Source organism: Arachis ipaensis, chromosome B10, assembly GCF_059453495.1.
Source record: "Arachis ipaensis isolate K30076 ecotype BB chromosome B10, ASM5945349v1, whole genome shotgun sequence".
NCBI lineage: Eukaryota > Viridiplantae > Streptophyta > Magnoliopsida > Fabales > Fabaceae > Arachis > Arachis ipaensis.
The window spans coordinates 3939788-4081107 of record NC_142435.1 but is presented as its reverse complement, the minus strand read 5'-3'; the positions used below and the strand labels follow the sequence as shown (position 1 = coordinate 4081107).

General features: G+C 34.4%; 19 protein-coding genes and 2 non-coding genes across 26 annotated transcripts; 10 read left to right on the top strand and 11 right to left on the bottom strand.

Annotated features, from left to right (window-relative positions):
* Positions 1 to 8207: 8207 nt before the first annotated feature.
* Positions 8208 to 9765, bottom strand: LOC107621552 (rac-like GTP-binding protein RAC13). The gene is made up of 7 exons (XM_021113929.2): positions 9347 to 9765; positions 9136 to 9223; positions 8943 to 9052; positions 8780 to 8843; positions 8636 to 8700; positions 8484 to 8549; positions 8208 to 8395 (listed from the first exon to the last, which is right to left on the bottom strand). The coding sequence occupies exons 1-7, from the start codon at positions 9443 to 9445 to the stop codon at positions 8297 to 8299; spliced, it is 591 nt and encodes a 196-aa protein (XP_020969588.1). The 5' UTR covers positions 9446 to 9765; the 3' UTR covers positions 8208 to 8296.
* An 11888-nt stretch (positions 9766 to 21653) lies between these two features.
* Positions 21654 to 22292, top strand: LOC107621828 (pathogenesis-related genes transcriptional activator PTI5). The gene has a single exon (XM_016323817.3). It carries the CDS (start codon positions 21729 to 21731, stop codon positions 22191 to 22193), a length of 465 nt encoding a protein of 154 aa, XP_016179303.1. The 5' UTR covers positions 21654 to 21728; the 3' UTR covers positions 22194 to 22292.
* Positions 22293 to 24785: 2493 nt separating this feature from the next.
* On the bottom strand, positions 24786 to 25557 carry LOC107624160 (ethylene-response factor C3-like). Its single transcript, XM_016326631.3, has one exon. It carries the CDS (start codon positions 25539 to 25541, stop codon positions 24786 to 24788), a length of 756 nt encoding a protein of 251 aa, XP_016182117.1. The 5' UTR covers positions 25542 to 25557.
* Positions 25558 to 29119: 3562 nt separating this feature from the next.
* LOC107624159 (GDSL-like Lipase/Acylhydrolase superfamily protein) lies at positions 29120 to 35036 on the top strand. Of its 4 annotated transcripts, none has more exons than XM_016326628.3 (5): positions 29120 to 29476; positions 29751 to 29884; positions 30324 to 30557; positions 34147 to 34429; positions 34528 to 35036. In XM_016326628.3, exons 1-5 carry the CDS (start codon positions 29197 to 29199, stop codon positions 34719 to 34721), a joined length of 1125 nt encoding a protein of 374 aa, XP_016182114.1. In that variant the 5' UTR covers positions 29120 to 29196; the 3' UTR covers positions 34722 to 35036. The 4 variants fall into 4 exon arrangements, with proteins under 4 accessions (XP_016182114.1, XP_020969174.1, XP_016182115.1 ...); XM_021113515.2 differs by having other exon boundaries at positions 29126 to 29476; positions 29763 to 29828; positions 30340 to 30557; XM_016326629.3 differs by having other exon boundaries at positions 29126 to 29476; positions 29763 to 29884.
* Positions 35037 to 46468: 11432 nt separating this feature from the next.
* LOC107621595 (GDSL-like Lipase/Acylhydrolase superfamily protein) lies at positions 46469 to 49917 on the bottom strand. Its single transcript, XM_016323628.3, has 4 exons — positions 49504 to 49917; positions 49062 to 49195; positions 48336 to 48569; positions 46469 to 47047 (listed from the first exon to the last, which is right to left on the bottom strand). Exons 1-4 carry the CDS (start codon positions 49790 to 49792, stop codon positions 46613 to 46615), a joined length of 1092 nt encoding a protein of 363 aa, XP_016179114.1. The 5' UTR covers positions 49793 to 49917; the 3' UTR covers positions 46469 to 46612.
* A 425-nt stretch (positions 49918 to 50342) lies between these two features.
* TRNAE-CUC (transfer RNA glutamic acid (anticodon CUC)) lies at positions 50343 to 50415 on the top strand. The gene has a single exon. It is a non-coding gene; the product is annotated as a tRNA-Glu (tRNA).
* A 1597-nt stretch (positions 50416 to 52012) lies between these two features.
* LOC107619963 (uncharacterized) lies at positions 52013 to 53695 on the top strand. The gene has a single exon (XM_016322189.1). It carries the CDS (start codon positions 52013 to 52015, stop codon positions 53693 to 53695), a length of 1683 nt encoding a protein of 560 aa, XP_016177675.1.
* Positions 53696 to 55904: 2209 nt separating this feature from the next.
* Positions 55905 to 56717, top strand: LOC148578977 (uncharacterized). Its single transcript, XM_088487858.1, has 2 exons — positions 55905 to 56069; positions 56277 to 56717. The coding sequence occupies exons 1-2, from the start codon at positions 55905 to 55907 to the stop codon at positions 56715 to 56717; spliced, it is 606 nt and encodes a 201-aa protein (XP_088343984.1).
* A 507-nt stretch (positions 56718 to 57224) lies between these two features.
* On the bottom strand, positions 57225 to 57674 carry LOC148578976 (uncharacterized). Its single transcript, XM_088502279.1, has one exon. It carries the CDS (start codon positions 57672 to 57674, stop codon positions 57225 to 57227), a length of 450 nt encoding a protein of 149 aa, XP_088358405.1.
* A 2443-nt stretch (positions 57675 to 60117) lies between these two features.
* On the bottom strand, positions 60118 to 62351 carry LOC107619962 (D-Tyr-tRNA(Tyr) deacylase family protein). Its single transcript, XM_021113528.2, has 7 exons — positions 61937 to 62351; positions 61778 to 61844; positions 61661 to 61691; positions 61418 to 61558; positions 60750 to 60775; positions 60588 to 60643; positions 60118 to 60506 (listed from the first exon to the last, which is right to left on the bottom strand). The coding sequence occupies exons 1-7, from the start codon at positions 62233 to 62235 to the stop codon at positions 60479 to 60481; spliced, it is 648 nt and encodes a 215-aa protein (XP_020969187.2). The 5' UTR covers positions 62236 to 62351; the 3' UTR covers positions 60118 to 60478.
* Positions 62352 to 62581: 230 nt separating this feature from the next.
* LOC107623836 (glutamate receptor 2.7-like) lies at positions 62582 to 66212 on the bottom strand. The gene is made up of 5 exons (XM_016326223.3): positions 65706 to 66212; positions 64295 to 65589; positions 63790 to 64096; positions 63302 to 63699; positions 62582 to 63200 (listed from the first exon to the last, which is right to left on the bottom strand). Exons 1-5 carry the CDS (start codon positions 66046 to 66048, stop codon positions 62682 to 62684), a joined length of 2862 nt encoding a protein of 953 aa, XP_016181709.2. The 5' UTR covers positions 66049 to 66212; the 3' UTR covers positions 62582 to 62681.
* A 1806-nt stretch (positions 66213 to 68018) lies between these two features.
* On the top strand, positions 68019 to 75524 carry LOC107623221 (RNA helicase family protein). The gene is made up of 22 exons (XM_016325408.3): positions 68019 to 68339; positions 68440 to 68514; positions 68824 to 68913; positions 69097 to 69176; positions 69372 to 69441; positions 69551 to 69636; positions 69880 to 69949; positions 70434 to 70529; positions 70838 to 70943; positions 71188 to 71234; positions 71319 to 71402; positions 71484 to 71537; positions 71853 to 71953; positions 72384 to 72474; positions 72598 to 72762; positions 73391 to 73480; positions 73696 to 73767; positions 73970 to 74068; positions 74157 to 74243; positions 74508 to 74561; positions 74720 to 74799; positions 75069 to 75524. The coding sequence occupies exons 1-22, from the start codon at positions 68085 to 68087 to the stop codon at positions 75211 to 75213; spliced, it is 2097 nt and encodes a 698-aa protein (XP_016180894.1). The 5' UTR covers positions 68019 to 68084; the 3' UTR covers positions 75214 to 75524.
* Positions 75525 to 78897: 3373 nt separating this feature from the next.
* Positions 78898 to 81132, bottom strand: LOC110268291 (uncharacterized). Its single transcript, XM_021114261.2, has 5 exons — positions 80461 to 81132; positions 80232 to 80366; positions 79617 to 79783; positions 79277 to 79493; positions 78898 to 79065 (listed from the first exon to the last, which is right to left on the bottom strand). The coding sequence occupies exons 1-5, from the start codon at positions 81130 to 81132 to the stop codon at positions 78898 to 78900; spliced, it is 1359 nt and encodes a 452-aa protein (XP_020969920.1).
* An 11817-nt stretch (positions 81133 to 92949) lies between these two features.
* On the top strand, positions 92950 to 93023 carry TRNAI-UAU (transfer RNA isoleucine (anticodon UAU)). The gene has a single exon. It is a non-coding gene; the product is annotated as a tRNA-Ile (tRNA).
* Positions 93024 to 93260: 237 nt separating this feature from the next.
* Positions 93261 to 96023, top strand: LOC107623698 (protein IQ-DOMAIN 9). The gene is made up of 6 exons (XM_016326046.3): positions 93261 to 93740; positions 94178 to 94287; positions 94552 to 94707; positions 94780 to 95007; positions 95099 to 95212; positions 95297 to 96023. The coding sequence occupies exons 2-6, from the start codon at positions 94216 to 94218 to the stop codon at positions 95630 to 95632; spliced, it is 906 nt and encodes a 301-aa protein (XP_016181532.1). The 5' UTR covers positions 93261 to 93740; positions 94178 to 94215; the 3' UTR covers positions 95633 to 96023.
* Positions 96024 to 96489: 466 nt separating this feature from the next.
* LOC107622079 (nudix hydrolase 15, mitochondrial-like) lies at positions 96490 to 98719 on the top strand. 2 transcript variants are annotated; one of them, XM_016324000.3, is made up of 5 exons: positions 96490 to 96639; positions 97073 to 97403; positions 97615 to 97757; positions 97977 to 98096; positions 98202 to 98719. In XM_016324000.3, exons 2-5 carry the CDS (start codon positions 97109 to 97111, stop codon positions 98421 to 98423), a joined length of 780 nt encoding a protein of 259 aa, XP_016179486.1. In that variant the 5' UTR covers positions 96490 to 96639; positions 97073 to 97108; the 3' UTR covers positions 98424 to 98719. The 2 variants fall into 2 exon arrangements, with proteins under 2 accessions (XP_016179486.1, XP_088359550.1); XM_088503424.1 differs by lacking the exon at positions 96490 to 96639 and having other exon boundaries at positions 96662 to 97403.
* Positions 98720 to 99412: 693 nt separating this feature from the next.
* On the top strand, positions 99413 to 100960 carry LOC107623325 (nudix hydrolase 15, mitochondrial-like). 2 transcript variants are annotated; one of them, XM_016325532.3, is made up of 4 exons: positions 99413 to 99881; positions 99971 to 100113; positions 100192 to 100311; positions 100413 to 100960. In XM_016325532.3, the coding sequence occupies exons 1-4, from the start codon at positions 99629 to 99631 to the stop codon at positions 100647 to 100649; spliced, it is 753 nt and encodes a 250-aa protein (XP_016181018.1). In that variant the 5' UTR covers positions 99413 to 99628; the 3' UTR covers positions 100650 to 100960. The 2 variants fall into 2 exon arrangements, with proteins under 2 accessions (XP_016181018.1, XP_088359541.1); XM_088503415.1 differs by having other exon boundaries at positions 99481 to 99881; positions 100538 to 100839.
* Positions 100961 to 101035: 75 nt separating this feature from the next.
* CHLI1 (P-loop containing nucleoside triphosphate hydrolases superfamily protein) lies at positions 101036 to 102947 on the bottom strand. Its single transcript, XM_016325531.3, has 2 exons — positions 102678 to 102947; positions 101036 to 102482 (listed from the first exon to the last, which is right to left on the bottom strand). The coding sequence occupies exons 1-2, from the start codon at positions 102876 to 102878 to the stop codon at positions 101430 to 101432; spliced, it is 1254 nt and encodes a 417-aa protein (XP_016181017.1). The 5' UTR covers positions 102879 to 102947; the 3' UTR covers positions 101036 to 101429.
* A 1624-nt stretch (positions 102948 to 104571) lies between these two features.
* LOC148578975 (disease resistance protein SUMM2-like) lies at positions 104572 to 105369 on the bottom strand. The gene is made up of 2 exons (XM_088487854.1): positions 105356 to 105369; positions 104572 to 105262 (listed from the first exon to the last, which is right to left on the bottom strand). The coding sequence occupies exons 1-2, from the start codon at positions 105367 to 105369 to the stop codon at positions 104572 to 104574; spliced, it is 705 nt and encodes a 234-aa protein (XP_088343980.1).
* A 2563-nt stretch (positions 105370 to 107932) lies between these two features.
* Positions 107933 to 108942, bottom strand: LOC107619960 (uncharacterized). Its single transcript, XM_016322187.3, has 2 exons — positions 108850 to 108942; positions 107933 to 108629 (listed from the first exon to the last, which is right to left on the bottom strand). The coding sequence occupies exons 1-2, from the start codon at positions 108918 to 108920 to the stop codon at positions 107933 to 107935; spliced, it is 768 nt and encodes a 255-aa protein (XP_016177673.2). The 5' UTR covers positions 108921 to 108942.
* A 416-nt stretch (positions 108943 to 109358) lies between these two features.
* On the bottom strand, positions 109359 to 111392 carry LOC107624420 (HXXXD-type acyl-transferase family protein). Its single transcript, XM_016326914.3, has 2 exons — positions 110534 to 111392; positions 109359 to 110453 (listed from the first exon to the last, which is right to left on the bottom strand). Exons 1-2 carry the CDS (start codon positions 111349 to 111351, stop codon positions 109943 to 109945), a joined length of 1329 nt encoding a protein of 442 aa, XP_016182400.1. The 5' UTR covers positions 111352 to 111392; the 3' UTR covers positions 109359 to 109942.
* Between the last annotated feature and the right edge of the window lie 29928 nt (positions 111393 to 141320).

The window sequence follows — 141320 nt, the reverse complement described above, 5'->3', positions numbered from 1 at the left end:
TGGGTCATAATACTCAAGAATCAAGATGCTATCATCCATAAATTACTTCCAATTAAAAAAGAGTTTTGTTAACAACACTATTATGGTTAATTAATTCTATTCTAATAAAATTTTTTAAAGGAAAGTTTTCATCAAATACACAATAAGATTACTATGTATTGAAATTTTCGAATGTGTAACTTTCCCAAACAAACTTACTATATTAGTACCCTGAACAAAATATTTATTAGCTAATTCCTAAAAAAGAAAAGAGGGATGGGGGATAAACACTTATGGTGTGGAAATGTGGACGGATTTGTAATATAATGACGTGCACCATGACAAAATGTCAAGAGTTCATATGGTTAGCCAAAAGTAGCGACAATATATATTCCAAGAACAAGTACATTTAATTTAATTTACAAGATTCTATTTTGCATGATGAAGTAATAATATTTGGTCAAAGCTACTACTTTTTATGTTGCTGGATATAAAAAAAGAATGCATAACTTGCTTACGCTTAATTAGTTAAGAAATGTATATATATCCGGTACAATAATCTTCAACCTAATTTTATGTAGCTACTCTCTTCATCTCTAATGAAATATTTATGATGAATTAATGGAAATAAAACGAAATTCATTCCTTTTTTTTCTTACACCAAAAAGGGTGATGGTAAGGAAGTATTTAAAATGGTGAAAACTCGACTTCACATGAAGTTGATACTTGAGAGTTATTAGATTAAAATTTAGTCAAATCAGTCAATGAAAATTTAGTCAAATCAGTCAAATCATCTAACAACTCTCAAATATCAACTTCTCACGTGAAGTTGACTTTACCTTAGTTTCCACCATTTAAAATTTATTCAGCATAATTTGTGTTCAAATAGTGATGTTGATGTACATTTGTAATTAAATATAGAGTATATATTACGTAACTATAGGTATTATTGCAAACACATATATAAATCTTAGAAAGCTTATATATTTATAGTAATTGCTAAATGGATTCACTGTGAATAGTGAATAGGAGGAGGCATTACTGGAGCACGTGCATAGTTGCTCCCCCTTCTTTTTAGGAGATTCAATGGACATGTAAATCAATATATAGTACTCAAGATCTAGATTGAATCTCTGTATATATACAAGGATAAGTTAATCAGTTTTGATTTTCTTGGTTTGGTGTAAAAGAAAGAAAAATTATGAAAGAAGCTAAGGTAAGGTTATATTCAGTTGTCATTCTTACAGAAATGAACAGAATGACCAGACGCTGGTTTTTAATTGGTAGATAGGTAGCTAGGTTGAGATTATCCTACACTCGTGCCATTGGACTCATCATATACGTCAACAAAAATTAAAGCTAACAATCGCCACAAACATCAACTACTCATACTTTGCTTTTCTTTTAATTCTATCATAAAATGCCTAAAATTTGTAGATGTGGATAATTTTAGTGTGAAATTAGACAATATTTGATTATTTTATACTATTACGATGGTAGTACAAAATGTCGTTGACGTTTTATTAAAAAAAATATTTTTTTAATTATAAAAGATAAAATATCACTGATATTTTATAAAAAAATATTATTTTAATTATAAAATAGAAAACATCATTGTTGTTTTATAAAAAACTATTATTCTAATTATATAAAGAGAAAATGTCGTTGACGTTTTATAAATACTCATAACAACGTATAACACATAATTCAGATAATCTTTAAAAATTTCACCACTCATAATCTAATATACAAAAATAAAATTTCTCATAATTTATTAAATAGTTATATATTTAACAAAAAAAATAATTTTAACAAAAAAAAATCACATAAATAGTTATATATTTAACATACTTTCTCAAATAATAGCATATTTTGAATTTGCTTGAACTTTTATATAGTTTTCTTTATCTTTTATATATATATATATATATTAGAATTAAATACTATATATTTTAGATATAAAAATTCAGATACTATATTATCATATTTTTTTTAAAATTAAAACTGATATAAGAAACACATGAACGATTATATTTCTAACAAAATTATTTTTAATTCGTTGTCGTTCATTTATTTGTTTATTTAAACAAAAATATTTTCTATATACTAAAAATTAGTCATTAGAATAGTTAAATTCATTATAATAGAATAATAAAAAATATACAATATATAGACAATAATTAAATTTAGTTACAGTAATATAATAAAAAAATTTATGGATTTTGATACACAATGATTAATATAATAACAAATTTTGCATATGAATTTTTTTTATTTGTTTTATTTATTTTTTTTTAGGTTAATAAGAATCAATTTTAAAACTTTTGATGATAAACATTTTTGATATTATATTATGATATTATTTTTTTAAAGAATTAAACTAGACATAAATAATTATATTTTTAATAAAGAGGATAATTTTATACAATTGATGGAGCGAGCATATACACTACATACAGGAGACAAAATACACAATATATGATAATATGTTAGCATCTACAGGGAAAAATATACTAAACAGTATTCACTTAAAACGTGCATGCATGGTGTAATTATATTGTTATAAGTTAAAGTAGTTATTAAATTAGGCACCAACAATAACCTACATATAATTGCTTTACTCTAATGATTATACAGACAGAGGTAAATGCATTATTCTTTTTGGTAGAATAGGTGGCTCATGCATTTAATATAAAGTGATAATTTTATGTTTGTTTTATGTATGTGTACAAAAATAAATAATAGTGGAAATATTTTGTTATATTAATAGGTAGTGATCTGACATATGAAAGGTTAGGAGGGGACCATGCATGGAGATATCTCTGTTTGGGGGAGACAGAGAGGAAAGTAGGCACAAAATTGGGATTACAATCGCATCAAACAACTTTAGCAACTCAACTAGACCTTCCTGAGACCTATACATACCCATTATTAATGCCCCACAACCTTCCCAGCAAAACCCCATTTGGCGTTTTCGTCATTAATCCAATTAACCCACTCCTGTTCTTTCTAATTTATTATTAGTTAACCATAAAAGTTTTAAGATTTTTCCCTTTTGTCTTTTTATTGTCTCAAAGATAGAGATAAGAACAATTTTTTTATAAAAAAAACTAGGTTAACTGTTAAAGTCACAAAAAACCCACTACAACAATATAAATTATTTTTTAGAGCTAGATGTGTCAAAAAAAAAAATCGTCAAAAAAATAAATTTTGACATTATTTTAATTATGAAAATATGTTAGTAAAAATTTTGTCAAAAATAATATTTTTAACATATAAATAATTGTGAAAAAAGCTTAAATCTTATTTTGATAAATATTGGCTGTCAAAAATAATTTGTTAGAAAAATTTTAGAATATATTTTCTGTGATATTTATTAACCGTAAAAAATACTATTTATTTTGATACTTATTGATTATAAAAAATTCTCAACAAAAATTTTTAACAAAGAATGAGATGAAATCTTGAAACTGAAGAATAAATTAAGATTTTGAAGATAAAAAATGAATAATATGATCCCAGACTAAGAGCAGTGTGATGCTAAAATTGAAGGAGTCAAAGAAAAAGAAGAATAGTAGAGTAAATTGAAAACAAATAAGTGTCAAAATTGAGGAGTAATTTTCTACGATCAAATTATTCATAAAAAAATATAGAAAATTTGACATTTATGATATTTGTCAAAATATATATTAATTTTGACTGTTAAAAAAAATGTTAAAATAGCTCTCTTTTTTTATAATGAGCTTGATTATAATGTTAGATAAGATAAAAAAAATTATGTCTAAAAACAATGTGATAATAAATATTTTTTGTCCACAAGTATTCTGTATTAATTACTATATTTGAAAAAAATAAAAAGCAAAGATACTAAGTGATTAATATTTTTCTTTATTTTAAAATCATATTTGAATCAACACACTTGCTAAGTCTCTCTTTTTTATATTAAAAATATTGGCTTCTATTAAATATTTAAAGAAAATGAAAAACCATACCTTAAAATTTAACTATTAGGTAAAAAGAACTATATTTTTTAAATTCAACATTAAATATTGAAACTTTAAATATCTCTTAATATTAAAGTCTTTTAAGTTCTAACAGTCATCTAATATTTTCTATTATTCTCTTAAACATTTTACTTATTTCTATAAATATGTAACCTCCTTGTCCTTAATAAATCTGTTATTATCTATAATATGCCAATATATATACATGCATGTATGTATTAGTTTCTCTTCAGTGATTATTAAGTGTTTTGAGAACAAAATAAAATAATTTATTATTTTCATTTAATTAATAAGTTATAACACATACTTTAAAATCATTTTAGAGAAAAATCCAAAACCGCCCTAACAATTATCTCGAAAGACAACGAGGTATTTGACAAAAAGAAAAAAAAATTCAATCCAGCTCCTGACAATTACTTCGAAAGGACAACGAGGTCCCTGTGCAAAAAAAAAATCAATGTTATTTTTTTTGCACAGGAGCTAATCAATCCCAAATAAAAAAGACAAGGGCCAAATTGGGTGTTTTTTTTTTTTAAATCTCGTTGTCCTTTCGAGATAATTATAAGGTGGACGCAGTATTCACTCATGATTTTGTGATAAACACTCATTAATAATGAGTTATCATTAAATTAATAAATTAGTGTAAGAATTATGGAAAAGTATAAATTACAGGCAGAGCAGATGAAAAGTTTTGGCCTCCCTGGCAGCTTGGAAAAGTGCAAAAGGTGCGCACGTAAGAGGGAGTGAAGGAAAATGAAGCTACATGGATGTCCGTACAGAATTGCCATATATATAGGTGAAGCCATTGCAGATACCCCCATTCCTTGGTTGCTATATTTTCTCTATACTTTGTATTAATTACATCTCTCTTTTGAATTTGCACTTCTAGTTATGACTGTACCACACCCCCTTGATCCTCTGCATCTCTGTCCACATTTATTTATTACTCATTTTTCTTTAATTATTTTGTGATCAGAAAATGAATTTGTTTTCCATTCTAATCATATTGCACTTTATTCTGTTCCCACCCTTCTGTCTCCACCAAATATGAGTAGTGAGTCACATCTTCCTGCTCCTCCTGGACCACCACCTCTATCTATCTATGCCTTTAATAACTTACCTTTCTGTATCTAGGTTTCTTATTGCTGGGATAAACATCATTAACATACATTCTTATATTATAGAAAACATTTCAAATGCATCAGAGAGTATCGGTGCACCAGTAGTTTTAACCGTTGATTTCAATTAATATATATTATATATTTTTTTTATAATTCAGATCAACGGTTAAAACAATTGAAGCACCGATACTTCCGATATACTTGAAATGTTTCCTATATATGCTTTGAAAAATAAATAAAAATAAAATAGTTCAAATACATGGTCAACTACTAGTACTCATCATAAATGATGATCTGATTCTTGTGAGAGTCTCCAAGATTTGTGATTGTGGGGAACTTTACGTAAAGAAAATACGCATCGAATCAAAAGTGAATCAAAGTCTCTTTAACGTACTACTTATCCAATAAAGATCACTTCAATGCTTTTATAGTTTTTCAAACTAAAGTACATTGTTGATCCATCTATCATATCTTCTTTCACAATCTTATAACAAGCAAACTTTGACGGATCGTAATACTTTAATTTAATTCATATTGTCAGAAGCAAAGACAAACATACTTTGTTTACGTCACCCCAAATACAAAACATATACTTAATCTAATCAGGCTGTTTTAATTTATGTATGCGTGCATGCTGTCTTAGTAAATCTAATCAGTCTGTTTACATTTACTAGAATAGTATACATGCATGCATAAATCGAAACACCCTGATGTATGCATACATAAATCGAACCAGACTGTTTCGATTTATACAAAAAAGTTAAATTTAGTCTATCTGTTTCGATTTATATAAAAATGTGATTTGGGTGATTCGCGTTATATTTTTCATTTTGGGTGATATGCGTAATATTGGATGAATGTTAGTTTATTTATATAAATTACCCTATTTTTTATTATGAAAATTTTAGTTGTTGATAACTCTACCTTAATTAAACACAATCAACAATTATAATTGATATATATTCTAGTTTAGTTTCAAAAGGAGTTGGGGTAGCACATGATATCCATAAATGTTTGGATTAATCTAATGCAAAACATGAGATGGGTATGTGTGTCGTAGCTAAAGTTGCGCCAACGACAGTCACTAAATGCTAACATGCGCGTAGTAAATACACAACATGGTGGATATTCAATGCTTTAATGTTGTTGCACATGCCATCAACTAAACACACTTATAATATACGTTGGCACAAAAAATTTGGAGTTAGAGACAGAAAGTTGTGACAACTATTGGTGGTGTCACATTTATTTCATGACTTCAAAACCCCTATATATATCAATGAAAAGAAAATATTGTACACACCATTTGTCTACTTCAAAAATACTAACTCTCTCTCTCTCTCTTATTTTCACTGTCGTTGTTATTTTTAGATACAATTATTATATTCAAATACATAGATAACAAAGCATACAAAAATGAACGGGTACTACTATGTTAATTCAAGTGTAATTGAATATCTAAATATGTAAATGTTAAGATAAGATCAATGATAGCACAATGAAAAAAGGTAGAAACTCAGGTGCAGTCGACTTCACGTGAAGTTGGTACCTGAGAACCGTTAGATAATTTGACTGATTTCACTAAATTTTAATCTAATAGCTCTCAGATATCAACTTCACATGAAATCGACTTCACCTGCGTTCTCACCATAAAAAAAATATTATTTATACATTAAAATGATTTAATATGTATTTTGTATAAATATATAAAATTATTTTATATTAAAAAATGAAAAGCAGAAAAAGACCTAAAAAGACAGTAGTCAAACGAGATCTACATGTAAACAGTTTTTCTGTAGACATAATATACATAATAAAGCTCAATGATATCGTTTGATCCATGTAGTCGACTCCACCTAATGAGACAAGACTTTGTTGTTATTGTTGTTGTTGTTTATATTCCAATATATATTATATTCTAATAGCTAATTTTAGTAACTGATTTTAATATATATGTATTTAACATTTGGTCGATAAAAAATAGTTGACACCAATAATTTAAAATGTATTCCACAAGACTGCATGTATAAGTTTTCTTGAGTTAATGTTGAATATATAGCTCAGAGCACTTAACTTCCAGTGTATAGTTCATCATACATAATTTTGTTACTGTTTTTTTGAATTCCATATTATTGTGCTTTCAATGGAAAACTTGAATTTGAAGCAAAGCATTTAGTTTGGGGTGCTAAGAAATTTACAGAAATTGCGGGATTGAAATACTCATATCATCATCACGTCACGGCAAAACTTGGATTTAATGTAGCAGCTAGTAATTCGGAAGAATCTACGGAATATGATGAAGATGTAGTTTCAAGGGTAGCATCCTAACTGCTAATAAATTGGGTCAGAGCACTCTGAAATCTGAATGAATAGCTAGGATGCATCTTACTGCATTAAAATCTAAATATCACATTTCATAATAGTTGAGAATTGTTTGACTAAAATGTTGGACATAATTAATGTTTATATCTTAATTATTATCTTTATGTCAAGACATTTCATATGAGTAACGATTATTGAAATGAAGATATTTCACATTAGTGACCGTGATTGAATTGAAAATTTTAGGGTGAGGACGGGTCGATTTGGTTCGGATTTATGGTAAAATTAGAATCGAATTGGTTCGGATTTGCATTTTTTTGTATATGTACCCGAATAGTTCGGTTCGGATAATTGGGTACCCGATGACTTTGAAATTTATAAAAAAAAAAACAAATTTTTATCTTAAAAATTCAACAAGTACAATAAACATGTAACATCAATAGAAATAATCCAAACATGTTAAATACCAAATACATTAAAAACTAAACTCATTAAAATCCAAACATATTAATAATGAATAATCATTGTCTAATGGAAAAAGCCATATATATATTTTTTATTTAATTAATATATGATCGGATTCGCGGGTTGGTTCGGGTTCCGCACCCCCAAAATCGATACCCGAACCAATCACTAATAAAAGCTATCGGTTTAATTCAAGTTGGACCCGATTATCCGTTGGTTTCAAAACCAATTTAATTGGTTCAGTTCGAATTTGGACGGGTAATTGAGTAATTCGGACGGGTTCAAAACCAAAGTAAAATGGAAATCAACTCAACACTGTTGCAAAAGCAAACAATATTAATTCAACATACATCAATGAGCTTCATTTCAATTCTACTATATATAAGTAACTCAATCTGAAAATATTTAGAGGAAATTGCATGTCTTTTTCCTCCGTGCTCTCTTCTTTGCTTTTGGTGGCCTCAATGCAACCTTTATAGCAGCATCAAAAACTGTTTTTACATTCTAAAACACAAAATAGTAATGAAGAAAATCAGCACACAAAGATGAAATGTAATGAAGTTGTTAAATGTAATGAAGTGCTCATACTCACCTGTTGTGTTTTAGAACTGCACTCAATATAAGTTACTGCACCAATCATTTTCTTCATCTCTTCACCCTGTTAAATATTCACAATAATTGTTCAATAAATTGTCCTTACAAAAGGTATTCAATTCATATTCTAAGTAGACATTAATGACATGCCTGAGAAGTTGTAATTCGTGTGGATCCAGGATGATCAATCAGAAATTGTTTGTCATCTCGCAAATCTTTGCAAATCAGAGTGAAATTGAAACCAATATTATTATTAGCTCTAAGAAAAAAGCAACAAATTCATGAAACTGTTACCTAGTTTTGTTCCCACCAGCACAACAGGCACATTTGGAGCATAATGTCTCAATTCAGGCATCCACTGTTAATTAATAATTCAATAATCTTCTTTAAGACATGTTGAAATGTGACAGATACTAATTAATTAATTAATTAATAACCTCAAAATCATAAAGAAAACCTTTTTAGAAACATTCTCATAACTGGCTTTGCTGATGAGAGAAAAACACAAAAGAAACACATCAGCTCCTCTGTAACTCAAAGGCCTTAGCCTGTTGTAATCTTCTTGTCCTGTAATCCATACAATTAAACCAAATTAACATAGTTAATTAGCATTAATGATGTAATATCAGAAACAAACAGAGATGACTAACCAGCAGTATCCCACAGACCAAGATTCACAGTGCTGCCATCCACCACCACATTAGCACTGAAATTGTCAAACACTGTTGGAACATAATCCTATCATAAAAGGAGAAGAATGCTAATTACTAATTAGCTCTGATCCTTGACGATTCACTCTTTCTACACATGCATGTGCACATTAAGAAAAAGAAAAAGGAAACATAAACCAAAAATAGTTACTGTGGGAAAGGTATTGCTGGTGTAGGATATAAGCATGCAGGTTTTTCCAACAGCACCATCCCCTACTGTAACACACTTGATGAATCTGGCAGTACTCATTCTTCTTCTTCTTCTTGAACAATTAAGAGAGATTCTTTACTTATAAACACAAGTTTGAAGTTGAAAGAATGAAAGAAAGGAAGGTGGCTGGACCTTAACATTAACAACCTAGCAGCAACTTTAGTTATGGTTTTTTTTTCTTTTCTTTCCTTTAAGTGCAAGGACCAATAGCAGAGAGAGGGTAACACAAAGTAGGTATAGTGGTGGAGTTAGTTGGTTAAGTGTAGGGAAAGGAAGGGAATGAATCAATGATGAAAATTGAAGAAAGGCATAGGGAATTTTGCTTAATTTACCAGTGTACAATGATTAAGGGATGATATGATATCAAAGCAAGTCAAAAAGTTAGTTCTGACTTTGTTGAGATTCCCAGTTTTTTTTTTTTTGGTTGCCCACGGTATCACTCAACCCGACAGGTTAAGGACTAATTCGTCGCGGATCTGAGCTCCATTTAAGGGTCTGCCGCTGGCCAATAGGTTGCTGCATGCACAAGGGCGGGATTCGAACCCCCGACACTTGCTTAAGCGGACGAGTGAGTTGACCACTCGACAAAGCAAAGTTAGTTTGAGATTCCCAGTTATTATGTCTTCCAGCTTCTTCCTTTGCTTATCTGGGCTTAGCTAGCCAAGGCTGTTCTATGGGTCCTACATGCCCAAATCTTGATGCCTTAGTTTTTTCTGAAACACCAATTGCAACGAAGATGTTCAACTTCAACATTCAAGATATATGAATTTTAATACATTTTGTCGATAAATGTTTTGATTACTAGTTTCTTTTCATATTAATTACCGTATTAACATTAGACAAGATTGGGACCCTTGTGCCACTAAGTTCATCATGCTTGGCTATGACTAATAAGAAGTACAAGTGGATTTTCTTAAAATATCTAATGTGGGTCTAAGGATAGCATCAATAATTAACACGGGTCCAATATATAAGGCCCATTAAATGGTGGTCCCCCTTGTTTACAGGTGTATGTTATTTTTGTCCAAAAACATTTGTTTGTTAATTTATGCAGTGTTTGTTTAGTGGGTGTGTCGACCAAATTTTGAGACACGGTGACATATTCACATTCATATTTTATGTTTGATTTTTAAATATATAAAATAAGAAGAGACACGGTAGTTTACATTAGTATACAAATACATAAAATTTGTGTACTGCCACTTTATTAAGACACAAAATCTAAGACATAAATTTTTTCAGTTCTATCCTTAATGGTGGTGATGGTGGTGATTTTTTTTTTTTGGAATAAGGATAATAATAACATTTATAATTTATGTTCTATCTTGTGTATAGTTACTAAACAAAGTGAAAATTTTGTGTCTCCTTATGTATATGTCTTCAGGGCACAGATTCGGTAAGTCAGATTGGACCATTGGATCTTTTTTTTAATTCAACGGTGAAGATCACCTGAAACTTGTTTGTTTTGATTGGCTAATGAATACCTTTTGCAAGCTTTGTGTCAAAGGGATCACTTTAGAAAATTTAAATTTTTTGTGGTTATTGTTATAGATCTAATATCTATCCAGTTAATATAGCAAAGATTTATGAATTTGTAAGTTTAAATTAATTAGAGTTAAGTATTATGTTTTATGTTAAACTACAGAACAATGAAGTTGGGTTGGGAAGGAGATTTGTCGTGGACGTCTGTTGTCGCATAGAAGAAATGCACGAATTTACGTTGCTGTCACTCGCCTTTATGCAGTTCGAGTTGCAAAAAATTACTCTGTGTGAAATCGCGGGGCAAGAATTTGCACAGTTACTGAACGGCGCATCTGCCTCGATGAAATTGGAAAATTTATTACCTTAGCTCTGTTACTATCGTCGCTGGAATATGGATGACAAGTACTGGTAGTTTGGGTAAATATTTGGCTTTGTCCGAGAGGATCAGTGGTGAAGGATTGAAGCAGCATGGAGAAGGTGAGTGAGAGACTGGCCAAGGAGAGGCAGAAGATGTTTCGGGTCGGGTGGGTCATGTTGCAACAAAGTTGGGTTGGACTTGATTGCATCCAATACCTATCCGAAAAAAAATAATGGACCTGTATAGTATATTTTTTTATATAGAAATGTATGTTTTTTCTGAAACGAATGTTGGGCTCATGGGTTGGGTTATTAATAATGTTGTTAAAACTAGACCAATCCTTTATATGGTCCTCTTTACTATACCAAAAAAAACCTCACATGTCAGAACAAAGAAGAGAAAAGCCAAAATAGTTATTGCATGTATAATTAGTAGTTGAACAATTTAACAGCAGTATTGATTTACACCAGAGAAGACTACCAAAGGTGAAAGGTGAACATTTTTCTTGTACGTTGCATCAAATGCAACGACATCTCCAAATACCTAGTAATCAATTTGGCTAGTGCCATCACACCAAAACAAATGTTGCAACATACTTTCCCGGTCAACAACTTCTTTGTAGTACAATGCTGGATCATTTGCCTTACACTCTCGGAGATATCTTAAACACGATTCCTCATCTAGGCCACCCTCCCTTCGTTGCTTCGTATTTACATCGTGCATGTCCCTTGTTGTGTAGGAGACATTATGATACCTGCTGGCTAGGGTCGCCATAAAAGCGTGGATTCGTGATATGGAAATGTCCCCTTTGCACATGTTGTTCATCTACTCAATGTCCATTTCGCTCATCCTCTGATGGCTTGGGAGTATAAGAAAATCGCAATTCAAGAATGGGGTGGTTATGCTCGTCTGTAAAGTATGCAACGTACCAACGTCCTGATTCATCGTTCATGCGAACCTGCATCCTTGCAGGGCATTCACACCATGTCTCGGCCCTTGGCCTCTTTTGCCGATTAGGAATTAAGTAGAACTTCACCGATCTGAACCCTTCTCGGTGGCACACAAATTCCTATCGTATCCTAATTTCACCACATTTTTTGCTCCTTGAACGTCTTCCGCTAAAATCATGGTGCTTTGCATATGCCTGGTAGAACTCAAACGCAATATCAATATTTGCAAAATTAAAGCGGCAAACTTCTTCTCTGCTTAAGTTCACAAAATCAATCGAACCTATCGATTCGCCAGAATCAACAGCGCATAAGTCATCATCCGCAAAATTGTCATACATTCCTCCGACACCATCCAAATTGTCTTCCAATTCAATCCTATCCCCATTGTCTCCATCAGCCTCTCCAAGATGGTCGTGTTCTGTTTCATCTTCGTGTAACTCATACTCGTCCGACTCCATCCTTACAAAGCCTTCGCCCTCAACTGATCCAACTCCATGGTATGCTTCGTTGGCGAGATGCACGCTCGTAGGGATATCTTTATCTCCGGTCACCCTTTGCCAAATAACAACAATACGGTAATTCAGCAAAACACACGCACACGGGGATATACTTGAACAAAGTTGACGAAACTTGGGGATATTTAAAAATCAAGTGCAGAGTAATAATATAATCAATACCTTCTCTCCATTGATCGAGACGACGACACCATCAACTAGCGAAGACGACCAACAATGAAGGTCAGTACCATGTGGTTAGATATGAAGCTGTTGGTGTGCTTGAATCCGCCTTAGAAGAAAGTTTCACACTGAACACTTTATCAATCCCAAAAAATCGAGCATTTTATGGTTCAAAAACGTCAAATCTCATCTGATGAGTTTCTGCAATTTTTGGCAGAGTGTGGGCAGTGGACTTCGAGCATGCCAGAGAAGACGGTGCCGAAGCCACCATGGCTAAGTGGGGGAGGAGAGGGAGCTGGTAACGTGACGAAGGAGCGAGTAGCTAGGACAGGTGGTGGAGAGGTTTGAGTCGTTGTCGGCGGTGGAAATAATAGAAGGGGTGGTGCGCTTGCGACAATAGAGGAAAAGGAGGAGAATCAGGAGGAGGAGGGAAGCGACAGTAATAGTTAACTAAATACTGAGGGTCCAACTAATTTTAACAACTAAGCTAAATATATTTATTTAAAAAATTAATAAGTGACCCCTCTATTTTCTATGCAGAAGAGATCCCATTAAAATGAACATTTTTATTTTGTATTGTCTGACTGACCGGTAAGTCAAATAAGTTTTTGGCGTTTCGGTGCCACAAACACGTTATGTGTACCGAATCCGTGTCTATGTCTTCAATATTTGTGTATTTGTGTCTATGTTTTCACCCATATATGAACCAAATACAGTGTTAGTGGACAAGGTGTGACATAAAAGAAAAGTGGATAAGGCTTTGACCGCTTGAGGCTTCAGCTAGGAGTGTTCATGAATCGAGTGAAGCCGATTTAGTTAGATTCGGACCTGACTCTAAAAGATCATCAGGTCTATTTTGAGCTTTCTGATTCGATCCAAAAACAATATGAAATAAAACGGATTAAATTGAGTTAACTCGGTGTAAATTTAGTATATACAAATTTGTAAATTTTATATACTAAAATAAAAAAATTTATTTTTAAAAGTTAAAAATAACAAATATTATATCATATTTATATCAAAATAATTATTTAAAAAAAATAATATCATATAATATAAAAATATTAATTAAAGTATAAAAGTATAATATAATATTAGTAATTTCATTCTAAAAATTAATGTTGGGTTGGGCAACTCCAAGCATAAATTGAAACCGACTTGAAAATAAATCCGGGTAAAAACAACAAATTTGAACCCGATAAAATATGTTTTAGATCTAGGTCGGACTGGATCTTAAACACCTCTAACTTGAACATAATAATTAAGGTAAATTTTCTGGTGTAGAAATGGTTGTTATTTCTACACGTGTAGAAAGCTGCTGACAATGTGAGATGAGGACACGTTAAGAAATAAATTCTGCACTGTATTACAGGTTGGGCAGAAGGCATGTCCGATAAAGCTTTCGTTGCGGTGATAGTTAATGATAGTATGATTAATTAAAGGTCTTTTTGTAAGGGGCCTCAATGTGGGTTTGGAAAAAAAATTTATGTTTGTAGTGGGTTTATTGTTTAATATTGACATTATTTTGGGTCATAAACTATCCACTCTAAATGAATTTTAATGGGGATGCTTGACATGGGTTTGTCTTATATCCAAAAAAAAATGATGTATATTGTTATGATAATTATATTTGTAGTTAATTAATCATTTATATTATTAATAATTATATTTGTAGTTAATAATTATGATAATTTATATTTGTAGTTAATAATTTTTATTATGTATATCTTTCTTTCCTTCATAATAAATAATTATATTAAATCGTTATTAAATATTATGTATATTGTTATGCTAAATTATAATTAGTTAAATTTGTTTAGGTAAAAAAATAAATTTAATTTATACACATTTAAAAATAACTTTTGGTTAGGTTATTTATTTTTATCTATAAAATTTAAAAATACTAATCACATTATAAAATTAGACGTTACAAATTTAAAAATGTTAACTATATTATAACTTTTTAATATTAATATTTTTAATAGTAAATTATTTTTGAATTCATAAATTTGAATAATATTATTGTAAAAGAAATAGTACCTAAAATAATCTTAATTATTTTAAGTACTTAATGTAGTGGGACCATCGCAGGGATTAAAGTTAGTTCCTTTTAATGGAGAAGAGAGAGATACTTTGAGTTCCTATTTACTGTTAAACTGATGTGGAGTTACTTTTTATGACAGGTGAGCCATAAATAGAGACTGAGATGAGTTCCGTACTGGAGATGATCTCACTCTCTCATATCTCTCTCTTCTCTCTCTCTCTCTCTTTCTATATATATATATATAACTCCCTCTTGTTGTTGTTGGCTCTCTATGTTATATCTCTCGCAGTCTTCCTGACTCTCCCTCTCTCCCATCTCTACTCGTGTCTCTGTCGCTTCATCCGTATCGCTCTATCTATCGCTCTACCTATCTCCCAACACAGGCTGTTTGGTTATCTAACGCCATTATTGAGAAAGTTGCTAGAAGGAACGTAACGAGAGCATCATGTCGAGAAAAAAATAAAAAATCTGAATCAAACCAAGTAACGGTATGATGTGGCTAGAAGGAACGTAAAGAGAGACAATAATTACTCAACACTTAAATTTAACGGGTATATTCCCAAGTCATTTCCCAATACCCAAGACGTTGATTTACAATCATTTCATTGAAACATTTCACTTTTTAGTATCTAAATAAAAAAAACATAACAAATGAGAGGGTTGCCAATGTAGTTAACTATGCCGTACGAATGATAATTAGACAATTCTTATATTCTACAGTCTATATGCATGTACGTTGGGTTAACTAATTTACTCATGCTCACAATATTCTAGTGTTAATAGGATGATGATGCAGTTGGGATGGAAGTCATACGACCTATAATTTATTAGCACAAGAAATTTATGCCCCTTGTTGCTATGTTTCATCAACCACAGTGACATTTTCGGTCCTCAATCCAATAACAACATCTCACCCATAGAGTTAATGGGCCTCAAGGCCGTTGATTCTCAGTCCACCCTACGTAAAAAACACACTCCTACCGCATATCAAGAAGGAACTATTCAACCTGATTGAAATAAAAAACAGTACAACATAACACTAATTCACAACAGTAAACAGTTAATCCCCCTATCATCCAAGTACAGATACATGCAAAGTGTCATCTTAAAACATCTGATTTTCCCTTACACATACGGTATTCATGCAAAGTGACTATATACTATTTTCAGACAACACATTTTCAAAAACATACTCGACAAAATGCTAGCTGACGTTGTGGAGCAGTTCCATGACTTGCATAGAGACAAAACTAAATTAATCCACCCTAATTAATGATTGACAAAACATGCCGAACACACGATAGTACAGTTTGGAAGTCGTGAATATCTCCCTAGTTACATCGTCAGGGTCCAGTAGATGTTCCAACCTCACATTCCCGCTTTGAATCGTTCCTATCACGTCTTCGCCAAGACCAAGCGGACGATACGGAAATACAAAAAAATTGGGATAAGATATTTTAGAAAAATAAGGAAACACAGAAAAAATACTTGACAAATACATATTATTTTTTCTGGCAGTGTCAAATGTCATCTTTTTTTACCCTTTTTCCTTTAAAAGAAATTATTTTACCATTTGGTTGTGAAAAGAATTAACATCTTTCTTACACTGACTACAGTTGCCTTGAATGTGATTGTAGAACTACTTGTTCAACATGCTTTTATAGGATACACGAGCTGCTGCCCATGCTTAGGTGGAAGCAGTCAAAGAAACGAAAATAGAGGTGGACAAGAAAATAGAAGCTAACCTGAAAGCAATTACAGAAATTAAGGTTGCAACATATATGACTCTGAGGAATGCAGATATGGCAGATTCTGTGATAGAAGCAGTCAAGGATGACCCAAAAAGGTGGCGTGAAGAACAAAACAGCGATATGGGTTACACAAAAAATTAACCAACCCTGTCAATCTCCTTGCACATCTACAAGGCAATAGAAAGTCAAAGATCAGATATATAGATAGTGTTCAATCTATAACAAAAAATAAGCAAAAGAGAACCATATTGGTTGTAGCAATTAAAATTTTGCCCTTTCTCTTTCAGATTTGGGGGTTCTTAATCAACTACATGTCCAACACGATCATCTTGCGGATGAACAACTTCTATAAAAATATTTTGCAAACGCAAATAAACTCATTTTCAAAATCTGTTTCAAAGTATTTAGCAGAGAGATTATACATGTAATTAAACTACTTTGGCATATTAACATTGCAAATTAGCAATTAATGACACCCTTGCTTGTTAAAATTGTGCGAACTGTTTAAATTAAGTTACTATTGAAAATTGAAATGGAATGCTGTTTAAACTAACTTCTGTTATTACAATTGTAAACTTTAGGCACAAATTTGTTGGGATCAGAAATTATGAACACGGTCCTACAAAGGTAGAATCAAAATTCTAACCTTTTCTTAGGAAGCACATCACATCTTCACCCAAACACGAGCATATCCACATTTCACAGACGAAAAAAACTTATGGCATAATAGTTTCATCTGGACTTTGAGCAACGAAAATATACAATGCATACCTCCACCGGCAGATCGCGATCGATGGCAATCTCGCCCAGCTTCGGTGCTCCGTTTTTTGTGCATCGACACTGTCCCACCCGCAGCACAGCACACTCTCTGGTGAAGCCGATCAATCTCCGCCAACACACGTGGAGCCACCACCCAGGAAAACTCAGCCTCGCTCCGGCGCCGTCAAAGGAGGAGCAAGTTCTTCTCTCTATCTAGGGTTTTTATTTTCCCTCCGTTAAGTTCATCTCCTGGGTTACCCTCTTTCTATTTCCAGCGAAGCAACCTAAAGTCACCACCAAAGCTATTTTTTCTACTCTATTTACAAATACTTTACAACAAAAAAAAAACCACCTCAGATAGGCCCATTATTAACTATCATAACGGATCCCGTAATACAACTTAATTAATATATTTCATCCCGTAATTTTTTAAACTCACCTATCTCAACATTCACGGATTCACAGTATTCTCTGTACACTGTCACCAGCTTTCTCAGAATTGGTCTCATGAAATGGACAAATATTGCTGAATTATCCTGTCACCATATTTCTATACGTGTAGAACATAACTTCCTTTCTACACCAGAGAATCCACCAATAATTAAATTCTAAAAGCAGTTGTCATGGCGATAAAAAATACCCAAAATCAGTTACCATATAAAATACTAAGAACTTGTACAAATAAAAGTTAATTTTGAAAAGAAATTTCATATAATATGAGTATTTAAATAGGATTATTTAAGACAAAAAAAAAAAGAGGTCATTTAGTTTTCAAGAAAAAGAAAAAGGTTATTTAAATACTCTATGCCTTTATTTATATTTTCTTTTCTTAAATGGGTTATCCCTTGATTATTAACTAAGCCATGTATTAAGTCAAATAGAAATTTCATGTTAAAGCATTACATCAATCACAAAATGGAAGAAATCTCGCGGAGGTGGATCTAAAGATCATAACCTCAGAATCTAATTACTGAAATAATTTTTTATGAGGAGCGCTAGGAGAGTAGGAGGCCAACATTTTTGTTAAATTCTAGCTAACATTTAATCATTAAAAAAAAATTGAATGATTCTACATCAATAGATATAATCTTATACCATTAAAAATATTATTAATAACTAATTGATAATTAAAAACCACAAAATCTACTAACTCCCTAAACTTTTTTATTTTTCATTGTATCCAATTAGCCATTGGTTTTCGGTTGTCGAGTTTGTACGATCTCTAATTGACCAAGTGTTCCGATTATGATTGACAGATTAAAATCCATACACATATTATATCCGTATGTTATTAATTAGTTATATATATAAGCAATTAATTAGGAAGGTAAAACACTTTAGCTCAATAAACGAACCACTCTCCCATTTCCATATCCAAAGCATAAAGGCAAACGAACCACTCTCCCATTTTTCCACGTCAAACTTTGAAGGACTTTCGAATTCAACTTTGGATGCTTTTTCAGTCATTATTCAAATGGAGAAGATAGACTGGAAAATTATTATGATTATTGATTATTGATTATTGATCATAGGCTATTCGATGCCAAACTTGGATTTGTCTTCCTCTTTCTACACACTGCTCTAAAAACACTCAACAGTAATTTTAATATTATTAAAATTAAGATTATATTATAAAAAAAATTCAATTTTATTTATAATATTAAAATATTACTAAAACTACATAATTACCGTAACTAACATTAATAATTTTGATCGTACGTGTTCATCGTGAAATATTTATTTTCGCTGGTCAAAATTTCAAAACACGTGAGTCTATCGTGGCAACCCACTAGATACTATTGGCTTTCTATAATTCTATTCTTCAAACATAACATGTCATTAGTATTTAGTTCTCAACTTTTATTTGTTCTCTTCTAAAATAAAACATTTAATATTAAATTAAAATAAAAATTCACGTGTAGTTAATTTTACGTAAAATTAATAGTTAAAAATGATTAAATAATTTAACTAATTTAATTAAATTTTTATTTAACAACTCTCAATTATCAATTTTAAATAAAATTAATTACACCTGAATTTCTACCTTAAATTAATCGATGCCTCTAATTTTGTTTATTAGATTTTAATTTCAAAAACAATAGTTAAAGAAATAAAAAATATAAAAGTTTAACATTTTGGATACATTTTATGTATTAAAACCTTCCTTCCTTCGCAATAAATGTAATAAAATAAAAGAGTTTAATAAAAGTGAGACAATTATAAAATGCTAAAAAAGAAAAGAAAAATATGAAAGGGGTTTACTAAGAAAAGTTTTAAACGAAGACTGAAATAAGACTTCTAGTAACTGTGTGGGCCCTCCAAATTTACTAAGCACCCGGTCTCGTCGGATGATGACGTCACATATTGGAAAGTCTTGTAATATTGCCAATCGATTACGTCATCGCACGAGGAACCTTTGATCTGTGATGGCATTCATGACGTCACTAACTAAATAAGAATGGCCCCGCAATTGTTGAGCTGTGATGTCTTCTGGCATTTGCCACCGGAATTTCCATAGAATTACAAATCTACCCCAACTCTCAATTTCATGAACTTATTTTCCATGCATTCTTGGTATAAGAAAAGAAAAAAGTAGAAGGTATAAAACACATGTATAAAAAGATACATTCAAAAAATATATCTATAAAAATATTTTTATTAGATACAATCATAAAAAAAATATTTTTATTAAATATATTCACAAAGACACTTTTATTAAACACAATTATAAATAAGAGTTAATAAAAATTGGTAGAAATACTGTTAGTAACGTAGTGGAATTGATAAAAAAATTATGCATATGATTACATATTATATATTGTGTTAGTGAAAATATATTTTTTATTTATATTAGTTAACACTTTGAATTAATAAAAGACACGATAAAACTGAAGTACTAGGACCACATTTTTTTATAGATATGGAGAGAAAAATGATGTAGGACGTAGTTATGGAGTGTATGGATATTTTACGCAACTGCGATGTCAGGAACAAAAATCGGACCTTTCAATTTGTGTTTAAATAATTAAAAAAAATTTAGAATATACAATCGGACGATCCGATTAGTTTAGCCAAAATTTAAATTTTCTCTTTTCACTGTTTCAAAACAAACTGTCCCACATTCATGTCTAGCACCTATGTTCTCCACATCCAGGCACAACACACACGCTACTGCCATATCGAAAAAAAATGTGCCTATTAAAACCTCTAGTGATTGTGATATTAAGTATCGACAATGTAGATAGAGTCTTAGAATATCATGCATTCATGTGCAAGATGGAAAAGTTGTGAATGTGTTTGATGTTTGCGGGGACTAAAGTCTTTCCATATGCCATTTTATTCAAAATTGCTTCCTTGTCAAATTCCTTTTCTTGTTATAATAAGGTATGTGGCATGGATAGCATTTTCTTTCCCAATCATGACTCAGGCAATTTACACCTTCTCATGTTTTTCCCACCTAATAATAATGGACTAATATTCTCTAAAATAAAATAAAAATTAATCACTCTAAAAAAAATTAAATTCAATAATAAAAATACACATTTCTATCAGAAATATGATTTTTTATGTGTCGAAAATTTATAAATTTATCTAATATTAAATATATTAATTACTAGAATTAAAATTAATTCATAAAATAAAAAATATTTTATATTTATAAACTATTTAAAAATCTTATGCTTAAAAAATAGATGTGACGCTTGGAATATATATGCATGACTAGTTTACTACCGTGAATGTCACTTTCTTCTTTGTCCCCGTTATTCACGTCTGTTGTGTTCCCTTGTTATCAATTTGTATCATTTCCAAGCTAAGTTCCACCTATGGTGGCACAGCCAAACCCTAATACTAGGAAAGTAACACCCTTCTTGTCTAATCATTAAATTCATACAAGTTTGCGATGGATCCTCCTTACATTGTGTGTTACTCTGTTATTGGCTTCAACAAGGTTGTGATCCAATTTGGACCCACATCTAAAATTCCACAACCCAATCACTAATAATGGAGAGTTCAATTATTAGTTCATTACACGATATTTTGAACTATCAGCTCTAGTTGTTAACAAGAATATGGACTGGTTATCCGGGAGTTTATAAATTTATAATAAGGGCAATATTGTAAATAGGAGGAAAAGTAGTGGCAGTGATAAAATAATAATAGAAAAGTCAAGTCAATGGTTGAGAATAATCTTCTTTCCTTGGCACAAAATATTCGATGTGGGACATGCATTCCCCCAAAGAGAATATATGCAAAGTCCATAGGCATTGGCAGAGGCAAGGCAAGTTGTTGAAAAGAAACAGATGAATAAGATCGAAGAAGAAGGCATGGTTATAGCTTCCCAATCCCAAACAGAGTTACCTTTAAATGAGAATGACTCACAGGATATGGTTATATACCAAGTCCTGAACGAGGCTAGTAATAACCATCAGCAGCAGCAACATGAAGCGGCGTCGTTCATGATGATGAGTAGCGGACAGCAACGGCGTGGATTGGAAGCAAAGAAGAACATAGCGAAGAAGCACTACAGAGGGGTGAGGAGGCGGCCATGGGGGAAGTATGCAGCGGAGATAAGAGACTCGACGAGACAGGGAGCAAGGATATGGCTTGGGACGTTTCAAACAGCGGAAGAAGCTGCCATGGCTTATGATAGAGCTGCTTTCAAGATGAGAGGTTCCAAGGCTTTGTTGAACTTCCCTGCTGAGGTTGTTGCAGCTGCTTCTTCCACTGCTTCTACTTCCACTGCTTCAACTTCCATTCATACTTAGACTCTCTTCAAATCTTTCTCCTTCTTTTTTCTCTCTTTTGCTTTAATTTTCTGTATTTAATTATATATAATCAATCAAAATTCTCTCATTCATCTTTCATATCTATTACTATTTTGTTTACGAGGAGTGCTAGGTGGCAAGCAATTTTTGTGATTTGTAGTCATCAAATAACCATCAATGATGATTTTAATAGTGTGAGATTGGTGTGAAATTTCATCCAATGGCTCACTTTTTTTTTTTGCTAGTTACATGCTGACCAGAATTTGAAAAAGTTGTTGGTTCTCTAGACTTTGATGGTATCCAGTGTTCAATCTAACCATTCATTACTCTATTTCTTATTTATTTCTGGTCTCACTCATAGAATCAAGGGTAATAGATCACACTGTATTCTATCGATTGTTAAAAAAACTAGAGAGAATCATTTTCCATCAAAGCACTCAATAATTACATTCACAAATTTATTTAGTGTTCATCAAAAAGATTTGTTAAAGACTAATTTCAAGCTTGAAATTTCAAATATTATATGAATTAGAAAAAGTATACAAGCTTTTAAAAATTACACTAGTGATTATTGAAAGAGCCAAGGGAAACGGGAAAAGCTCTATATTCAAAGGAAAAATGGCACCCTGTTTTGAATACAAAGCCACAAGTCAATGCCACAATTTGATGTCCAAAGATAAGAATTCAGCTAAAAAACAATTTGTGTTGCACATTAACTAAAATTTCTATTCAACTGCCCAATGGAGATCAAAGTGAATTAATATCATCTTAAAAAATGTCTACATACATGGCTAAGAAAGCAGAGCAGAGATAATATAATCGCCATGTTCACCAAAAACAAAAGATGTTTGTTACAGTACGACGATAAATTTATACGTAAAATATGGACAAGTAATAACAAGTCACGTGGAATCCACGTCAGCATTTAATTTTTGCTTTTCTAAATATATATTATATCACTACTTTTACTAATACACTCTTTTAATTAAATAAAAATAAAAAAATATTTTTTATTTAATTTTATAAAAAGTCTTAAACATCTTTACTTTATTTGATTAGACAAAAATACCTTTTTAAATTAATCAAATTTTAGAATTCAATTAATCCTAATTTTACAATTTCAAATAATTTTAACAACAAAACAAAAACATATAAAAAAAATAAAAGATCAAAATTGTTCTTTCATCGTTCTTCATCTTCTCAAATTGCTTTCAATTTCATTCACTGCTGAATCCAGGTATGAGAAGAGACTCTAGTGACAGTGAGAGAGGAGAGTTTGAGTCTCAGAATTGGGAATGAGAGAGACGTTAGTTGAGAGTGTGCTGGTGAAAAACCCAAGAAGATGAAGACATGAAGTTCTGTTCTTTTATTTTTTTCTCAGTTTTTCAGATGATATTTTTTTTGTATGAACAATTAGAGATGAGGGATGCGTGACCTAGCAAACAAAGAACAAAGTGATTTTGTTTAGTACTTTTTAAAATTATTTAATTTTTTTGGTATGAATAATTGATTAGGATTTATGAAGAGACAAATGATTTTGTTAAATGTATTTTTGTTTTTGTTTTTTAGATTATTTAAATTTTAAAATTATAAAATTAAACAATTTAATTAATCTAAAAGAGTAATTTTTGTCTAATATATACAAAAAGGGTATTTAAGTTTTTTTATAAAATTAAATAAATAAATATTTTTTAATTTTATTTAATTAAAAAGGTATTTTAGTAAAAGTGGTGATATAATATATATTTAAAAAAGAAAAAATTAAATGTTGATGTGAAAAATAAATTTCACATACCTTATTACTACTTGTCCATATTTTAAATGTATCGTACCGTAGCAAACACAAAACAAATAAAAAAGGCTACTCCATATATATTAGATTGTTGAAAATTATATATACGTGCGTGAACAGCTATATTTATACATGACCAGTAAATATTATTATTTTTAATCAGTACTTAATCAATAATAATTTATATTTATATTTACAAAAATTTTATACTCAATAAACATATAGTTTACTTTATATTTATTATAATTTGCACACATAAATTATTATCGTTTGTATTTATATTTTTCAGAATTTACACACATAAATTAATAAAAAAAATTATTATAAAAAATTTAATATTTATATTAATTAAATAATAACCAAAAATACAAAAAATTAATGGTCCCAAAAGTATTTCACTTTTTCCTATATCTATATGCATAATTGGTATGAACAGATTGATTACATTTATGGAAAGTATATATAATATAAGGTGGAAACTCAAATGCAGTCGACTTCATGTGAAGTTGATATCTGAGAGTCATTAGATAATTTGACTGATTTGACTAAATTTTTATCTAACGGCTCTCAAATATCAACTTTACATGAAGTCGACTTCACCTGAGTTTTCACCATAATATAAGGATTAGTAATAATTGATCGATCAATTGCAATGCCCCGAAAATATATAGTAGCAATTAATGATATTAGATATATATAGTTGATAGCTAAGAAAAACAACAAATGATATACAAATTGGTGATAAGTATATATGTAACTACTCAACCAAACCATACCATACCATGCATCTTGATATATAATTAAAAAGAAGACAGCAAATTATCCAAGTAATCACTTCCTAAATCCTGAAACACAAAAACATCTACTTCTTCATCATGATCATGATGAAACCCTCCTGCTACCTTCTTTGTTGGAGGTTGCTCATTCAACACCACAGATGACCCTCTCTTATTACAATAATGATGATCAAATTGTATAGCTTTTGAAACTGTGTCAAATGGGAAATTGAGGTATGCCTTTGGCCCTCTAATCCTCAAAGCAGCTTTATCATATGCTAATGCTGCTTCTTCAGCCGTCTCAAATGTTCCAAGCCAAACTCTAGCACCTTTCTTCGACGAGTCTCGAATCTCCGCCGCATATTTCCCCCATGGCCTTCTCCTTACTCCTCTGTAGTGCTTTGTCACCACTTTTTTCTCTGTTTTCATCACCCTCTTCTCTAGTTCTACCTTCTTATTACAATCTTGTTCGTTATTGTTTGTTGTTGTTGCAGCATCATTTGGTGTAATATTAACAACTCCATCTAAAACATCTTCCCAGAAATCTGCTCCCATTGATATCCACCTCCCTAAGCTTGGAAGCCTCTGCAGAATTCCCACTGAACCGTTATTGTTGTCTCTTCCATCAAGTTGTGGAAGTTCTTCCCATGATTGTTCTGCTGCAACATCACCATCACCATATGTTCTCACATGATCTCCTCCTCTTTGATTGCTGATAATTTTGGCCCATACATTCTCAAGAATCCCTTCAGAATTTGCATCATTACTATGACTGTCCATGTTGATGAAAATTTTAAGAAAGGGACATAACAGTGTAAATATATATACACATAAAAAGTGTGAATGCTCTTTTAATTTGACAGCTCAGCTTTAATTTATTATTGTATTTTTGCTTTAATCAGATAAATGATGAGTGAATTGGAACACAGTTGGAAAGCTTGTGCATTAATTAATACACTGATTGAATCTCCAGCTATAGATACATAATGCAGTATTTTCAGCACTAATACAAGATTAAAATAAATATAAGATAAGGTTTATTTTATTGTTTATCCCTTGACTTGTGTGCTTGTTCAATCATTTGGGGGGATTTATCTCATGTTGATTCTCTATATTTTATTCGTTGTATTGGAATAAATCCCTCAATTTCAGATATCAAGTTTATAACATTACGAAACTGATGAGAAGCAGAAGCATTTTCAGTCTCAAATCAGAGCTGGCAAGCGTGGACTTTGTTGGAGTTAGGGGGCAATCATCTCTTTACAATAATTTAATGTTTTCTAAGTCAAACCAAAGGGAAATTAAACGCAATAATTTATTAAGCTAAACCAATTTTAGTCGCTTTAATTTTCACCGTGGGTTGTTATTTGACTCAATGCTATATAGTATATCATAATAATATTAATATCATATAGTAGTCTTTGATTTGTACGAAATTACTTGCGTATGAGCCAAAAAGTATGGGATAGCTAAACTACGTATGACTTATTTATATTTGGTAAAAACTCAGAGCCCTTAAATGAAAATTTAGTCAAATCAGTCAAATGTTCTGAAGTAACAACTTCATATGAAGTCGACTGCATCTGAATTTTCACTTTTATATTTTACGAAATTGATGACATAGCTACACATATATATATAGATTATGAAAATACATATTCTTGGGCTTGATTAATATTAATTAGTTGTCTTTAAAAAGAAAGAAAATACACCTCTTATTTCTTCCTAATCGTTGTTGAGGACTTGAGGTTATCAATAATAGTGGCATGACCAGCATTATTTGTCTTAAACATGCAATTTGGTTATGGGTTAATTAAGGCAGCTAGCTTTGCCAAAATACTATACACCATACACGGTGACGTAAAGGAGTAATTGGCGTTGGCAAAGAATATTTGTGGGTGTTGATTAATAAGTGATGTATTAATTAATTAATTAATAATAAATAGAAGGCACACGGTTGGGGCATTAAAATAAGAGTGCTACAAATTAAAGGTAATTAAGAGGGAAGAAAAATGGTAGGCAGTGCATGCGAATGCGGCGTGGCGGTCTCGGTTCCATGAACCGCCACATGTTGCGGGTTTGAAACTTCAAAATCCCAATGCCTCGCTGCATATATACGTTTCTTTCAATCAACCTTGTTATTATATTTCCATTTTAGTAACCACTTCAAACACATTTCATTTCTTAACGAGATAATATTCAATTTGATCCCTGAACTTATACACGAGTTTCAATTTAGTCTCTGAAATTTCAATTGCTTCTATTGCTTCTATTTAGTCCCCAAATTTTGTGAACATAACTCATGTTAGTCGTTGAAATAAAATTTCAACGTACAACGTTAACAGAACACTGTCGTGACAGCCGGATGTCACACTAAACTTTGTAAAATGATGTTATTTTGGTTTTGGCACTCAAATAACCTAAAAACAACATCCTAAATGATGTTTATTAAAATTTTACCTAACAAAATAAGTAATACAATGCTGTTTTTGAGCTATTTAAATGTCAAAACCAAAACTGCATCATTTTACAAGTTTTAACGTGACATGTGAATATGTGATAGTCTACAACAGCGCTCTATTAATGTTTTTATACTAAAAATTGTCTTAGGGACTAATACGAGGCACGTTTATAAACTTCGAAAACTAAATAGAGGCAATTGAAACTTTTGGGACTAAATTGAGGCTCACGTATAAGTTCAAGGACCAAATTAAGTATTATCTCTTTCTTAAAACTATTATCGGTTTTGGATTTTTTTTAAACAAAATAGCAATTAATAGTGTTTAATAAACAGGTGAAAAAATGAGTTTAAAGTTCAAGATAATAGTATAAGATAATTAGTCTCAAGTTGTTAAATTTTTCAATGAATTTTTTTTAAAATAAAGATATAAATTTTATTTATTTATTGCTCTATTTATATGTTGTGATAACTCTCAGCCATTAAATATAGCATAAGAGAATATTTTTTCAACTTGAGCTAATTCGGAATTTTTTTTCCAACTCTGAAAAAATAAAGAACCCTTGCGGAGTAGAACTACTAAGCACACTTATTGTTGGAGTTGGGCTTATATTATTCTTATTTCTGTCTTTTGGGCTTTAGCACATAAGCAAAGAAAGTATATTGTGTCTGCTGTTCATTCAAGGCCCAAAAACACGTGTTCAAAAAAGGCCCAAAAGTCATCACGTGGCCTCTGATTTTGGTGAAACCAATAAACAAAAACTAATAAAGTGGAAGCTACGATCAGCGCATAAATGGGGGCAGAAAGCCAGGAACCCACCCCAATTTTCTAATTAGAAGAAGCAGTGAATTGAAAAGTAGGAATTGGAAGATTTTTTTGTTATTTTCAGAAAGGATAACAATTGTGTTGATTGCCTTGTTATGAAGAATTTATTGATAGACACTGATTTTGTGCGCTGGGACTTATCTTAATCCTAATTTCCAAGCTAGTTATTGGTTTAGACGAAAACAGGAAAATTGATTGCTGAACAACCAGGTGCAGTTTCACAGTTACCAATCTGGATGCCATAACAAGACTTTTTTATCATGATATTTATTAGGATTAACTTACATTATCTCAACCCACTAAATTGGGATGCAAACCCGTGGTGAATAGTTAATTGGTTAACAATGAATCTAAGATCAGATAATAATATATTGAATGTTCTTAGACGTAATTGATGATTAGCCTTTTGTCGGTTAAATGTCATTTTGGGATAGGTAATGTTCCTTGCAAAGATCGATCATTAATAAAGTGGGGCAAAATGAAAAAAGTTGATTATATACTATCTACGGTAATGTTTGGTACTATTATACCTGCATAGTGTGAGGTTATAGGGCGTTAATTAATTAATTACTATATGCATATTATGATGATTATGATTAGGAAAAGTATGACGAGTCAATGGAATATTTGTACAATGTGTACAATGGAGATTTAGGGAGTATTAAAGATATAACCATTAGTGTTATCTTTTTTCCATCAGCTAAAATTTTTAGGATGAGTGGTATCATGACATAGTATTAGAGCGCTAGATCCGAAAGATCAAAAGTTCGATATTTGGTGAACCCCAAAATCAGTTTAAGCTTTTGGGAAGATGTTTATTATCCCTAATACTCGGATGATTATTTTAGATAGTATAAAAAATGTTCATTTTATAACTCAAAAGTCCATTATACACACAAATAGCCCATTGTAGTGGGACTCGATTGATTATTGTTACAATAACAATGGTGGTTGAAAGATGAAATGCGAAAAGGTTATTTTGGTCATGATGCATGGTACATAGGGTTTAATTTGTACGATAAACAATTGGGCCATTATTACTCTATAAATGCTAGTAGATAGACACAATAATAGGGGCAGTGTTTCAGTGAGAAAACTTGAAACTTGATCAGTTTTTTGTTATTATTTGGAGCCTGGAGGCCATTCGAAAAATGGGGACCTCTTCTTCTTCTTCTTTTTCTTTCCTTTTTCTTGCTCAGATTTTCTTTATTCTCTGGCAGCTTCTATGTTTGACGGTTGAAGCTTTCAACAATAGTAGTAATAATAAGATGTCTGGCTTCTATGTGTTTGGAGACTCCACCGTTGACCCTGGAAACAATAACTACATTGACACTCCTTTCAAATGCAACTTTCCACCTTATGGCATCGATTTCCCTAACCATGTTCCTACTGGAAGATTCTGCAATGGCAAGCTTGCCACTGATTACATTGGTACATATCTATATGGTGAAAACTCAGGTGCAGTCGATTTCACGTGAAGTTGGTGGCTGAGAGCTGTTAGATAAAAAGTTAGTCAAATCAGTCAAATTATCTAACTACTCTCAGTCATCAACTTCACATGAAGTCGACTGCATCTGAGTTTCCACCTATCTATATATATATGGCTTTATTACATGCTTATAATTACTATATGATTAATTTAGTATATATTCATTCAACTTCAAATATATAAATGTGCATTGCACATACATATATATATGTATAGCTTCCTATGCAGGACTCAAGAAATCGTTTCTTCCAGCTTATTTGGATCCAAATCTCAGCGTTGAAGAGCTTATCACAGGTGTTAGTTTTGCCTCTGCTGGTTCTGGCTTTGACCAACTTACACCATCAATCAGTGTATGTCGTATATAAAAAAATGTGCATTTAAAAAATGATAAAAACTCAAGTATACTTAACTTCGTATGAAGTTAATAGGGTAAAAATTCAGGTGCAGTCGACTTTACGTGAAGTTGATAACTGAGAGCCGTTAGATGATTTGACTAATTTGACTAAATTTTCATCTAACGGCTCTCGGGTATCAACTTCACATAAAGTCGACTGCAACTGAGTTTTCACCAGTTGATAGTTTAATCTGTTAAATCATTTAACGATTCTCAACTATCAAATTCGCATGAAGTTAACTACACTAAATTTTGACATGAAAAAAATAGTACAAACTTCACTTGTCTTTCAATATATATATTTATAGTATGATATTGATATGTCTCTATATGTTATTTTCATATTTATGGACAAATATATAATTTGTTTGTGTTATATTTATTATTGATTACAGAATGTGATTCCAATAGGAAAACAATTGGAATATTTTAGAGAATGCAAAAAGAAGTTAGAGGTTAAGCTTGGTAAAGAAGGAACCAAGAATCATCTAGAAAAGGCTGTGTTTTTCTTGAGTGCTGGTACCAACGACTTCATTCTAAATTATTTCGCTCTACCAATTAGAAGAAAGAGTTTTACTATCTTATCCTACCAGCAATTCTTGATCCAACATGTGAAACAATTTATTCAGGTTTGAGGTTTCATCTCAATTACTATCTTCCATCCCTTTTTAATGTTTGAATATTCACACGTGATATATATGCATAAAATTATAAATATGTGTGGTTATTATAAGTTATAACATTCAACTAATTAAGTATGGCTATTTGCTTTACCCATATCATTCTTATTATAAAGAACAAACTAATATTTACTAAATATTAATTAATAATTAATTACACTACTACAAGAAAACAAACTATTAATAACTTTTTTCCTTCTTGTGTTGGTGACTACTACATTTGAATTTTAATTTGCATGGATATTTTAATTAATTTCAAATGTCTTGTACTATTATACTATTTCTCATGACTTCAACTATAAATTATTTGTCGATGAACCACCTAACTCCTTATTCTAAATATTTATGATGGTTAATAATGGTATGTTGAGTCAATGTCTCGTGTTGAAATATCACTTATTTATTATTGGATAAGGTATGAATTTTAGTATATAATAAGTAACTAAATTTTATTTCTTTAATTTAATTGTGAGTGAATAATAAATAGTAGGTATGGGGAAGTATGATTATAATGTAAGTTAATTAATGTCTATCGTATATCATATTAAAATGTTATTTTATTGCTATTACTAGCTAATATCATTGTTGTATGGGGAAGTATATATAAAAGTAATTTTCAGTTCTAACTTAGCTTTGACATGCATGGTTGCTTTCAATTCAAACAATGAAATAATACCCACTAGCTAAAAATAGGTATTTTCTTATCAAAGCGAATCGTTCGTTAGATGTGATGATATAGGAGATAGCTAGAAACATTGATTTCTCATTTGACACTTTTGGTTTTTATAGAATGATAATATGCTAGACGGAAAATATCTAAAATTATTTTATATAATTTAATTTTTATAATAATTATATATTTATTATATTTAAAATTATATAATTATTTTAATGATAATTAATAAATATTAAATAAGATAATTTTAAATTATTTAAATTGAATTTTTTATTACTTCTCAAATATTATTGTTTTTTAAATATATAAAATTAATAATTATTAATTACAATTGTTTAAAAGTTAGCTGATTGAAAATTATTTATCTATACTTTTTTTTATTATAATTAATTAATAACTTTACAATCAATATCCATCTTTTCCAAAATTTGAAGTACTCACAAGAAAGACCATATTACTTCTTTCCAAAATAATGAAACAAGAATATATATTCTACAACACATTATTTTTACATCTATCCCACCAAACTTAAAAAAAAAAAGTTTAAGGAATAAACTTTTTCAGTTAACATTAGTCAATTCTTTTTTTAATTTTAAATCATTTGTCTTAAAATAATAAATTTTAAATTCTAATTTCAAACTTTAAATTCTCAAAAAATAGGATAAAAATTAATTTTATAATAAAAAATTAACTAACATGCACTATTTAAAAATTACATTTTTATATTTTCCTATATAAAATAATGAGAGTAGAAATAAGTTATTTAACTATGTATGAGTTGGAAGTGTCATTGTCTCTGGTACAGTTGATGGTAGATAAGAAATAAATTAAAACTAATATGAAAAAGTATAGGATACTAACATATTATCTGTCAATTTATTACCAACAATAATTAATTATTATATTTTAAACACATATATAAAGAGATACATCTAAAAAATATATCTATAAAGACACTTCTATTAAACACAGCTATAAAAAAATATATTTTTATTAGACACATTCACAAAGACACTTCTATTAAACACAGTTATAAATAAGAGTTGGCAGAAGTTGACAGAAATACTATTGGTAACGTAACGAAATTGAACTAATATAGAGATCTAACCGCCAAAAATCCTCGAAGCTATAGCTAAGTTGTCCTCAATAAAAAAAAGTTAAAAACTAACACGTTTGTATGTGAAGCAACATGTTTGCCAATATATAGAGAGAGAAAATGAAAGAAAATTAAAAGATGAGACTATGAAAATGAAATTACATAGTATTAGAAAGCCATGAATAATGGTAGGCATAGTCACAGCCCTAAGGGTTGGTAATACTAATAATTTTGGTTACTCAAACTGGAGACTACACATACATAGACATGAAACACAACATTTATGTATGTTAATATATAGGTGAAAACTCATGTGCAATCGACTTCACATAAAGTTGATAGTTGAGAGCCGTTAGATGAAAATTTAGTCAAATCAGTCAAATTATCTAATGGCCCTCAGCTATCAACTTAACGTAAAATCGACTGCACTTGAGTTTTCACCTAATATATATATATATATATATATATATATATATATATATATATATATGGGTACTGCAACAAGCATATATATATTGAATATGAATTACAAGATAATACAAAAAATACTAGCTATAACTAGAGTAAAAAGGAAACATATTATTAGTAGTAATAAGGACCCAAAATTTTTCACTCTGTCCATATATATATACATGGTATGAACCATGGATCGCAGGTAAATTTTTATAGGATTATTAATTACATAGGTAAATATATAATAAATAATTAAATGGACCACCGCACTAGCTGGCAATCATAAGCGTTAACGTGGACTTTCATGTATTTAATTATTTTATAATATATAGTTTTCCAATTGTAAAGAATGTGGCTGAGGGAGGAGCTAGTTAGGTTTCTTTCTTTAGGGTTGGATTTGGTTTATTGCTTTTATGTCAATATGTTCATAAATGTGGTTATGTGCTTATTTGTGTGGCTACATCTACTTTTTCCTAAACACTGCACACATACTTCCAAATAATTATATAATCTAGGTATAATATGATGCATACACCTTTGGATTATTTCGAATTTCTATATTGAGTCTCTAACTATGTTTCTGTCTTAATTAGTAGGCCAAATTTGATGGGACGTAACATATCTTGAATTTTTCTTAAAAAAAAGAACATAGAGAATAGAAAATATATATTAATTAAGTAATTCAAGTATAGTTGTTTATTATTTAAGGTTTAGAATTATAGAAAAAATCAGAAATATATAGGAGTTTAATTGATTAAGAAAATTGATACTTTCATAATCTAATTTGTATTAGTATTACATTATTAAGGTAGCGTTTGGTGGAGAGATAGAGATGGAAAGACTGAGACTGAGAGACTGAGATTGAAATAAATTTTAGTATTTTATTTGGTGTAAAATGAGAGACAGGAATTGAAACAAGAATGAAACTTTAATTTAATTTGCACAAAGGGTAAAATTGGAATTAATTAATTGAAATGAGAGTATTTTAGGTATAAAATGTTATTAAAGTTTCAGTCTCCATCTCTAAAAATTTTAGTCTCTTGTATCCCTATTTTTTGGAGGTACTGAAATACTGAAATTTTGGAGACAGAGACAGAAATTTTAGTACTAATCTCTGAACCAACAAATACGATACTGAATCCAGCCTCTCATTCTCTGTCTTACTACCTCAACACAAACGCTACCTAATTAACTCATAAATAAGAAGAAATTGAAGTTGTTTAATATGTTGTCTTCTTAATTATTATCCTAGGTAGCTTAGCTTACATTATAAAGAATAACGGATTTAATTAATTTCCTAAATTGGTGATCAGGATGTGGTGGCAGAAGGTGCTAGAAAAATTGCAGTTGCCGGAGTACCTCCAATGGGATGCTTACCTTTGATGATCACCTTGAATTCCCCTATTGACATTCTCAATCGTCATTGCATCGATCACTATTCATCCATTGCAAGAGATTACAACCATCTCCTTCAACAACAGTTACATCTTTTTCAATTGCACCTCAATAATAACATATCTACCTCCCCAACTAAAATCTATTATGTTGACATATATGGCCCATTAGCCCAAATGATCCAAGCACCTCAAAAATTTGGTTTGTATCACAAATATATTAAATATTTGATACCAAATTCATTTTTTAATGTATCAATTAATTTTTGTGCTAATTAACATCATATATTTCTATGGTAGGATTTGATGAGGTTGGTAGTGGGTGTTGTGGAAGTGGGTATATTGAAGCATCAGTACTGTGTAACGAGTTTTCAGGTGTTTGTTTAGATCCATCCAAGTATGTTTTCTGGGATTCAATTCACCCAACAGATAAAGCATACCACGATCTATTCTTGGCTGAACTCCCCACCATTGATTTCATCATCAACGGCTAGAAATTAATGACTACTTTTCCTTATTCCAAGTTATATATGGCATCTAATAAAAGCTATTCTTCTTGTATTTTCTTTCAAATGGAATGATATGAGGTTAATTAGTCTCTATTGGACAGTGCATGTGTGTATGTTATATTTATATAGTATAAAATAGCCATGTTATTATTTCTACCATATAAATAAATTACTTGCATATTAAAGAAAAGTGGCACATGTATGTATATGACTTTTGCATATATTGGGAGTTTGGGACAACATCATGTGATGCTATTGTATTTGTTACATTGTATTGTATGAAATAAAGTCATGATCTTATTAATTGTGATCAACAACTTACCAAAATTATTTATATACTAACAAATCGCAAACATTGGCATGGCATCAAAGTTGGTAGCCATACAGAGGATTCATAATTAGAAAGGTCACAGATATGTGTCAGATAATAAAGTTTTACATGATTGAAATATATAGAACTATAGAAGACTCATAGACCCTTTATTGTCAAAAATTCGTGTTCTACCCGTTGTTGAGTTACACAGAACGTTATTCTTTAATTTATTGATGCGAAAAAAGTAGATATTCTGCTTCAATTTATTGTAATGATAATCTCTGTGTAAATGTACAACCATAAAATTTTCATCACTACATTGTGTTGTAATATGAGTTGAGATTCAAATTTTTTAGGTTTTTCTTGTTTTTTCTTTTAAATCTTTTATATCACCTTTATTACTTGTTCTTCAACTATATATTTTCTCCTCTCTCTTATTCTTGTGTGCTTTCCTTTTTTTTTTTTTGTGACTTTTTCTTATTTCTTGGTTATACATTTTGTTCTTTTTTAATGTGTGTCCGCTACCCTTTTATTTGTGTTACCCTTATTCTTCTTACCTTTATTTTACTTCCCTCCTTTTTCGAATTTTTCCTATTTTGCTTTAATTATTGTCGTGAATTTATGTGACCTAAATTATTTTCTAAAATCCTTTTGCTCAATCTATTATGTTATGTTTTGCGACTCAGTTTCATTTTAAACGTTCATTATTAATTTAAGAGTATTGTGCTCTTTGTTAATTAATTTAATTCTTTATTTATTTTATTTTATGTCAATGAATTAGATTTGAATAATCCTTACACATTATTTATAAGTTTTAATCATGCTACGTTATCAACTTTTTATTTGCCAATTTTAGTTGGGCTGGACATGAAGCCCATCCACTTACCAAAGCCACGTCTAAGTTAACCATAGTTTAAACCTAATTTACCACGTTAACTTAAATTACCATAGTCCCAAATTGACTGACGGTGGACCTTCTCTCTCAACCCCCTTATCCGCATCCAGCGCCAAATATAATCCTTTGTTGTCGTCTCCGCCGTCAAAGAAAAGTCAACGCCGGCGGACCACCAGACCACAACGTCGAGACTACGGTCCCATAGTCGCCGTGAAGCCTCTTGGTCTGTTGCATGTGCTCATCGGAGATGCCTCGAAGACACATGTGGCTGTTCGGCCTTGTACAAGACGCAGCAACCCAGCGCAGACTCTCCACAATCCGCGACTGAATTCGTAGGGCTGTGTGGGTTCGCTAGAAACCCCGTGGCTTTCTGGATTCACTCTTGCCACCAAGCGCCACGCGATCACTGGCGGACGAGCCCGAGTAGAAGCGTGTCTTCCCTTGGGCACCACCGCAACACTACGAGGTTAGTGGGTATTTGAGATTTAAATTAGGTGCTTGTATAGGTTTCTAATTCTGAGTATTATATTTTTAGAATTGAGAAGGATTAAACATGTGTCTGTGTCTATTGCTTGTGAAAGAACTTGGGTATTGGTAAATGAAGTGGTTTTTTTGATGATTTTGTTCCTGTACCAAGGTGGTTGCTTATGCTGTGTTGTATCAGTTCTTTGACAAAAATGGTGTTATCAGTTATTCAATTTTTTTTATCGCTGTGGTTATTTGTAGTTTATTCCGTATATCTATGTTGTGTTTTTTGTAGACAGGAAAACATTGTTTGGTGTAGTGCCGCTTAGGGCTGGCAATGGGTAGGGTAGGGTAGGGTAGGGTTTGGACCCTACCTTAACCCTACCTGAAGGTTGAAAATTTTATTAAAACTCAACCATATCCTACCCGCGGGTTGAGAATCTCTCAACCCTAACCCTACCCGCATCCTAAAATTCTAAACCCTACCCTACCCTACCCTACCCGCAGAAATATCAAATTTTTTTTAAAGTAAATATAAAATTCAATCATTTCGAATTTTATACATATTAATAACATAAAAAATAAGAAACTAATGCTCTAAATTACTAAATTAACTAACTAGTTTTAGTAGTTGTTCATTTATTGTAAGTCATTACATAAAGGAGGTTGTGGGTTCAACTCTCACTTCCTTCACTATATACCTAATTTTTATAAATTATGTGTTACATATGAGGTGCGGGTAGGGTAGGGTAGGGTACACTCTAAACCCGTACCCTACCTTACCCGAACGGGTTGGACCGGATTGAGTACCCGTGGATAGGGTTTGAATTGCCAGCCCTAGTGCCGTTGTCAGACAATTTTAAAATTTAAAATTGTTTCAGGTACTTTATTAATATAATTTATTTATGATAGAAGCATGTGAAAATATAATTTAGTAAATCTAACATAATTTAGTAATATAATTTATTCAGATGTGTCTTATTCCTTCTAGAAATTTGGTGAGCAATAGTATTCTAATGATAACTTACTGTGCATTGTTGTGGTTCAATATGGGTTTATGTTAAATTAGAAAACAGAGAAGCTGAAACGTGGTGTTAGTGTAATGCGCTAATTTTTTTTTTAAATTTGTATTTCTTATTGTGTCTTGTGCTGAAGTTTGTTATGACATATAAAACATGAAATTCAGTTTTAAAATGGTGTCTATGTTGGGGTATATTTGGCCTTTTTGAGGTGTGCATTTTCGTACTCAAGTTGGACATGTTATTTTACAAGTAGGCTAAATAATTGTTGTACTCGTTTTTTGTTTTTAAAAATGCATTGAGATCCATGTGTTTTTTATTAAATGGTTGGTTATTTCTTGATCCACCGAGCTACAGTGGTGCAACTTGGTTATATAATTGGTGTGGCCTGTGTTAACATGTAGCTTTTATGGAACGAAAAGTTTATATTACATTTTTATTACCAAATTGAATTTGTAATTTTTGGGTCTATTAATTTTTGTTTGAGAGTACATAAAGTTAACGTCATATGTGTCTTCTTCATTTTAGTAATATTCTATATTTTTTTTTTTCGAATTAATTTGCTTAATGTGACTTTTTCATAGTAACTTAATGTGTTTTGTGGTGAGTTTTCTTGTGATACACATAGCAATAAATTCAGTTGAGAATGTCTATATATATTGAGCAATGCATTGAGATCCATATATTTTTTATTAGATATTTGGTTGTTTCTTGATCCACCGAGATATAGTGATTATATAATTGGTGTGGCTTGTGTTAACGTGAAGCTTTTATGGAAATGTTTAGATGACCTTTTTATTACCAAATTAAATTTATAATTTGTGGGTGTATTGATTTTCTGTTGAAAGTACACCAACTTAACCTCAGAGGTGTGTTGTTCATTTTATCAACATTCTCTGATTTTGTTTTTTTTTTTTTCGATTTAATTTGCTTAATGTGACTTTTTCATAGTAGCGTAATGTGTTTTGTGGTGCATTTTTTTGTGAAATACATAGCAACAAATTCAGTTGAGAATGAGTATATATGTTGAGCAATGCATTGAGATCTATGTGTTTTTTATTAGATATTTGGTTCCCTATTTATTCCCCGAGCAACAAGGTAAAAATTTATTATATGATTGGTGTGGACTGTATTAATATTTTGCGGTTATAGAAATGTTTATATGAGATTTTTATTAGCAAATTGAATTTAAATTTTTGGGTCTACCTTTTTTTTTTGGGAGTACACCAACTTATCCTCAGATGTTTCTTGCTCATTTTAGCAACATTCACTGATATTTTTTTCTCAGTTTAATTTGCTTAATGTGTATTGTTTATAGTAGTTTAATGTGTCTTTTGGTGAATTTTCTTGTGATACATGGACAACAAATTCAGTTGAGAATGAGTGTATATTTTAAGCATACTTAGTCTTTTTGTATTGTGCAGAAAATTTTTTTTCTTGCTGAAATTGGGCATGTGATTATACAAATAGGTTAAATAATTGCTATAATTTTTTTTATTTACAAAATCCGTTGTGATCAACATGTGTTTCTGTACATAATTGGTTCCCTCATGATTCACTGAGCGACAAGAGCAATGGTGCACAATGATTTTACAATGGTTGTGGCTTCTTTTAACATTTAGCTGATTTTTTGAAATATTTCTTGGAGCCTTTTGTTAGCAAATTGAGATTATAATTGGTGTGTATAATAATTTGCCTGTGAAAGTGTTCGTTCTTTACATCAGATGTGTCTTGTTCATTAGATTAGTGTTCGATGGTTATAGAATGGTTAAATAAATACTTTTCTCATTATAAATTTTTGTAATTTTAGATTAGTTGACTTTGAATAACACAAGTGAAGTTTCTATTTGGAATCAATTTCTGCTATTTACGCAGAGACCAACTTATATACATGGGAAAGCCGGTACCACCTCATCCACAATTTTGTGCTCTTGTTATAGTTCCTATTCAGTTGTTTGCTTTTGACAGTCTCGTCGTATATTTTATAGAAATTACTAGAGACAAGATGCTCACCATGTTACATCGCGGACTTGTTCAAAGAACTGAAAACCAATCAGGATCAAGCAAAGCTTGATGAGATAGAAGAAATTGGTTTTGGTTTCCTGAAGCTTGTTCCGAAGTGGCAAGTGAGGTAAGGCATAATGATGATGTTGGCCAAAGCCTATAACACTGAAACGAGCACCCTCAAGCTAGAAAATGGGAACATTCGCATTGTGCCGGAGCTCTTTCAGCATCTTTTTGGTATCCCGCCTGGGGTGAATATACCTTTACTTATTACATACCACTGAATTGGTTAGTGTTGTTTCGGTCTTTATGTTCATTGCTATTATCTACGTATGACACTGCTCATCTTGCCGTATTTTATACATATCCATGTTGCAGTTGACGACTTTCCACTGTTCGACAGCAGCAATCCTACTCATGTGTCCATTAAAACAAGGTATCACCGATTGAAAACTGTGCAGCTGAGGCATTTTGTCAAGCATTGTCCAATGGATATCGAAGATGGCAGGATGGAGTTTAGGAGACACTTCATTCTACTGATGCTGAAGACGTTTTTGTGCCCGACCGTGGAACATGTAATCTCCCCATGGCACATCGACACAGTCCTTGATGTATCTGATCCGGCGAGATATCGTTGGCCATTGCATATTTTTAATTCTCTAGAACAGGCAATTAGGAAGTACCAACATAAAAAGAACAAATCCTGTGAGGGCTGCATGCTTGGGTTACTGGTAATGTTGTTAATTTAAAATGCAATGTAATGTGACTAAGATGTGCATCCCTGAAACTAACTTCTTTTTACAATATCTCCAGGTATTATACTTTCAGAAGCTAAAGCACGGTGAACTCGAGGATTGTCAAGAACCTGAGCCATGGCTTTCTGCATGGACTGCCAAAGAGCTTAGCGCTATGGCAGAAACTATTCAACCGGAGGTAATCAATTTATTGGTTATGTGTTAAAATAGTCAATTTTTAACTCGAAGCTCGTTTTAAGATTCAATTGACTGCAAATGGATTTTTTGAATGCATGAATATCATGGCTTTGCATTTTATTATTAAGCAATGGAAGATGTCGCTAACGGGTGTGTCGTTTATTATGTCCGTATTTTCGTGTTATCAAACATGATACTGCTTTAGCTGTATGTGTCTTCTGACCAGTTAATAGCCAACAATAGGATTGCAGTGAACCTGCCCAGAATGAAGATGGGGGCAAGGAGGGTGCCACTATAGAGGACACAAGTGACCCAAGCCCTGAATGAAAAGACGTGGACCACAGAAAAGTGAGTTACGATTAACATTTACTAAGTTCAGGGCTTGGGTCACTTGTGTCCTCTATAGTGGCACCCTCCTTGCCCCCATCTTCATTCCGGCCAGGTTCACTGCAATCCTGTTGATGGCCATTAACTGGTCAGAAGACACATATAGCTAAAGCAGCATCATATTTGATAACACGAAAATACGGACATAATAAACGACACACCCGTTAGCAACATCTTCCATTTCCTAATAATAAAATGCAAAGCCATGATATTTATGCATTCAAAAAATCCATTTGCAGTCAATTGCATCTTAAAACGAGCTTCGATTTAAAAATTGACTATTTTAACACATAACCAATAAATTGATTACCTCCGGTTGAATAGTTTCTGCCATAGCGCTAAGCTCCTTGGCAGTCCATGCAGAAAGCCACGGCTCAGGTTCTTGACAACTCTTGAGTTCACCGTGCTTTAGCTTCTGAAAGTACAACACCTGGGGATATTGTAAAAAGAAGTTAGTTTCAGAGATGCACATCTTAGTCACATTACATTGCATTTTAAATTAACATTACCAGCAACCCAAGCATGTAGCCCTCACATGATTTGTTCTTTTTATGTTGGTACTTCCTAATTGCCTGTTCTAGAGAATTAAAAATATGCAATGGCCAACGATATCTCGCCGGATCAGATACATCAAGGACTGTGTCGATGTGCCACGGGGAGATTACATGTTGCACGGTCGGGTACAAAAACATCTTCAGCACCAGTAGAATGAAGTGTCTCCCAAACTCCATCCTGTCATCTTCGGTATCCATTAGATAATGCCTGACAAAATGCCTCAGCTGCACAGTTTTCAATCAGTGATGCCTTGTTTTAATGGACACATGAGCAGGATTGCTGCTGTCGAATGGTGGGAAGTCGTCAACTGTAACATGGATATGTATAAAATAGGGCAAGATGAGCAGTTTCATACGTAGATAATAGCAATGAACATGAAGATCGAAACAACACTAACCAATTCAGTAGAATGTAATAAGTAAAGGTGTACTCACCCTCGGGTGGGATACCAAAAAGACGCTGGAAGAGCTCCGGCACAATGCGAATGTTCCTATTTTCTAGCTTGAGGGTGCTCGTTTCTATGTCATAGTCTTTGGCCAACATCACCATTATGCCTTGCCTCACTTGCCACTTCGGAACAAGCTTCAGGAAACTAAAACCAATTTCTTCTATCTCATCAAGCTTTGCTTGATCCTGATTGGTTTCCAGTTCTTTGAACAAGTTCGCGATGTAACATGGTGAACATCTTGTCTCTAGTAATTTCTGTAAAACATACGACAGGACTGTCCGAAGCAAACAACTGAATAGAAACTATAACAAGAGCACAAAATTGTGGATGAGGTGTTACTGGCTTTCCCATGTATATAAGTTGGTCTCTGCGTAAATAGCAGAAATTGATTCTGAGTAGAAACTTCACTTGTGTTATCCAAAGTCAACTAATCTAAAATTACAAAAATTTATAATGAGAAAAGTATTTATTTAACCATTCTATAACCATCGAACACTAATCTAATGAACAAGACACATCTGATGTAAAGAACAAACACTCTCACAGGCAAATTATTATATACACCAATTATAATCTCAATTTGCTAATAAACAGCTCAAAGAAATATTTCAAAAAATCAGCTAAATGTTAAAAGAAGTCACAACCATTGTAAAATTATTGTGCACCATTGCTCTTGTCGCTCAGTGAATCATGAGGGAACCAATTATGTACAGAAACACATGTTGATCGCAACGGATTTTGTAAATAAAAAAAAATTACAGCAATTATTTAACCTATTTGTATAATCACATGCCCAATTTCAGCAAGGAAAAAAAATTTTATGCACAATACAAAAAGACTAAGTATGCTTAAAATATACACTCATTCTCAACTGAATTTGTTGCTCCATGTATCACAAAAAAATTCACCAAAAGACACATTAAGCTACTATGAACAATACACATTAAGCAAATTAAATTGAGAAAAAAAATATCAGTGAATGTTACTAAAATGAGCAAGACACATCTGAGGATAAGTTGGTGTACTCCAAAAAATTCAAATTCAATTTGCTAATAAAAATCTCATATAAACATTTCTATAACCGCAAAATGTTAATACAGTCCACACCAATCATATAATAAATTTTTAGGGATAAGTATTGTTTTGGTTCCTCACGTTGAGGGTCGGAATCGAACCCGTCTCTGGTGTATATTTTGATTTAAAATCATCTTTAATGTGTTTTTTTGTATTAAAATCGTTCTTTTAAATATTTTTGGACAAAAATGCCCTCCACTACCATCAGCACCTTTACCTCCATCACCACCAGCACCTTTACTCCCACCACCACCACCAGCACCTTTACCTCCACCACCAAGAAAAACAACATCTATAAAATCAACACAAATTCAACAAATCCAAAAATCAGAAATTCAACAAATCAACACAAATTCAACAAATCAACCCAAATTCAACAACCAAATCAAAAAACAACAAATCAAAATCAGAAGCAGAGACAGTCATAGAATCAGAAACTTAAGCAGAAGCAAATGCAGCAGAAGAAGATGCTGATGCAGAAGTCGAAGCTGCAGAAGCAGATGCAGTAGAAGAATAAGCAGAAGAAGCAGATGCAGCAGAAGAAGAAGCAGAAAAACAGATGCAAAACCACCGGCGCTTGGCCACCCATCCCTAGCGGCGGCGACGGAACGTCCGAGGACCGGCGACGCACTCCACCCTCGGAGACCTCTCTCTCCTCAGCCACCCATCACTCGCAGACCTGCGACGGAGCATGCGCGGACCAGCTCAGCCTCGGATCCCTCTCTCTCTCCTTCGCGTGCCGCCCTCCTCGCGTCGTGCTCCTCTTCCCGGCGACGCACTCCACGGCGGCAGAAGCATGCATGAATGGTCCTCCCTTCCACCGGCGCTCCCTCTCTCTTTCCCCTATTCTCTTCTCCCCCGTCGCAGCCCATCTCCTTTCTTCTTTCTTCCGGCGACAGCGACGGCAGCTCCAAGCTTCGCCGGCGCCGTCCCCTCTCCCCCCTTCCCCTTCCCCCTCTCTTCCCCCCTTCGCATTTTCTTTCGGCCCCCCACCCCCAAAAACACGTTTCCTCTCCCCCCAAATGTGTTCTTTTCTTTTTTTTTTAATTTTTTAATTTTTTATTATTAAAGTAAGGGTATTTTAGGAATAAAATTAATTTTTTTTAAAAAAAGACGATTTTAATACAAAAAACACATTAAGGATGATTTTAAATCAAAATATACACCAGGGACGGGTTCGATTCCGACCCTCAATGTGAGGGACCAAAACAATACTTATCCCAAATTTTTACCACTTCAGTTGTCGCTCGGGGAATAAATAGGAAACCAAATATCTAATAAAAAACACATAGATCTTAAATGCATTGCTCAACATATATACTAATTCTCAACTGAATTTGTTGCTGTGTTTCACAAGAAAATACACCACAAAACACATTACGCTACTATGAAAAAGTCACATTAAGCAAATTAAATCGAAAAAAAAAACAAAATCAGAGAATGTTGATAAAATGAACAACACACCTCTGAGGTTAAGTTGGTGTACTCTCAATAGAAAATTATATAGACCCACAAATTATAAATTCAATTTGGTAATAAAAAGGTCATCTAAATATTTTCATAAAAGCTTCACGTTAAAACAAGCCACACCAATTATATAACCAATTTGCACCACTATATCTCGGTGGATCAAGAAACAACCAAATATCTAATAAAAAACACATGGATGTCAATGCATTGCTCAAAATATATAGTCATTCTCAACTGAAATTATTGTTATGTGTATCACAAGAAAACTCACCACAAAACACATTAAGTTACTATGAAAAAGTCACATTAAGCAAATTAATTCGAAAAAAAAAAAACATAAAATATTGCTAAAATGAAGAAGACACATCTGACGTTAACTTACTGTACTCTCAAACGAAAATTAATAGACCCAAAAATTAAAAATTTAATTTGGTAATAAAAAGGCAACATAAACTTTTCGTTCCATAAAAGCTACATATTAACACAGGCCACACCAATTATATAACCAAGTTGCACCACTGTAGCTCGGTGGATCAAGAAACAACCAACCATTTAATAAAAAATACATGGATCTCAATGCATTTTTAAAAACAAAAAACGAGTACAACAATTATTTAGCTTACTTATAAAATAAAATGTCCAACTTGAGTACGGAAATGCACACTTCAAAAAGGCCAAATATGTCCCAATATAGACACCATTTTAAAATGGAACTTTAGCACAAGACACAATAAAAAATGCAAATTTAAAAAAAAATTAGCGCATTACACTAATACCACGTTTCAGCTTCTCTGTTTTCTAATTCAACATAGACCCATATTGAACCACAACAATGCAAACAGTAAATTATCATTGAAATACTATTGCTCACCAAATTTTTAGAAGGAATAAGACACATCTGAATAAATTATATTACTAAATTATGTTAGATTTATTAAATTATATTTTCACATGCTTCTATCATAAATAAATTATATTAATAAAATACCTGAAACAATTTTAAATCTCAAAACTGAGGAAAAAGTACTAAAAAGTCTGACAACGATAACAACTATGTCAACGAGGGTGACCACAGCGGCACTACACCAAACAATGTTTTTCTGTCTAAAAAAACACAACATAGATATACTAAATAAACTACAAATAACCACAACTGACAAAAAAAAATTGAATAACTGATAACACCATTTTTATTAAAGAACTGATACAACACAGCATAAGCAACCACCTTGGTACAGGAACAAGATCATAAAAAAACCACTTCATTTACCAATATCCAAGTTCTTTCACAGGACATATAGACACATGTTTAATCCTTCTCAATTCTAAAAATGTAATACTCACAAGTACTTAATTTAAATCTATACCCACTAACCTCGTAGTGTTGCGGTGGTGCCCAAAGGAAGACACGCTTCTACTCGGGCTCGTCCACCTCGCGTGGTGCTTGGTGGCAGGAGCGAATCCAGAAAGCCACAGGTTTCTAGCGAACCCACAGCCCTACGAATTCAGCCGCGGCATGTGGAGAGTCCGCGCTGGGTTGCTGCGTCTTGTACAAGGCCGGACAGCCAGATGTGTCACATGCAACAGACTAAGAGGCTTCACGGCGACTATGGGACCCTACTCTTGACGTTGTGGTCTAATGGTCTGCCGGCGTTGACTTTCCCTTGACGGCGGAGACCGGCGGAGACGGCAACAAAGGATTCTATTTGGGGCTGGATGCGAATAAGGGGGATTGGGAAAAAAGTCCACCGTTAGTCAATTTGGGACTATAGTAATTTAGGTTAACGTGATAAATTAGGTTTAAACCATAGTTAACTTAGATGTGGCTTTGGTGAGTGGATGGGCTTCATGTCCAACCCAACTAAAGTTGGCTGATTTTGGCAGATAGAAAGTTAGTAACGTAGCATGATTGAAACTTTAAAGTCTAAGGAGTACTGGATTCTTTAATTTTTGCGAAATTCATTAACATTTGCCTTTAAATTTAGTATTTAAGATTTAAAAATTTAGGATGCTTTATTTTTTGTTTCGATTTTTTATTTTAATTTCTTGGAAGCACATTAGTATTTGTTTTGTTTTGTGTATAGGGAACCAAGCCTCTTGCATAGATGTCTGTAGATTAAAACAGTGAAATAGCAAGGAAATGAAATCATGGCTATTCTTGCACGGTAGGTTTTACTTCACAAAACGATTTGTTTAAGTAATGTTGGTACAAATTGAAGAAATAATGTCCACATAATAATAATATGTCCACACACCAAATCAACTAACTAACCATACTATATATTTATATTTATTTGGTTGTCTTGTAAATGCACTAAACAATTTCATTAGCGATGGATTCAATGGCCTCATCAGCGATAATCTTGTACATCTTCTGGGTTGGATGAACAGCATCCCAGAAGATGTATTGATCAGGATCTGAACAAGTAGTCAACCCTTTGCATGAATCACCATATTCTACTAACCCTGTTCCACAGCATCCTTTTGTAGTTTCCACAAAACCGTATTTTTGGGGGTCCAATACTGCGTTTTGGATCATACCAAAAACATTAACATAAGCGGTCTTCATGCCCAATTGGGCCTTCAATTGGGTCAATTGGAGTGATAGCTTTGCATTGAATGAGTGGGCCACATTGTTCAAAGTTGTATCACAAGTCTTGGTGTTCTTAAGGGTCATCATAAGTGGAATGCACCCAAGTGGTAGGACCCCAACAACAACTAACCTCTGGGCCCCTAGCCTATGCATCATCTGCATTGTATCCACATCAAAAATAGATATGCATGTGATTTCAAAGGAAAAAAAAAAATAGACATGCATGTTACAAAATACTAAACTTATAGGGCAGCTCAGACTTGGACAAATGACAGACTTACCTGTCTCATTGAATGATGTGTGAGAGTTTTGAGTCTTAGTCTTGAGTGAAGAATATACAATTCATGTACTAATAGTGGGAGTGTATGTAAGTGAATTTGAATGTTGTGTAAGACAAAAAAAAAAAAAAAAAAGGAAAGCAAAGTAGGGTTTGTCTATAATCAATCTAAGGATACTTAATTAATGGTTTAATTATTCTATTGAGTTTTATAATTTTACTAAATTTATAATTAGATTTTTGTATATTTTTTAAATTAGATTTTCATACTGTTTTTAATTTTATAATTAGGTTCTTACCAGTGTAAAAAAATATTAGAGTTAATGAAATATTTTTTCATAAATTGAAGATATCCATAATTAAAAACTGAATTAGATCTTTGATTATATATTTTTTTTTAAAAAATACTTCATTAATTTTAATGTTTTTGACATAGAAAAAATCTAATTATAAAATTAAAAGGAGTATAGGAGCCTAATTGAAAAAAAAAATTAATTGCAAATTTGGTGTAATTATAGAGACTAACAAAATAATTAAATATTAATTAATAAAAAAATTAAATTTTTTCAACAATTTATATTACCTATATATAAGCCATATATAGTCCATAAGTCTCTCTTTCCAGGTCTTTAGACTTTACCGATACCGGAATGGAAATAGATGTTTTTAATTTTTTCGATATTGTTAAGTGTGATTTTTTTTTATGTAATTATATTTTCACATAATTTTTTTCTCCTATTCAAAAAATACATGGCAAGAAATGATACTTAACAACATCACTTGAGATTTTAGCACTGCACTAGTTAGCAAAAACTCTCCAACTTAATGATATTAACTCACTAATTGAAATTTTCCACAATTTTGAACTTTTCTAACCACATAACTCGGATTCTTAATTCAGAATCAGACATAGGACATATCCAGCTTTTATTCAAACAATCTGCCACAGTGGTAGAGCATTTATTGAACATGTTTTTCACTCAAGGGACCCTGGCCTAACTAACATGGGTCCACCACTCCAATGTAGCAAAACAATAATATCTTTGTGTAAAGTTGCAAACAATAGTTTCCTATTCCTATAGCACAAGGACACTACTGTATAAGCTATCAAATTTTCTAAATGGAACTAAAAAATGAGCTTAATTAAAGTTAAGGGAATTAACTAACCTCAATGTCCTTAGTCATTTGGGAGAGCAAGAATTCCTCAAACTTCTGCAAGCTGTATTGCTTTGGGCGAGTATCCTCCAAGAAATAGTTTTGTAGGAAATCATTTGTGCCCATACTTATCACATACAATGCATTCCTTATAATGAATTCAGCTCTTTTCTCTCCCAACAATTTCCTCATGTGAATCTTGTAATGCTCAAAATACTCTAGTTGTTTGGATACTGGTAGAACATTCTGTTTCACGATATTAAATACACTCCACATTAATTTTCAAATATATGTATGTTGCATAGTTATAATAATATAGAAGCTAAGTTAGCTAAGAGGTCATCATAGCGTTTGTTTACAGAGACAAGATACTGAACACAAAATCGTGTTTGACAGAAGAGACATAGACACTGAATTAGTATATTTTGTGTCCATCCTGACAGGAAGGACACAGAGACACTAACAAGGGATACAACTTATTTTTTATTTTTTCTTTCATTATTTTTGTTAATTTTTCATAATTATATTTTTTATTGTTATATTTTTCATCTCAAATTTTTTGAATGAAAAAAATAAGAATAAATTGAATTTTCATAATTTGTTCTAGTTAATCACCAAACAGAATACAAGAGCACAAAATTTTGTGTCTCTGTCCATCAGTGTCTTGTCCTGTTCTCAGTGTCTTGTCCTGTCCTGTTTTTAGAAACAAACGCAGCCATATAGATTAAAATGTCATACCGAAATATTGGCAGTAAGATCATCATAACCTGTAGCTGCTGATGCAAAACTAACACCGTATGGCAGATCTTCTAGCTTCAAATTTGGGTCAAGAAATGGTGGAACTATTTTTCTGAACCCCATTGCTTCATCAGCTGTGCATACAAGTGTTTGTAAGAAGTAAGACTCAAATTAAAAGAGTTTGTACATTATTGAAATACATATATAGAGGTGAAACATAACATACACTAGCTAGCATATATAATAAATTTATGAATTTATATTATTTATTTCATCTGTCAAGAAATTTTTAGCACTTATTAAATGTGAAACTCCCATGCAACACCACTTAAGTTTTGTTTTCATAATGATAGATACTACTTCTAAGTTCTAATAACAATAACTGCTAGAAAAGACTAAGGTCTTAATCAATTGAATGGAAGTATAAATATGTGTTTATTACCAATGAAATCAGTGGCAAGTCTGCCATTACTAAACCTTCCGGTTGGGCGGGCGTTAAAGAAGTTCTTGCCATAAGGAGGGAAGTTGCTTTTCATGGTGGTGCCAAGGACATTGTTGTTGCCAGGGTCAACACTTGAGTCTCCAAAAACCAATATGCATGAAACATTGTTCTTTGCAGCCAATTGCCTCACGAGACCAATGTCCACTTTAGCAACTACTGAATAATATAATGGCATTATTATTATTAATGCCATTGTTATTATCATCATTCTCACCACCACCAACTCCATAATGGAATGGAACAAGCTCTCTCTGAACTCTATAGAAATTGAAGGACCCGCAAGAAAGTAGCTAGATATTTCAGTCTAAAATATTGATGAAGCAAAATCCCCCACCTTCATAGGTGAGTACTTATAATAATAATGTTAATAAAAGTGATGTTGATATTATGATATAGTAGTAGCCTCACACCGTTCTTTAAATTCGCCAGGTAAGAATTCGTTGAGGTAGTTAGAGCATTTATAATTTGGTTCTATAAAATCAACTACACAGCATTAAAAGTTTAAGACTATTGTCACTATAATAATAATGAGGACTCAGGAGATCCCTTCCTTATTTGAAGACAGCTCCAAACTGATCCTCCTTGCTCCTTGCTGGACAGAACTTCTTATGTGTTCACTTCAGAGTGGCTCACATTTTCTTTTTTAAAATAATTTTTTATAAATAAAATAAACATGAGCTTTTGTTTTTGTTTTGCATTTTTCCCAGTTTCAATGTTTATAGTTTGTTGTATCTTTAAAGTTTAAATAGTATATTGCAACTTGCAACAATTCGCAAAATTCCGTTGTAGTCTAGTTGGTTAGGATACTCGGCTCTCACCCGAGAGACCCGGGTTCAAGTCCCGGCAACGGAAATTAATAATTTTTTTTCTAGTTTCTTATCCCCACCATATTTAATGATGATCTATGACCTACCAGAAAATGTGGTAAAATGTTGTTCAAGTAGCAGTAGCTTACTAGCTCTTCATAAATGCATATTACTTTTTCTTCTTGTTCAACAACTGACTACTATAATGCAAAACTGCATCCTTGATTTTTATGTATGTGAATAGTGCACATTATTTATTCATTTGGGTATGATATCGTTTTCATACTAACAGGAGAACCCATCAGTTAACAAAAGAAAGAAACACAATAGGCAAAGGAATTTCTTTATAAGTTAAAACATTAATGATCTATGAATATCCATAAAAGAGGCTAATAATTAATAAAGCAAGAACTATATGCAGGAAATCATTAGTCTTATTAAAAATGCACCAAATAACATGTGAGCTTATGTTCTTACTATGGTAGGACCCTTCACATGAGTTTGGAACAAATATTGAAGGCTTTGCCCCCCAAAGTCCCCAATAGTACTAACGAAATCAATGCATTCTGCATAATATCTAAGCTACTTTATGATATGCAAGCAATGTAGATGGATATTGTTTTTAGGACATTTAGTTTACTTCGACATTAACAGCATGATATTTAGCATTATCAACTCTTAGATGCTTCATATTTGGTGGGATCACTTGCAAAATGGACTGGCAAGGCAGTTGAGAATCCCGCGTAGGATTTAGATTGACGTGATAGATTGATTTGATCCGTTTTAGCTCACTGTCTTTGAACAATAGTTGGTTTTTGGCCTTTGAAATAATAGGATGTGATGTGTACCCCATTATACTCGGAGATTTTATCAATAACCAACAAACCGATCATAAGGTCAACCAAGTCACTCACAAAATCCGTATTATCTTTCAGCCGTTGCCCACAATAAACGGAACCCACTACCCAAACTCAATCACGGCTCTGTGCAAATCAAAGATACTATTAACCACACCTACCAGGCATATCGGAGCAGACAGATCCTAACTGACACACTACTCGTCTATAAAACCAAGCCAAATAGTCTACAAAAGACTCAGGTCACAGAATTCACTCTAGTTTATTATTCTTCATTATCTCATAACTCACATACTTACTTGAGCGTCGGAGTGCTCTGTGCAGGTACTCCCGCTGTCGTGTTTCAGAGGACCGAGGTTAATCTGCAACAACCCCTGGACGACGTATAGCTCAACCAGGGATTCGAGCAATCACCCGGAAGTCACATACCTCGGCGCACTCAGGATGGAATATTTGGCGTCCACCGTGGGGCCCGAAGTTACACTAACCCCACTCTTTTTTCATACTGCTCTTTGAGTTTTCTTTTACAGGGTTTCTCGACCTTCCTACATGGCTGACAACGGAGTTCATCAACTCACTCCGGCCGAACTTATGGCCCAGATGGCAGAATTACAAGCAGAGGTCAAAAGGCTCGCCGAATTGTCAACACAGAACAACACTAACAAACGGGAAGAGAGCAATTCCAAGGGCTCAACCTAAGGCAGCACCGACCTACTAATCGTCAACCCCCCGAAGGAGAGACTGACCTTAGACAACCCATTCTCTAAAGAAATCACGAATTACCAAATGCCAAAGCACTTCACACTGCCTTCCTCACTCGAGCCATATAAGGGGATTGGTGACCCCCGGGCTCATATTAAGAAATTTCAGTCTATGATGTTTTTTAACGGCTCTAATAACGAACCTGTGCTTTGCAGAGCTTTCCCAACTTACCTTGACGGAGCTGCTTTACTTTGGTTTTCAAAATTACTTGCAGGGTCAATTTCTTCCTTCGAAGAGCTAGCAAGGTCTTTCATCGACTACTTCGCTGCAGCACGGATATATGTCCACGTATCAGATTATCTCGGCACCATCCGCCAAGGTCCCCAGGAAAGTCTGAAAGACTACCTGACCAGATTCGCGGAAGCAACAATGGAAATATCCGATCTGGACCCCGCTGTCCACCTGCATACCCTTAAGGCCGGCCTCCGACCTGGAAAGTTCAGAGAGACAATCGCAATCACCAAGCCAAAGACATTAGAGGAGTTCCGGGAGAGAGCGGATGGACAAATGGAGATCGAAGAACTACGTGAGGCCAACAAAACAGAAAGAAAACCTAGGAGGGATGAAGACAGAATGCCAAGGTCGGCTAACAACAAAGAGCTCGGCAAACCATTCAAGCTCACCCCGAAATTCGATAACTACACCAGATTCAACACAAGAAGGAAAAAGATAATCAAAGAAATACTCAACGCCAAGATCATAAAACCACCAGCGAGAGCTGGGAGCTATCAAGACCAGAGGTTTGTAGACAAAAGCAAGCACTGTGCCTTTCACCAGAAGTACGGACACACAACCGATGAGTGCGTAATAGCCAAGGACCTATTGGAAAGATTAGCTCGGCAGGGCCTCTTAGATAAGTACATCGAAGGAAGGAAACATAAAGAAGACGATAGGGACAAGGAGGAACGCCAACAGACATCGGGAAACAAGGAAGCCAACAAATGGTCAAACAACACCCCACCTAAAGGGGTTATAAACTTCATATCCGGAGGATTCGCCGGAGGAGGCGAAACAACATCGGCGAGGAAGCGGAGCTACCGAGCGATGCTAGCAATAGAAGGAACAGCACCACCAAGCTGGAAAAATACGCCCGACCTAGAAATTACCTTCAACCAGGCAGACATATGCTCGGCCGCCCCACATTTAGACGATCCAGTGGTAATCTCTATCCAAACAGGTGATCTACTGGTAAGAAAAGTCCTTTTGGACCCAGATAGCAGTGCGGACATTCTCTTTTACTCTACCTTTTTAAAAATGAATTTATCTGAAAAACTCATGCAACCCTCATTCGGAGAACTAGTAGGATTCTCTGGAGAAAGGGTACCAATCAAAGGTTACATATGGCTAAAAATGAGAATGGGAGATGATTCATCGTCAAGAACCATCGATATACAATATCTAGTAGTTGACTGCACCAGTCCTTACAATATCATTCTCGGAAGACCTGCTCTGAACATGTTCAGAGCAGTGATATCCACTTTTCATCTATGTGTTAAATTTCAGATACAGGATGGCAAAATAGCGACAATTCACTCGAACCGCCAGCAAGCTCGGCAATGCTACAACGCAAGCCTAAAGAGGTCGGACACAATGCAAAAACAACCTAAAGTCAAGGCAATACACACCACGGAAGAAGTTTTGTCCCTAGCCGAGCTTGATCCTCGGGAAGACACCCAAGAAAGACCTCAACCAGCAGATGAGCTCTAGAAGATCCAACTGACACCAGCACCGGAACAGGTTACATACATTGGCCAAGCGCTCCAAGGACAAGAAAGGTCGGAGCTTATAAAGGTATTACAAGTCAATGCTGATCTATTCGCCTGGACCCCAGCAGACATGCTAGGCATAAGCCCAGACGTCATCTGCCACAAACTAGCCACGGACTGAACAAGCCGACCTATAGCTCAAAAGAAAAGGAATCTAGGGGCAGAGAAATCAAAGGCAGTCCTAGAAGAAACCAGAAAGCTCCTCAAAGCTAACTTCATCAGAGAAATCCGCTTCACCACGTGGCTCTCAAATGTGATAATGGTAAGGAAAAACTCAGGTAAATGGCGTATGTGCGTCGACTTTACAGACTTAAATAAGGCATGCCCTAAAGATGCTTATCCTTTTACCATGCATTGATAAGCTCGTAGACAATGCATCAGGTTTCAAAAGCTTGAGTTTTATGGATGCATACTCTGGCTACAACCAGATCCTCATGCATCCAGAAGACCAAAGCAAGACAACATTTATAACTGATCATGGAAATTTTTGTTATAAAGTAATGCCCTTTGGCCTAAAGAATGCAGGTGCAATTTACCAACGACTGATGGACAAAGTCTTCCGTCATCAAATAGGTCGGAACATGGAAATCTATGTTGATGACATGGTCGCCAAGACCACTCAAGAAAAGTCACATTGCGACGACCTCAGGGAGATATTTGAACAGATCCGAGCATATAACATGAGGTTCAACCTAGAAAAATGTGCCTTTGGGGTTCAAGGAGGTAAATTCCTTGGATTCATGCTGACCTCACGAGGAATTGAAGCAAACCCCGAAAAATGTGAGGCGATACTTAACATGGCAAGCCCTAGAACAATAAAGGAAGTGCAACAATTAGCAGGAAAAGTAGCGGCACTGTCTCGGTTCCTGCCAGCAGCATCAAGCCGATCATACCATTTTTTCCAAACAATATCAAATAACAAAAAATTCCAGTGGACAGAAGAGTGCGAGAAAGCATTCGCCGAGCTCAAGAACATTCTATCATCACCACCCGTACTGCAACGACCAGAAGTCGGTAAACCTTTACATTTATATTTATCTATTTCTAAATGCTCTATAAGCTCGGCTCTAGTCACTGAGACAAGAAAAATACAACAACCAGTATACTTCGTCAGTAGAGTCATGCAGCCGACGGAGCAAAGGTATCCGAGGATAGAACAGCTAGCTTTAGCACTTGTAATAACAGCAAGAAGACTCGGGCACTACTTCCAAAGCCACACGATAATAATAAGGACTAACCAACCATTAAGACAAATACTGACAAAACCAGAGTTGGCTGGGCGTCTGACCAAATGGTCCATCGAGCTCTCAGAATTTGACATCCAATATCAACCAAGGACGGCCTTGAAAGCACAGATCCTCGTAGACTTCATCTCAGAACTGACTCTGGACGAGCCCAATAAACATTGGGAATTACACGTTGATGGGGCGTCCAGCCGAGGAGGAAGCGGAGCTGGGATAATCCTGAAAGAGGGAAATAAAGTCGTAGCCGAGCAATCCCTCCAGTTTCACTTCCAAGAAAGCAACAATCAGGCCGAATATGAAGCATTCATAGCAGGACTCAAGCTCGCCCTAAGCCTCCAAATACAAAGCCTGACAGCACATTGTGATTCCCTCTTAGTGGTACAACAAATTCGAGGAGAATTTCAGGTGAAAGATCCCTTGCTTGAGCGATATTGGCTCATAGCAAAGGATCTCATTTCAAAATTTAGCACATTCATTATTCTGCATGTACATAGAGAAAAAAATGTTAGAGCAGACATATTATCCAAACTCACATCCACTAGGGCAGACACACAAACATCGGCATTATCACAGCTCACACTTAACAAACCCAGCGTCGAACTATTATCTATAACAAGCATTAACCACCTCCGCGATTGGAGAACACCTCTTCTTGAGTACATCAATGCAGGTATCATACCCAAAGACGAGCTCAACCCGCAACACTTCAAACGAAAAGCAAGTCTATACACAAACATAGCAGGAGAATTATACAGGTGCGGTTTCTCACAACCATTACTAAAATGCCTAAATAAAGATGAGGCAAAATAGGTGATGGACGAAGTTCATGAGGGCGTATGCGGAAACCACATCGGGGGACGAGCTCTCGCAGCCAAGATCGTCCGAACAGGATATTACTAGACGACCATGAAAAGGGATTGCATAACGAAGGTCAAAACATGTGACAAATGCCAGAAACACGCCGCCATCACTACAAAGCCTGCCGAGGTATTACACAGCATGGAGGTAAGCTGGCCTTTCCACAGATGGGGTCTTGATATTCTCAGCCCATTTCCAATAGCACTAGGCCAGGTAAAATTTCTCCTAGTATCAATAGATTATTTCTCAAAATGGATAGAAGCACAACCACTAGCAAAAAAAACAGCCGAAAAGGTACGATCTTTTATATGAAAAAATATCATATGCCGATTTGGAATACCAAAGGAAATAATATCAGATAATGGTAGGCAATTTACAGATAACAAGCTCGGCTCATTTCTAAAAAGTTTCAATATACAGCATCATTTTAGCTCGGTCGAACACCCACAAACCAATGGGCAGGCCGAAGCTGCTAACCGAGTTATATTGCAGGAAATAAAGAAAAAGCTCAATAACGCGAAAGGGGAATGGGCAAAGCTAATCCCAGAAACATTATGGAGCTATAACACAACAAAACAGACAACCACAGGCGAGACACCCTTCAAACTATTATATGGATCGGAAGCACTAATTCCTGTGGAGGTCGGAGTGCCCACCTTGAGAGCCGAGCTATATGACGAACAACATAACACAAACATGAGGAACGCCGAGCTTGACCTCGTCGAAGAGGAGAGAGACATCACGGCAATTAAACAAAGAGCCAAGAAACAACTAGCGGAGAGACAACACAACAAGAAGGTCGTCCCAAGAACATTCAGTAAGGACGACCTAGTCCTCAGACGAACAGAAGATACGAGATGACCTCCTTCGCACGGCAAGCTCGCCGCAAATTGGGAAGGACCATTCCGAATAGCAAAAGTACTCGGAATGGGGACTTATCAACTCCAGACGTTATAGGGCAGCCCAGTGTCAGGGAACTGGAATGTTTCTTCGTTAAAAATGTATAGATCATAATGTGTACAATGAGTGGAGGAAGGTACTCTTTTTCCCCTTAGAGATTTTTTCCCAAACAAAGTGGGTTTTGCCTAAGGAGGGTTTTAATAAGGCCGGACGCCCACTATATTCAAATAAACGTGATTGGTTCTAAACAAACAAAATGCAAAAAACAATAAAAGCATACGCTACAAAATCACAAAAAAGTGATATCATCAAACTTGGCCTAACCGCGGCCAAAACAAACACTATCCGAGTTCAAAATGGCAACAAAACAGTCAAGATGACCAAACATCGGTAAAAAAAAACTAAACTAAAGTCAAACAAAAACAAAGAGTTATTCATACATATTCAAAATAAACAAAGCAAAACAAACTAGGTGGGGGGAGCGTTCTCATCATGCTCCTCCACAGTTCCATCCATGACTAACTTCCCATCAATCACGATCTTAGTCGCGTCCAAGAGATCACAGTCGAAATCAGGGGCCAATAAGGAGATCTGGCTAACAGCGCGATCAAAACCAGAAACGAACATCTCCATTCCCGTTTCCTCCAGCTCATGAACCCTGGCAGTCAACTTCCCCTTAGAAACATCACTTTCCTTAATTTCCACCTGCAGCAACCGAACTTGGTCCCTCAAACGAACCACTTCCTCTTCAGATTCCTTTGCCTTAGCCACAACACTAACAATAACATCATCTTTGTCATTTATTGACTTCTCCAGTTCCATAACCTTAGCTTTGTATGATCTCTCTATATCAGAAGCCTTATCCATAGCTTCTTTATGCTCAGCGCCTATGAGCTCGGTAGTATGGCCGACACACATCAGACGAGAACCAATGATCTGCAAAATTCAAACCACATAAGAACAGAACAAAAAAAAAAAACAACCTGAACAAACTTTCCAAGCGCCTCCATACCAACCCGACGAGTCATCAACATATCCCCAGGATACTGAGACGCTTTGTCTGCAAGCTCGGCAAAATTAAACTGATCACTCCACCCCCGCAATAAAGCCGTGAAGTCATTCCTGACGATCAAAAGCAACCTTACCACCACCAGCGACCTCCTGATCACCCTCTGATATAACCTCAACAGATTTATCAATATCATCTCGCCTCCGCTTATATGAGGACGCCGGCTGAGCAACAGAATAAGCCGCTGGTCCACCATCATCTTTCTGAACTCCAACAACACTAGCATCTTTCTCTTTTTTCTTTTTCATAAAAGATTGAAGACAAGAAGGGTCCAAAAGGGGAACACGCCCACCTACAGAGCAAACCAACAATTAGAAGATATTATAATATCAACATGAACAAAAGAACAAAACAAAACGTTACCTATATACACTTTCAAGCCCTCATTGTCACCAGAATCATACAAATGCAAAAGTTCAGGAATCGATAAACACAACCCGTCAGCGAAACTCTCAACGAGAAAATTTAAAAAGGAATCCTCCTCATCACTCCGCTCGGCAGCCTCAAGAATCTGGCTCGGCTCAGAACACCAGTAGAAGGGAAACTTTTCGAAAAGCTCATCATCCAAATAAAATGGATATTCAGCCTCAACAGATCGAACCTTAATAAAAAGAGACTTGAAGTTCTTAAAAGAGGATTTGTACAGAAGAAAGAGAGAACGACCCGGGAAACTACTGAGACAAACCCACAAACCCTTCCGAACCCCTTTAGCTTGAAACAATGAAAAGAACAATGACAAAGAACACCGGAACGAGAGGAAATCCATTAAACACTGGAAAGCTCGAAGAAACGCCCACGAATTTGGGTGTAACTGCGAAGGCGCACAATTGAGTTGAGTAAGAACATCACACTCGAAAGAGGAAATACCCCCAATCATGCAGGGGGTATACATGTAGAAATACCCCCAATCACCTCTTCTCTTGCATACCCTATCACTATCAGAACAAGGAAGAAACTCAACGGCGACATTGGAACCGCCTTTAACAAAGTTCAGACTTCTCAAATCAGCCATGGAATCAACACTAGTAAATAAGGAGGAATGAGTCCTCACATCATCGTGAACCCAATGGTAGGGGTCATCTTCCTTAACCTCAACCACTTTCAATTTCTCTTTCCCTCTTTCTCCCGCCATAAATAAACAACTACAGTAAACAGTGAAAAATGGGGACAACAGCACTAACCTTTCGAGGACATAATGAAAGTAAAACTGTGAGAAGGTAAAACAGCAGAGTTCCAAAGCAAGAGAAAATTTTTATTGCAAGCCCACTAACCTAATGGATAGCTTGAATTAACCACTAAAGAACGTGGAAAACCCAACCGGCAAAAGAGACGCATTAAATTCGACACGTCTTGCAAGAAAAACAACCAAAGGGTCTCCAAGAATTCCTTTTCAAAAATCATTCAACAAGCAAAAAAGGGCCAAAAAAGCCCACGCACGACAGAAGTCAACCATGAGTCCATGAAAGCTCGCCTACCATTCTTAACATAACGCCAGCCGACCTTGGGGGCTATGATGTGTACCCCATTATACTCGGAGATTTTATCAATAACCAACAAACCGATCATAAGGCCAACCAAGTCACTCACAAAATCCGTATTATCTTCCAGCCGTTGCCCACAATAAACGGAACCCACTACCCAAACTCAATCACGGCTCTGTGCAAATCAAAGATACTATTAACCACACCTACCAGGCATATCGGAACAGACAGATCCTAACTGACACACTACTCGCCTATAAAACCAAGCCAAATAGTCCACAAAAGAATCCGGTCACAGAATTCACTCTAGTTTATTATTCTCCATTATCTCATAACTCACATACTTACTTGAGCATCGGAGTGCTCTGTGCAGGTACTCCCGCCGCCGTATTTCAGAGGACCGAAGTTAATCTGCAACAACCCCTGGACGACGTATAGCTCAACCAGGGATTCGAGCAATCACCCGGAAGTCACATACCTCGGTGCACTCAGGACGGAACAGGATGCATGCATGATTACTATTTGCAGTAGTAGTAAACCGACTGCTATAGGTAGCCGACCTTATAGACTAAGAATTTATTTGTTGTTGTTACTGTACAAGAGATCAAGAATACATGAAGCATCTGCAATCCATTTTAATGTAGCTAATCACGGATGATGTGTGATGACATTATTATTGTCAAAATGATCTGGTACTGCAAAATGGCTGAAATATGTAGGAGAGACTAACAGTATGCTCGTTAACTAGGTAGTTGTGAATATCATAAAGCATTCATGCCACAAGAATACACAAAAAATAGGACCATCCATATCGAGTAACACCAACCGAAAATTTTATTACAAAATATGGGTCTACAACAGACTGCATTAAAAATACAATTTGGCAAATATAATGGTCATAAGGCCATTAGCCCCTTCACACAGGGGTAATCATCTGGCTTTAGTGAGTACAAAAAGAATACAAACTCTATTTCCGTATAAACAGAATGGGCAAGGACAACCTTAGGCATCCTTGAGCTGAAATAGTGCTCCAAGATGGATCAGTGATTTCCAGTAGCAGATAATGAGCTTCATATAGAATGATCAACAAAACCCATGTGAATGACCATGTCCTACATGATTTTGCCGAAAAAATTGGCTGGATCTCAAAACTCATTTTTCATCAAGGCAGATCAAGATTCTGCTGTGTCAGACGTATTCCTGAAAGATGAATTTTAAACAGAATTGTTATCATGAAACAAGCAAATATTTTTGTCAAAACTAATATTATCATTTACTCACTTGGACGATTGTGAATCAAGCTGCATGGTAACTGGTCCATCATTAACCAAATTTACCTGTCACCATCATAAGGGTGAGGATTGTTACACCAATAAGAGGCAGCATTTGATGTAATCACACAACAATGGAAACCTCACACAAGAGTTGGGTGATGTTACATACCTTCATCATTGCTCCAAACACACCATCTGCATAGAAGTTTAGATAGCTTCAGCAGAATCTAAAAGTGAATCAATGCAAAGCAACGGTACTACAACTAGCACTCCTTAAAGGTAAGCAGCAAATAGGCACACTTGAATCTTTGAGGTTGTGTTCTCTATTTATAATTTTGCTATTGATAAGTTAATAGATATGATTTCATAAACAACTTTTTTCAAAACCAACAATAACTTATTTTGATATAGAGTGTGATAGATAGAATTGGCATATTCATCTTTGTTGGCCAGGACAGGAAACACAAGTCATTAATGTGAATCACTTTTGCAATTCTAAAAACAATGGGGTACACAACCATGGATTCCCCTGAAACGCTGGGGTATACTAGAACACTATACCATACACTGCCATATTTGGCCATCAACCACCCTAGACCATTCCTCTAGTCAGTTAGGTCTAAGCAGTAGGACTATAGTTAGAGATTGTTTGGTGTGGGAAGGTCTATGTCATTGTTTTCATTATGATACACTGTAAGTATCATAAAAGTGTAAGCACATGAATTACATAAAATTGATTCTTGACTACATGAATGGAAAACGAAAACCATGCATTGCTAGTACTCTAATGATTATTACAGATTTATAGAAATAGAAAGATGGATATTAGTTAGATACCCTTGATAGCATCTGAGTTATATGTGTTCCTGAACCTGTCAACTAAAGACGCATAGAAGGGGTTGGCCTTCTGCGGAGGCATAGCAACATGAAAATCTGGCTTGTTACCCTTGAGGAATCCATACAAGGTAAACTGGCTCACTGTTACATACAAATTAATAATAATTATTCAGCTGATAATGAAAATGAAAAGGAAAAGGAAACGCCAATTTCCATAATCAACGTTTAGAATGTGAATAATACCAAGCAGAACTTGATATTTTTTCTGCATCACCTGCACAAACACAAGATACGCACACTGTAATATGAATTCACAATCAGAATTGTAAAAGATAGCAAGGAAGATATCGATAGAATTACACTATGGTCCCATGCTTTTCCCGTATTTTCATTAGGGAACAACCTCATGTTCAAGACTTTCCTGCATCTGTGGAAACAAAAAAAAGTAAAAGAAGTAAGAAATTGGAGCTTTGAAGAAACACAAAAAGAACAAGAAGAGAGAGAAGCGTGGAGGAGGACATGTAATCGGCGTCGGCGTCGGAATCGGAATCGTGGATTCCGACAAGGACGACGAGACCGGGGCCGATCTCGGAGACGATGCGGCCTTCAACCTCGACGGATGCGGAGGCGACTCGCTGAACGACGGCTCGCATTGCTTTGACTGTGAGTGGGAGCGGCTTGGACCTTATCCGGCGTGTGACTCCGCGCAGTGGCTTTCTTCCTCTTGTGCGGGAACGCGCAGATACTACCACTCCATCTGCTGGCGCTGCTGTAACTGCCACCGTCACACGTGGAACAACATTCAATACGGGCTTCATTTTTTTTTTTTGGAAAAAAATATTGATTGGGCTAGATATATTAGTTGTTACTCATTACTCATCGCACTTATATTGGTTGGTTAAATTGGTGAAAAAAACAGAGATGACAAAAACGTTGAAGTTAGAATAGCATTGAAGTAACCAACTTGGATTGGTCGAGTGATCAGCTCACTCGTCCGCTTAAGTAAGTGTTGGGAGTTCGAATCCCGTCTTGTGCATGCAGCAACTCATTGGCCAGCGGCAAACTCTTAAATGGAGCTCAGATCCGCAATGGATTAGTCCTTAACCTGTCGGATTGGGGGATACCATTTGGGTAAACCAAAAAAAAAAAAGAATAGCATTGAAGTTTTGGAAAACCAATATGGTTCCTTGTAATTTTAGTACTATATGGTTAACATACTTGGAACACCCTTTATATATAGTTTTGATACTCCAAAATATTCTTATCAGTGATGAGGAAGATCTGAAATTTTTGCTTCTTCTTCTGGTGGTGGTGGAAAATGTTGCATCAAGATTCCATTTACAGGTTGATGATGATGTTGTTGCTCAGTGCTATCATTATCTCTCAAATGATTGTCCCTTCCAAAAGAAGAAGAATGATCACTTGAATTGTTGACCTTTTTGTTATGAATCTGCATTGCAAGTGTAATCACCCTTCTCCAAATACTCTCATCACTTGTTGTGCCATTATGTTCTGGTGCCAATTCTTGACTTTGGAGACACAACTTTTGCCATGGCATTGCTGATAGTAGCATACAAATAGTGGAAGTGGCACCGGAGATGACAAATAGAATCCACAAGCTTCTTAGACTCAAGCTTTCCGTGCCATTGGAGGTCATGTTGGAGCATTTCTGTGATGCACTCAACAACCATTCCTCTTCCAACTTCTTCAGCTCTCCATTTTCTGAGAGATGTAATATAGCTCTGGAAACATCTCTTGTCACCGGGGAGCCTTTCTGGAACATCTGCATCAAATCATTTGAATGTTTTTATTCAAAACATAATATGATATCATAATCTTTTGTTTTACTTGGTGAACAAAAGTTTTGTACTATTTTTTACTTACAAAGCCTAATCCTCCAAATCTAGTTCTGGGAGTGGAGGCAGTGTATCCATCACAATATTCACTAATGAATACTTTTTCATAGGGTAATTCAAGAAATGCAGCTACTATGCTACCATTTGCAAATGCATCAATATATCTGTCTTCACTGATAATGTTGATTATGTTTTCTGGCTTGAACTTCTCCACATCCTCTAGGTAGTTTCTAACAAATGAGTCACCATCACAACCAATCTTCATGTTGTTCTTCTTCAGCCACTCAATGTCTGTGACATTTGGCTGCAGCTGCTTCACTGTGAGCATTGAAGAAAGACTTGCAGTGTAGCTTGAATTAAGAATCAGAACTAGGAATAGCCATGATACCATCACCACCCGAGTTAACTTTCTATACACTTTCTCCCCTGAAAAATGAGAAAATTTGGCTTCATTTTACTCAGGTTTGAAACTTTTAAATTATTGGAACCAAATTGAAAATAGAGATTGATACTAACTGTGAGCAAAGAACAAAGAGGAGATGGTAAACCAAAGAGCAGTGCTGATCTGGTTCTTCCAATTGCCATGAAACTCTGGATTAGGTTCTTTCTCAAGTAGCCAAACTACTAACATTGTATAGATCAAGATGGCTCCTGTAACTGTCCAAAGTTGCCAGGTAAATGGCTTGGTGAACAGCCATGCTGATTCGTCAGACTTTGCTGGAACTAACATTGACAATCCTGATTCTGCATATGGCACAGTGAAGTCCACATATGGCAATCTTTCCTCTAGTATGGTAATATCCCCAACAACAGCATCATAACTCTTCCAAAAATTAAAAAATAAAAATAAAAAATCAATAAGATAGCTGGTTGTATTTAGAACATAATTATAATTGTAACATTTTGATAAGTGAACTTGGACATAATTGCTCATTGTAATAGACTTGGTCATATCAATATTACATAATATGATAATGGTTAATTAAGAATGGAAAAAAGGAACAAGGGAACGAATAAATACCTTGTTATAGACTAATTGAACCAAATCAGGATAGGTGCAATTGATAGCATGGAACTCATAGGGTAGATCATACCCCAAAATTTTGTGCACCTGCTCAAAAATCTTGATGCAGAATCCATCATATTTATCAAGGTTTTGATTCTTGGCATAATCAACCTTGACAAACCTGGAAAATGTAGTTCTGCCTGGGACCGCGATTTGCATAGGTTTTTGTTTAGTAGGCATTTTCCATCCCTTTGGTGTCCTTTGCAAATTCCCAGGCCAAAGTACAGCATTGAAGCATTCTGAAACATGGTTACCATTACCACCATCTTGTCTTGTTGCATGGAAGCTTGTGGAGAATCCATGTTGCTGAGTCCAAAAGCACAACTCTTTGTAACTCTTCCCAACCACATTCACTACCCTCAAGATAGGATTCTGCAGCAGTTTTCCATCTTCAAATTCAATATGGCCACTTAAACCAGAAAAATTGCTTGACTGTATTTCTCTTAGTAAGGTATTTGTGCTGCTTTTGCCATTGCTCATTCTGTCCAGTGCTTGAGACACAATGCTAATGCTATCATATGCTTGCAAAGCAAAAAATCCAGGCTTTCGGTTATCTTCTTCGGGGCTTCTTGGCCAGAAAGTTCTCTGAAACTGAGCCTCAAAATCTTGGTACTTGTTGTTTTCTTCAGAGTAGTAGTTCTTGATTCCTATAGCTCCTTCCATGTATGAAATGGAAGACTTGTTGATGGAGTCAATTAGATTGGTTATGCTCTCTGGGATTATCCAAACTGATTCTTTATCCACAAGTCCTATATTTGAAGCTTCTCTGAACAAGTGAATCACCATTTCTAGTGATGATTGCAGCACGATAAACACTCGCGATTGTTGAGTATTCATTAACTTAAGTAGCTCGTCTTGCACTAGCCCTCTTGGATCATGCAAAGAAGAAATTGGTGGAAGAATAAAATTGTATTCAATCATTGAATTTGCATCTTGGAGGGCCTCAGATAGCAGGGCTAGCATCCCTTGTTCTCCACCATAGGCATCATCTTCATAGATGGCTATTACTCTTTCCCAGCCATAAGCTTTGACTATATCCACAATGCATTTTACATATGCTCTGCCACTGTTGGCCATTCTTACCAAAAATGGCCACCGGATTGACATCAATGGTGGAGTAATGGAAGGTTCTGCATAGGATATAATAGGAACTTGAAACCGCGATCCTATTTCAGCTATAAGAGCTGCTTCTGGCCATCTATGGAAGCCTAAAATCACTTGCACTTTCTGCATTCTTATCATTTCTTCCGCTGCAAGAAAAGTCACACAATATTCAATACTAAAGATGCTAAGTTTATAATCCTAACGCATGAAAAATAATATCTTTTATATTTTTTTCTTATCAAATGCTAGATATAGTACTAACCAAGATTGGTGTCACTTATGGGGTCCATGGTAGAGTTATGAAAATGGAGAGACAACTTGTAGTTCTTTGAAGTGTTATTGTAAGTTTGTGCTGCAATTTCCATGGCTACTCTCTGCTCTTTCCCCACACGAGAATTAGCATCCATAATCACCCCAACTGATATAACTTTGTTGCCTTCATTCTTGACCTCATGTGAGTTTGCATTCATGATGAAAACAAGAAAAAAGAAGAGCCAAGTCATTGCAAGTGATTGAAGAATAGTTGAAGGGCAACAATGCATGCTGCATAAACAGTTTGTTGGAGTTTCTTTTGTATGTTTTGATTTATAGGCTTCCTTAGGCATTTAAACTTTGTGATACAAATTAAAGGGATCTAAGTGGGGCATGGAATTTGAGAAATGAGACTTTGTCAATTGTGAAGGGTTGACTCCACAACATTTGAGTCTTGAAGAAATAGTTGGATATCAGAAGCCAGAGACACAAGACTCTTTATTACACACAAATAATGGTTAGCCTTAGCACCCAGAGAGAATATTATATTTTCTTGGATGATATTGAGAGAAGATTATTCTAACGATAATATACTACATATGTAAATAATCACAATTAATAAATTATGACTTAGTCACATTAGTGTCTATAAGTCTATTAACAATCATGCTAGCTGTATACTAAAATCAGCCATCAATATAAAATACATATTGAAATACAAAATACACGTTAAAAATAAATTAAAAACCACATATATATATAAATACATAATAACTGATTTTAGTGGTTGATTTTGGTGTACAAAATTACAAATAATATTTTTGGTCTATTAATGTATTAATGCTAAGTTAATAAATTCCCGGGATAGATCATAGATGCAAGTCTATGTACGAAATCTAATTAAGAGTTCCTCCAAAAACTCATTAATTAATGATCAGGATTGGACATTTTGTTTTCTTGTTTTCTGAGTTTTGTAAATAAATGTAACAAGTACGTTCTTTTAGTTCTGGACCACAAGAATTGATAGAAGACTATAAGAGTAGACAAATTTGGATGAAAGATATGTGATGCAAATGAGTTCTGTAATGGCAACAATGTAAAAGCCTTATTATTTTATTTTTTTTTTGTAAATTCTATGGGAGACCTAAGATTCCTATAGCAAATTATAGGGCTGAATCTTGAAATAAGACAATTCTATGTGAGAAAAAGAATGCATTTATAGAAATATCGAAACCACACGTATTAAAATTTAGAAGTCTACTAAAAAGACTAAGAGACAAAAGGTGTGAACTTATTGGCTTGTGTAGGGACAAATATTCAGCAATCAATACTTTTACTGGTTTCTGGTTGGCAAGAATATTTGAAGAAGCAAAATATGTGAATTCATGTTGGTCCTAATAGGCAAGTTTAACCATTTGCAAAAAAGATGTTATTTCCAATAAAAGAAGCATAATAGTTATATACATGTATTCAATGGAGGGAACTGGTCATAATCTTATAGCACATTGGTGTTGAATTGAAAATTATTCATTTGTTCTCAACTTATGGAACATTACCCTTTGAAAGTTCGCATATGATCATTTCTAAGTGTACAACAATGTCTAACGTGTGAGAATAAAAATGTAAATTTGATAAGAATCACTTCATGAAATAAAATTAAACTTTTTATTGTTTGACCAAGGATTAAAAGTTTGAAAGGTCAACTTACATAGTTCGATCAAATCCGTTCTCCAAGAAACTTGGAATGTCTATTAATTTTCAAACTGATGTTAACATATTTTTGGCTTAGGTTAGATAAATAATGTATTTTGGAAATGTTCTTGGGTAAATTTGAGTAATGATTTTTTCATGCTAATACATATGCTTAACATTCTAATAAGAAAGGAAATAAGCTAATATTATTTCCATACTAACAAATAACATAAATACGTATTTTCTGGATCCAAATAGTTTTTATACGAGTTATTTAAGTATATAAATTGCACATATAAAAAATATTTTTGGAATATTCACTTTTACCCTAAAGCCTAACTATAAGGATGTGTAACTTGTAAGTAAAGTTATTATAATATTCATTTATTGGACGAAGGTTGCTAGGGTTAGAAAGTAAAATCACTTGTTGTTCTTTTTTTTTTGGACAAAGAAATCACTTGTTTAGGGGAGCACAAGAGAGATGGATCACAGGTTTTGGGTCAACTCATAAATGCACAAAACCCGATTGGGCCGGTGTTACGGGCCTAGGGGAAGAAGCATTGTGGATCAATGGGCTATTACGTTCGGTCCATAAAGTAACCGGATCGGGGCTCCGATTAAGTGAACCGAGAGCCCAGAAGTTGAAGCTCAGCTCAAGCTGGAAACTCGAGTGCGGTGGAGTGGAGAAGGAGAAGGAATGGCTCAGTTCTGGAAACCGGGGACGGAGAAGCCTCGCCTTGTGGACGATGAAGAAGGCGGCGTTCTCTTCTTCTCTGGTGGCTTCTCGTCCTCTTCTTCCTCTTCTGGTTATGGATACGCGAGCATCGAGAAGCAGAGGCAGCGTTTACCTGTTTACAAGTACCGCACTGCGATTCTCTACCTTGTCGAGACTCACGCCACCACCATCATTGTCGGCGAGACCGGCAGCGGCAAAACCACTCAAATCCCTCAGGTAACACACAGAAGAACACTTGTCTTGTGCAAATTGGATTCGACCATTTTAAACTGAAATTGAAATTTGAAATTCATTTGTATCTAATTGGAACTTGCAGTTCCTCAAGGAGGCTGGCTGGGCTTCCGGTGGCCGGCTCATTGCTTGCACCCAGCCGAGGCGACTAGCTGTTCAGGTTCCACCATATCTTTCACTGATATATTCTATTCAATATAAGATTAGAAGTTAGTTATTCTGTTACTCAAGTTAGTTGGCCATGTTGGTTAGCCTCAGACCATGCTGAAGCAGTACTTGCTGAATGGTAAACAGTGAATTCATTCGTTTGTGATGTGGCTAAATGAGCTGATGTAACACTGTCACTGTGCTATTTAGCTGGGTTCTTTTAACTTCACTCACAGTTTAATTGAATTCTCATCTTATAATGTCATTATTCTCATTTATGGCTCACCTTATTGATAATGTTCTCACACCAACGTTTTTGCAGGCGGTTGCTTCCAGGGTTGCCGAAGAAATGGGAGTTAAACTTGGTGAGGAAGTTGGTTACACCATTAGGTTTGAAGATGTTACAAAGCCAGTAAGCATCTCTGTTTATTTCTTTCAGATTAGGAAATCTCTAAATCTGACATGGTGCTGATGAATATCTACCCATTAAACACTAATAATGTTATGGTCATTTGAATGACTCTTTCTTGTACTTACAATTTGTGATCATATAATGCGAATGCTTACAACAGTTTTCATTTCCTCGGCAGCACAGGATGTAACAGTACTCAAATTTTTGACGGATGGTGTCCTCTTGAGGGAGATGATGGATGATCCTCTTTTGACCAAATATAGGTACTCGTCAAAATTTGTCCACAAAGCCGAATTGTAAACCTTAATGTAAAGTAGTTGTCCTTCCATGGCATTTTATAGTTTGTGCCAAGTGCCAAGTAGCAAGGACCCTATATTTGTTCTGTGCTTTAGAATGAAAGAGATCTTTTTCCATTTCTGTGTCCTGTGGTGATCTGACCATGAACGTAACTTTTGCAGTGTTATAATGGTAGATGAAGCTCATGAAAGGTCCATCTCAACTGATATTTTACTTGGACTGTTGAAAAAGGTATCAAATTTATAGGCTAGCCATACATTATTGAAGTATCAAATTCAACTTTTTTATTCCGGTTTTCAGGGTCTTTATTTTGTATATTTTCTGCTTCATATTTGTATAGGTTCAAAAACGTCGACCGGAGTTGCGATTGATCATCTCATCTGCTACAATTGAAGCAAAGGCGATGTCTGACTTCTTCCGGAAGAGGTTTTGTTCTTATCTTTCTATGTTCTAATTGTTATTCCTTTACTTTTAACCTTACAGACGGTAAACATTGTACGTAGATATAATAAGAATTCATCCAATTGACTATACCCATTATTTGTCCATTTTAGTATGTTGTATCAATTAGAAATTCTTGGTGCTGCTTCCCTATCCTGAAGAAGGAGACGCTTATTTTTTTCCTCCAAAACCCACTCACTTGCTCAGTCATTTGTGCATGGTAAACAGGAAAAAGCGGCGGGAACTTGAAAATGAGGAGAATGGAATACAATTGGAACCTGCAATCTTATCAGTTGAGGTACTATTTTCCGAGATAGTATTGATGCCTGCATGTTTTTGGTTATCGAACTCTATACTATTTACTTTTCTAGGCAGGAATACACATGCTTCTTGATGTGACTAGAATATCATTGGCTGGATTTCTTTTTGGGATAAGATTATGTTTTTCGATTGTTAGTTTCCCTCAGGTGCTTGGTCCACATTTATTTCAAGGGTGTTGCCATATTCAATTTGCAAAGGATTCTTCTATCCTACTGTATTCCAAGCTTCATTGTTTCCTTAGTTTTCCCCACTACCACATCCTCACCCTGGTCCTCAATGTTCTTCATTCTATTTAATGTTAGCAGCTAATAATGAGAAATTTTATTAGCAGAAGAATACATACTTTTCAGAGTTTGGACTGCATTTTAATTTGAAGATCTGATGTTCATAGTCACTTGGCCTTTGTGATTTCCATGGTAGAGTTTTAATATATAAAATGAATTATACTTTTTGTTTTTCAGGGTAGAGGCTTCAATGTACAAATTAATTATGTTGAGGAACCTGTCCAAGACTATGTTCAGGCTGCCGTTTCAACAGTACTGTTGATTCATGAGAGGGTATTTTGTCTTATATTGAAACATGATCACATCAAGGAATTTATTCTATTTTTTATGCATTTTATTTAATGTAAATATATATGCAGTTGCATGGTGCATCCGAGTATGCACTAAGCATCGAGTTATAGAACCCAAGTACTAGTGTTCATTTCAAGGAGAACCAGTAATTCTGGGACTCTCCACCACATAGTGAAACACATTTAACGTTTTGACTTTTGACATAAGTAGAAAGTCATATATATTTTTGTATTTAAAACAAAAGCAAAATGGATTAAAAATGGTAATTGGTCTATACCATCCCTTGTTAGGAGCCTCCGGGAGATATTCTAGTTTTCCTTACTGGTCAAGATGATATTGATGGTGCTGTTCAGTTGATTGCTGATGAAGTTCAAACCAGCAAGAAACATTCTCCAGGTACACCTTATGAAACATTCTTATTTGAACCATTAGATTGTGATTTAGTTAGCTTCTTACAGCTGTTTATATCCTGTACAAATTCTTTTTACTTTTATTTAGAAAATATTAAGCAGTGTTGAACTGTATTTTCATTTCTCCAAAATGAACACAATGGGAATAGACTAATAGAATGTCATCTTTTGCACATAATTATACCTGTCAATTGGATACCAGTAACACATGGTGTTTTCTTTTGTTTCAGGATTGGTTGTTTTGCCTCTTTATTCTGGACTTCCACGAGCTGAACAGGTTACTATACATTAGTGCATTTAATTGCTGCAACATGTGTTTGTATAAAAATATCTGAATGTCATATATGTTTCACTTTTTTAGGAGTTAGTGTTTTCTCCAACTCCTAGAGGAAAGAGGAAAGTAATAATTTCTACCAATATAGCAGAAACATCCCTTACATTGGAGGTAACCCTTTTCTGCAAAGTATTAACTATCGTCAGAGGCTACAGGATTCTCCTTATCCATGCTCAATGTTTTATTGTGCAGGGTATTGTCTATGTTGTTGACAGCGGATTTTCAAAACAAAAGTTCTACAATCCGGTATTTCCATTTTGTTTCTTTAAGTATATTTCTATTAAAGATATATTTTAATGAGCTGGAAATTATTTGTTCATACTGTTATAAAATTAAATCTTTTTTCCAGATTTAATACAGGATAAAAGTACATGCCTTTTAGATTGATGCCCTTCTATTCTGGTTTCCATTCAAGTTTATTGCTTTCTAGTCTGCATCTATCGTTTCTAGTTGACTTGCTAGTAATTTTATATTCATAAGTCCTACCTTCTCCACCCTTCTCTTCTTTTCTTGGATGTCTTTTTGTCTGCAAGTTTAACTTTCTGCTCTCCTCTGTCTCAGATTACTGATGTTGAAAATCTGGTTGTGGCACCAATATCTAAGGCTTCTGCTAAACAGAGAGCTGGTAGGGCTGGACGAGTTCGACCAGGAAAATGTTACAGGTTTGTGACTGAAACTAGTTAGTATTTTTCAGATAGGTTCAAGGTATTTCAGTTTTCAAATATAATGTTTTTCGTCTAATCCTTTGTTGCTAAGAGATATGAAATCCATAACAAGTTGACTAAAAGTTGCTTCTGTGTTTCTTGCTGCTGTTTTTCCTTTCTTAATAGAGGCTGTGGCATAACTGCAAACTCTTTAGGTGGTTCACTTCCTCAGATACATTTTAATATCATATTAAGCATTTTGTTCAACTAGTTATGTTTCTTCATTGAATTTCATTGCGTCTTATTTCGCTGATTTTTTTAAATGCATATTATGATTCATATGTCTGCTTTCTCTTCCTGTTACCTTGTAACCATAACTATTATGATTTGTGATGGTAATGTTGGCATCCCCTTTCTTACCATTCATTATGCGTATGGCTGCAACCAGGTTATATGCAGAAGAATATTTTCTTAATCACATGTCTAATGAGGCAATTCCAGAGATACAGAGATCAAATCTTGTCTCCTGTATAATCCATGTTAGTCATTTTATTTTTTATTTAAAAAAAAAGAAACAATTTCAAAGTAACATTTTTTTTCAGTGCAGTTTATGTATGTTTATCTTGAGTAAAGTGTTTAATACCTTTTATGATGATTTCCAGTTGAAGGCCTTGGGGATTGATAATATCTTAGGCTTTGATTGGCCTGCATCTCCATCTCCTGAAGCAATGATCCGGGCACTAGAAGTTCTCTACTCACTTGGGGTCTTGGACGATGATGCAAAGCTAACTTCACCTACTGGATTTCAAGTTGCAGAGATTCCACTTGTACGTTTGGGATTTATCTAAAATCATATTTCATCCATTTGTTAAAATTTCACCACCACGGGGACGGGTTTAATTCGAAGTGCACCCACAAAGGAATAGCAAAGAACTGAAAATATTGAAAATTGGAAGCATCAATGACTTTATTCATAAATTCTATCTGTAAAGGATAAATGTGGTATCCTATTATAGGAATTCATCTGAAACCTGCACTCTCTTATAAAATGTTAATGAAAGTCTATTTCCTTCTTCCATAACGACCTTAATCCTTTGCAGCCATAGAGGAAACATATGCTATCCTTGGAGTTTGGATCATTTTTTACACCTGTTACTTAGCTTTGCTTTCAGTGCATGTGGTTCTAGTATGGTTTTGCTTGCGTTTCTTAGGATTATTGGTTAACATAGATGACCAGTGTGGATTCATGAAATAATCAACACTTTAAAGCTCATTTAAATTTCTAGTATTCTTTCTTATCATATTCTTTAGCACTAATTACATTTGTTGTCAATGTTCAGCTGTTAAAAGAGTTTTTGTGTGGTTTTCCATTTATTCATTTTTCTTATCACAATCTACATGCATTTCTTACAATTTTTTGCTGACACTTGTTGATGACATGTAATTCTTTTCCAGGACCCAATGATCTCAAAAATGATAATAGCTTCCAACCAATTTGGATGTTCAGAGGAAATAATCACGGTTGCTGCTGTTCTTTCCATCCAAGTAAAGCTTTTTGCTCTGGTTCATAATGAGTTGTTTCAGGGAAAATTTTATATTTTCTTTGCATGTTAAAAATCAGGATTGGTAAAGAGTATATACGTTTTGTTACTATTTTTGTACATATTAAATGAAATTTATCTGGATCACAGCACAGAAATGTAGTTAAAATATTTACACAGTGACAGTTCAATTCAGTTTCAAAGTATCTGTATGTGCAGTCCATCTGGATCTCGGGACGAGGGATACAAAAGGAATCAGATGAAGCAAAATTGAGATTTGCTGCAGCAGAGGTACCCTCTCTCTCTCTCTCTCTCTCACACACACACACACACACACACACACACACACACACACACACACTTTCTCATCCTCTCTGTTCATACTTCTATTTTTTGTATTAAACTTCCCATGATTCATCATTTAATGATTGTTTTATGGAGTCGGATGATTGGTTGGTGAATTAATTTCATCGTCTTTCAATTATTGATACAGGGTGACCATGTGACGTTCCTTAATGTATACAAGGGGTTTCTTCAGTCTGGTAAATCTTCCCAGTGGTGTCACAAGAACTACGTGAACTATCATGCAATGGTGTGTTTGTGTTTTGCAACTTTGACATTGTAAGCTTTTCCATTTCCTTTCCATTTATACATGTTGATAGCCTACTTAAATTTTACAGAGAAAGGTTCTTGAAGTTAGAGAACAACTCAGAAGAATTGCACAGAGGATTGGCATAGTCTTGAAGTCTTGCGAGAGTGATATGCAGGTTGCTTCTCAGCTCTCTGATATTTTTACTTTTTTGGAAAACATATTATAGAAAAGGATACAATCTTCCCGTGGTTTATTATTTTTTGCATGAATATTTGAGTTAGATAAGCTCTCCAGGTTTCCCCTAATGTAATTTTTATCTTATTGATCCTCTTCCTTTATTTGGCTTTTTACCCTACCATATCTTTTTAACTTTCAGTTCATTGGTTTTTAGTCTTACTGGGTACAATTATATTTATAAATTTAAATTATGTCATTTTAGGTGGTTCGGAAGGCAGTTACTGCAGGATTCTTCGCTAATACATGCCGTTTAGAGGTGAGCGGCTTCTTGAAACTAAAATGGCAGATCTTCTGATTTTATTTTTTATTTTTTTATCTGTATATTTTCCAAATGGGATGTACATTGTTGAGCGACTTCTGTATATTTTTTGACTTGATTCCTATCTTTGTTGTTTCTGTACCTTGTTGCAAAAGGAATACAGCCATAATGGGATGTACAAGACGATAAGAGGATCACAAGAAGTTTATATTCACCCTTCATCAGTGCTATTCAGGTAATGTCATGCGAATCTGAACTAAGTTGAGAAATTTCTTTGAAGATTTATCAAAATAACATGAATCAAGACATCAAGATAAGAGTTACAATTTGGAATGTTACTTATGAAAGTGTTTTGATGCTTGCGAGAACAAAATCCAACTAAAACAGTGAGATCAAGAGTTTACTTCTAGTTTATTGAGTTCACTCCATTAATCGAAGCTCATTCGAGTCTTAGTTTTCATGTGAGTTAACTAATTGATTAGCAATTTGTATGTTCTTTTGCAGAGTAAATCCGAAGTGGATTATTTACAGTTCTCTTGTATCAACTGATAGACAGTACATGCGTAACGTCATATCCATAGATCCTTCATGGCTCTTGGAGGCTGCTCCACACTTCTACCAGCTACAACAATCTAATCCTCTTCACTAATTGCCTTGGCCTTAATTATTGGAAAAATCCGAGACAAAAGGGAAATGTTTTGCTAAGATATCATGTCTCTGGTTCAGGTAGGACAGGTTAACTAGTGAGTAAAGGTAGAAACCCCTTTGGATGTCATTTAGGGTTTATTGTTAATCCTTCAAGCTCCCCAGTCCTAATAGCCAGGTTACGGTTTCAACCATTAACGCTCTATAGATTTTGTAAATTGTATTCAAGAATAACGAAAGAGAAGATTGGTTCCTGCTCATTTTTGAGAAAGTGCCATTTGAAGTGATATATACTTATAGAGATAATTAGATAAAGTTTCACTCTTCACCATACACATGATTTTATATTTTTTCAACATTACAGTCTTGAGAGTATTTCGATCATTTTGCACACATATATATTACATGTATATTCGAAAAAAAAAAAAAACTGTCAAACTCAAATCAAATTTTATAAATAGCACAAGAACAGAAGAAATTCATAAATAACGTAGAGTTATTCAATTTCATTTTAAAGATATTTAAATTATTCAAATCTGTTTACATATAATTATTAAATTTATTTTATATTACGAAAAGTAGTTTCATTTCATATTGGAATTATATATTTTGAGAACATTATACCAAAATCTATATCTATTTATATACACTTAAAAAAGTTAAAATAGAGACTAACTATTCTCCCACCTTAACCCATGACAACAATAAAGAAGTCTTGGTACATTACATCTTCAAATTACTCATCATATTAGAGTAACCATTCGTACACAAAGTAAATTGAACATCCAAAATATACATTGTTCATATTATTTAATATTTTCATTATCTACCTGTACTTTTCTTAAAAATAATGACCAAAATCAAAATTTCAATGGAATCCGAGCATTTCTCAATGGGAGGCTGTGCGTGGGAGGTGGCCAACTATGAACATTGAAAAGATTACGGTTGAGAAAGCCATTACAGCGAGACTGATGACTTCAAAGGGATCAGTGACTGGTTCAATATCAACTTGTACGGTTGCGTGAGAAGCAGCTGCCAATTCCACAGCGCTAAGCATTACATATGTGAAAACCAATGACTCCAAAACAGGAAAAACGACTCTGGCAAAATGTACCGCATCCGGAATGGGAAAGATGTCAACAACAGCAACCATAGGGAGAGTGGCAATTATCTGGACGCTAAGAAAGAAGGTCGTTATTGCATCGGCGGCTTGTGAGGCGGTGTCAGACACTATTGGCGGTTCTTGAAGTGCGGCCACAGCAATCAGAGTGGCAATGGAAATCGAACTGCCGAATAACGAAGTAAATCTCACAATCACAGAAGCTGAGTTGGGAGACTCGTAAAAGTTGCATTATGTTGATGCTCCCTGTGATGACCATGATAGCGAGGAGCATGTAACAGACGCAGATAAACCATAGAATGGAAGATGGCGGTGATACTTCATATGCTGTCTTGTGGAGCCATCGCCACCAACAACGCACCATGCTAATGATGGCCACTAACAGGAATACATGAATGGGGTTAGGGATGTGCATGGCCCGGCCCGACCCAAAGATCCGGTCCGGTCCCGAATATTTTAGGGGTTATTTTGGTGTGATTTCACGGGTTTAGGATTGGGTAAGGGTCTCAAAAATAGACCCGGTCATTATTTTGGGTCGGGTCCGAGTCATGGCTCGGGTCACCCGAAGTCGGTCCGGTGGCCCGGTCATTATACACTATTAATATTTTGTGTTATTAGTGATGGATGATGACTATTCTTACGTGGAATTTAAGTATTGTAAACTTTAATATTGTGTTATTAGTTATTATAAGACTATAAGCTAATGTTTTATGTTTAAAATGCATAAGATTTTAGACTAATGCACAATATTGTGTTATTTGTATTTATTTAAATATTTGGTATTATTAGATAATATTAGTATTGATTATGGTTATGATTTAATTTTAGAAAAGAGTTGGTTCTTGTTATATTTTTCTAAGTGAATTTTAGGGTATTTTCCATGTCAAATAATGGTTGGAGTCTTGAAAATTTGGATATTTTCACATGCTAGCTTATAAGAAGGTATCAAGGTAATGTAATGTTAACGGCCCGATTTTCACCCGATTTTTACCCGATATAATCATGGCCCGAAAGTGTATAGGTTTCATCGGGTCTAGGGCCGGATTCAGGTTTAATAAATAGGCTCGGTATATATTTCGGACCAGGTCTGGATCACATCAAACCCACACCCCTAAATGGGGTGCCAAACGGGATGCCAACTCCATGCCATCATAAGACGCGTTTTCCATCCACCAGATTGCGGGGGTGTATTAAACTACTCTTCCAGTTTAATTTATGACAACAATAAAGAAGTCTTGTGTCCCACAAATTCAGCCCAACAAAATATATAAATTTAATTACAATTTTAGTATTTATTATCTTATCTTATCTTTATTTTATCTTTAGTTGTTCTTATCTTATATTTATTTGCTTTTATCTTTCATAGGATAATGCTCTATATATATTTAGTTTGACCCTCATAGTTTACAATTCAATTCAATCAATCAACAATTAATAAAATTTCTTTATCTATTTTTTTTCTATTCTTTCACAATTTTATCACGAGGATAACGCAAAAATATTTGGTGATTATTATTAAGTTTTCAAAATTTGTTTATTTAAAATAATACATACATACAAATTTTATGAAACTAAATATAAATCTTTTGAAAAAAAAAATGTAGATATATTTGAAAATGACAATTTTTTTATAGAAACAAAGAATTTCTATATTAGAAAAAAACGCAGAAGTAGAACGTAACTGAAGAATAAAAAGAAGCAAGAAAGAAGAAGGATAATATTACATTTAATTCATATACATAAAGAAAACATCTAAATTAAAACTATAATATTTGATTTTTATTTAATTTATTCAAATTTGATTTACAATTTTACATTAGGGATAAGGAAACAAAGACGAGGCATATTTAATTTTCATTTTAAGTAAGTTTAATTATTCTATGTGAAATGTAAAGAAGGGCAAAGGAAAGAAAATGATAAATGAGTACTTAAAACCCCCCTATTTTGAGAAAATAATAAATTTAGCGAACAGTTTGAAGAGTAAACAAAATTTCCCAAATGAGTTTCGTCCCAAATAACATTCCTCTTAATTCTTAAAGAACACTCATGCATTTTCATGCTAACAAACCTTTTTTTTTTTTTTACCGAAGATATGGAGATTCGAACCCGCAACCTCTTAATTGAATATAGAGAGACTATGCCATTTGAGCTATTGTTTCTTGGCTCATGCTAACAAACCCTTGTAGGAACCAAAACATGGAGTGTCATCGAATTTAAAATTTTATTACTAAGACTATAGAGCAACTATAGAATTACATGTAATGTAATCAAATTAAAAGTCTCAAATAAAATAAAACCATAACTATCGAAACTAACATAAGTCAAATGAAATCCCCATGCAAGGTTTCTTCTTATCTTTGATTTCCAGTTTCCTTGAATCCAAAGGCATGGTCTCCAATGTAACAAGTCCCTTCTATCTATAACTCCGAGTTACCTTGGCCTCAACCAAGACAAGGAAACTATTCACTCTTTCTTTGCTTGTTAACATTGTTGGATTTCAAGCACAAAACCATTGCAAATGCATACTCATCATAGCCATTGTTACTGCTTCACGGTTTCCTGCTAGAATCAAAGCTTCAAGCTAAGATCAATGCCGCAGCGTCCTGCTTCGCATCGCCCGTGATGTGATCCAGGTGCATTCCCCCACTCTGGATCCTTAACTCCTAAGAAATTATAAAAAGGCTTGTTGTCTGATGCATTTGATCCTGAACGATGGTTTGAGTCCTCAGTTCTATCCTATAATGTTTCGAAAACAGAAAAAAGGAAATGTATAGTTAGATATGCAAACTATAATCAAGAAAAAGTGTCCTTCATTGTTCTAAACATTTGGATAGATAGAAAATGAACATTTTTTTTTTCTTAAGAGAGGAACATTAAGTATTTGCTTCATTCCTTAAAAAAAAAGGTGATTGTTACTAAACATAACCAAAGAGCTAAGAATATTGACCTTCTGAAATTTCTTGCAACTTACTTCAATGACTTGGTAAGGGAGCATAGTGCCCTTGGAAAGAACACCTTGAAACAAATGCATAGGTGGTGGTGGTGGATGAACATCATGATGAGTTGCAAATGATGGGAAATTTGCTTGGCCATGCATACCAATGTCAGAATTGAACCTTTTGTTGTTGAGATCCAAACTACTGCTACTACCCCGTTTGGCATCCCTGAGAAAAAAACAAAAAAAAAGACAAGCAGAGACAAAAATGAAAACATTATCTTGAATACAAAAGATACTGAAAATGAAAACAAAAACCAATAAGGCCTATAATGGTAAACAAAGGAGTTACCTGTAACAATTATTGGCTGAGGTGAAACCATTTGCACCTTGAGTATCAGTAATGGATGATTGATGAGGTCTACTAAGGTGAGAAAAGATTGAAGAAACTTGGAAGTTAGGTGGAGGAATCAGTGAGTTTTCCAAGGATGAAGGGTGAGACCTCTTCATGCCAGATACCTAAATTACACATATAACTTTGTTGTCAAGATAGAACTGCAAATTTCAGATTGCTGCTAAATCCAAAAATGTTGCTCTTTACATCATTGTTCTATAATCTTCTCATATCCCACAGACCCAAATAAACTTAATCTCAAGAAGGATTGAGATTTCTAGATCTGATTAACTTTTTAATTGTTAAGCTAAACAGATTAAGGTAAATATGTCGAGAATTTGGCAAATTCTTTTTGAAAAATAATAGCTAAGAACTGAATCAATCACTGGCCTTAATAGCATCAAGGCATCAACTATAAGAAATCAAATGCCTATATGAAATTAAAGTAAAACATGCCTTACAAAACCTACTCAACTAGAAGAAAAAGTACAGAAAACAGTTCCAAATGTACTATTGTTTTAGTAGAAACATAAATGTGAGCATGGAGGAATAAGAACATAGAACAGTTTATACCTTATGTTCCTCTGGGACATTAGATGTGTGTTTGTAATAAGAACTTTGGTTTGAAGGGGGCTCTATATGATTGTGCAGTCCAAGTGGCAATGATCCTGAAGAGGCAGGGATACCACTTCCAAGAAACTGATTCATCTGCAAGCATAGGTTTAAATTTCACATGATACTGATATCATAGACACAGACCAGATAATCAAAGTAAACATTATTATAATTTCATAAACCTTACCATGGGAGGAGATGGAAACGAATTAGTTCTCTTTTGAATTGTGGAAGGTTGAGGCCAAATTTGATTAGATTCAGAAGACAAATTCCTAGATGAGGAATTTCCAGAATCAGATTGGCTTACATCTATGACATCATTGATGTTGGACTTGGACATACATGAACTTAGATTCATTGGAAACAGTTCCTGTTCAGGCCTAACCAAACTTGATCCTCCACCATTTCTTCCAAAGTGAGCATAGACAGAAGGAGATGTCATAATGGATGGTGGAGGAGTAGTTGGGACTAAATGATCAGATTTTGTTGCCGATGGAGGAACATGTGGCGGCCGAGGTGGCGAGGAGGGTGGTGGTGGTGGCTGAAGATGATGATAATGATGTGGTTTCAAAGGTGAAGAATTATGATGAAAAGGATTTGAATGATGATTTGATTGAAATGAAAAAGCACATTCACCATTGTTGTTATTGTTCCCCCTATGATGATGATCTGAAATGGTGTCTATATTCTCTTGTTCTCTGAGGATCTTCTCAAGCTCAGCAACACCAGGGCCTCTCTTTGGAATCCTTGGACGCTTATTCTGCGGCTTCTTCACACCGGAACTCCACATGCTAGCAGCACCACTGCTTCCACAACCACAACCAGTGTTACCTGTGTTGCTGCACATGTTCATGTTCATGTTCTTGTTCTTGTAATGACAATGATGATGCTTCTCCTAAGGTTTGATTGGTGCCATATAATATAGATGTGAGATGAAGATCATTGAGAATCCAATGGGGATTAAATAATCAATGAAATGGGAGAGAGGAAGATGATTCAGACATGATCCAAAATGCCCCCATTTGAAGGATCACAAAATATAATCTAAAAGGAGTAACAAAAAATATTCATTCAAAAACAAATAGCGTGATATAAGGAAACAAAATCTCTCTTAAGAAGAACAACATAGAGGAGGAGAGTGAGTGCGGCTAGGCTAGCATACTTCTACTATATAACTTATATTATATTATATTTTTATTATTATTATTATCAATGAATTAATTATAATTATAATAATAGATTATTATTGCTTAGGAAAATCTTGTGTGTCGTGATATCTAAATTAAATTGCAAAGTAAAAGGGGAGTTTCCGGGATTTTCTCAGACCAAGAAAAACATGGAGTTTGCAAAAGGCACTGAAATCCAACCAAGCATTTCCATCAGAATCTTTCTTTCTATGAGTTTTTCTCGCCCATGTTTTTCTCATCACTATTCACTCATCAACTCACCCTCACTTGTGTTCTCTCTTCTTTCTGCACTGATCATGGTGACACACTTTTTCTTACTTAGACGCGTGTGATAATATTCATCACTTCCCTTTTTAGCCCTCCAACTTAATTACTCTTATTCATAATCCACTTATTGCATGCACGTTGGACCCTGCTTAATTTACTCTGTCCATGCAATTTCAGATTAATTTTTAGAGAAAATGACAAATAAGTGCCTGACCTTTTGTCCTGCGGACATTTTCGTCCCTGACCGTTGAAAAATATTTTTAAGTCCCTGACCTTCACAAAATTTGGACGGATCAGTCCCTCCGTCCAAATGCCTCCGTTAGGGACTTATCCGTCCAAATGCCTCCTTCAGGGACTGATCCGTCCAAATTTTATGAAGATCAGAGATTTAAAAGTATTTTTCAATGGTAAGAGACGAAAATATCCAAAGGACAAAAAATCAGAGACCTATTTACCCTTTTCTCTAATTTTTATTTTCATCTGCTCTATAGTTGAATTTTACCATTAACAATTCAACATAAAGATAATTAGTTGAGTTATTTGCTCTTATTCTTCGTATGTTTAGTGTCTTCTAATAAATATATGTTTTATTCTCTTGTACAAATTAACTCGTCTCGTTAATTTCACTGACAAATATATTACGTGTATAGTATATTTTAAAATTAGCTATCAGAATAGAATATATATTAAAATATAAAATAGATATTAAAATTAAATTAAACTATATATATATATTTATACACAAATATATAATATTTAATTTTAATGGTTAATTTAATGTGTAAATAATATTTTTGTTTCACTAAATGCTAAATAATGAAAAAAAAAAACACGACCCAACAAACTTGTAAGTTGGATACTAATAATTATAATAACAATTATATTAGATGTACATTAAAATTATCTATCAAATAAAATATACATTAAAATATAAAATACACATGTATTTAATTTTGGTGTGTAAATATTATTTTTGCTATAAAAAAACCAAGAGTTGCCGAATTTGATATCTCATCATTTATTAAAAAAAAAAGAAAAAAGAAAAAGAGGTATAATATCACCAAGTTTGAAATCTGTTTGGGCACCAAGAAAATCACACTCCAATTTTTCTTCTATGATATGCTTTTAGGAAAATTATAACTGACCATTTATCAACCTATTGGTGAAGACATTTGCCATGTATTATATGTGCATGTTCTTTTTCTTTTTTAATTTTTTATCAATTTAATTAATTTTCTAATTATATAAATTATAATTCCAACAAAACTTAGAAATTAAATTAGTAGATTTTCATAAATATATTTGCGTCTAATTAAACATATTAGATATTACATATGCTATTAATTAATATTTCACGTCATTAATTATTGATAAAAACTGTTAATAAAAAGATAAAATGACAAACGTAATTAATTTGTAATCTTTAAAAGACAAATTTGATTGAAATTTTTTTTTAAGATTGAATTTGAAGAACAACTTATCTTGTTAAGGACTAATTTAATCATTAATCCATATATTATTGTTTTGTTTCCCCTCAATTAAATGCATCCAAAAAAAAAAATAAAACCTATGAGTACTACCTACGATTTTGGAAGTAAACTTGAATAGGAAACATGTTGAATGTCCAACCTGGCAGTTTTAAACTTTTGGATATTCTTAATAGCTATTATGGATGTATCAACCACAAAAGCAACCAATCTATGCCACCAAACCTTCTTTAATGTGTTAAGAAATGAAAGATTTGTCAGAATGAATTTGACCTTAATAATGTTTTTCCTCTTTCAAAAGTAAATCTTTCTAAAAATACATTACAAGAACCATATATACATGTACGTTTAGAAATCTTTGGCAATGCAATAATACACCCACATGGGTCATGCCAATGTAATCTTTACTCATTATGAAGATCATCATAATAACCTTTTTTAGTTTTTTTTTTTTTTTCTTTCTTTTAATTCGTTTTTTCATTGATCTACCTCCATGCAGGACCAACTCCAATTATGAGTCAAATTTGTTTTATATGAAATACTCTATGAAAAAGTGGTGGCCTAATAAAACTTATGCAGTCTAAATAAAAAGTATGAATGACCAAATTGACCAATGGCTTCCATGAGATATAGATCTTGTTTAGGTGAACTTTTAAGAAAAAATTTTTTTTTGAGTTATCTTTTTTTAAAAAATCTTATGAGAAATTAAAAGTAATTTTATGTTTGGATATCTCATGCAAAAAGATATTTTTATCCATCAATTATGTTTGGGTATAATAATATAAAAGTACTTTTCTGTTTATTTATTACATAAAAAACATCTTTTTTTAAGAGAAAAAGATCTTTTAGAAAAAAATATAAATTATAACTTATCAAAAAAGATGTTTTTTTTTTTTTTTAGTACTTTTACTTTTACTACTAGAAATTTGCCAAACACATTAAAAAATAAAAAAAAATCTTTTTTTTTTTATCAAAATAATGACGCCCAAACAAGCACATAAACTCTTTTCACTTTTATCTTCTGCTTAAATATGTATAATTACTTAATTAGTAATTACATGTTGAAGGGGTCAGTTGAGAATATGAAATGAGGGGGAAACTGAAATTAATGAGAATATATATGCCAAAGATTCAACCATTTATTGTGATTATTTGCTTTAGACTTAATGATAATTTAGTACCGAAGAATATATATAAATGATTCAGGGAATTAAAAATAAGAAGATTACGTATCTGTAACAATTGCCAAATAATTTGAGGTTTCTAAACTGAAATGAAACTAGTTTTTCCAATGAGAAATTAGTAAAGGATTTGTTTAGTAATAAATACTTTGACAGGCTTTGGCAGGAAATGATTTTGATACTTTCGTTCTACACCAATTTGGAATGCAATAAAAACAATTATATCCTTATCATAAATTTATAGTTTCATACCTTGTAAGTGATGAAAATTAATCATATTTTAATGTCATTTTGAAGAAAACCTTCAGCAAATCTATGGTTAAAAAAATCGTATTGTCAGCAAAAAATTAATCAGAAGCAACTAAGAAATTTATGTTTAAAATCTTCGCAAATCTATGGTTAATAATGAGGAATTTTGACAATTTATTAAAATCTTTTAGGATCAAATTTATGTATTACACGTCTTTAACAAGCCTCTTAATTAAGTTTCATAGAAACTATATATCTACATGTGAAGAAGATAAAGCATTGATGATGGAACTATTCTAAAGTTTTCTTTTTTAAGTAACGGAATATGGAATATAATCACACTAATTCTATATATATATAAGCCAATTTATTATCAAAATTCATTTTTATGATATATGTTGAGAAGGAATTGGATGCTAATATTTCCTTCCTTAATATTGACGGCTAACTATATGTAATATTGCAAAAATTTAATTTTGATACACTATTTAATGTAAAATTATTTTACACGTGCATCTAATCACATAATGTTATATTAGTAAAAATACTACCTTTAATCTTGACCTTGCGAATAATTATTCAAAAGAACGGTTGTGATTGTACGACTGTGTAAAATATTTTACACTGTTAGTGCATCAAAATTAAACTCATAATTGCAAAACAAAAATTTTGATAATAGCAAAATTGATTTGAAAATTGGAATTCACATCCCCTAAAAAAATACAACAATTACTAATCGGTCAATTTACATTTTACATTCATCCTCAGAATAAACAAAATAACATATCGTTTACAAATAAGGGAAAGTTTTGGTATAGACATCCCTATGCAACACAAACCATAAAACAAAATAAGCAACATTCAAATAAAAATACATTCCAAAGTGCAAAGAGATAGAAGAAAATAACAAAGCTAGGTTGCCTAGGCATATAAGAATATAGTCAATACTTTATTTAGTGCCTTACTATATCCTCTAAACCATACTCATCAAAGCTTTAAGCCCTTTTCAATTCTCAATGATCATATTCATTCCTTCCTAATTAGTAATTATTAATTACCACCACCATCACCAAGAATTCACTTAAAAAAAAATAGTAACCAGGTTGTGGCTCACTTGGCTTGGGCTTGAACTTCGTGGCCCAATGACCAGGCCCAACGGGCTGCACCATGGCCTCAACTACTGTGCGACAAATTGGGCGTGTAGGGTCTGAACAAAAGGACTTATCAGTAATCAGACTCACTTTACTGCAAACCATGTCCAAAAAAAAAAGAATTTATTGCAACGAAAAAAATAAAACTTTATTTTAAATATTCGGATATGGAGAATAAATTATCAAATAACATAAATACCAGAACTTAATTAATTTTGGATTATGATATTTTAATGTAATACTTTTAATTTAATATAAATCTTGGATTAAATAGCATAATCATAAGAGATGCATTCTTCTGCTGGATGTAAATTTAAATTGAATGCATTAAGAAAGTTTCTATCAGTTTTCAAACATATAATCTAGAACCAAACCGATGCAAAACATTTCAGTTTGTTGTGAAATAAATAAATAGAGAAGAGATAATATATATAAAATAAAGAAGTATAATTAGATAATTTTAATAGTAATATTTATTATAATTATTATTTTAATATAATAGAAATAATTAATATATGTAGTAAAGTGTATAAAAGAGAGAGGATATTTTGAGAGTATAAAGAGAGAGGAAATTACTTTGTTATTGTTTGTGTATATTTTTTTTGTCCCGTACATGTTTTTGTAGGCATACAAAACTTGTTTTTCAAAACTCATTAATTTTCTTTAATATAAAAATTTGTTCCTCTCAACATAGAAAAATTGAATTGTTTATTAATGAACATTCATTTTTATCTATCCTCGTCACAACATCCTCTTGGATGTCCATTTAGAATTATGTCTCATTAAAATTTTATTAAAAAAAAAACCAATTGAAAAAAAATATTAGTGAAAAAAAAAGAGTACAATATCCTTTGTGATAGGGACTGTCTCATTAAAAACCTTGTCAAGAAAAATCCAATGAAAAAAAAACCTGATCAAGGAAAAAAGAGGACAATCTCCCCCTCTTGTCGACATCATTTAATATCTCAAAATCGACGCATCCCAATATGATGTACCAAATTTTCAAAGGATGATTTTGGGAATGACTTTGTAAACAAATCTACCAGATTGTCACTTGAGCGGATCTATTGGACATCAATTGTCCCTTAATTTTGAAGATCATGAGTGAAGAAAAATTTGGGAGAAATATGCTTTGTTCTATCACCTTTGATGTATCCACCTTTAAGTTGGGCAATGCATGCTGTATTATCCTCAAACAGGATAGTTGGAGCTATCTTATGATCAATCAGTCCACATGATGACAGAATATATTGGATCAAACTCTTGAGCCAAAAACACTCGCGACTTGCTTCATGTATTGCTAGTATTTCAGCATGATTAGAGGAGGTTGCCGCTATCGTCTGTTTCGTGGATTTCTATGATATAGTTGTACCACCATATGTGAATAGGTATCCTGTTTGAGATCTCCATTTGTATAGATCAGACAAGTATCCAGCATCTGCATAGTCAACTAGTGGTGACTTGGATCCATATGGATAAAACAATCCCATGTCAACCGTTCCATGAAGATATCGGAAGATTTGTTTGATTCCACTCTAATGTCTTCTGGTTAGAGAGGAACTATATCTTGCTAGTAAATTCACAGCAAATGATATATCGGGTCGTGTATTATTAACAAGATACATTAGCGCTCCAATGGCACTAAGATATGGTACTTCAGGACCAAGGATATCTTCATTTTCTTCCTTAGGACGGAATCGATCCTTTTCCACATCCAAATATCTTACGATCATTGGGGTACTCAAGGGATGTGACTTATTCATATAAAATCTTTTCAAGATCTTTTCTGTGTATGTTGTTTGATGAATAAAGATCCCATTTTTTATATGCTCGATCTGCAGACCGAGACAAAATTTAGTCTTTCCAAAATCTTTCATCTCAAACTCTTCTTTCAGAATTTTTATAATTGTTGGAATCTCTTCAAGAGTCCCAATGATATTTAAATCATCAATGTACACAACAATTATAATGAACCCAGATCCAGATTTCTTTATGAAAACACATGGGCAGATATCATCATTATTGAATCCGTTTTTGGCCAGATACTCAGTAAGATGATTATACCATATTCGTCCAGATTGCTTTAGACCATATAAAGATCTTTGCAATTTAACTGAGTATAATCCTTGTGAATATTCATTGGATGGTTTAGATATCTTTAGTCCTTCAAGAACTTTCATATAGATATCACGATCTAATGATCTGTATAAATAGGCTGTTACTACATCCATTAAATGCATATGTAGTTTATGATATGCGGATAAATTGACCAAATAACGCAATGTTATTGTATCCACTACAGAGAAATATGTTTCTTGATAATCTATACCGGACCTTTATGAAAAAACTTGTGCTACAAGTCGAGCTTTGTAGCGTACAACTTCATTTTTCTCATTTCGTTTTCTCACAAATACTCATCGGTATCTAACAGGTTTTACATCTTCTGGTGCACGGACTACAGGTCCAAAGACTTCACGTTTTACAAGTGAGTCTAACTCAGCCTTCATGGCTTCTTCCCATTTTGGCTAATCATTTCTTTGTCGACATTCTTCGACTGATCTTAGTTCAAGATCCTTACTTTCATGCATAATATTTAATGTCACATTATATGCAAATATTTCATTGACAATTGTCTTATTTCGGTTTCATTTCTCTCCTGTAAAGACATAATTTATCAAGATCTCGTCATTTTCACAATTTTCAGGTACATGAACGTCTTCTGGCGTTAAAACTATATCAAAATTTTGGACAACTGCAGGTGTTTTTACTATGTCTTTTTCAACAGGAATAGTATTTACATCTTTTCTTTTCTGAGAATTTTTGTCTTTGGAACCGATAGGTCTGCCACGCTTCTGGCGTGAATTTGCTTCAGCAGCTATTTGTCCGACTGGGACATCAATTCGAATTGGGGCATTTTTCGCTGGTATATAAGATTTGGTTATCCTCTTTGTATCGGAAAATGCATCAGGCAATTCATTTGTTATTTTTTGCAAATGTATAATCTTTTGAACTTCTAGTTCACATTGCCCTGATCGAGGATCCAAATGCATCAAGGATGATGCATTCCAATTAAGTTCCTTTTCATGAATCTTATTCTCTCCCCCTAATATTGGAATTTTTGATTCATCAAAATGACAATTTGCAAATCGCGCTTTAAATACATCCCTAATTTGTATCTCAAGATACCTTACTATAGAGGGAGAATCATATCTAACATATATCCCCAATTTTTTTGGGGTCCCATTTTGGTGCGAGAAGGTGGTGCAATGGGAACATATATCGCACACCCGAATATTCTTAAATAGGAAACATTTGGCTGCTAGCCAAAAGCTAATTGTATAGAAGAGAACTGATGATAACTCGTTAGCCTCAATCGAATAAGTGCTGCGGCATGTAAAATAGCATTCTCCCAAGCTGAAAGTTGGGAGATTTGTTCTCATAAGGGTCTAGCAATTAATTGAAGGCGTTTAATAAGTGATTCTACTAACCCATTTTGTGTGTGAACATGAGCTACTAGATGTTCAACACTTATTCCATTAGCCATCCAATAAGCATCAAAATCTTGGGAAGTAAATTCACCAGCATTATCAAGACGAATTGCTTTGATTGGATTTTCTGAAAATTGTGCTTTTAATCGAATAATTTGAGCAAGTAATCTCACAAACGCCAGGTTGCGAGAAGACAATAAGCACACATGTGACCATCTCGAAGATGCGTCTATTAGGACCATAAAATATCTAAAAGATCCACATGGTGGATGAATAGATCCACATATATCACCTTGAATCCTTTCTAAGAATTCAGGAGACTCAAATTCAATCTTTACTGGTGATGAACTTAAAATTAACTTCCTTTGAGAATATGCAGCACAACAAAATTCACTAAATTTAAGAATCTTCTGGTTTTTTAGTGAATGTCCATGGGAGTTTTTAATAATTCTCCGCATCATGGTTGTTCCTGGATGACCCAATCGGTCGTGCCAAGTTATGAATTCATTTGGGTTAGTAAACTTCTGGTTTACAATGGCATGTGATTCAATTTCACTAATCTTGGTATAATATAACTCAGATGAGAGTGAGGGTAACTTTTCTAATATAACATTTTTATTTAGATCATGAGTTGTGATATATAAATACTCATGATTTTCCTCATTTATTGTCTCAATATGATATCCATTTCGGCAAATATCTCTAAAACTCAACAAATTTCTCAGAAACTTGGTAGATAATAGTGCATTATTTATTATGAATTTTGTTCCTCCAGGAAACAAAATTATAGCTCTTTCGGAGCTTTCTATCATATTGCATGAGTCAATAATAGTATTTACATATTCTTCTTTTGGCACAAGATGAGTAAAATATATATCACTTTTGAGAATGGTGTGCGAACTTGCACTATCCGCAAGGCATACATCTTCATTATGTATCCTTGCAATTTTCTTCAAAGATAAATAATAATAAAATGAGTAGTAATACATGCACAGTCAAATTGAATTCTTGATTGAAATTTTTTTTCTAAGAAACACTATACATAATGTTATATACTAAAATTTTATTATTATCACTATTATCACTATTATTATTTTAAAACTTGGTACATTTAATGATTTCAAAATTCATGAACATTACTATTTCATTATTTATATACATCATATTTGAAACTTAAATACATAGAAAGTAAAACTTAACAATAAATTTCTTACATTATTTATTTACATGAATACTTAACAATCTCACATATTAAACTATTCCATCATTGATCAAATGACCAATATTTCTTTCAAGATCTTCAAAGAAATCAGATACATCATAACGAGTGGCGAAATTTTCAACATCATTTGAAACAAAGTTTGTTTCCTTTCTTTTGTCATTCTTTTTCAAAGATGCTTGATAAAGATCGAATATGTGCCTTGGGGTACGACAGGTACGCGACCAATGACCCTTTCCACCACAACGGAAACACTTATCCTCTGTTGATTTATTTTGTCCAAAGTTTCTTTCTTTATCCCACTTCTGGTGAGATCCTTTCTTGTGAACGTAATTCTTTTTCCTTCCATAAGTTTTCTTGTTACTAAAACCTTGTCATTTACCTCTTTTGGAGTAATGATTTGCCACATTTACTTCAGAAAATGGGGCGCGCCAGCTGGGCGCGCTTCATGATTTTTTAAGAGTAACTCATTGTTACGTTCAGCAACAAGAAAGCAAGAAATTAGCTTAGAATATTTTTTAAATCTTTTTTTTGATACTGTTGCTGCAGGAGCACATTCGAGGCATGGAAGGTTGAGAATGTTTTCTCCAAAATATCATTATCAGTTATCTTTTCCCCACATAATTTCATTTGTGAGATGATTCGAAACATTGCAGAATTATATTCATTTATAGATTTAAAATCCTGTAGGCACAAGTGCGTCCATTCATATCGGGCTTGAGGAAGTATCACCGTCTTTTGATGATTATACATTTCTTCAAGGTCTTTCCACAGATCTGCAGGATCTTTTAATGTGAAATATTTATTTTTCAATCCTTCGTCAAGATGACGACGAAGGAATATCATGGCTTTAGTTTGATCCTTTTGAGATGTATTATTTTCAGCCTTAATGTTAATGGTATCTCCAAGATCCATTGAATCAAGATGGATTTCAGCATCTAGTATCATGATAAATATTTGTTTCTAAATATATCAAGAGCATTGAATTCAAGATGAGAGATATTCGACATAATGAAAATTTGTTATTTGAGTCTTTCTAAAATTTGATCAGAGTCTCATGCTGATAACGTGTTGAGAAATAAATAAATAAGGAAGAAATAATATATATAAAATAAAGAAGTATAATTAAATAATTTTAGTAGTAATATTTACTATAATTACTATTTCAATATAATAAAAATAATATATATATATATATATATATAGTAAAGTGTATAAAAGAGCGAGAGTATTTTGAAAATATAAAGAAAGAGAAAACTATTTTGTTATTGTTTGTATATATTCCTTTTGTTCCGTACATATTTTGATAGGCATACAAAATTTACTTTTCAAACTTCATTAATTTTTTTTTAACATAAAAACCTGTTTCTTTCAACATAAGAAAATTGAATTGTTCATTAATAGACATCCATTCTTATCCATCATCGCCACAATACTATTTATTATAATCTACATGATTGACCTCGTATCAATACTGTATTTTAAATTTTTAACGCAAATGTGGATTTTAGGATCGGATTTATATTAAAATATACGTATACGAAAATCAGACAAAATATATCGTATGATTTATAATTTATATAAGTAAAATATTCTATTTAATGTACTGTATAAAATAATTGGTGAGAGACTTAAGATTATATTTCATAAATGTACGTAAACAATAAATTATGTATTCATAATTGTATATTGCACTTACTAGACGAAGAATAATTGCCAACTTATTCCGTCAGAAGATAATAATTAAAATTTTATTAATATATTTATAATAAAAAATTACTATAAATCTAAATTATGATGAATACATACATGATGATTTTAAGTTCAATGTAGGTATCAAACATAAAGACGATATAGATAACTTCTTCCTCTTACTAATATGATAGAAATAAATTTTGTGAAAAGAAAAGCTCAAGAAAAAAGTCAAAATGACATCGATTTGAATTTCTAGAGCCACTTGCATAAATGAATAAATCAAAATCAAAATAAAAAATCAAGATCTGAAGACAAGTAAGAGGTAGCTTTCGTAACAAGTTAGTAGTGGTTTTGAAAGGATTGGATTATATTGGTTGGTCCATGGACATGAGAAAGAAAACTAATAAAACTCCTAACTTCAATAATGTCATTACTTATTAGTATTAGCGTTACATGGTCCCATTCCCAACCATAGCCATGGTTGGTGTATGCGTGTTTTGTGACTCAGAACTAAACTAAACCCGTATGTTGCGGATGGATTAGGGAATCTAAACTAAATGGATCAATGCTAATAGGAAATGACTACTACAAATTAAATTAGTTAATACTTGAAATGAGAGAACCCGACGACTATTTTTTCTTCTGCAAGTTTCCCATAATTGAAATAAACAAGGAAATTATTGTGGCTTAGTAATTTGCTATTAGTAATTGTTACATTCAATAATAAAAATCTTAAATATTAAATTTCAAACGGTCCCGTAGCTCAGTTGGTTAGAGCGTTGGTCTTATGAGCCGAAGGTCGCGAGTTCGAGCCTCGCCGGGACCATTTTATTAGTTTTCTTTTCCTTTATAAAAATTGTTGGATACCCTCATACCCATTATTGAAAAGTGTACCTCACGTCTAATTAAATAACGCATTATTAGAACATTCATCGCACGTTTAGTAAAAATCAATTTCCACTTAATTTCGATATATCATAATTGTAAATTTTCTACAAAAATGTTTAATTATGAGTTATTATACAATTATTATAAAAAAATAAAAATGATATACTATATTTGCACGATGCAAATGAGCACAAAGTATATATAACATGGAGGGAAGACAAAGACGTCAGCATCATGTTCTTATTATCCTTGTTTGTTCAGCTGTCACCATAAAAAAAATCCAACCCACTGTTCTACGTTTAGATATGCATTCTTCATTCTTCTCCTTCCCTGAATTCCTTTGGTTCATGACATTTTCACATGAGAAAAAAGTTTGTTTTTTTTTTTCTTATTTTTAATTGTAGTTTTGTCAAGTTCAACGTCAGAGACAAGGGAACTAAAGCTGGTATTGGGCCATGGCAATCCACATTCCACACCAACCCTTTTATTCTCTTTTCTGACCCTTCTCTCTCTCTCTCTCTCTGCCTTCTCCTTTTCTTCTTTCTTACTTCTACTCTAAAACTCATATCATTTTGCTACACACATAACTTGTTTGGCCAGTTCAGGAAAAAAGGAAGGGTCCTCCTTTCAACACTTTCCACTTTCTTCTAGTCTGGTATGTCATTCTCAATCTCCACATATGCTTCTTTTGTTTCTTCTTCTGTCTTATGTTGCTCTTGCTGTTTTACATGCTTGTTTTTTTGGGTTGACTCGCATGGATTCTTGGTCAGCTTGCTACTTCCTGGGAAATTAAGCTTATGTTTGTACTTAGTTGTTTTCGGTTTTGCAAAGACTTGTTTGATCCGTGTTTTTGTTGTTCTGTTTGTTAGATCAAAGTATTAGTTTCATAGTTTAGTTGTTAATGGTTGTGCTTATTACAAGAAACTATGATTTATGCTATTCTAATCTCTTAAAGTATGCTGATAAAATTCAGCATCTGTTATGTTTTTATGCATACTTTTTCCATGTCTTGAGAGCTGTAAAATTTTTCTGAACCTGTATACAAACAATACATAGGAATATGCTAATGACTTGTATTTATAATACTCCCAGGAGTATGTTGATCTGAGACAAGTTATCATACATCAAGAATGGGTTCAGGCGATTGGTTTAAGACATTAATTTCGAGAAAATCAAAAGAAAGAAAACCCAAGAAAGGAAAGGTACAGTGCAATTCCTATCATCTTTTCAAATGCTTTGATGAGAACTGAGAAACCAAATTAGTTTCTGCATATTGATTTCCATATATCTTACTCATATATACTGGTAGATTTCGTGTTCGTGGTACTATGATGACAGGAATTCAAAACCAAATTTGGTTTAGAAGTCTTGTATAATAGTTAAACAATTGTAACTGCAATATGCCCCTAAGGGAAAATCCTAACAAGTATGATTCTATCTTCATATGTGGTCACAACTTGAGACAGGGTACTTTAGCTTCAGCGAAATTAAGTGCACTGAACTCAAATGATTGTACAAGAAGAGACTCTAGTGACTTAGCAAATGGTGCTAAAGCTGAAAATATTGGGTCAGTTGAAACTATTGCTGCAACAAGAATCCAGACTGCATTCCGGGCTTATAAGGTAAAGCTTTGAGAATATCATCTGCTGGTTTTTTCTTTATTTATTGTGAATGCTGACTTTTAAACTTTTCAGGCTAGAAAGGCTCTACGCCGCTTGAAAGGTATCACAAAACTGCAAATTGTAACACAGAGTTACTCGGTTAAAAAGCAAGCCAATACTGCTATAACTTACCTTCATTCATGGAGCAAGATACAGACTGAGATTAGAGCTCGAAGAATCTGTATGGTGACTGAAGACAGGATCAGGCGGAAGAAACTAGAATCTCAGCTTAAACTTGAGGCAAAGCTCCATGATCTAGAGGTAACTTATGGACTTGCTTTCTTCTTTTTAAGTAACTATTCTAGAGACATGAACTTGTTTGAATCAATTCAGTTAATGTATCAAATTACAGGTTGAATGGTGTAGTGGTTCTGAAACCATGGAGGAAGTTGTTGGAAGGATACATCAGAGAGAAGAAGCAGCTGTCAAGCGTGAAAGAGCTATGGCATATGCTTTTTCTCATCAGGTATGTTATGATCTTAAGAAATGTCCCATTATCTAGTTTTGCATGTTCAGACTGAAAGTCAAATGAATTTCTTGTGAATCATAGTGGAGGGCCAACTGTAGTCAGAGCCAAGGGCTAGGAAACTGTGAACTTGGTAAAGCTAATTGGGGTTGGAGCTGGAAGGCACGCTGGATCGCTGCTCGGCCGTGGGAAAGCCGTGTTACCACTGTGTCCAGTGATGCAAAGAAAGCTCAGAATAAGAAGGATAAGAAGACATCAACACCAAAAACACCTGTTTTGGCAAAACCAGCTTCCACCAATCCAAAAGGGACCCCTCCTTTGGCAAATGCTAAAGGGTCTGCAAAAGCTAGGAGATTGTCATACCCAACAACAGAAAAAACTGTAACTGTGGTGCAGAAAAGTGCAGTGAGTTCTCACTAGTGGTTGCTAAGGCAAAGCGTGCAAGCTCTAAGTATCAAGCCTATTGAACTTGAGCTGTTTAAAATTGAGTTCAATTTGTTGATGTGCATTAAGTGAAAGTAAAAAAAAGTTATGTTATTTATTCATTGGATTGCTTCAATTTGTGCATATGAAAAAGTGACAAATTCAGAACAATCTGGAGAATGGGTTAATGGACCAGCATTTGGGTGTGGTTTGTTGATTGCTTTTCCTTTTGTTTATCTTTCTCAGTCTTGTATATTCAACCAAGAGACACATTGTAGATAGGAACAGTATCTGATATTCCCCCATCTGCTGTTGTAATATAAAAATTTTAAGATGGGACCATTGTTAGTTTGGTTTATTATTATCATTTTCAGATGTGCTTATCTTACATGTTGGTTCCATTTTTGTGATACAGTGTTATATTATGTTACATGTCATTGTTAAATTCTTATTACTTTATCACCATGGTTACTCCATTTTCACTTTCATGTGAGATAATAATCAGGGGTGTGATCTTCTTCAGGCCTTGTTGCCTTCCATTAATAATCAGACAAAAGAAAAAATAGAATAATCATTAATATGCCAAACTGCCACCGATCTAACTTTATTGTCTATTTATATGAAAAGGGTGCGAAATTGCCACCATGCCATTCAATGTCAACAATGCAACTTATTTGAGTACTGTGAATGTATACATGCATGGTTTAGGTTCACAAAAATGGTGGCCAGTGTCTACTCAATAGGGTAATAGGATGGAGGCTGTAGCCTACCTTTGCAATAAAGATACTAGTAGTTCAATCATGAATAAATAAAATAAAATAAATGAAATAAAAATCATGAATGTTTCTCACCAAATGATTGACATCATTATAGGATACAATAACATTATTGATCATACTGTAAATTTAGACTTTTATATGTACTAGATCAGTTCTGAATCTTGGGATTTCAAATCTTGTAAAAGTTGTACAACTCAACTTTAAAACCACAAATCTGGTCAGAAGGTAAGAATTTTCATGTGATATCAAGCGAATGAGGCAGTATCAAGAATATTTTCTAAACTAGAAGATATTAGAGAATCGTTTGAATTGAAAATACTCAGTACTACATTCATATTCAGCATTCCAATTCCTTCGGTAGCTGGAAAGTTTCTTGCATTTAATTTCTCATTATTCATGATCAATCATAAACAACTAAGCTCAAACTAATGGCAATTTGGCACCGTAATAAAATTTAGATGTCGGTGGTTTTCTTATGACACTTTTTTGTACTTTAAAGAAAATTAATATTTGTCTCCAAAAACAGGTTTCCATTGAGATCATCCAATCAAAGCTACCATAAAATTTCATCAATTTCTACAGTTTCAGGCTTTCAGCACATTTATGATATTATGGTAGTGCTACTTAACTAACATTCATGGTTTCCATTTTGAAATAGCATCAGCATAGCTTCTTTCTCTCCCCCTCAAAGTTCATGGATCCTTCCAATAACAATGGAGGACAGAAGAGGCTCCTAGCCTTGGCACAACGGCTCAGACTTCACAAGCCCCCACCATTCTCTGAGGACATGTTAGAAAAGATCATGGAAGAAAGCAAAGGCAAGGTTGTTTCCCGAGTCGGTTTCCCGGAATCAGCCACTGCAATTGCTCAAAACCAAGGAGAATTTAGATTCAAGAGAGCTGCTGTTTTGATCTGCATCTTCGAAGGCGACGCAGGGGAACTACGAGTGATCCTCACCAAGCGATCTTCCAAGCTCTCTATGTACTCAGGTAAGCTCAGTTTGTCACACAATATGGAAGGACACTTATGTGATCATGTTTGCTTTTCAAAAAAGAGGAAAGTGACTAAACAGGACTTCAAAATCATCAAAAAATGCTTACCACTAGACCAAAAGCTAACATATATTAATAAAGGGTATATATTTATTTTCTTATAGTTATTCAAAAATATATCTATCATGAGGGACTATATCACTTGCAGGTGAAGTGGCCTTGCCTGGTGGTAAGGCAGAAGAAGGTGATAATGATGATGGAGACACTGCAAAAAGAGAGGCAATGGAGGAAGTTGGGTTGGACCCTCAACTTGTTGATGTTGTTACATTTCTTGAACCATTCTTCTCTAAGGTATGAATTCCCTTTGATCTCTGATGTTCAAAGAAATGACATTCATGAGAGTTCACCCTTAGTTTCTTGTTTTCATTTGTTCAATATTTGGTCAAAGTCTGCGAAGCTTTCAAGACTTGTAAATATTTTATGATGTAAAAGAGTTAATAATCTTTCAGAAAATGCAGATTGGTTGTTTAATCTATGTTGTATTTTCATTAGTTTTTGTTTCCTTTGCAGTACCTCATAATAGTGGTTCCTGTCATTGGCATACTTCATGACAAAAAAGCATTCAAGCCAGCTCCAAACCCTGCTGAAGTAGAAGCTGTATTTGATGTACCTTTGGAAATGTTTCTCAAGGTCCAATTTAGATTTTATTATTAGATGATAATATAAAATTCAGATTTTATAACAATTAAAGTCTTATAGTTTATATAAATCTAATGATTATCTTACATTGATCAGGATGAGAAGAGGAAACAAGAAGAGAGGATATGGATGGGAGAGAAGTATGTGATACATTTATTTGAATATGAAATTGAGCACAAGAAATACCTCATATGGGGTTTAACAGCTGGCATGTTGATAAGGGCTGCATCAGTTGTGTATCAACGGCCACCAGCTTTCTTGGAGCTCAATCCTATAATGATTCCTAGGGATGTAACCAAGGATACTTTAATTCATTGAATTCAACGTTTATTGGATTATTCATTGGGAAAGGAAAAGGGTAGTTATATAGCACAGCACTTGGAAGTTCATTCCTCAGTTCTATTATCTCAGATTGTCCTTTTTTCACTTAGAGAGAAGTTCTTGCAAGTGTTGCAGGGCTCAAGAGTAGAAGGTACTTTTGAGTTTTGTCTTCTCATGCATGTTGTTGTTGGTTACAACTTTGATTCAATAGGAGAGTCAGATTCCTAGATCTAGATTCTAGATATATAGTTGCCTTTGTAATTTGTTTGACTTGATGTTTAACTTGCCATAATTTGAAGTTCATTTAATTTTTAAAATGTGTAATTATTTTGAAATTTTTTTTTAATTGTTAACAAAAAAATGTTATGTGCACACCTTCAACAATCAAATCGATTATCATATATTTATGATGCGATAAAAATATTTGATCAATTGGAAAATATGATACATAACAACATCATGTAAAACTTTTTTTTGAGTAAAGTATCGTTTTTGTCCCAAGGGAGAAGTCCCAAAATTGTCCCTAACGTTTCAATCGTCTTATTTAAATCTCTAACGTTTCAAAACTGACTCAATGGTGATCTGAAATATAAAAAATATCGGTTCCGCTACGTTACCAACATCATATCTGCCAAATTCTACCAACTCTTATTTATAATTATATTTCATAGAAGTGTGTTTGTGGATGTGTCTAATAAAAATGTCTTTTTTATAGCTGTGTTTAATAGAAGTGTCTTTATAGATATATTTTCTGGATGTGTCTCTTTATATATGTATTTAAAATATATTAATTATTAGACACATCTACGAACACACTTCCATGAAACACAATTATAAATAAGAGTTGGCATTGGTAGATAATATGTTGGTACCCTATACTTTTCTAAAAAATATATATAATATATATTAATTGAAATCAACGGTTAAAACAACTGGTGCACCGGTACTCCCGGTGCATTTAAAATGTTTCCTATAGTTTTAGAGAATGGGGAGAGGAAAAAGGAAAACTCAAAAAGGAAAGTGGAGATTAACTGCATTCGGTTTCGTACCAAATATCAAACTAATCTTGTCTTCTGAAGCAATAGAATAAATCAATAAACCACTAAAAATTGATTTCCTGTCTTGCATGCCATCGATAAAAGAACTCTCAAGTTTATACTTTAAACTCAAAAACACAAAATTTGGAATCTAATAAGAACAACATGGAAAGCAGAAAACATAGGAAGGGGAAAATGGAATCACACAGTGCTGAGGTACGAGGTTCACAGAGACTACAAGCTTTGCTTCATCATTTCCAACCTTCCATAACCAACAACCCCCACAACTTGAAGCGCAGCCATTTCACCTCGAAACCGACCAAGAGAGCTGCGGTTCTGATCTGTCTCTTCGAAGGTTCCGATGGGAATCTTAGAGTGATCCTCACTTTAAGGGCTTCTTCTCTCTCACGCCATTCCGGTTTGATCGCTTTCAATTTTCAACCTCAAAGTTGCAAAGTTTGTTTCTTTCTCGCCCTAGCTGAAATGGGTTTGTGTTGGTTGTTGCAGGTGAGGTTGCTCTGCCAGGTGGCAAGAGGGAAGAAGGTGATGCTGATGATGTAGAAACCGCTTTGAGGGAGGCTAAGGAGGAAATTGGATTGGACCCTTCTCTTGTTTCTGTTATTACTCTTCTTGAACCCTTTCATACTAAGGTATGCACTTCTAGAAATTTAGCTGCATTTCTTTTTTCCTCAATTTTGTTTACTTTACAAAGTGATTTTAATTTGCAGTATGGCATAACAGTAATACCTGTGGTGGGAATTTTGTCCAACAAGGATGCATTTTCACCGGTTTTAGATTCAGCTGAAGTTGAAGCAATATTTGATGTTCCATTGGAGTTGTTCCTCAAGGTTTGTTGTACTAAATTTAATTTCTTGGGTGAAAACTTATGTATACTATGACATGTCAAAGTCAAATGAACTTGGTTTTTGAGATCATGGTTTGCATGCAGAATGAGAATAGGAGAGCTGAGGAAAGAGAATGGATGGGAGAGAAGCATCTTGTACATTATTTTGATTATGAATTTGAGAATACACAGTATGTGATATGGGCTATAACTGCTGCTATCTTGATCAGGGCAGCTACCGTTTTACTTCAGCGGCCGCCGGAGTTTCTAGAGCAGAGGCCTAAAATCTGGGGAGGAATTACTGAAAACGACATGATAATGTTACAGAATAGTTCCAAGTAGTTTTAGTTTTACCATTTTTTACATCTTTTAATTTGTATGATATTTTTCAGATGAACCTGCTCTCCTTTTTTGAGCAATATAAAACAAGTGATTGAAGCAAACTGAATTTGGAGGAAGGTCATGAGGAATTGAGAAACTTCTCACTTATTTGTGAAGCACTGTTTCAGTGATATAGCTTTAATAATGATCATGATCTAAATTCCCCTGCTGACAAAGTGCAAATTATTTTGTGTTATTAATGCTTTCTTATGTATATTGTGTTGAATGTTATGGTATTTAACCTAGTTTATGATAAGGGAATTGTGTTGAAAGTTAGCATCCTAGCTTAATACACTTTAAAATTGATATTGCTTAGTGAATCATAAAAGCTAGCATATACAAACATATACTCTCAAACACGGAACTTGCTGTGTCTTATATAAAATAATAGTCAAACTGAAGAAAACTATGTAACCAAATTCAACAGAATAAGTAGATAACTCAGCCGAAAAGGTTATAACCCCCATATACTAACAAGCACTAAAGTTCAACTCTTTTCGAGTCCTCTGAAAAGCTTAAAACTTCCCCAATCATATTTCCCTCACTATGGTACATAAACTTAGCAGAATACCTCTAGCAAGTTACAGACACAGATGAATATAAAATTTCCTGTTTACATGGAGTTTCTGAATCTTGCAAATGTTTAGAACAATGAAAAATCCCCAAATAAATAAAAAGGGAAAACTTCAAAATAATGTAGTAATATGCTCATCAGATACCATAGCAAATAGACCCTCACCCTCAGCTAAATACCTCATAAAATTTCTCAATGACAAGAACACCCGAGTCTATTGACTCTAATGGATCCTTTCTAAGACGATGTCTCAAGCAGTTAGGGATCACAGTAGCAATATCCTCTGCAGTCACCTTGTCTCTTCCCTTCAGAGCAGCCAGAGCTTTTGCAGCTCTATTTGTGACAATGTCTCCTCTCAAACCATCCACATTCAACTCTGCACAAACCTTTGAGATTTTCACCTTGAGGTCTTGGTCTATTTGAACAGACGAAAGCGAACTCCTTGCTGAGGAAATTTGTGTCTGGAGCTTCTCCTGCTCGGCTTTGTAAGAGTCCCGGAACTCCTTTGGGTTTTTGTCGAATCGAGCTCTCTCCTCGACAATCTTCACTCTAAGCTCAGCATCCCTAACAGTCCCCACCTGAGCATGCATTCCAAACCTATCCAGCAGTTGCGGCCGGAGTTCTCCTTCTTCAGGGTTTCCCGAGCCAATTAGGATAAACCGAGCAGGATGTGAGATTGAGATACCTTCTCTCTCCACCGTGTTCCAACCAGACGCAGCAGAATCCAACAAGACATCCACCAAGTGATCATCCAGAAGATTAACCTCATCCACATATAGGATTCCCCTATTTGCTTTAGCTAGTAACCCAGGTTCAAAGGCCTTAACACCCTCAGTTAAGGCTTTCTCAATGTCAATTGTTCCACAGACTCTATCTTCTGTAGCTCCCAATGGCAAATCAACCATGTTAATCTTGCTTAAGACAACCTGAAGGCTCTCTCCTTTCAGCACGCGCTCTCGGACTTCAATGCCCATGAACTCTGGATCCTCTGGGTCTGAGTTATAAGGGTCGCCGGCGACAACCATGATTTCAGGAAGCAAATCTACCAATGACCTGACAGTTGTGGATTTACCAGTGCCTCTATCCCCCATGATCATGACACCTCCAATCTTGGGATCAATCACATTAAGGAGAAGGCAAAGCTTCATCTCATCCTGTCCAACTATTGCAGGAAATGGATACACTGGCCTCTGGCTTTCTTTAGCAGCAATCTTCTGAGCCTGGATATGAAAATTTTATAGTTGCCATGAAACAAGTAAATAATAATGCAGGAAAGAAATTGATTAGCAACATACTATCAAGTATCAACAAGATGAACAAAACGCTGTAAGGGATGACTTGGTGCAAGTAGAATGAGAAGAATGAAAGAAAATGCTATGGAGTAGGTTTCAAAATTGGTGATGGGTATTACGTACCTGTTGAACAGAGTTGACTTCAGTGGCAACGCTGGCAACAGAAAATTGAGAGGTTCCCTTGATACGACAGATTCCTATTCCTCCGTACAACTTGCGGCCTGATGTGAGGGACAGAGATCGAAAGGAATGGTTTGATGAAGAAGAAGGGTAAGTTGGAGAGAGGAGCGCAACGGAGCAAGTGCCCAGCGTGGACGACGCCATGCTCGGAGAAGAGTAGTTGCAGTTTCAGCTTCTGTTTCAATTTCAGTTTCAGTTTCGCTTTCTGTTTTGTGCTTATTGTGCAATGACGACAGCTGTCATTCTCCTATTGGCCAGAAAGCTTTGTGGATAAGAAGATGGATTTCATTAGCATTTTCCTCTGTATTTTACTACCCAGCCCAATGATCTCCCTTTTCTTTCTTTCTTTAAACATTAACTTAAGAGCAATTAACGAAATTTAAGATAAAGTATATTTTTTTATTTTTTTATAAATATTTTTAATGTTAATTTTATTTTATTTTTAATATTTTTAATTTGTATTAAAATCATTTTAAATATTAAATTTATGTAAAACGTTAGAAGTAAAATTAAAAATATTCAAAATTAGCTTTGATACAAATTGAAAATATTAAGAATAAAATTGAATAAAATAAAAAAATTTTAAAGACAAAATTAAATCAAATTAAATATTATGAATATTTAAAAAAAGTATAAATATTACGAACAAAAGCCGTACTTATTCAATTTTAAATATTAAAAATTAAATTCTAAATTCTAAATTTTATAATGTAAAAATAAAATATTAGCACAGAAGTGTTGGCTATTAGTATTGATAAAAAGAATAAACTCCTTAATATTTTTTTAACTTATTAAGAATGCATTGCATTCGGTTGAGATTTATAAATTCTATAATTTAACGTTTAAAATAAATTTGATAAATCATGACAATTAAGAAAATAGTCCACTTTAATTTACAATCATATGCCTAAAATATTGGTTATTTAAAATTATAATATCACATGATTTTAAAATATAAATGAAGGGAAAAGTCAAACTACCTCAGTTCAACTAGAACAGACATTTTTTAGCCAACAATACGTAAAAAATAATTAATTAGAGTGTGAAAATCCTCTGAGCACTCATGCGGTTGGATAGCACATCCTCACTAGCAGAAGTAAGCAACAACTTGCATCATGCTAGTCATTCTCCATTGAAGAACTTGGTCCTTATTTACAAGAGTCCAAGAAACCAAGAAGCCAAATTAAATTAACTTCATAAGTTGCATATTGAGGCGTACTTCATGTTAATGAAATAATTTTATTTATGTATTTATTTATTTTGTCTCTCACTCACGGTTAGAAGACAATTGACTTTTGGTGCTTCGCTAAACGACCAAACCATATAAAAGAATAAAAATCAAAGTCAAACTAACAATACTATGATAATTTCATTGGGTATAGCTGTATAGGTGGTTGATTGGTGATTGAAACTTGACGTACATGGTGCACTTTTTATAATTTCTCTTAAACAATATCCATGCAGATTGATGGCCAGCACATTATGTTAATTACCTACATAGACGCAATAAAAATATTGCCAAATTCTGTCCTTGTACCAAAGACAGAAGGTTCATGCCTACTTAGCTTATATGCAAAACATAGTACATACAGATGGTAGAAAGTAGCTTTCGAATTACACATTCCTAACGATGAAGTTCTTAATTTAGAGCAACAATATATAAATATATAATAGTAAATAATAAGGGAGAAACTTAGGTACAATCGACTTCACGTGAAGTTGATACCTAAGAGCCGTTAGATGATTTGACTGATTTGAATAAATTTTCATTTAACGGCTCTCTCAGATATCAACTTCACGTGAAGTCAATTTCACCTGAGTTTTCACCAAATAATAATTAGACTCTGAAGATCCTCTGAGCACTCATGTGGTTGGATAACACATCCTCACTAGCAGAAGTAAGCAGCAACTTGCATCCTGCGTGACATGTTCCATAAGGTATTCCAACTTTGTCCAAATCAAGACCATTGCTGCAAACATCAAACAATATCACAAGGATCTTGTTCTCATCCAACATCCTCTGACGTAATCTTCTAGCTCTACTTTCAATTATCTCATCATTGAATCTACCACCATTTTTAGAACCAAATACCTTAGGCAGCCGCCATCTTTTACTTTTCTTAGTCTTCACACCAATATTCTCACCATCAAAACTCAATTTCAGTGCTTTGGCAATATCATCTTGAATCTTTCTATAATTGGGCTCGTTTGATACGGTTGTCATGACAACCGCCCCAAACAAGCTTGCATCTTTCTCAACTCTTCTTTTAACTATCTTTTCAAGATTGTCCGGTCCCAATAACACCCCAATGACATTGTTGTTGCCATTTTTTAGCTCCTCCATAATACCATCTAATAGTGCCTTAGTAGATGGACATGCTTCACGAGACAGCGCATTTCTTATACCTGCTCCTGCCGCTGCTGCCAATTCTGCTATCACAATTGCTATTGCTGTTGGCGAATAATTCTTAAGTTTCTCTTTTATGGTTTCTTCACTCTTCATTATTACCAACTTTTGATATATTAATCTATATAACAAATTTGAATGGTCAAAGGATTTTATATATAAGATGCTTTATAGAAATATTATGTAGAAGTGGTAGATTTAAACTTTAATTTACTCCAAAACACTCATTTTTGGATACGAAGTTATTCCGGATAACTAAGAGGGGAAAAAAAAATTCAAATCTAAATATTTAAATTATATCATCAACTTAACACAAAATAACGTTTAAGATATAAATAAACAGTGTGTGAAGAAATAGTTGAAGTTAAATGCAAAGTGATAAAATTGTGAAAGAATAAGAAAAGAAAAGAATGCGAACTTTTATTGATTATTGATTGATTGAATTGTACTGAAGTGTGTTGTAAACTATGAGGGTAAAACTAAATATATATAGAGTATTGTCCTATGAAAGATAAAAGCAAATAAAGATAAGATAAGAACAATTAAAGATAAGATAAAGATAAGATAATAAAGACTAAAATTAAAATTGAATTTTTGTATCCTGTTGGGCTGAATTTGTGGGCCACGATACTTCTTTATTGTTGTCATGGGCTAAAGTAGAAGAATAGTTTAATACGCCCCCGCAAGCTGGTGGATGGAAGATGTCAATAATCCACAGCTTGGATAAGTTCCAATGAAATTGTTGAGGAAGACGCCTCTGACGTAGTGACGCGGAGGAAGATGCGTGCGGCGGAGCTTGAGCTGCCGACGGCAAAAATATAAAAGGAGATGCTGTACTTGAGCAGCGAATCTTCAAAAATGCGCGCAGCGGAGCTTGAGCTGCCGGCGGCAAAAATATAAAAGGAGATGCTGTACTTGAGCAGCGATCTTCAAAAAATGCACGCAGCGGAGCTTGAGCTGCCGGCGGCAAAAATATAAAAGGAGATGCTGTGCTTGAGCAGCGATCTTTAAACAATTGCGTGCGGCGGAGCTTGAGCTGCCGACGACAAAAATACATAAAAGGAGATGCTGTGCTTGAGCAGCGATCTTTAAACAATTGCGTGCGGCGAAGCTTGAGCTGCCGACGGCAAAAATACATAAAAGGAGATGCTGTGCTTGAGGGAGAGAGAGCAAGCAGCGATCTTCATAAAAAAAAAAAATGAAAAAATAAAAAATAAAAAAATAAAAAAATAAAAAATAAAAGAATAAAAAATAAGCGTATAAAACGCAACAAGATTGATCTTTAGAGGGCGCGTATGGCGCAACAAGAGTGGTCTTCAAATGGCGCGTAGAGCGCAATAAGAGTGCAGATAGAACTGCTAGAACAGATGCAGATTGAACTGCTAGAACAGATGCAAATTGAACTGCTGAAACAGAATACTGACGAAACTCCCGGAAGAAGTTGCAGATGAAATACAAGAAGGCGCAGACGGAATTGCTGGTAAAGAACCGGGATAATCAAAACTGTGGTAGAATTTTCACTTGGATGCATGTAACTAAATCTATGATTATTTATTGTGGGAGGAAGTTGAAAAAGAAGCAAGGTGATTTCTCACCGAAGAGATGATAACTTATATATCCTCTTCAAGGAGGATACCATGGCTCTGATACCATGATAAAATTGTGAAAGAATAAGAAAAGAAAAGAATGCGAACTTTTATTGATTATTGATTGATTGAATTGTACTGAAGTGTGTTGTAAACTATGAGGGTAAAACTAAATATATATAGAGTATTGTCCTATGAAAGATAAAAGCAAATAAAGATAAGATAAGAACAATTAAAGATAAGATAAAGATAAGATAATAAAGACTAAAATTAAAATTGAATTTTTGTATCCTGTTGGGCTGAATTTGTGGGCCACGATACTTCTTTATTGTTGTCATGGGCTAAAGTAGAAGAATAGTTTAATACAAAGGAAGAATAATAAAACAAGTGCATGCGTATAATGTAGTGTTAGATAGTAGTATAGTGTAATGAGCATTTAATCAGTAGTTATTTTGTAACTGACCTGGAGAGAGAAACTTTCTCTATAAAAAGAACAATTTTGCTAAAGAAGCAAGAAGGGGTCTAGCCAACTCCTACATTAATATTAACTTTATGAGAATGCTAAGTAGACAAAGAATACAGCCAGAACTTGTCTTATTTAGCATTCATTAATTGTCGTAACAATTAATAAATGCTAAATAAGGTAAATTATAGCTGTTTTTTGCTAATTTTCTTTGGTTACCAAACATTTCCGTAACTTTATATATATAATATGCTTTAGCTTAATTCAGCAGCTAAATTAAAAATAAAAAATACAAAAATAGAAGTAATTAAGATGCTCCGTCAACGATGTCATATCCTAATAAATCATTTTCAATTAATTAAAGCGGCTGCCTCCAATTAATTAACTAGCTGATGATAAACGAATATAATATGCAAGTCCAAACCATTATATAGTATACTAGCTAATTAAGAAAATGATCAACTTTAAGTTATAGTGATAGGCCCAAAATATTGCTTATTAGCTTTTGATTACCATATATGGTCATTTGTAAAGTGATATTATAGTTTGATTGGTAGATGAAAGGAAAAGTATAGGAGACCAGCAATTTTTTCAAATTCTGGCCAGCATGTAACCAGCAAAGAAAAGTGAGTCATTTGATGAAATTTCACACCATTAAAATCATTATTGATGACTATTTCATAGCTACAAATCACAAAAATTGCTGGCCCTAACACTCCTCGTAAATGAAATTAGATAACAATCAGAGGGTGAAAATCCTCTGAGCACTCATGTGGTTGGATAGCACATCCTCACTAGCAGAAGTAAGCAACAACTTGCATCCTGTGTGATATATTCCATAAGGTATTCCTACTTTGTCCAAATCAAGACCATTGCTGCAAACATCACGCAATATCACAAGAATCTTCTCCTCTGCCAACATCCTCGGACGTAATCTTCTTGCTCTACTTTCAATCTCATCATCATTCAACTTATCATTTCTTGAACCAAATACCTTAGGAAGCCATCTTATGCCTTTTTTAGCCACACCGGTACCGGTATTCTCACCATCAAATCTCAATCCCAGGGATCTAGCAATTTCGTCTTGAATCTTTCTGTAATTGGGCTTGTTTGATACAGTTGTCACGACAACTGCGTCAAACAACCCTTCATTTTCCACCCTTCTTGCAACTTTTTCTACAAGATTCGCATTTAGACGCAAATCGGGTCCCAACACCCCAATGGTGTTGTTGCCGCCATATCTTAGCTCCTCCATGATGTCATCTAATAGTGCAGTAGTAGATGGACATGCTTCACGAGATAGCGCATTTTTTATAGCTGCTCCTGCCGTTGCTGTCAATTCTCCTATCAGCAATGCTATTGCTGTTGGAGAATAATTCTCCAATTTCTCTTTCATCTTTTCTTTACCGTTCATTATTACCAATAAGTTTTGGTATATACTGATAAAAAATAACAAATTCAAATCGTCAAGGTGGATTTTATATGATGCTTTTTTGAAAATGCTAAAAAAATATATTAGAGAAGAAGTAACTGAAAGTGTTTGGTAATGAAGTATATCTCTAGTATCGCATGAGATGCATAAACTTTAAGATTGAACATAAATAAATATGCTGACAAACATGATTGTTAAAGTATCAAAGTGTGTTAATCAATAGTTACCTTGTAACTGGCCTGGATAGAGAGACCTTCTCTATAACAATAAAGAAAAAACGTTGAGCCACACCCACCATTACCAAGCTTGCATGAATGTTATATATATCCAATACGCTTTAGCTTAATTCAGCAGCTAAATTGAAAAAAAAATATATAAAAATAGGAGTTAGGTTTGTGCCCCTGCCTAGGTTGCTCCGTCAACAATGCCTTATCCTAAATCAATTAATTAAAGCGGCATCCAAATCATTATATAGTATATTTGTCCTAAATGAATAATAAAGGTCGCGGCGGCATTTTGCACTTGCAGTTTGTGTTACAGCCATTTGTGAGTTACGGTAATACCAACGACACAAAAAAAAAGACAAAACTTGCAATAATTAATAAATGTTAGATAAGGCAAGTTATAGTTCGTTATTTTTTATTGATTTCTTTGGTTACCAAACATTTCTAGTGAGTTATTATTCCTATACCAAGTTTGTACTTAGATTATAATTTTTATACGTTTTAAATATACACTTATTTGTCTCCATAACTACCTAATAATTTCTCCATACACAAATAAAGAAGATGGAATATGATTTTAAGGAAGGGTGTATCAAGCACTAGAGCAAATTAATTTACTTCCACCTCAGTTGTACAGCTCCGAAGAGTGTAATATGATTTGTTAAAATAACAGTACTTATTAGATGATGAAGATCTTCTGAGCCCTCATCTGGTTGGATAACACATGTTCAGTGGCAGAAGTAAGCAATGGAAGTAAATTAATATTTATGTGTGTGTGTGTATGTTCTAATAAGTAATAACATGTTTAGTTAATCCATATTGGTATTTAGAGTCAATTAATATTTAAATGCTTTCTCTACTTTAGTATGACTTATACATACAGCTACTTATGTGGATGGTGAAGGAATGGTTGTTGTTAAAGGATGAGTTATAGAGCTAGTCAAGTGGAGAATCGGTACATGTGTGTGTGTGTGTTTTTTTGCTCAGATTTATTGTATTTTGGTTCTTATTGTTTATATGCAATTACAATTTACATTACATTGTTACATTTATAATAGATTTCATGTGTCCAGAAATGAAACCAATATTGGCTAGGCTAGGGGGAAAAAACGTGCATATCCTCTCGAAAAACAGGCAAAGCGGGTTGAGGCAGAGTGACCAAAACCTTGAAACCCTTCTTCTTAGTGGCAGTTGAATAAGGCAAGAAGAAGCAAGGGTGAACACTTCCAAGGAGGTTCCTGCCAAGTGGCAAAACAGTAACTGGGCCTCCGGATCCAAAGTCCACAGACGAGTGGCCCAAGTGTCTCCAATCGGTGAACCCAGTAACCCCTTTCCCTGCCGTGATCCCATCCCCATAATGCTTTGCCTGAAAATCGATGAATGACCGAACATACTCATCACTCACGTTGCTCTTGCTCTTCTTGATTAGCTCCGCTGTTTCCCAAATGGGCCTCTCTATTAAATCCTTCACACTCACCTCAACATACATTGGAACGCAACCGTTACCCCAATACCCATCTGGCAGTGTTGGCTTTACCACTTTTCGTATGTTAACCGAGTATGCCAACTTAACCTTCTCATTGTCCTTCATTTCCGACGCCCTAACCCTGTTTAAGACACAAATTATAGGGCTATAACTGTAATTTAACATCGGTAATCGATGAATTGAAGAGTGAATACTACTTACTTGGACCTCCAAACGTAAGCAGCAAGAACCTCAAAAGTGGTGAATTTGAGACCGGATTGTTCAAACAGTGATCTCCTGAACGCTTCCAAGGACTCCTCCTGAACGTGGAAGCACTCCCTCACAACATCACCGGCGTCCGCTTGGTACGGCAAAACCCCCTTCTTCAAACTCAGAAACTCTCCTACCAACGCTGACTCCACCCGGGGCGGGTTCCTCGCTCCCAACAATACCTCACGGTTCCAAACCGGTTCAACCGATATCCGACTCGACCCGCGAGCCAACTCGGCCACCGCATTAAAGAACAAGCTCCCGCCCATACCGTCGTTAAGCGCGTGGTGCATGGCAGCACCCAGCGTGAACCCACCGCACCCAAACACCGTTATTTGGAGTATGCAGGGGTGCTCCATCCCCTCATCGGGTCCCGGATCGGGTACTAACTGCTCAATGAAGCTGAAATCCGGGTCGTCGAGGTAGTTTACCGATTCGAGGGTGATGTCTGCGGCGGTGGCAAGAATGAGGGGAACTCCCTGACCGGCAGCGCACCAGTTCTCGAGGCGGTTGTCATGTAGACGGTAGCGAAGCGTGCCGGCGAGTGGGTAGTAGTGAAAAAGAGCTTGGGAGAGGGAGGAGGAGATGAGGGCGTAGGGGTCGGGGTGGGAGGAAATGTAGAGGCGGAGGTAGCGGAAAGTGAGGCGGAGGTTGGGGTCGTTGTCGAGGGGGGAGAGAGGGAGGGCGTGGTTTTGGGAGAAGGGAGTGCGAGAAGGGAAGACGAGAGTGCGTTGGGAGATTTTGATGGTGTTTGAAGCAGCTTCTTCCATGCTTGACGGTTAATCTAAGCTGTAGCTGCTCAAGCTTTATGTATGCTTCAAACTTGAACTGAAGCTGTTGCTTTCTCCCACCTAACTTAACTAACATTAACATGCTTCGTTCCATGCATTACATGCCATCCAAACACAAAACACGTGGACCTCCCTGCATCTCATCATCTCCACCAACCCCAAAAATCATAAATAACAAAATGAATTTAAGTATTCAAATAAACCAATTTAAAAAGAAAACAATCCTCAAAAGGTCAAGTATAAGGAACAAATATAGTGTCGTAGTTCCAGACTTAATTCTTTATTATTTTTTTATAGTTCGTAAATTTTACTTATAGAATTCAAACAAAAAAAATTATTCTATTTTTACTTTTAGACAAATTAACTATAACCTTTGTAGGCATTAAAGAAATTATTCTAATGTTTTTAGAAAATATTGAAGCATTATTTAAGGCTATATTTATAGCTTGAGTGATGTTATATGAATTATTACTAATTTTTATTATTATTGATTATAAAAAATGAAAATATATGAGAGCACGTGAATGGAGAACAAAATTCTTTACCATGATTGAGATAGCAACAAGCAGAGCAAATTAGATGAGAACAGGGGAAGTTAGTTATTCCAGTAATAGAAATTCTGTTAATTCAGTTTAGTTGGTTATTCTATTTTTGTGCTGTTCTCTGTTTGTCAACAAAATCTATCGGTCTATCATAAAAAATTCTTATAATTTTTTTATTTCAATAATTAATTTTGATTTGGAAGATTATCAATTTGATTTTCAGTAACTTATGTCAATGAAAAATAATGGATTATATTGTTTCCATTTCATTTTCAAAACATCTAAGTCTGGTTCAGGAAAAGAGGAAGAATGATTTTGGGTTATCTACAGATATTAGGTTTAAATCTTAAAAAGAAAGTAATTTGGACGAAAAAATGGATCGGATACATTATTTTAGATCAATTCATCAAGAAATAACAAAGAGTTATTTTTAAATTATCTTTTAATTAAGTATAGTCTTAGAAGATAATTAGACCAAAAATTGAGTACAAGTAGAATGTACTCAATCTGCCTAATAATTACATTATTTATCGTAAAATATATATCAATTAATAGGTAATATTGCTTAATAATATTATAAAATATGAATAATTCATAAAAAATTTTGAGAATATAAGATTTAAAATAAAATTTTGAATTGATATCTTATTCTCATATATTTTGGATAATTTCAAGTATAAATTAGTTTATTTTAAACAATGAAATATTTGGATAAAACATCTCTCACGAAGATAAAAATGAAAAAAATAATGTGAAGATTCAAAATTCAAATAAAAAAAAAGTTTTAAGTTCAAATTCAAAAGATTTAGTGTGATAAAATTTGAAATGGTAAGATTTGAAGAATATTTAATTTGGAAAATATGATATAAGCGCAACTTAAAAAGCAATGATAGGATTTTTATTGATACTTTTGATTCAAGAAGTCACATTAGTTAGCCAAAATTACAGAATTCTTTTTCTCTATTATTGATAGAGAGTAGAACCGTACGCGTACATTCATACAATAACCCAACTCATATGAAAATTACTAAGTAGTATTACATATAAGCATAGATTTTCGATCGATCAAGCATAATCCGACACTAACAAGCCCCTTCATTATTCCGAAAGTAAAAAGAAAAAAAAAAAAAAAAAAAAAAAGGAGCATAACAGCATTATTTTTGCATATTTTATAACTGGTAGTTCATAATTAAGAAATGATTATTATTTGTGACCCTCATGACGTGTCTTCTTAGACACTAGCTATGGTATCAGGGATCAATGATGCCGTGGATCAGGCCCGCCAGGACTAAGACGAGTAGTCTTATGTGAGTTTTTCTCAATGAAGAGTGAAGACAACCACGGGAGCACACCGTCATGTTCCTCACTTGAACCAGAATCTTTGGCTGAAGCTGCATTATTAACTGAAGTAGCAATAAGTGGACGAGGCTCAGAATACAAAAAAAATGAGAGAAATACTAACGTAATAAGAATCACACATAACCTCAGTTTTGCCATTATAGTTAATTTATATTTATATATATGTAGCGTGTAACACGCTTATCCTGGAGTATATGTTGTGTTTGTGAATTGAATTCGAAATTGCCTGATATATATAGGCTTTAGCTAACGTTGGTTTCTAGTGTCCCTTGTCCATGCGCATGCATATAGTGTCATTGCATTGCTGCCATGTCAATATTATTTTCCCTTGATAAAAAGTTATATCTAGTTCGGATCTTATACTTTGTACTATTAATCTTTTATCATAGGCATTACATTTGCCATTAACTCGTTATAATAAAGTTCAGGTGTTTCATAGGGATCAAGTAACCATTTAATACAAAAGTCAACTTTAAGTTAATTGGTTCAGCTTATCTACTTTGTGGATAGATAATCCATTAATTTTGTTTCTTATTACCAGTTTGTGTTTTTGTCTGCCCAGTTATATACCAAACAGCGAGCTCCTTGAGGTGTACATTCCATTAAGATCTTGAATCAATGAGTTATTAAATCGTCTGTTAATCCAATTAAAATTTTGTTATATGATCTTCATTCATCAAGCTAATGGTTCTTACATATACCTCATTGTTCAATAGCCTAATCCGAAAAGAAAATGACCACACACTTCCTTAAGTAATGGACTCCACGTTGATATGCGTGCTTCTCTTATGCTTTTCGAATGCGATCACTTTAATTTGTACGCACGTATGTAATGCAAAATCATCGATATAAAGCTTTAATACTTTTGTGGAAATGGACGAAGCTGCTTTTGAGTTGTATTATTATCGTCTACTATATATAAAAATTAAAGTCAATAGAGAAGAGGAACTTATATGGTGATGATGATATATAATTTACTTTTCACTTATTTCGATCACCACCACTTATATAGCATACGCTATTGGATATAATGCTTGTGCGGCTTTTCTTGATTTAAAAAATGGGAGTACTCAAATAAATAAAGACCTTAAAACGTCTTTTTTTTAAATATTTTTTAATAATTAAAATTTAACACATATAATCAATTAAATTGTGTTATTTTTGTCAAAATTAGACTAGATAAATTTATTTGAGAAAAAAAAAATGGTGAATCAAATTTTGAACTGATCTAAATTAATATTATTTTTTATAGAAAATAACTACAATACCCTTATTATAAAAAATAACTAAAATACTCCTAATATATATATATATATTAATTCTGAAAATTCTAAATCTAAATCCTATGACAACAGAAAAATAAACGACTAGAATCTAGAATTTAGGATTCTCAAAATTAATATATATATATATATATAATAGAAGTATTTTAGTCTTTTCTATAATAAGGGCATTGTAATCATTTTCTATAAAAAATAATATTAATTTAGACCAGTTTAAGATTAGATTCACCATTTTTTCGGTCAAATCAATTTGTCTAGCCTAATTTTGACAAAAATAATACGATTTAATCGATTATATGTGTTAAATTTTAGTTATTAAAAAACATCTTTAAAAAAAGACATTTTAGACGTCTTTATCTGAGTGACTCCCTTAAAAAATAACTATAATCAGGGAATAAGAAAAAGTCTTAGAGACCATTACTTTTATTAAAATCTAAGTCAGTATTTAATCATCAAGAAAAGAGTGGTAATCTCACACTATTAAATATAATTTCATATCATTAAAATATTAATGATGGCTAATTAATAATTACAAATTACAAAATATATTAAACTTTTAGCATTACTGATTTAATAATCCGAATACTAATAAATTAAATCTCCATTTGTGAAATCAATTCAAGTAAAGAGAAGAGTGAAAAGAGCAGATCAAAACGTATCTCTATCAAAACTAATTTAATTTGAAGCTTTCTCATGACTTTAGTTTCTAGTTTAGTAGCATCCACATGCATATAATATAATTTGCTTTTCTTTTTTAAAATTGTTTGACGTGTACATCATCAGTACATGCATGGACGCTAGCTTAAACCTACTATATCTTAACGCAAATTTTGTGATATAAACATATATACGTCCCGGCGTCGCGCTGCTTGTCTTCATTCATCATTTGAGTAGATGTAATCCATATTTTGTAGCCGTTCTAGACCCAAAGAAGACAATGCAGGAACCAATTATATTATAAATATTCAGCTAATTAAGGTAGATAATGTTAGAAAGGGGAGAGTAGGGAGCAATAGGAAAAAGTTCTGAGTATTCAAGTTGTGTAAAATGATACAATATAGAAGGGTATTTATAGGTACTAAAAGAATCGAAATATATAATAAATATTCAGATATATGTTAAATAATACTAATTGATCTTAATTATACTCTAACATCTCTCCTTAAACTCAAGTGGCAATGCAACTTGAGTTTGAAACTTATTTGAAATAACTAAATAAAAAATACATAAACTAATAGAACGGGTGCAGACGGAACTGTCTGAAGAAAGCGCAGATAGAACTGTCGGAAGGAAGCGCAGATGAAACTGCTGGAAGAAAACGCAGAACTGTCAGAAGGAAGCGCAGATGAAACTGCCGGAAGGGAATGCAGACGGAACTGCCAGAAAAGAACGTAGACGAAACTACCGCAAGAGTGGCCAACTGCCAAAAAACTACTGCTGAAAAGATGGCGAACTGTCGAAAAATTGCTGAAAAGTGACAAAGTGCGAAGAGATGACAAACTATCGGCAGGTGATGAAAAGCATCTGGTTTCTCTACGAGAATAAGTAAGTAGTGGATGAGCTAATCGGTGAGGTCAGAAAAGCATTATAGCATTGACCAAAGAGAAGGAAAAAAATGACACGGAAAAAAGTATGAAAAGTACGGTGATTTCACCAAAAGAAAATCAACTTATCCTTCTCAAGGAAGATATCATGACTCTGATACCATGTTAGAAAGGGAAGATGGAACAATAGCAAAAAGGTTTGTAAGTATTCAAGTTGTATAGAATAATACAATATAAAAGGATATTTATATGTGTTAAGAGCGAGAATCGAAATAATAAAGACGTAATATTCTATAATAAATATTCAGATATATTAAATAATGCTAATTAATCCTTATTATACTCTAACAAATAAAAACAAGAACAACTAACGCAGTCCATAGGGGTATCAAAATTCTCCGAAGCGCGGGGATCCCTGCGGGGACTGCTCCGAATGGATACCCGAAGACGGAGAATTTTTTCCGTAGAGATGGGGATGGGGACTAAAATCCCCCCGAGACAGGCACGGGGACCCGAGTGGGGATCCCCGCCCCGTCCCCAATAATTTCCCGAATTCTTGAGTTTATTTAAATATCCTGAATTTATTTATAATACAGGGACTTTTTAGTAATTTCACCTATTGAAAATCCTAATCCGATCCTACCTTATTGAATGTCTTCCATTCTCTCCTACTACTCCACTTAGCGCCGTTTCGAAGCCCCAACTCTTCAAAAAAGTTCAAAACTCCCAATTCTCCATAGTTGTGTCGACAGTCACAACCATAGCAGCATACCCCCTCGCCAGTCGTTATCGGTCACTCTTCCTGCTCAGTGCTTACCCCCATATGGACTATGATTTGTTATATTGTATTTCTAGACTTATAATCTTGGATAAGATATGTTTGTAATAATGTTTTGTAGTTTTTTTTTTTTTAATTTTTCACTATAATTTTTATATAAATAATGTTCAACATAGGAAAATAAGAAATGGGGCTCTACGAAAAACACGGAAAATGCGAAAAATAGGAATAGAGATGATTATCCCCCATAGCGAGAATCGAGGCACAGATGGGGATCAATTCTGGAGCGGGGACAGGAAGCAGGGAGGCATCCCCGCCCCCGCTCCGCCTCATTGACATCCCTAGCAGTCCACACTACTCATTAGCTAATTAATATATTTGATGACGCGTCATCATTTGTCTATTATTAAAAGAATGCTTTAGCTAGTTTGAGATGCAGTCTTGCTTTACAAGAAACAAACAAAATATGGATTTAGCTTTTAAATTTGAAGGTATATATATTGATATATTGATTATTGAGTCACCAATGTACTAAGTTCGTAAATCACTGGAGGAATCAAATCACGCAAATTTGTACTATCTCATCCGCTATTCTTCTCACTCAATATAGCTGCATGAACTTCGAACGAAATTACAATATAGCATATAAATGTTTGTGTGTAATATAATCAATTAAACACAACAATTAATTAATTTATTTTGTCAGTAAAGGTAAAAATGGCGAAACAATGCTTGTGGATATGGCTTTTACTGGTAATGGTAATGTTGTCATTTTTATTTTACGAGTGTCGTCCTATGAATATGATGATGATTTTTTTTTTCGGTTTACAATATGATGATTTTTTTTTAAAGAAAACCGGTTTGGAAAGACCTGCCCCGGTTCCACAACAAAAACTGAAGCCGTGCTCTAACGGAAAAGGATGAAATGGTTTGAATATTCATGGTGTCTCCACTGCATGGTATATGGTACCACTTTCAACTCCTGCGGATGCTTTGGAACTTCAATTGCGACCGAGGACTCCCAGTGCTGCCTCGTCTATACTTCCCCTTCGTCGTAGTTCGGAACGGTTCTCATGGACTTCGTTGCCTTGTGTTGTGGAGCTGCCCTTTAAATCCAAGGTAGAGAGAGTAATCTCAAGAGCAAACATCTCTGCTGCTCTAAATTCAAATGCGAGATGGCCTGCATTTTGTCTTTGATTCTCTGCGTTGATCTGCTGATCCTCCCTTGTTTCATTCCTTTCAATTTGATGCCTCGTGGAGCTTCCTTGAATGGTTTGTGTCTTCCTTCCCCAAAGCCCCGATGTAAGCTGCTTTCCTTTATTTGTCTGTTGCCTAATTCTGTTTGGAGCCTACACCCAACATGTAGATGTGTTCGATCCAATCCTGCTAGTTAGACGAGCCTCCTTCCGAAGTATGTCATGTATCGGATTAGGCGGGTTCCCAGGCCAATTCCTATCAAGCTTTCGCTCCTCTTCCATTGCTGCCGCCATGTGTGCCAGTTGGTTCCCCTCCCTGGGGGTCCAGGTAAGTCCACAATTCTCCACTTCTTTCATCTAGTCTAGAATATCTCTTAGAATGGGTTTCGCTTCGCCTCCTATGCTGTTTGATTTTAGAGCTTGTACCATGAGAAGGCTATCTGATTCAATTAAAATTTTATTTAACCTAAGGTTTCTGGCTAGGATGATTGCATTTCTAATCGTTGTTGCCTCTGCTGTTAGGGCTGAGCTTGCGATGATTCCATTCGTAGCACCCATGATGAATCTCCCCCTGTTGTCTCCGATCATTGTTGCTGTTGCTCCTTCTCCTGAGTTGCGGTTGAAGGTTGCATCCACATTGGCCTTGATCCACTCCCCTGGTGGTGGCTTCCAGGTAGCTTCTCTCCTTTTCTTTGCCATTTTAGTATTTGTTGCTATTTGTTTCTCATCATTGGTTGCTGCTGTAAATTCTTTCTCCAGTGCGTTGGCTCTTCTGATTGTAGTCTTAGGATCGACTGCTATATTCTGAAAATAAGTGCTGTTTCTTGCTTTGCATAACTCCCAACACAAAAAATCAATTTTATTGATCATTATGTCCTAATTCTTGTCCTTGTCTGCTCTAATTTTTCTCACATTCATAAGAAACCAGTTCCCAAAAGTTGAGATAGTTTCTGTTGATTGACTGAGTTGGCATTGAGCCCCAAGCCAGGCTGCCCTAGTCCAGAAACATAGTAAGAGGGTATGTTCTATAGTTTCAACGCTCTCATTGCAAATAAGGCAGATTAGATTCCTTGTGAGTTTTTTTTCTAAATATATTGGCCCCACCTGGTAGGATATTCTGAGCCGCCCTCCACATAAACATTTTTATTTTCTGTGTTACCTGAAGTTTCCATAATTCTGCCCACACCTCCTTGTCCTCTCCACTTGTTGATGGTGCATTCAAATTTTGTTCGTTCTCCTCCTTCCTAGCAGCATGATATCCCGTCCTAACCGAGTAGCATCCATCTAACTTATACGGCCATTTCAGAGTATCCTCTCTATCTATTAAGCTTATCGGGGTTCTGAGAATCTTGTTGGCTATATCAATCGAAAAAATCCTTTTGATCTTTACTTCGTCCCAATCTTCTCCTCATTTTTTCAGCTCTTGCACTACGCTTATCTCCTAATTTCTCCCTCTGAAAATCCTCCCCATGCCGTAAACCCAGGAATCCTCCCAAATATTGATAGTTCTGCCATTACCAACCATCTACTTTCCTTTCCTTGTCAAGAAATCTCTCCCTTGTATGATGCTTTTCCATACCCAAGAAGAACCTTCTTGTACTCTCGCCTCCCAAAAGCATTCACTTGAGAAATAAATGGCTTTGATTATTTTAACCCAAATTACCTCTGGTTCTTCTAAAATCTTCCATGCATGCTTTACCAACAGGGCCAGATTTTGATGTTGAAAATCTTTGAAGCCTAATTCTCCCTCTCTTTTGCTTTCACAAATCTTCCTCCAACCTTTTCAATGGATGCTAGATTCCTTATTATTATAACTCCACCAGAATTTTGCAGCTTTGGCACCTAATTTTCTACAAAAACCTTTAGGAAATAAGACCACATTCATAGCATAGGCTGGAATGGCTTGAACCACTGATTTGATGAGGGTTTCTTTTCCAGCTTGATTGAGTAAATTTTCTTTCCATCCTTCTAGTTTGCTCATTACCCTCTCTTCTATCCAAGCTAAGGTTTTTCTTTTTGATCTCCCCCAATGAGTTGGTAATCCCAAATATTTGCCCGGGTTGTCCCATTTGCTCATGCCCATAATCTCCTCTATGTCCACTCTAGCTTGTAAGGCCACTTGCTTGCTAAAAGTGATCCCTAACTTCTGTAAGTTTATTTTTTGCCCTGATGCCTCAGTATATTGGTTGAGGATAGAAATAATTTGGTATGCCTCCTCGACATTTGCTTCAGCCAAAATAATACAATCGTATGCAAAAAGAAGGTGTGTGAGCGTAGGTGCCGTTGGTGCTATCTTAAAACCTTTAATCCTTCCTTGCTCTTGTGCTTCTTTCATCAAAATAGTGAGGACTTTCGCCGCTAGGATGAACAAGTAAGGTGATAACGGGTCCCCCTGTCTGAGTCCTCTACTAGGAATGTTTTTTCTTGAAAGAACTCCATTCACTTTAAAACGGTAGGACGTTGTGGTGATGTACTCCATGATGAGCTTGACCTAACTCGGATGAAATCCGAAGGCTTTCAGCACCAATTCAATAAAATCCCACTCCATTCGGTCATAAGCTTTGTTCATGTCGAGCTTAATTGCCATATTCTTCGACCCACTGCTTCTTCTTTTATCCAACCTATGATATACTTCTTGTACAATTATTATGTTGTCTTGTATGAGCCTGTTGCTCACAAACGCACTTTGGATAGGTGAGACAATGTCATTAAGCATGTTTTTCAGTCTCTTCACCAAGCTCTTGGTAATTACTTTATAAATGAAATTGCAGCAGCTAATAGGACTCACCTGATTATGATTTTCTGGTCTCTTGACCTTGGGAATGAGCACAACCGTGGTTTCACTTATGTCCAGATGGATCTTTCTATTTTCAAAAAAATCTTTCACCACTGCAACTAAATCTTCCTTAACCACCTCCCAGTGACTTTGAAAAAACTTTCTGTTTAAACCATCTGTGCCTAGGGCTTTGAGACCTCCCATGCTAAAGATAGTTTCTCTTACTTCTTCTTCCCTCACCTCTCTTGTGAGCTTCTCATTCATCTTCTGTGTTACTCTTTTTGACACTTTTTGGATGCATTGATCTACGCCTTCTCTTACGGATTTAGTGAAAAGGTTGGAGAAGTGATCTTCTATCATTCTCATTATGGCTGAATTGTCGGTCACCCAGTTTCCACTGCTGTCCTTTATTCTCTCAAGTCTATTTCTATCCTTTCTTTGCAGAGTAGTGGCATGAAAGAAGGCCGTATTGCTATCTCCCCATTTTAACCATTCGAGTCTTGATCTCTGACCTCAATATTTCTCTTCTTGCTTCCATAATTATTCTATCCTCTTTTTGATGGTCTGCGACAGTTCCTGCTGCTGCTTGATCATGCTTGAGTTTTGGAGGTTTTGGAGTTCTTCCTGTAATCTTGCTATTTCCCTGTCAGCTTTAATAAAATTTCTCCTGCTCTAACCTTTGAGCTCCTTTTTACAGCTTTCCACTCTCTCAATCAAGTTCTTCCATTTGTTTCTTTCTCTTGCGCATCTATTCCAACCCCTTCTAACCACTTCTTTGCATTCTCAGTGATTTTTCCAATGTACTTCATACTTGAAATATCTTGGGCACTTCTTCTTCGACTCTAGAGTAAGAATGAGCTAGCAGTGGTCTGAGCTTATAGCTGGCCTAGTTTCTAACATAGCATGCTGATAGATAAGCCTCCATTTCCAGTTTGCTAGGCCGCGGCCAATCCTTTCCTTGGTAAGCCATGCCTTGGGCTGCTTGGCTTGGGATGTAGACCTTCTTTTTTATCTTGGCTAATAATATCATTGAAATCTCCGATAAATAGCTGTGGTATTAGCTCACTATCTCGGTTTTCAGCCATTTTCGTCCAAAGAAGCCTTCTTTGAGCGAATTTCGGACTACCATATATAAATTTACACTTCCATTTGTTGCCTTTCCTGTCGTTAATATTAGTAGCAATAAGTTTATCAGACCAAGAGTAAACATCAAGATCAATACTTTCATTCCAAAATAAACAAAGGCCCTCGGACAAACCCCGGGGTTCCACATTAAATTAGCTAGTAAATTTGAGTTTCTTCTTAATGCTCCTAATACATTTCTCCTTAGCTTTAGTTTCCATTAAAAACACTACGGTCGGCTTTATCTGTTTGCACAGATTTCTTAGTTCCGAAACTGTCGCAGGCACCGCTAGCCCCCAACAGTTCTAGCTTAAGATGGTCATGGCTGAGGGTGGGGCATGGTAAGGCCCACTAATGCACCACTATTTCGTGGTATATTTTGTACTTAATTGAGTGGATTTTATCCACTAAACTCACACTTATTCATATAATTCGCATGTTTTACATTTTCCTTGCTAATTCTGTGCTATGATTGAAAACATGCTTCTTTGGCCTTAAAATTGTTAATTATTAATCCTCTCCCATTACCATTCAATGCCGTGATCTGTGCGTTAAGTGTTTTCAGGCTTTATGGGCAAGGAATGGCTTAGAGGTTAGAAAGGAAGCTTGCAAAAATGGAAGAAACACAAGAAACCAAGGAGCTGACCAGCGAGAAACGACGCGTGCGCGTACCTGACGCGTGCGCGTGATTTGGAGAAATTCACAGCGACGCGTGCGCGTACCTGACGCGTACGCGTGACATGCGCTACCTGCAGAAATCGTAGAAAATGCTGGGGGCGATTTTGGGCTGAGTTTGGACCCAGTTTTCGGCCCAGAAACGCATACTAAAGCCAGGGGACAAACAGAGACTCAAGAGACATTGAATCATACTTTCATTCACATAATTTTAGGTTTTAGATGTAGTTTTCTAGAGAGAGAGACTCTCTCCTCTCTCTAGGTTTAGGATTTCTCTTAGTTTTAGGTTTATTTCTTCTCAATTCCAGGTTCAATGTTCCTTTAATTTAGTTTCTCTTCTACTTTTATTTATTCTAGCATTCTAGTTATTTATTTTCCCAATTTGGTTTATGAACTCCATGTTAGATTTGATTTCTTCATTTAAATGCAATTTGAGGTATTTCATATTTATGATTTTAATTTAGCTTTTTACATTCTTAGCTTGAATTGATTAATTGGAGACTCTTGAGTTATCAAAGGTCTTTTATTAATTGGTATTTGAGACTTGCTAGTTGATTTAAATACCAATAACTCTAGTCTTTTCTTGAGAGTTGACTAGGACTTGAGGAATCAAATTGATCTATCCACTTGACTTACCTTCATAGTTAGAGGTTAACTAAGTGGGAGCAAAAGACAATTACTATCATAATTGATGATGATAATGAGGATAGGAATTCCAATTCTCAATACCTGTTAAGACTTTTCTTAATTGTTAATTTATTTTCTTGTTATTTTACTTCCTTGTTCCTTATTTCAAAAATCCAAAAAAATATATTTTTCCATAACCAAAAATAACTATACCTCCTTGCAATTCCTTGAAAGATGACCCGAGGTTTAAATACTTCGGTTATTAATTTTTTTGGGTTTGCTTTAGTGACAACTAAGTTTTTGTACGAAAGGATTCTTTGTTGGTTTAGAAACTATACTAGCAACGAGAGTTTATATTGTGAAATTCTTTACCACACAAAAGTCTGTTCGTCAAAATGGCGCCGTTGCGGGGGAATTGCAAACGTGTGCCTTATTATTGGTTATTGTAAATATTTGCTTTTTCGTTTCTTTGTTAGTATTTCTAGTTTTAGGAGTTTATTTTCATTAATTTTTATTAGTTTTTATTTTTACTTGCTACTATGAATTCTCACCCCTTTGGCTATGAGTTTAGTTCTAATTATGTTGTAGGAAATGGCGATTACAATGGGAACATGCATCAAGGATAGGACAATCAAAGATGGGAGGAGGCACAAGGATCTGATCAACCCTCTTGGCAACAACCACCTCCAATGGACTATCAACAACCATTCTATGATGTATACCAAGATAATGGTTATGGTGGACCTGTTCGTGACAATCAACAACCACCACAAAATACCTATGAACCCCCTCCTCAACATAGCTTTGAACCCCAATACTCACGAGCCCCCTACTACCAAACACCATCATATGACCCTAACCCTTATCCACCACAACCACCACCTCAATATACACCATCTCCATACCCTTTTCAAGAAGAACCACCTTCCTATCATGAGCCTTTTCTCCCAACAAATGAACCCTCCTATCTACCCCAACCTCCATTGGATAACAACACTCTTAGTGTTATTCACCAAAGACAAAAGACCATGGAGAACACACTTAACTCTATCTTAAACGGTCTGACCATTGCTTTACAAGATCTCGCCTCACAGATTGGATCATTGAATACCCCTAACAATCAACCTTCGAGCTCTAGTGCACTTCCTTTTCAACCACATAATGATCTTTCTATCCCATCACCACCCTCCATGGAAGAGCACCCACATCCATCAATCCAAGAGCAGCATGATCCCAATTATGCTACTGACCCAGAACAAGAGAGAAGGGATCGTCTTAGGGACGCAATGGATCGGTTACACGCAGCTTTATTTCCAGAGGAGCAAGAGGAAGCCCAAAATTTGGAGGTAGGAGAGACCTTTGAGGAAAGTTGTCATGAAGGGGAAGACATCAAGGAGGAGTCTGATTTTGTACTAGAGCAAGAGGAGAAAGACAAAACTATCGAAGAGGAAGAAGTGGTTGAAGATTTAGGAGATGCAGAACCTCCATGGGAACCTCAATGTATAGAGCCTCCTTCCAAGACGGGTTGAATTTGATGTTGAGGATGGTGTACAACCTCCGAGGCAAATCATGGTTGAAGACTTTCTAGAGGTTGATCAAGAGATGGAGATTAAAGAAGAAGAAGCACAACCTCCCATGCCCTTGGTAAGTAATGAAGAAGAGAATGAATTGGAAGAAAGCTACCAAGATGAAGTGGTTGAAATTGAAGAAGCTTGCAAGAAGGTGGAAGTTGTCAAGGAAGAGCTCAAGAAAATGGAGCTGGAAATCACCTTGCCAAAGTTGTTGGAGACCTCTCCCCCAAAGCCATCACCATCCATTCCTTCATTCAAGTGGGTAAATCTTTCATCTCTAAGCTTAATTAGCCCACTTGAATATGCTTTGCTTGAGACGGATTGGTAACTTAGAGCTCTTTGTGGCTATAAGAGTAAGAGGGAGATGGTTAGTGGTAAGAGTTGTCATGCAAGGTTCAATATGGTTGCATGCTCCAAATTGAAGTACAAGGATTGGTACAATTCTCAATTGAATGGGTATAGGAAGTTGTTTGGATGTTTCCGTGAGAATTCCAATTACTCACCACCCAAGTGGAAAAATGATGATCAATAAGAAGACGGGTGCAAAAGCAAGGTCTGGGACCCCAGAATTCATTCTGGCAATCAACACTTAAGGGGCCTTGTCACTTGCTTTAACTTGCTCGAAGGCTCTATGTGCCTAGTTTGGGACCCCAGAGGCTATTGGAATTGCAAACATTAGTGGGGATTCCAGGATGAGTTCATCAAGCACAAGCCACCATGACAGGGAACTCACCAAATTTCCAACTTAAGGACTTTAACTAAAAGTGCTAGGTGGGAGACAACCCACCATGAATGGCCACCGAGAAGGGAAACGAGAAACTTCTATATATGGCGACAGACAAGTCCATCTGCACAATCTATGGAGAAAAGCATCAATTGGAGCCACCCGTCCACTTGCACATCTTAGCATGCACCGAGGACGGTGCAACCTTTAAGTGTGGGGAGGTCGATACCGACTTCCGTGGGTTAGTTACTTCCTATTTCAACACCAATATTTAATTTTCTTTGTTAATTCGTTGTTGCATTTGCATGTTTGTTTGATTTTGTGCATATTTTACCACTACTTGATTAAAGTAATGAGTTTCTTTTCAAGACCCTTTTTATAGTATTTCACTAATTTAAATTGAAAATTTGTGTTAAACTTGTTTGAAGACTGTAATTTGGAACATAAAACATAGTTTATAGCTAAGAACACACAACCTGTGAGATTTTGAGCTTAATTATATGGTTACATTATTTAACCATAATATTTTATTCTTGTGTGTTTTCTTATCTATGATTGCAATCTTTGCTTTGTTCCATTCTATATGTCCATTGTTTAGTATATTTACATGCTTGCATATGATTGAGGCCATTATTTGTTATTAACTCACCTATCCCAAATAGCTTACCCTTTCAATCACCTTTGTTTGCCACTTTGAGCCTTTTAATCCCCTTTGTTCTTTATATTTTACCACATCACTAGCCTTAAGCGAATAAACAATTAATTACCCCAATTGAATCTTTAGTTAGCTTAAGATAGAGATTGTGTGTCAATTAAGTGTGGGGAACTGTGGGAACTTGGGTTGATGAAAGTGTGCTGTGTTTCATTGACAAAATATTGGGAATTTGGGTGCATACTCATATGAGACCAGAAAAAGAAAATTAAAAACTCATGTGCATTGATATGCTATGTTTACTTTCATATTAAAAAAGAAAGAACCAAAAATATTCAAATAAATAAATAATTAAATAAGGGGACAAAATTACCCCAATGCTAAGTTTAATAAAAGATCAATGCATATGTGATAAAATTAGTAAAAAAAATTTGGTACATGAATATGTGAGGCAAAAGTGGGAATTATGGGTAGCTAGGCATAATTTTAGAGTTACATAGAGTGTGTGTATGTTATGTGAAAGCTTAGGTTAGTCAAAGATTCATATTATAGCTCACTTGGCCATACATATGTCCTCACCCTTACCTTAGCCCCATTACAACCTTGAAAAGACCTCTTGATATTTGCATTGGTATACTAAATTTTGTTGATTGGTTAGATGTAGAACAAATTCTAGAAAGCATGACTAGAGAAGGGTAGAGTGATTAACCCTAGACACTTGAGAGATTAGAGTGCATATACACTACTAGTGAGGGTTCAATGCTTGATTCTATGTTCCCTACTTTCATGAGCTATCTTCTTAGAAGTTTACTTGTCTTTTATTGTATGCTTTGAATTAGTGGAATCTGATTTATGTTTGTCTGAAGGAACTTATTTACTTTTGACCAAGTAGATAGAATCATCTTAGCATATAGTTGCATTCATATATAGGTTACATTTCATGAGTCTTACTTTCCCCCTTTCATTCTTTATATCTCCTTGAGCTTAGCATGAGGATATGCTAATGTTTAAGTGTAGAGAGATTTGATGCACCACTATTTCGTGGTACATTTTGTACTTAATTGAGTAGATTTTATCCACTAAACTCACACTTATTCATATAATTCGCATGTTTTACATTTTCCTTCCTAATTCTGTGCTATGATTGAAAATATGCTTCTTTGGCCTTAAAATTGTTTATTATTAATCCTCTCTCATTACCATTCGATGTCGTGATCTGTGCGTTAAGTGTTTTCAGGCTTTATGGGGCTGGAATGGCTTAGAGGATAGAAAGAAAGCTTGCAAAAATGGAAGAAACACAAGAAACCAAGGAGCTAACCAGCGAGGAACGACGCGTGCGCGTACCTGACGCGTACACGTGACACGCGAAGATGATCATCGATAGGGGTGTCCGTGGATCGGATCGGATCGGATATGGCCGAAAATTCGATCCGATCCGCACAATTTCCATCGGATCGTATCGGATATGATATCCGCACTTTTTAATGCCGGATCCGATCTGATCCGATCCGCACATTTGCGGATCGGATCGGATCGGATATCGGATATATCCGCATAATTAAACATTCTCTTTTTAATCATATTTCTATGTAAAAGAATTCGATAAAAATATTTCTTTCATACTTTTAAACTTATTTATTCCTAAAATATTTTTAATCAAACTCTCTCTAAATAATAAAAATAAAATAATACAATATATGAATAATAATTACTAACTAAAACATACAAACAATTAAATATAATATCAAACATATATATTTTTTATTTTTTAATTATTATAGTGCGGATTTGCGGATCCGCGGATCGGATATGCGGATGTAGAGCAGATATCCGCGATCCGATCCGATCAATTTTCGGATCGGATCATATCCGCAATTTTCGGATCGGATACCGATATTTATCGCGGATCTGCGGATACGATCCGATCCATGGACACCCCTAATCATCGACGCGTACGCGTGACTGACGCGTACGCGTGACATGCGCTACCTGCAGAAATTGCAGAAAACGCTGGGGCAATTTTGGGCTGAGTTTGGACCCAATTTTCGGCCCAGAAATGCAGACTAAAGCCAGGAGACAAGCAGAGACTCAAGAGACATTGAATCATACTTTCATTCACATAATTTTATGTTTTAAATGTAGTTTTCTAGAGAGAGAGAGAGGCTTTCTCCTCTCTCTAGGTTTTAGGATCTCTCTTAGTTTTAGGTTTATTTCTTCTCAATTCCAGGTTCAATGTTCCTTTAATTTAGTTTCTCTTCTACTTTTATTTATTCTAGCATTCTAGTTATTTATTTTCCTAATTTGGTTTATGAACTCCATGTTAGATTTGATTTCTTCATTTAAATGCAATTTGAGGTATTTCATATTTATGATTTTAATTTACCTTTTTACATTCTTAGCTTGAATTGATTAATTGGAGACTCTTGAGTTATCAAAGGTCTTTTATTGATTGGTATTTGAGACTTGCTAGTTGATTTGAATTCCAATTACTCTAGTCTTTCCTTGAGAGTTGACTAGGATTTGAGGAATCAAATTGATCTATCCACTTGACTTACCTTCATAGTTAGAGGTTAACTAAGTGGGAGTAAAAGACAATTACTATCATAATTGATGATGATAATGAGGATAGGAATTCCAATTCAATACCTGTTAAGACTTTTCTTAATTGTTAATTTATTTTCTTGTTATTTTACATCCTTGTTCCTCATTTCAAAAACCCAAAAATATACTTTTTCATAACCAATAATAACTACACCTCCCTGCAATTCCTTGAGAGACAACCCGAGGTTTAAATACTTCGGTTATTAATTTTTATTGGGTTTGCTTTAGTGACAACCAAGTTTTTGTACGAAATGATTCTTTGTTGGTTTAGAAACTATACTAGCAACGAGAGTTTATATTGTGAAATTCTTTACCACACAAAAGTCCGTTCGTCAAAATGGCGCCGTTGCCAGGGAATTGCAAACATGTGCCTTATTATTGGTTATTGTAAATATTTGCTTTTTCGTTTCTTTGTTAGTATTTCTAGTTTTAGAAGTTTATTTTCATTAATTTTTATTAGTTTTTGTTTTTACTTGCTACTATGAATTCTCACCCCTTTGGCTATGAGTTTAGTTCTAATTATATTGTAGGAAATGGCGATTACAATGGGAACATGCATCAAGGATGGGACAACCAAAGATGGGGAGGAGGCACAAGGATCTGATCAACCCTCTTGGCAACAACCACCTCCAATGGACTATCAACAACCATTCTATTATGCATACCAAGACAATGGTTATGGTGGACCTCTTCATGACAATCAACAACCACCACAAAATACCTATGAACCCCCTCCTCAACATAGCTTTGAACCCCAATACTCACGAGCCCCCTACTACCAAACACCATCATATGACCCTAACCCTTATCCACCACAACCACCACCTCAATATACACCATCTCCATACCCTTATCAAGAAGAACCACCTTCCTATCATGAGCCCTTTCTCCCAACAAATGAACCCTCCTATCTACCCCAACCTCCATTGGATAACAACACTCTTAGTGTTATTCACCAAAGACAAAAGACCATGGAGAACACACTTAACTCTACCTTAAACGGTCTGACCATTGCTTTACAAGCTCTCACCTCACAGATTGGATCATTGAATACCCCCAACAATCAACCCTCAAGCTCTAGTACACTTCTTTTTCAACCACATAATGATCTTTCCATCCCATCACCACCCTCCATGGAAGAGCACCAACATCCATCAATCCAAGAGCAGCATGATCCCAATTATGCTACTGACCCAGAACAAGAGAGAAGGGATCGTCTTAGTGACGCAATGGATCGGTTACACGCAGCTTTATTTCCAGAGGAGCAAGAGGAGGCCCAAAATGTGGAGGCAGGAGAGACCCTTGAGGAAAGTTGTCATGAAGGGGAAGACATCAAGGAGGAGTCTGATTTTGTACTAGAGCAAGAGAAGAAAGCTGAAACTATCGAAGAGGAAGAAGTGGTTGAAGATTTAGGAGATGCGAAACCTCCATGGGAACCTCAATGCATAGAGCCTCCTTACAAGATGGTTGAATTTGATGTTGAGGAGCGTATACAACCTCCGAGGCATATCATGGTTGATGACTTTACAGAGATTGATCAAGAGATGGAGATTAAAGAAGAAGAAACACAACCTCCCATGCCCTTGGTAAGTAATGAAGAAGAGATTGAATTGGAAGAAAGCTACTAAGATGAAGAAGTTGAAATTGAAGAAGCTTGCAAGGAGGTGGAAGTTGTCAAGGAAGAGCTCAAGAAAATGGAGCTGGAAATCACCTTGCCAAAGTTGTTGGAGACCTCTCCCCCAAAGCCATCACCATCCATTCCTTCATTCAAGTGGGTAAATCTTTCATCTCTAAGCTTAATTAGCCCACTTGAATATGCTTTGCTTGAGACGGATGGGAAACTTAGAGCTCTTTGTGGCTATAAGAGTAAGAGGGAGATGGTTAGTGGTAAGAGTTTTCATGCAAGGTTCAATACGGTTGCATGATCCAAATTGAAGTACAAGGATTGGTACAATTCTCAATTGAATGGGTCTCGGAAGTTGTTTGGATGTCTCCGTGAGAATTCCAATTACTCACCACCCAAGTGGAAAAATGATGATCAACAAGAAGACGGGTGCAAAAGCAAGGTCTGGGACCCCAGAATTCATTCTGGCAATCAACACTTAAGGGGCCTTGTCACTTACTTTAACTTGCTCGAAGTCTCTATGTGCCTAGTTTGGGACCCCAGAGGCTATTGGAATTGCAAATATTGGTGGGGATTCCAGGATGAGTTCATCAAGCACAAGCCACCATGACAGGGAACTCACCAAATGTCCAACTTAAGGACTTTAACTAAAAGTGCTAGGTGGGAGACAACCCACCATGAATGGCCACCGAGAAGGGAAACGAGAAACTTCTATATATGGCGACAGACAAGTCCATCTGCACAATCTATGGAGAAAAGCATCAATTGGAGCCACCCGTCCACTTGCACATCTTAGCATGCACCGAGGACGGTGCAACCTTTAAGTGTGGGGAGGTCGATACCGACTTCCGTGGGTTCCTATTTCAACACCAATATTTAATTTTCTTTGTTAATTCGTTGTTGCATTTGCATGTTTGTTTGATTTTGTGCATATTTTACCACTACTTGATTAAAGTAATGAGTTTCTTTTCAAGACCCTTTTTATAGTATTTCACTAATTTAAATTGAAAATTTGTGTTAAACTTGTTTGAAGACTGTAATTTGGAACATAAAACATAGTTTATAGCTAAGAACACACAACCTGTGAGATTTTGAGCTTAATTATATGGTTATATTATTTAACCATAATATTTTATTCTTGTGTGTTTTCTTATCTATGATTGCAATCTTTGCTTTGTTCCATTCTATATGTCCATTGTTTAGTATATTTACATGCTTGCATATGATTGAGGCCATTATTTGTTATTAGCTCACCTATCCCAAATAGCCTACCCTTTCAATCATCTTTGTTTGCCACTTTGAGCCTTTTAATCCCCTTTGTTCTTTATATTTTACCACATCACTAGCCTTAAGTGGAAAAATAATTAATTACCCCAATTGAATCTTTGGTTAGCTTAAGATAGAGATTGTGTGTCAATTAAGTGTGGAGAACTGTGGGAACTAGGGTCGATGAAAGTGTGCTGTGTTTCATTGACAAAATATTGGGAATTTGGGTGCATACTCATATGAGACCAGAAAAAGAAAATTAAAAACTCATGTGCATTGATATGCTATGTTTACTTTCATATTAAAAAAAAAAAACCAAAAATATTCAAATAAATAAATAATTAAATAAGGGGACAAAATTACCCCAATACTAAGTTTAATAAAAGATCAATGCATATGTGATAAAATTAGTAAAAAAAATTTGGTACATGAATATGTGAGGCAAAAGTGGGAATTATGGGTAGCTAGGCATAATTTTAGAGTTACATAGAGTGTGTGTATGTTAGGTGAAAGCTTAGGTTAGTTAAAGATTCATATTATAGCTCACTTGGTCATACATATATCCTCACCCTTACCTTAGCCCCATTACAACCTTGAAAAGACCTCATGATATTTGCATCGGTATACTAAATTTTGTTGATTTGTTAGATGAAGAACAAATTCTAGAAAGTATGACTAGAGAAGGGTAGAGTGATTAACCCTAGACACTTGAGAGATTAGAGTGCATATACACTACTAGTGAGGGTTCAATGCTTGATTCTATGTTCCCTACTTTCATGAGCTATCTTCTTAGAAGTTTACTTGTCTTTTATTGTATGCTTTGAATTAGTGGAATCTGATTTATGTTTGTCTGAAGGAACTTATTTACTTTTGACCAAGTAGACAGAACCATCTTAGCATATAGTTGCATTCATATATAGGTTGCATTTCATGAGTCTTACTTTCTCCCATTCATTCTTTATATCTCCTTGAGCTTAGCATGAGGATATGCTAATGTTTAAGTATGGGGAGATTTGATGCACCACTTTTTCGTGGTACATTTTGTACTTAATTGAGTGGATTTTATCCACTAAACTCACACTTATTCATATAATTTGCATGTTTTACATTTTCCTTCCTAATTTTGTGCTATAATGGAAAACATGCTTCTTTGACCTTAAAATTGTTAATTATTAATCCTCTCTCATTACCATTCGATGCCGTGATCTGTGCGTTAAGTGTTTTCAGGCTTTATGGGGCAGGAATGGCTTAGAGGATAGAAAGGAAGCTTGCAAAAATGGAAGAAACACAAGAAACCAAGGAGCTGACCAGCGAGGAACGACGTGTGCGCGTACCTGACGCGTGCGCGTGATTTGGAGAAATTCACAGCAACGCATGCGTGTACCTGACACGTACGCATGACTGACGCATACGCGTGACATGCGCTACCTGCAGAAATCGCAGAAAACGCTGGGGGAAATTTTGGGCTGAGTTTGGACCCAATTTTCGGCCCAGAAACGCAGACTAAAGCCAGGGGACAAGCAGAGACTCAAGAGACATTGAATCATACTTTCATTCACAAAATTTTAGGTTTTAGATGTAGTTTTCTAGAGAGAGAGAGGCTCTCTCCTTTCTCTAGGTTTTAGGATTTCTCTTAGTTTTAGGTTTATTTCTTCTCAATTCCAGGTTCAATGTTCCTTTAATTTAGTTTCTCTTCTACTTTTATTTATTCTAGCATTCTAGTTATTTATTTTCCCAATTTGGTTTATGAACTCCATGTTAGATTTGATTTCTTCATTTAAATGCAATTTGAGGTATTTCATATTTATGATTTTAATTAAGCTTTTTACATTCTTAGCTTGAATTGATTAATTGGAGACTCTTGAGTTATCAAAGGTCTTTTATTGATTGGTATTTGAGACTTCCTAGTTGATTTGAATTCCAATAACTCTAGTCTTTCCTTGAGAGTTGACTAGGACTTGAGGAATAAATTGATCTATCCACTTGACTTACCTTCATAGTTAGAGGTTAACTAAGTGGGAGCAAAAGACAATTACTATCATAATTGATGATGATAATGAGGATAGGAATTCCAATTCTCAATACCTGTTAAGACTTTTCTTAATTGTTAATTTATTTTCTTGTTATTTTACTTCCTTGTTCCTTATTTCAAAAACCCAAAAATATACTTTTCCATAACCAAAAATAACTATACCTCCCTACAATTCCTTGAGAGATGACCCGAGGTTTAAATACTTTGGTTATTAATTTTTTTGGGTTTGCTTTAGTGACAACCAAGTTTTTGTACGAAAGGATTCCTTGTTGGTTTAGAAACTATACTAGCAACGAGAGTTTATATTGTGAAATTCTTTACCACACAAAAGTCCGTTCGTCAAAATGGCGTCGTTGCCGGGGAATTGCAAACGTGTGCCTTATTATTGGTTATTGTAAATATTTGTTTTTTCATTTCTTTGTTAGTATTTCTAGTTTTAGGAGTTTATTTTCATTAATTTTTATTAGTTTTTGTTTTTACTTGCTACTATGAATTCTCACCCCTTTGACTATGAGTTTAGTTCTAATTATGTTGTAGGAAATGGCGATTACAATGGGAACATGCATCAAGAATGGGACAATCAAAGATGGGAGGAGCCACAAGGATCTGATGTTTACTTTTGAATTCACTTACTCTGCTACTTTCTGTACGCCTACTTTCACTCTCTATATTGTGATCGTGTTCTCCACGTGCTCTTTCTTCCATCTCTTGTCCTTCTGAGTTTTCTTCTTTGTTCATCCCTGTCCCTCTGTTGAAAATTGCTCTAATTGGGTTCACTCCTAACCCAGGTTCATACCTGGGTCTCAGAGGATCCCAGCTAGCTATTGCTAGCTCCTTTTTATATTCTTTCTTTCCATGTCCTATGATACCGCATCTCAGGCAGTAGCAGTCTTGGAGTCTTTCATATTTGAACTCTATCCATGTTTTTTGTCGTTCTTCTCTAGCCATCCAGAATCCCGTAGGGAAGGGTTTTGAAATGTTTATGGCCAGTCTTACTCTTAGGAAGGTTCTGACAAATATATTTCTTCTTTTCGGATCCTCTTCTTCAACCACTACTCCTAGCATATTGCCAATGGTTTCTGCAGTTTCTCTTTCTATGTGTTCCAAAGGAACTCCATGTATTTGTATCCAAAACTCTATAAGCTCGTGACTAACTTCATAAATGGCTGCATTTTGCCCCCATAATTGCAGGTTAAGGAGGTGGCCTTTGACACACCAAGGTTACTCCTTGAGAATTTGTAACCCTCTTCTCTGGTCCCTGAAGCTAACCAGTAGTTTGTTCTTTCCTACTTCAGAAATGAAGATATCCTCCGGGTTCCCCCAGATGCCCAGAAGTGCATTCTTGCTTGCCTTAAAGCTAATTTCTTTATCTGCTACTATTTTACCCACTAGGTTGATACAATCTTTTCTATATCCTTCTTTTTCTTCTTATTTATTGTGATGGTCATTCCTTCAATCTGTTGTAGTCCATATGTTGCCTTTGATATGATTCCTTGCTGGCTCGTTGACCCTTCTTCGTGATATTGCAGGTTGCTGTGGGATACTATGTGTTTGGTTTGATGATGTAAATTCTAGTGGTTGTGTATTACCTTGAAGTGTGTTGAGTTAAGAAATTAACTAAATTAATTAATGATGACAAAAATTAATTTATTGGGCAAATTAACTATTTAGTTTTGATTATTTTGGTTAAAGTGATGCAGGCCAAAATTTCAATATTCAGCTGCAGCCCAAATTAGATGAAATTAAAATAAGGCTGGTGGGCTACAAACCAATAAAAGCCCAAAGAAAACTAAGCAAGGAACCAACGGGCTGAACTTGATTCAAACCCGATCCAAGCCCGATTACTTCTCTCATTCAAACTCTCTCCATGTGCTTTCACCAAAAGCAACGTACACTTTTCCTGTCTCAATCAGAACTCAGAGAAAGAAAGAGAGAAAGCTTAGTCCCTAAGATGTTCACTGAAGAAGAAAGAAAGGGAAGGTTAGGCAAGAAAGGTTGAGGTCAAATCAGCAAAATCAAACCAAATCAAGTTAAGGCAAAGGTTAAAGGTAACATATTTTCTATTGCATGCATATTGCTTTCTTCTCCTCTTCCCAACTCTCTGCCAGTCTGAAATGGGATACATGGGAAAGATGATTTCTGTTCTTCACTACTGTGCATCTACGGTCACAAGTGTGTCTTGGGAACCAAGTTATTTTTCAATGGCCAAGATCTGGGTTTACCATTGAAGATATCTGTTTCTGCTTTCCTATGACTTTCGGTCAACAAGAGAATGTCAGAAACAAAGTTTCCATTCTGATGATTAATGGGAAAAAGTGAAATGATGGGTTGGTAAAGCACAAATCTCAAGAAGTTGACCTAGGAAGAGCAACCCAGCAACATGCAAGGAGATAAAAAGAAGATTTTTCAACATTCAGAATCAAGGAGAGATAACCAGTGTTCTTAAGGTGTATGTTCTGAGAAAAAGGTCTTTGAAGAAGTTCATCTAACTGGACAGTGTTTCCTAGTAAAAGGAGCATTCCGCCAGAATGAAGAACTGAATCAGAGGGTAGCAAACCTGGTTTATCACATTGCAAAGAGGCTGTTGAAGAAGTCAATCTCCTTCATGTTTTACAGATTGTAATTTACTTTTCAATGTTTATCTTTCTGTAATTTCTTGAGTGAAAAGGCATATTAAGAGAGCTTAAGTAAAAGCCAATGAGTGGAAAGAGGCTGAGTGATACACTTGAGAGAAAAATCTAGAGTTATTCCAGATTTCTTTAGGTAAGTCTGTATATTGTATCTTGTACCAGTGAGGTACCCCTTTCTTAGTTAGGTGAGCACTAAGAGTGAAGAGTTAGGTATTAGCATAGCCAATGTCAAGTTAGGTTAGAGCTTGAGTGTGAAAGGATTGTGTCAATCCTGTGAAATTGGTGTATATAATACTTTAACTATAGTGGAAATTTCACCACTGTTGTGGTGGAGACTGGACGTAGGTTGCATAGCACAAGGCAACCAAACCAGGATACATGATGGTGTTAGCTTTTCTCTTCTCTGCTCTATCCTGTATATTCATGAGACAAAATGAATTTGTCTCATAAATTTTTCGCTGCTTAGTTCAAACAGATTCAGACTACAAGTTTGGTTTAAAAGTGTTAATTCATTAAACTAAAAGAAGGTCATAGATTCAACCCCCCTTTTCTAAGCTTTCTACAACCTTCAAAGTGGAACGGTAGTGTTTGTTTGTATAAGTGAAGATTGGGAGTTGAGATATGGGGTTTGGTTGGATGATAATTAGTGGTAGTGAAATGGATGAAAAGTTGGATATGAAAGAGATATTTTGATGAAGCTAAAACTCACAAGAATTAGAACCAGAGTTCTACTTGACTCTCCCTGAAAGAGAAAGCTTCTCTCCTGAGAGAAAATGTCAATGACTGTTTACAATATAATGATAATTTTGAAGAGGAATGATGCACCAATCGCGCTCAAATTTTTAGCCTGCATCTGGTTGACGAAACTGTCTGAAAGCCCACGTCCTATTGTCAGCAAGCTTAGTTCTAATGGGCCACCAAATCTAGGACACCATTAATTGATCACCACAGGCCCACCCTGCCACTACATTTTCCTAAGGCAACTTAAGTTGATCCAACAATAGTACACAAGCATATAATAATAAAAAGCGGAGTTATATAAATAATGTATATTTTTATTAATTTAATTTTGATGTACTGTGTAAAATATACGTGTATTTTATTATTGTTCGGTAGCTCGTGTATCGAACGGGTTGGGTGTGCCAAATGCTCAGGGATGATGGAAAAACTGGATTCGGATCACCTTCATGCGTCTGGACCTTTGGGATTAGTGTGTAGATAGAGGAGAAGGTCGAAGCTCGAGGTCCTTCCGGGTTGACGATGTGGAGTGGAGATGGGGGTGCCACCTGCAAAAGGATTCCGACGCTCTAGTCAGTGTTCATACAAAGGTGGCAGTTAGGGTAAAGGATAGGTAACGTACCTCTGGAGAGGGATAGGATCCTCCCTTTATATAGTCTGTGCTAGGACGGGTCCCACATGGGTAGACCCACCTTCCAAAAAGCTTCCTCCCCAACTGTCAAATACCTCGCGAGAGGGGTGATGACATTCAGGCCGCCTCCCGGTTCGGGTCATATGAGGGCGGCATCGACTGGTATATGTTGGGTTTGGCCAATAGGCCAGTTGGACTGGGCCAAAACAATTATATAACGTCAAATCAGTAAAAATAAATATTTTTTATATTGACCGCGTGAATAATTATTAAAAAAAATAGATATAATTATACGATTATTACACTGCATTAAAATTAAACTCATTTTTATTTATGTATTAAAAGTTAGAGTTTATACTTTGTATCGGAGTAGATTAGGATAGAATTTTTGCTTTATTTTCAACGGGATCAAACTCCTTTTAAGCGAGGAAATTCATAAAATGATAATGGAGAGATTAATCCACTTAAATTAAAATAATATGATTTAAAAGTTACAACTTTAATAATATTTAAATCATTTTATTAATTTCCTCCAGTTTAAAAGATTTTTTCTTTCAACGGTTTTCACATAGTTATGTTACATAACAATTGTTTCGAGCTGAAGTTTATAAACTCTTATATATTATCAAATATAATGAAATTACAGTTATAATCCACAATACATAGCAAAACTCCTTTCAAAATTTAAAACCCCAAGATCAATTCATTTCTCTACACATCCTTAAAAAAGCTACCGGTCATATAATAATAATAATAATGCTACTGAACCAAGTCAGCAAAAAATTAGTCAAATACTTTTAGGTGAATCTAAAATCTCTATATGAATGGTGTTTATGTTAGACATTAGGATGTTTTTTTTTTCTTTATAAATTAGATGGTTCTGAATTTATTTTTTGATTTATCATGTTTTAGGCATTTGGAGAGGGAATAAGAGTAAAGAGACAGAAGTTAATTGAATCAGTTTCCGTGATTCACGTTGCTGAACGTATCTCCTTCTAATTTAAATATAGTGAAACATTTAATAACCAATATTTTAAATCATAAATAAATAAAACTAATTACTATATTTATAATTAATTAAGTTATTCCATTCTTAGCTAATTTAGAGTTACTTCTATATATTTTTTCATCATATAATATACGCCATCATTTAGATGAGACTCACGATATCTATTTTTATATAAAGTTAATAATTAATAATTATTAAATAAATTAATATATTTAATTAAATTATTATTAAATAATTTTTAATTATTATTTTTATAGAAAAATAATTTTATGTAATTTTGTAGCCATCACTTATTATTACACATGATTTTATTTATTTTTATTCTACATAAATGTAATAGCTATTGAATCCCTCAAGTTAAACCACCACCCCCACCCAAAAAAGATCATACATAATTAATTGGATTTTGTTAGGTAAACAATAATTTTTGTGAATAATAGTTGCGTTTATTTATAGAGACAGGACACTGAGACAGTGACATAGAGATATAAAATTGTGTTTGACAGAAGAGATATGGATAGAGATAATGTATCCAAAGACACTGGATTAGTGTCTTTTGTGTCCATCCTGACAGAAAGGACACGAGAACACTAACAAGGAACACAACTTATTTTTTATTTTTTCTTTTATTATTCATGTTAATTTTTTATAATTATAATTTTTTATTATTATATTTTTCATCTTAGATTTTTGAATGAAAAAAAATGAAAAAAATTAAATTTTTATAATTTTTTTTAGTTTATCACCAAACATAATATAAGAACACAAAATTTGTGTCTTGTCCTATCCTATTTTCAGTGTCTTGTCTTGTCCTATTCTTAGAAACAAACGCAACCAATATGAACAATAGGTTTTAAAATTGACCCAATAAAATAAAAAGTAAAAACACATTATACTCTCACATTATTCACCTAAATCTTAATATTAGGATAACCATCTGCACACCTAATAAATTGAACATCCAATATATCCATTATTCACATTGTTTAATATTTTTATTGTCTACTTATACTTTTTCTAATTATAAAACATGGTTAGATAATTCACTATTTGAAAAATTAAACAAATTTACGTACCTTTAGGCTTTATTATATAACTTTTCCCTGCTGGCTTTGCACTTCTTATCTCCAAATGCATCATATGTTGGTGATGATGGCTAACATGGAAATTGGAAAACCTCATCTTTGACGAACAAGAGCTCCATCTAGCCAATAAGCCTAACTTTTGACCAGGTGTTATATATATTCATGCTAATCGCCACAACTTGTAATGTTATCTGATCTCTACTCAATAAAATGAATTATCCTGAACATATTAAAATTAAAGATCATCAGATACATACAAACATGATGGAACCATCATCTTTTTCAATATCCATCATCCTTCTCCCATGTATACTAACATTATTCCAAGTTGTAAGACTTGTAACCCTTTATCTTTTTTATTTTTTTATTTTATTTATTTATTTTTGCGTTGCAAAAAGAAGAATAATGTATATTTCATTTTATGTTCATCTTAGAATTCATCATCTCATTAGTACTCATCACTAAGGGAATGAATTATTTTTATTAGGTATATAAAGTTCAAATTTAAACATTTTAATATTTTTATTTTATTTTCACGTAAATAATATATATATATATATATATATATATATATATAGATGATGAATTTCTCTAAGATGCATAAGGAACTACAAGAATGTCACGCACATTTCATATATATTGCTAGATTGGATTTGACTTATAACCCAAAAAATGTTGAAATGACAACCCGTGGCCACATTTATTTGACAAGTGTGACATGGAAGTGTAAAACACAGTCATATGTTTCTCTGTTTGTAATGCAAATCAAACTGAATGTTTTGTTTTTCCTTTTCCGCCTTATCCACTATAATCCTGTTTATCCACAAGCCAGTGGAATCCACTGAGCATATATATAAATTAGAAATCGATAAGTATAGGTATCAAGTTACTTTAGGAATATCTTTAAGTAGATTGAGCTAATCGAAGAAGAAGATGATTAAAATTGGTAATACAAATTAAAGTATAATTCTTACACATATGGATATGACTTTATTATTTAGGCCACCTTATTACTTTATTTTGTGTCGGCCAAAGTTTGCATGCAGTTCATTTACAAATTACTGTAACCAATTAATAAGCAGAGAAGATTACGATGAATTGATGAAATATATAATGGACACAGTAATATACACACCTGACCTGAGCTTATTGCAATCTTTTCAAGTTTTAATTTGAACAACTAACTTACTTATCACGTACGTGTCTTTTAATCCGCACAACAGAAGCTTTATTATTAGCACTTTGCTGGTTGTGGAAAGTGGATTTATATGACGACGCATCAACCAGTAAATAACATTGCCTAGCTATAGGTCGTTTTTCTAGGCAAATTATATTCCATAGCCCTTTCAAATTTAAAAAGAGAAAAAATAATGAAAATTAAGAAAAATTAAGCATAATTTAAGATGAAAATTTAGGTGCAATTCATGGTACTCTATATAAAATTTGTATATCAAAGTCATTAAATAATTTAACAGATTTGACT

Excerpts from the sequence above, each read along its gene's own strand:
- LOC107621552 (XM_021113929.2), bottom strand. The coding sequence starts at position 9,445 with ATGAGTACTGCCAGATTCATCAAGTGTGTTACAGTAGGGGATGGTGCT. Across the intron at positions 9,224-9,346 it reads CCAGCAATACCTTTCCCACA|GATTATGTTCCAACAGTGTT; the intron begins GTAACTATTTTT and ends CTTTTATGATAG. Across the intron at positions 9,053-9,135 it reads TGGTCTGTGGGATACTGCTG|GACAAGAAGATTACAACAGG; the intron begins GTTAGTCATCTC and ends TATGGATTACAG.
- LOC107621828 (XM_016323817.3), top strand. The coding sequence starts at position 21,729 with ATGAATAAGATCGAAGAAGAAGGCATGGTTATAGCTTCCCAATCCCAA.
- LOC107624160 (XM_016326631.3), bottom strand. The coding sequence starts at position 25,541 with ATGGACAGTCATAGTAATGATGCAAATTCTGAAGGGATTCTTGAGAAT.
- LOC107624159 (XM_016326628.3), top strand. The coding sequence starts at position 29,197 with ATGGGGACCTCTTCTTCTTCTTCTTTTTCTTTCCTTTTTCTTGCTCAG. Across the intron at positions 29,885-30,323 it reads AACTTACACCATCAATCAGT|AATGTGATTCCAATAGGAAA; the intron begins GTATGTCGTATA and ends TATTGATTACAG. Across the intron at positions 30,558-34,146 it reads ATGTGAAACAATTTATTCAG|GATGTGGTGGCAGAAGGTGC; the intron begins GTTTGAGGTTTC and ends ATTGGTGATCAG.
- LOC107621595 (XM_016323628.3), bottom strand. The coding sequence starts at position 49,792 with ATGGAGTTGGTGGTGGTGAGAATGATGATAATAACAATGGCATTAATA. Across the intron at positions 49,196-49,503 it reads ACTTGCCACTGATTTCATTG|CTGATGAAGCAATGGGGTTC; the intron begins GTAATAAACACA and ends TTGTATGCACAG. Across the intron at positions 47,048-48,335 it reads AAATGACTAAGGACATTGAG|ATGATGCATAGGCTAGGGGC; the intron begins GTTAGTTAATTC and ends GATACAATGCAG.
- LOC107619963 (XM_016322189.1), top strand. The coding sequence starts at position 52,013 with ATGCCAAAGCACTTCACACTGCCTTCCTCACTCGAGCCATATAAGGGG.
- LOC148578977 (XM_088487858.1), top strand. The coding sequence starts at position 55,905 with ATGAAAAGGGATTGCATAACGAAGGTCAAAACATGTGACAAATGCCAG. Across the intron at positions 56,070-56,276 it reads TTCCAATAGCACTAGGCCAG|CATCATTTTAGCTCGGTCGA; the intron begins GTAAAATTTCTC and ends TTCAATATACAG.
- LOC148578976 (XM_088502279.1), bottom strand. The coding sequence starts at position 57,674 with ATGTGTGTCGGCCATACTACCGAGCTCATAGGCGCTGAGCATAAAGAA.
- LOC107619962 (XM_021113528.2), bottom strand. The coding sequence starts at position 62,235 with ATGAAGCCCGTATTGAATGTTGTTCCACGTGTGACGGTGGCAGTTACA. Across the intron at positions 61,692-61,777 it reads GAAAAGCATGGGACCATAGT|GTGATGCAGAAAAAATATCA; the intron begins GTAATTCTATCG and ends GTGTTTGTGCAG. Across the intron at positions 60,644-60,749 it reads TGTTTGGAGCAATGATGAAG|GTAAATTTGGTTAATGATGG; the intron begins GTATGTAACATC and ends TGATGGTGACAG.
- LOC107623836 (XM_016326223.3), bottom strand. The coding sequence starts at position 66,048 with ATGCCTAAGGAAGCCTATAAATCAAAACATACAAAAGAAACTCCAACA. Across the intron at positions 65,590-65,705 it reads CATAAGTGACACCAATCTTG|CGGAAGAAATGATAAGAATG; the intron begins GTTAGTACTATA and ends CTTTTCTTGCAG. Across the intron at positions 63,201-63,301 it reads GATTTGGAGGATTAGGCTTT|ATGTTCCAGAAAGGCTCCCC; the intron begins GTAAGTAAAAAA and ends GATTTGATGCAG.
- LOC107623221 (XM_016325408.3), top strand. The coding sequence starts at position 68,085 with ATGGCTCAGTTCTGGAAACCGGGGACGGAGAAGCCTCGCCTTGTGGAC. Across the intron at positions 68,914-69,096 it reads TTGAAGATGTTACAAAGCCA|GATGTAACAGTACTCAAATT; the intron begins GTAAGCATCTCT and ends TCGGCAGCACAG. Across the intron at positions 69,950-70,433 it reads CTGCAATCTTATCAGTTGAG|GGTAGAGGCTTCAATGTACA; the intron begins GTACTATTTTCC and ends TTTGTTTTTCAG.
- LOC110268291 (XM_021114261.2), bottom strand. The coding sequence starts at position 81,132 with ATGAACATGAACATGTGCAGCAACACAGGTAACACTGGTTGTGGTTGT. Across the intron at positions 79,784-80,231 it reads ATGTCCCAGAGGAACATAAG|GTATCTGGCATGAAGAGGTC; the intron begins GTATAAACTGTT and ends TGTGTAATTTAG. Across the intron at positions 79,494-79,616 it reads TCAGCCAATAATTGTTACAG|GGATGCCAAACGGGGTAGTA; the intron begins GTAACTCCTTTG and ends TTTTTTTCTCAG.
- LOC107623698 (XM_016326046.3), top strand. The coding sequence starts at position 94,216 with ATGGGTTCAGGCGATTGGTTTAAGACATTAATTTCGAGAAAATCAAAA. Across the intron at positions 94,708-94,779 it reads CTGCATTCCGGGCTTATAAG|GCTAGAAAGGCTCTACGCCG; the intron begins GTAAAGCTTTGA and ends TAAACTTTTCAG. Across the intron at positions 95,213-95,296 it reads CATATGCTTTTTCTCATCAG|TGGAGGGCCAACTGTAGTCA; the intron begins GTATGTTATGAT and ends TGTGAATCATAG.
- LOC107622079 (XM_016324000.3), top strand. The coding sequence starts at position 97,109 with ATGGATCCTTCCAATAACAATGGAGGACAGAAGAGGCTCCTAGCCTTG. Across the intron at positions 97,404-97,614 it reads CAAGCTCTCTATGTACTCAG|GTGAAGTGGCCTTGCCTGGT; the intron begins GTAAGCTCAGTT and ends TATCACTTGCAG. Across the intron at positions 98,097-98,201 it reads CTTTGGAAATGTTTCTCAAG|GATGAGAAGAGGAAACAAGA; the intron begins GTCCAATTTAGA and ends TACATTGATCAG.
- LOC107623325 (XM_016325532.3), top strand. The coding sequence starts at position 99,629 with ATGGAAAGCAGAAAACATAGGAAGGGGAAAATGGAATCACACAGTGCT. Across the intron at positions 99,882-99,970 it reads TTCTCTCTCACGCCATTCCG|GTGAGGTTGCTCTGCCAGGT; the intron begins GTTTGATCGCTT and ends TGGTTGTTGCAG. Across the intron at positions 100,114-100,191 it reads TTGAACCCTTTCATACTAAG|TATGGCATAACAGTAATACC; the intron begins GTATGCACTTCT and ends TTTAATTTGCAG.
- CHLI1 (XM_016325531.3), bottom strand. The coding sequence starts at position 102,878 with ATGGCGTCGTCCACGCTGGGCACTTGCTCCGTTGCGCTCCTCTCTCCA. Across the intron at positions 102,483-102,677 it reads AAGTCAACTCTGTTCAACAG|GCTCAGAAGATTGCTGCTAA; the intron begins GTACGTAATACC and ends TTTCATATCCAG.
- LOC107619960 (XM_016322187.3), bottom strand. The coding sequence starts at position 108,920 with ATGGTGGGTGTGGCTCAACGTTTTTTCTTTATTGTTATAGAGAAGGTC. Across the intron at positions 108,630-108,849 it reads CTATCCAGGCCAGTTACAAG|TATATACCAAAACTTATTGG; the intron begins GTAACTATTGAT and ends ATTTTTTATCAG.
- LOC107624420 (XM_016326914.3), bottom strand. The coding sequence starts at position 111,351 with ATGGAAGAAGCTGCTTCAAACACCATCAAAATCTCCCAACGCACTCTC. Across the intron at positions 110,454-110,533 it reads GCTTACGTTTGGAGGTCCAA|GGTTAGGGCGTCGGAAATGA; the intron begins GTAAGTAGTATT and ends TGTCTTAAACAG.